The sequence below is a fragment of the Miscanthus floridulus genome, chromosome 12 (assembly GCF_019320115.1).
Source record: "Miscanthus floridulus cultivar M001 chromosome 12, ASM1932011v1, whole genome shotgun sequence".
In the NCBI taxonomy this organism is placed as follows: domain Eukaryota; kingdom Viridiplantae; phylum Streptophyta; class Magnoliopsida; order Poales; family Poaceae; genus Miscanthus; species Miscanthus floridulus.
This window is the reverse complement of record NC_089591.1, coordinates 15,610,749-15,742,516: the sequence shown is the minus strand read 5'-3', so window position 1 is coordinate 15,742,516 and position 131,768 is coordinate 15,610,749. Positions and strand designations below refer to the sequence as shown.

The window sequence follows — 131,768 nt, the reverse complement described above, 5'->3', positions numbered from 1 at the left end:
AGTTTTGAAGATGACAAGAAGCCCGACCATGTGTACAAGTTGGACAAGGCATTGTATGGCTTTAAGCAAGCACCTAGAGCATGATATGAGAGATTGAGGGACTTCGTACTCTCTAAAGGGTTCATGATGGATAAGGTTGACACCACTCTTTTCACTAAGAAGATTGGTAAAGACTTATTTGTGTTGCAAATCTATATTGATGACATCATATTTAGATCGACCAATCAAGACTTTTGTGAAGAGTTTGGAAAGATGATGGCTAATGAGTTTGAAATGTCCATGATTGGAGAGTTAAGTTACTTCCTTGGTCTTCAAATCAATCAATTGAAGAATGGTACATTTGTGAGTCAAGGCAAGTATATCAAAGACATTCTCAAGAAGTTTGGCATGAGTGATAGCAAAGCCATTAGCACACCAATGGGGATAAATAGCAACTTGGATAGTGATGCAAGTGGTAATATGGTGGATCAAAAATTGTATCGGTCTATGATTGAAAGCCTACTCTATGTGACCGCATCAATGTCAGATGTCATGTTTAGTGTATGCATGTGTGCAAGATTTCAAGCCTCACCAAGAGAAAATCATTTGAAGGCTACAAAGAGAATATTGAGGTACTTGAAGCATACACAAAATGTTGGTTTGTGGTATCCCAAAGGAGTAAAGTTTGAGCTAGTTGGTTACTCCGACTCGGATTATGCGGGATGCAAGGTTGAAAGGAAGAGCACCTCAGGCACATGTCAATTATTGGGTAGATCACTTGTTTCATGGTCATCAAAGAAGCAAAATAGTGTTACATTATCAACCGCCAAAGCCAAATACTTATTCATCGGTACTTGTTGTGCACAAATACTTTGGATAAAGGCCACCTTGAATGACTTTAGAATCAAGTTCAAGAAAGTGCCATTGTTATTTGACAATGAGAGTGCAATCAAGTTAACCAACAACCCAGTTCAACATGCAAGAACAAAGCATATTGATGTCCGCCATCATTTCATAAGAGATCACCAATAAAAAGGGGACATTTGCATTGAGAGTGTAGGCACCGAAGATCAACTTGCCGATATATTCACCAAGTCATTAGATGAGAAAATGTTTTGCAAGCTAAGGAATGAGTTGAACATATTGGATTTCTCAAATATGTGTTGATGCACCCCCCACTTATATAACATGTCTCTCCTTCGAGCAATCCAAGGTAAAAGTTGATTGACATGGCATACATCCTTGCTAAGGACATGTTTAGTGCATCTAATCATCTTTCACATTTAATAGGCTCATTCATAAAAATAAAATGATTTTGATGTTTGTATGGTACCACTATTGCTTCTATGCTTAATTTGGTCAAGTGGTAGCATATGACATGTTTGTGGCCTTATAAACCTAGTGTTTGATCTAGAAAATGAGCTATAAGTGTTTAACTCAACATGATATAAGATAACCCTTATTTGGAAGGTGTGAAGAAGCTTATCCTTGGATCAAACCGAGTTAAATATCTTTGGCAAGTATTCTAGATTGAACCAAATTTGGGAAAATGGTCCTCACGCCATTGATTGATTGATAATCTCAACCTATTTAAAATTAAACCTTTGTGGTCATTGATAACAAAGGAGGAGAAATAGTGTACAAAGATAGTGAAAAGATAACAAAGGGGGAGAAATTTACATAGGGAGAGAGATATGACAAAGAAAGGGATTAATTAAAATTTTGAACACACAAGTAGGGGGAGCAAGCTCATAAACTTGGTGGATGCATTTGAATGTGCATTTCACATATTTGCTTCATTGGCATAAGTTTTAAATTTTAATATCCATACTTGTGTGGTTTATGCTAGTTGTAGGTTTGAATGATGAAATGAAAAACTAGCATGCATAGGTTAAGTAACTAGACTCATGCTCATATTATGAAAACTAGACCCGTACTTCTAATGCTGATCTCACAGGGTATTCTAGTTTTTTGTGGATGTCTAGTTACTCATGGTGCTAAGGATGGTATATTGGTGCACTCCGATTGGTATCACGCTTCAAAGATCCATCTCTTATACCTTAGCAGCATTTGGTAGACATTGACTCCTACATTTCTTATCTAAACATATATGCAAGCTACTATCCAAACTCTTAGCGCTTATGTAGGGGGAGCAATTGCTACCATTCAGGGTTCATGAAACTTGTCCATATCCTTTTACACATGGTAAATATACTTGGGCAAGCTACAGGGATTCAATTGAATTTCAATTCATATCTTTGTGTAAGGGTTATCATCAATTACCAAAAAGAGGGAGACTGAAAGCTCTAGTTTAATTTTGGTGAATTGATGAAACCCGAAGTGCTAACCTAGTTCATCTAAGTGATCATGAGATAGGTAGCATTATTCCAAGTGGTGAAGCAACGGTGAAGATCATGATGATGGTGATGCCATGGTGATGATTAAATGCTTGGACTTGGAGAAGAAGAAAGAGAAAAATAAAAAGCTCAAGGCAAAGGTGAAACTTGATAGGAGCTTTTTTGTTTTGGTGATCGATACACTTAGTAAGTGTGATCATATTTAGGATCGATAGCCGTACTATTAAGAGGGGTGAAACTCGTATCAAAACGCGGTTATCAAGGTGCCACTAGATGCTCTAACTCATTGCATATGCATTTAGTATCTAGTGGAGAGCCAACACCCTTAAAAATGTTTGTGAAAATATGCTAACACGTGTGCACAAGGTGATACACTTGGTGTTTGGCACATTTGAACAAGGGTGGAGAAGTTGGTGAAGTGAAGGAGGTGATAGTCACTAAAAAACAGTGACCGGACGCCGGTCACATGGTGACCGAACTCGGGGTAGCAGCATCCGATCATTTATAAATCTAGTGGTATGCTCGGGCTACTCTCGCCTGAGACCAGACACAGGTCACCGAACTCTGGCTAAACATTGTTCAGTGTTCGGTCCTACTGACATGGCAGCACGCAGAGAAGAGGAGGAGGAGTGGACGCACCGGCGCGTCCAGTCAAAAAACCCGGCTCTAGTGCCTTACTAGAAATGATCGGACTCCAGTGATGGAGCGTCCGGTCACATTAAGCAGTGCGTCCGGTCGCAACTTAACACGTGATGCAAAGCAGACTAGCCATTAAGATCAGGGCGCTCAGTATTTGAGGCTGATGACATGTGGCGAGCATCGGGCGACCTGGACGCTAGGGTCCTACGTCTGGTCAATCTGACTGGCTCGTCCGGTCAGCCCATGTTTTACTAGATAGAGGAGCCAACGGCTCTATTTGTGGGGCTCTGTATTTAAGCCCCATGGCTAGCTCAAGCTCACTCTCTTGGCCATTTGCAATGACATAGCAACCTTGTGAGCTTAGCCAAAGCCCTCCCACTCATCTCCCTCATTGATTCATCATCTTTGTGAGATTGTGAGTGAATTCAAGTGCATTGCTTGAGTGTTTGCATCTAGAGGCACTTGGTGTCGTGTTTCGCTGTAGGTTTGGCTTGTTACTCTTGGTGGTTGCCGCCACCTAGATGACTTGGAGCAGCGAGGATCGTCGAGTGGAGGTTGGTGATTGTCTCCAGCTCCGATCGTGGTGATTGTGAGGGGTTCTTGACCTTTTTTCGGCGGAGAGCCAAAAGGTACTCTAGTAAATTGCTCGTGGCTTGTGTGATCCTCATCTTGTGTTGGTTGTGCGGCACCCTATTGAGGGTTTGGCGTGTGATGCCAATTAGCGCGTGAACCTCCAAGTGAGTGAATCGCCACAATGAGGACTAGCTTGCTGGCAAGCAAGTGAACCTCAGTAAAAAATTATTGTGTCATCATTTGATTCTGAGGTGATTGGTCTTCATTAGTATCCATTCTTGTGATTGATTGGTTTATTCCTCGACTCGGCGGTATAACCATCTTGCTCTCTCTCTTTATATTACCATAAACTAGTTGTCAAGCTCTTTAGTGTAGCTAGTCGTGAGAGCTTGTTAGTTTGGTTAGTGTGGATCTTTAGTTAGCCTTTGAGAGCACACTAACTTAGTGTAGTGGCATAGCTATTGTGTGGATAGAGACTATAGAAACTAAAATTATGGTAGGTGTCTCGCATTTTTAGTAGGCTAGCGCAACACTCGTTTCGCCTCATATTTGTCTAACCGGTTTGCTAAGTGTTGTTGTAGAAATTTTTAATATGCTATTCACCCCCCTCTAGCTATTAGGACCTTTCAAAGCCGCTCGCGCCGGGGTGCTCTGCCCATAGGAGCTCACTAGGAGAAGCTACGCCCGCACTGTCGTGTTAGGAGAAGCCGTGTTGCGCTGTCAGGAAAAGTTGTGCCCGCGCTACCGGGAGTTGTGCCTCACGTGCCGATCGGGGAGGCGCGCCACCACGCCTGTGCCGACTCCCGTGCCAGGGAGTCATGATAGCTAGAGGAGAGGCATGGTAGCCAGAAGGTACGGTCGACCGCTAGAGGAGAGGCAGTGGTGGCCAGATTTGATGACGGCGGCCCGACAGCTACCTACGGCGTGGGCAAACTATTGTGCGGGGAAGAAACTAGACGCGAGGAAAAAAAATAGATAGCCTGATTTATTGGCCCAACATGAATAGGCAGTGGGAGGGAGGATTTATTAGCCAACATGAATAGGTAATCTAATGGGTAGCCTGCTGAAGGGCATTTTTTGGCCTCCACTATCCCAATTGGGGATAGGTAGTGGGTTTAGGTAGTATGCTAGAAATGCTCTAATTCTCTAGAAATTATATCCCAGAACTTTTAGTTGTTCCTATTATTGTGAATTAATAGTCTAGGACCATGACAATTGGTACAAGAGCCTTAATGTTTAGTTGAGTTTACATGTCTCTCACTGTCTCGGTGCTTGCACACACCAATGTTGTACACTAGGAGATTGTAATCTTGTGAAGTTTTCCTATAATAGAAATAATTGCACTCATAGTATGTAGACAACTCCTAAACTTATTAACTCCTTCACATCCTTCTAATTTTTAACCTATAATTTGTAATCTGCACAAGCTGTTTTCCAAATTATGGAACACCTTTCTTCGTATCATTTATTTTTTTCTCTGTAATTTCTAAAGAATTATTGTTTTCAAATGAAACATAGTTCAAGGAACAATCTATCTGAGAAGAATGAAGAGGGGCAAAGTTGTCATAAGAGATTCAAAGTAAGTCCAAATACACATAACAGGCAGTTCGGTTTTTTTATTCTTTGATGTTCTCTTATGACAAATGAAATATTATTTGAGTATCACACAATTATTGCCAGATATTCTCTAATATTGTTTAGTTTGTTCAAATACTATTTTTGTGCCGCTAACTCTAAATTTCATTGACCTTGACAAATGAGATGTTCATGTGCTACAAATGTGATCTTTTGTTATATATTATGTTTTGTTCTTTAATGACAAATGGGTTGTTCTTCTGTTTTCTATCATTATATCATGAATTACTTGTCAGATCTTCTATATTGTATTTCGTTTTCATCTTTTTGACCTTGAGAAGGCATGATCTCCAAAAATAGTTTGAGTATGACTTTAACAGACTGAAAGTAAGCACAAATAAAAAACATTAACTCAATTATTCTTCATGTTCTATATTGTAATTTTTATTCATTTATTGCTACATCTTTTGTGCTTCCTACTTTATTGTTCAGTATTTGTGCATGTCATCATCTTTTATTCAAATGTTGGATTCTAGAATTCTAAACATTTAATGTAGATTATGAGGCCAACTATATTTGCACAATTTATTTTACAAAATGTAAATCAATAATGTGCTCCTTGTTCAAACTTATGATTATGTTATAATTCAACAAAATCAATCTTCTACTTATAAAACATTTTAGAAGTCTTTATTACAGGTTTTGTATCATTCCAAGGACATTCATATGTTTGTTTATGTTTTGTCCATGCTTACAAAGGAATAGAAAGAACTGCTGAAAAGTATAGGATTCTCCTCATTAATTTAGCTTTTATGTCCTAGAAGTTTCAGTTGATTTATATCATTGGTTGCTAAATCATTTTGAGCCTTCTAAAGCACTTTGAGGTTGCTAAATGGATTCACATTTGCATTAACTGATAAGGTGGTGCACAAAATTATTGGTATTCTAATAGGTCATAAGTTAATACATCCAAAGGGAATCGTTGAAGTCATATTGGTTTTTCAAATCAGAAATCAATTCATCTGGACCTACACCTTCAGTGATTGAACTTTACAAACCGATTACACTTGGTCTTGTTGGAGAACAATTCACAAGAACTTTCATGCTTTTAGCATTATCAGCATTTCTTTGTCCAAACTCAAGATCAGTTTGCGGCTGACGATACTATCCTGCTCTCGTTGATGTCACAATTATTGACAACCTGAACTGTTCTTTTCTTCTTAACTAGTTTCTTTCTTATGCTTCAAAACATAAAAACTGTCAAGTAAACACTCTTTCAAGTATATGTGGTGGTTGCTCTCATCTCTTAGTGGTAAATCTTATAATCAATTATTCAACTATACGAACTAACGTTAAATTTAGATTTGTTTCTTATTTTACCTTCTTTCATTTCTTCCTTTCTTGGATTTTGTAGATTACATATCTTGAATTACTAAGTACTTTATAATACAATTTGGGCATCAATTGTCCACAAATTCACATGTGGTCATCAACTGTAGTTTCAACTATGTCACTTCTTGATTCTATGCTAGATAAAAGTTTCGGTAGATTGGGTATGTCAAATTCTAAAATCTATTCTTTGTTTCCATGTAGGTTCATATAATAAAAATTTAACCCTATTATTTTTTCAGATGAAACATGTATGTTGTACTCCATTCAAAGATTGTTATTAAAAATGAAACTCCTACAGATTCTTTGCTGAAAACTCTTCAATCCATTGTTATAGATAATATTTTTTCTGAAAAAAATTACAAAGTATATATATGTTGACACCAAAAGTGGCAAACAGGTAAACCGCAAGCGTACGGTTGTCACTGTAGTTTTCACCGAAAGTATTCCAGGTATCGGTTTCAAGTGAACACGAAGTGTACTTAGCAAAGGATTAGGTAGGTCCAATGATGATACAAGGAATTTCAGATAGTGGGTAGAGAGGATCTTTATAGCTATGATATCTTGTAAGGTAAGATGTGTATACGCACCCTAGCTCATGGGGCGACAGTCGAGATAATAGGAGACAAAGCTCCTACCTGAAGCGACTATCTTTTTATAGGGGCCCTATCTTTTAAGAACTTGCCTATGAACACATGGTGGAATATGAAGACTAGACAGGGCTGTCACCACCTGCTAGCTATCATAAATAATCCATACGACAAGCGGCAAATACAGGCAAGGTATGGTCTAGACACCACGTCTACACTATATCTCACTACTCTAACCCTCACTCTCTCTCTATTTGCATACTACTACTAGTAGAGCTTGGAAGCTATGTAGAGAGTAACTCCACCTTTGTAAGCATGATTGAGAGTGAGGGGGTAGAGGGGTATTTATAGTGTAGAGGAGGAGTAGAGGCTACTCCAAGTGTGGGCCCATGAATCCATGTGACCTCCCTTCTCTTCCATTGGATGAAACAGTCTCAAAATCAAGGGCCAAGATGACTTGATGTTGTGCTTCTTTCCATGTGGACATGCACCAAGTCGACGGAGCAAGGGGTGGATGGCCGACCCCACCTATGACATGTGGGGCCTCTCCCCCTTTGGTGCGAGACCTCTCCTCTTGATCATGTGTGGGTATGAAGTGGTGGGACCATGTGTTGATGTTGGTTTGATGACATGTGGGCCATCCAATCCATGTGCTCTTATCTTGAGCCATTGAGAAGAAACACAATTGTGATCCAAGGGTCGATATTACTTGTGGAGGTGTTGGGGAGGATCATGGAGGCTTGTGAGGGGCAATGGACCCATGGGGGGGGGGGGTCGACCCCCTGTGTGGGCCCAAAACAACCAATCTCATCCATTCTTTCACCTATATTCAAATGAGGGCAATGTACATGTGGAACCAAGTTATTTGTATAAAATTCATTGCTACCTCGCACATTTCCTTTCCAAAGAGACACTTTGTTGATGGTGTAGACTATGCAAAACTATGCCAGAATTACAATCAACAATATACTTCGTACGAGAAAATGTTATCCATATGAAACACATATATTGTTCTTTTTCTATTTTATGGAATAAACTATCATTTTTTAACAAAATGTTAAATTTATAGGATTTGGAAATTTTTCATGAACTCCTACAGAAGTTAAATGATTTAGTTCCACCAAAATTATTTTTGGGCATTTGTGCTTCATTACAAAAGTCTATTCACAGATATATTTAGTAGTAGGTTGCCGACAACAAAAATCATGCTATCCTGAAGACACTGATTCAGACGAAGAATAGATAAGCAATAGTGTTATATGTCGTCCAGCATGTGATAGAAGTTTGCCAACATTTATTCCATCTCATGGAGAGACAAGCTTTCGTATGAAGAAATTTCCTGCCTCCTATTCCAATATGTGGTCAACATTGAACAACAACTTACTTGATATTTCATAAAAAATGTCAAAGATACCTACAACATAAAATCAATGGAACATAGCAAGTAATGATTCGACTTCCGAATTTTCAATTCCAACACAAAGTTTTGAAGATTTAATATGGAAAGAGATTATTGAATCTTCTAGACAAGCAATTGATATACCAGAGTTTGAAGTTGTAGACATATTCAAAAATTTTCAACCTGACCTTTCTTCTTTGGTAACATAATTAGGTAATAAGGAAACATATATTATACCAATTTGGTTTCATATATGTCGGTGTTTCGTACAAGCACTGGCAAGTAAATTTATAGTAATGCGCGTTAGGCTCGGATGGTGCGCTAAAGGACACAGGATTTATACTGGTTCGGGCGGAACGTCCCTACGTCCAGTTTATTGCTGCTTGTGTTATTAGCACCGTGAACTGGTCTGTAGTAAGGGATACAAACTGCCGAGAGAGGGACTGGTCCCAAGTCTCTGATCGAAGGATTGAAAGGTGGTCGAGAGCTTCAGTAGCTGCTCGTGTGTATGAGTGCGTTCTATTGTTCGGTCCTATTTTTTCTGTCCCTTTGATGGAGGATGCGCATCCCCTTTTATAGATGAAGGGGCTGGCTTTACAAGGGTGAGGACTCTAGGATGCGTATTCTACTTAGTCTTGTGGCTTACGTTTATCCGATCAGGTCCTCCATCCTGATGAGTGCGAAGGAAGATAAGTGCTTACAATATTGTCGATGTCTCTATAGGATGTCAGGTTAGTCACAGAACGCTGCCCTGCGCAGGGTATGGGCTGTAGTACGGTGGTTTTGACTTATGAGCCTCTCCCAGCCTCGCTCCGTGCTGCCTTCTGGTTCCCATGATTCCTTGTTGGGAGAGTTCGGGGTCGGGGTCCGGTGTGGCACCAGTGGCCAAGGCCTTCCGACTGGGAGGACCTGAGGGGTCAGGAAGCGGGCGCCGCTCCCTCGGGTCCACAGCGTGGTGATGGAATACCCATCGTCCGTGGAGATAGCAAATCCATCCTTGGAGCGTAGCGGTTGTCGTATATCTTCAGTTGGGTTCCTGTGTCCCAGAGCTGAAGGCGGCGCCTACAACTCTACAGGGTGAGGCGTACACACCTATAATACCTTTTGGGCTCTGCGGCACCCGGAAGGGTCTAAAGCATCAGTCCTGTCATTCCCTGGCAGTCCTTTTCCTGCCAGGGCGCAGGGTATGGTCGTTGGAGCCATGGTTGACCCGAATGTCTTATCTCGTCCTGTACCCATCATTATGAGGGATAGATATCGATCAGGGCGAGGCTCGTTCTGGGCCATCGGGTGAGGCGGAGATCAATCCCTATCTCTTGGGCGAGACTAACCCTATCCCTCTGGGATCGGGCGAGGCGGAATCCATCCCTTAGCCCTCGGGCGAGACCGAGCCCGCCCTATAAGCGTCGGGCGAGATGGAGTTTGGCTTTGAGCCTTTGGGCTGAGATAGGGTTATCCCACAAAGGCGTCGGGTGAGGCTGACCCTGCCCCTCCGGGATCGGGCGAGACGGAACTCATCCCTTAGCCCTCGGGCGAGACCGAGCCCGCCCTCAAGGCGTCGGGCGAGACGGAGTTTATCCCTCGGCCCTCGGGCGAGACCGAGCGCATCCCAAAGGTGTCGGGCGAGGCAGAACCAAACTCCTGTTACTCAAACAAGGGATGACATGACGCCTTTATGCGTCCGGAAGTTTTTCACGTTTGGTGGTTATCGGTTCCGCCTTCTAGGGTACCCCGGTATTAGGTCCCCGACAGTAGCCCCCGAGACTCTAGGTGATTCGGGTAGAACCGCCTAGAGGGTGTTTTTGATTTCGCCAAAGCTAATTTGCCGGAGGGTGCGCACGAGCGCACCCGATGGGTGTAGCCCCCGAGCCCCCGGGTGACTCGAGTTGAGTCGCCCGGGGGGTTGTGCCGGCCCCTTCGTGGGTAAGGCTGAAGGACTTAGTTTTTCATCAACCGGGTGTTTTTCCGAGTGGGTCGTGTCATCCCGTTCGCTGGGGATTGAATCAGAGCTGTCATAACTGGTGCTTCTGCCCTTGATGGCGGATCGTTCGTGGATTCCTTTTTAGTTGGGCCGGTCGGCGAGTGTCTGGGCCCTTGGTGGTCCAAAGAGAAAAGAACAGGCCTTTGTGGCTAGCGCTTCCCCGGTGGGTAGAGAGTCCGGATTCACTTGGGGAAGGCGAACCGTCCGCCGAGATTTTTGGGGTGAGAGGATAGGGACTGCGGGCACGTGTCCCGCGACGTGACACGGTGGCGCGCGTGGCAGGCCCAGAGATCGAGGCGGACGGTTGCCCTTCTCGCATCCGTCGCCCCCTATAAAACCACGGGGTTCGCCCCCAGGATCCCGTATTTCGCTCCCCTTCCTTTGCGTTCTGAAACATCCACCGCCAATCTTTCCAGCCTCTCGCGCCCGTATCGCTTCCGTCGACCGGCCTGCGTTCGTGCTCCAGCCACCGTTAAGCTCGCACCTGCCCTTCCCCCCTACTGCTTCAATGGAGTTGTGGGGCAGATCAAGCATCACCTTCCAGCGTCTAGAGGGCCTTGTCTGCCGTGGCCTTCTCCGCCCACTGTCCGCCGTCCTAGGAGTGGTTACTTCCTGGCGACGAGGGTGAGCCGGTACCGCCTGAAGGGTATGTCGTCTCTTTTGCCCTCTTCCATGAGCGGGGATTCGGGGTACCCGCTGCATAGATTCCTTCAGGGGCTATTAGATTACTATGAGGTAGAGCTGCAGCATCTAACTCCCTAATGGGATACAACATATGGCAGCAGTTTGTTGCCCTCTGCGAGGGTTTCCTGGGGATCGATCCCCATTTTGATCTAGTGGCGGTATTTCTTTAGCGTTAGTCTATCGAAGAGGAAGATTGGGGGGACAGAAGTGAACGCGCCAATGGGGTGTGCCAGCATTCATCTGCGCCATACCCGGTCGAAGGGTTACCCATACATGCGTCTAGGCTACATCCAACAAGGGATGGCATTCGTAGTGGTTTTATGTTAGGGATGATGTGAGTGCCCCCCTACCGAAGTACACCGGATGTCTTATTGTGGATGCTCTGGCGTCGTGGGGCTGGGGCGTCCAGGCTAAAGACAAGAAGCACATCTCTGACCTTCTCTCCGCCCTCCATGCCCTGAAGGGTCGGGGTGTAAAGGGGTCGGGGATTATCGGTGCCTACCACACGAGGAGGGTGGCGCCACTGATGGCGCGTGTGCTTCCCCTGCATCAGATGATGCCAGGGATATCGTTCAAGGGGACGGTGCTCGTTGACGAGGCGCTCCCTTATTCGGAAGTGGCGCAGCGTGTCAAGGAGGCGACGGAGCCGACGAAGGATTCTGCTGGCATGGTCCTCGACATCGTGTATCCGGTGCCCGGGCATCCTCCAATGCGGCCGAAGCCTGGGTTCTTCGAATTCGTAAGCCCTCTTCTCCTGCACTCTTTTCTTTCTCCTGAATCTCCCTTTTTTAATACTTGCTTTTGTGATGTTGGGGCTAGCCGAGGGGGCTAGTCTTCAAGGATAGTCTGGCTCCACTACCGAAGGACAGGGCTATGGCGGCGGCGAATCGACTCGCGGCCGAGCGGGACAAGAAAGCAAAGGAGGAGATAAAGAAGGCGAAACGACTAAAGCAGGAGGCACGGGATCAGGGAGAGGACGTGAGCAGTGAGGATGACGACGATGATGATGATGACGACGACGACGACGAGGTAGCCGTCGACGTGGATTGGGGCGTCCTGGAGGATGAGGAAACGCTGACAAGTGGCCACCCACCCGTGCAGGGGCCCTTCGCTTTTCACGCAGAGGGAAGTGAATCAATGAGGTCAGTGGAGGCCGGCGAGTCCGCCACTTCGCACGGCATGCCGGCCGAGGATCGGTGGATGGGGGACGCCGGGCTTGCTGCCGCCGACCCTGAGGCGATCGTGGAGGGGGGTGGTACTGGAGCCGCGCCCGGCTTTGGTGCTACGCTTCGTGAGGTGATGGAGGGGAGCAGCTCTGGTGCTGCGCCCCGTGAGACGAGGGAGGGGGACGGCTCCGGTGCCACGCCCGACAAGACGATGGAGGGGAGCGACTCCGACGCCGCGCCCGACGAGACGAACCCCCCTGCCCCGGAGCAGGGGGCAGGCATGAAACGGTCCCGTCCGGATGAGTCAGGGCAGGGGTCTGGGGATCCGTCCCCAAAACGCTTCCGCCGGCCGAGGATGTCAACGTAAGCTCTTGACTCCTCTGTTTTCATTTTTTTTATTTTGACTTATCGGTTATTACCTTTGTGTAGGTTCTTGCGGACGGGTCACCCCCTGGGGCTGGCGCCCAAGAAGAGTCTCGCCCTTCAAGTGGGACAAACGGCGTCGCCTGGAGTCACCCCTGTTTCGGGCAGGGGTGGTGCCGACGTTGGGGCCGCGTTGGCCGAACCGACGGCGTCCATGGTGGCTCCCACGCCCGCGGAGGCTACTGAGCGAGCGGCTTCTTCCGAGGCGGGCGTGGAAGAGCCGGCCGAGGACCGCATACCGCCGGTGAAGGTGATCGTGACTACGCCGAGCCAGGATCAGCCGGGCGCGGTCGTGGTGGCACCCGAGGGCGTGGTGCAATCCGCACCACCAGGTGCCCATGTGGATCCGCCCGTGGCGCCCGAAGCGGTCCAGACGGAGGAGGGTCCAGCCGGAGGGTCCTTGAGTGCGGCGGTGGTGCCGCACAGGGTCTGGAGGGAGCCGCCACCAGCCCCTTTGTTGGGAGGAAGCCGCTCCCCTGCACGGGGGGAGCCGCCGCTCCAGTGGATGGCTGCTCAGGACCCAATGTCGGCTCTTTTCTCGCTCGATGATCATTCCGAGAGTATGGAGCGAGAAGGTCTTGACATCGGGATCTTGACCATGCTGAACGCCCTGGACCAGGCCAGAGGAGCCCTCCGTGAGATCGTTATCCCTACCTCTCAGGTATTTTCTGGACTTTCTTTCTTCTTTCTTCGTGTGTTTGTGTGTTCTCGCATTTCTGATATCAGTCTTCTTCTTCTTCAGATTCTTGTTGCTCGTAGCCAGAAAAAAATCCCAATTCCTCCGTGAGCAGAAGGCGGAGCGGGATCGCCTCTTCGAGGAAGCCCGGCTGCGAGCAAACATGGCCGCCCAGCTTGCTATCGTCCAGGAGCAGGAGGCCCAGGCGCGTCAGGATGCGAAGGAAGCGCATGGGATGTTCGAGGACCTATCGGCGAGGTCTAAGCTAGATGGAGAGGAGATTGCCAGGCTCCAAAAAGAGTGAGACGAGCTGTTGCAGAGGAATGCCGCGGCCAATGAGAAGGCCAGCGAAGTCCTGAAGGAGCTGGAGATGGAGTAGGACCTCCGGCGGAAGGCCGAGAGTAGGGCCACAACCCTCCAGCAGAAGGTGGACGAGGACGTCGAGGTGGTCCGCTCTCTCCGGGCGGAGCTTGGTGACGCGGTGGAAGGAAGGTTGAGTGCTGAGAACGTCGCCACCAAGCTGGAGAAAGAGGCTGCCTATACGCGAAGAGCCCTTCAGGCTAAGAGCGATGAGCATGATCGTCTACAAGCTGCGGTCGGGGTGGTCCTCAACGCCCTGAATGTGACGGAGCCAGTGGAGACCGGCCCGCTCGCAGCTCATGTCGGAGGTATCACGGCTCGGGTGGGCCAACTTGAGGAGAGTGCCTTTCACGCTGGGATTACCCAGGCCTTCACCGTTGCCCACGCCCATTATGAGAAGGAAATAAACCTGAGGGTGATGAGCGAAGGCTTTCCGTCCACCTACGAGGATGAAGAGCTGGAGGAAATGGAGAAGATGGTCGCTCCCCTTGCGAAGAACCTGGCAGATAGTCTGAAAGAAATGGTTCTCCCTTCGCGAGAGTAATTAATCGAACAATTTTGAGAACAGCTTATATGTAATATGTGGACAAGTGTCGGTACTTTTCGAGTCTGGACACCTTTCGTGCTTTTGCGTCTTAATTTCGTTTTGTTTGATTTTTTGCGATTTGATTTTTTACGGTCTTACCAATATGTTCCCCTGAATTATGCCGCTGATTATAATGCAAGGAGATTGAGGAGGTAGCCGTACCTTAACAGCCCCCGAGTAAGGTCCGACCCCCGCACCTGCTGGGGTCGGGTGTTACTAGAGACCGGAATCGTGGTTTTGGTGACAATGGATGTCATCGCAATAATCCCCACCCTGTCTTCCAACAGAAATCCCAACTGGGGACTCTATGGGCTCGGCAAGGTGGGGCCTTTGAACCTGTGTCCCTGCATTTGTTTGGCCTGAGCCCCCGAGCCTTGTTAGGGTCTGATAGGGGTCGGCCGTTATTTGCGTGTTACCCCGTCCTCGGTTTTCGCAATCGGAGGGGCTGAGTGAACGACACTTGCCTCGACGGCTTGAGTACCGCGCTCAACGAGCTCGCTAACGGGTATGTTCGTGCGGAATCCGGGTCCATCATTTGCTGATGGGGTCAGCAGAGCCCTCTGGTGGCACTCCACAACTTCTTAACCCGCCTCCCGGCAGATGCCTGAGTCGTTCGATAAGCTCAGGGGGCCCGATGGCCTCTCCTCGATGGAGATTCTGTGGGTTTGGCTTGAGGTTAGAATCGAACGAGAGAAGGTCGAGACGTCCCGGTTCGCTTCTGAGCGGGATCGGGCAGGGCCACTGGGGCTCGTCTTGGTTATCTCTCCCTGGCCCTGTTCGGCGTGAGGCGGCCTCGAGCCCTTCGCGGGCCGACCTTCGAACCTCAGCCTATGGTTTCCTATATCGAATGAGGCGACAGCCGTTTCGTGGTGCGACACGAATCGTTGGGATGCAATTTTATGCATATGAAATGTTTTGCATGCAACATTTAATTGAAAATAAAGGCAGGGTCGGTAACGTTACCTTGGTGATATGAGTGGCAGAAAAGCTCCTACCAGATGGGTTCGGGCCCTGACGTTTGTGACGAGGTTGAAAAAACCTGCGTAAGAATTGATATTCTTTGTTTTCGTGTCTCGGTGACGATCCGAGCCGTTCGATTAACTTGGGCAGCCTGACAGCTTCTCCTTTGGGGGAGACTCTGTAGGCGGACCCCTCCGATCCCTTCTTTGAGAAGGCAGACGTCGAAACTAGAGACACGAGGGGCGTTGAGTAGGATTTTTCTGGTAAACAGAAACACCGTAGCTATCGGGGCGTAGGGTTTGCTAGTTCGTTCAGTTTTACTCAAAGCTTTGTGCCTGTATGTCGCGCCCTTAGTTTCAGGCGTACGGAGGGGTCGGGTGAAGAGGATGTCTAGACTGGTAGTCATCCTCGGCAGCCCCCGAGTGATGCTCGCGTCCCTGCTATTTGACGGGGTCAGAATCTTGTGAACGAATTTTAGCGCATAAAGTGAGAAAGCTGAGAGGCTTATCTTTCTTTGGTCGTTCATTCATCGTGTCTTCTGGGCCGAACGGTCGACCCAGGAGATCTGAAAGGTCCCGTCGTCGGGTCGTCCGTGGTCCTGCATGGGGAGGCAAAAAGTTGTCTGCCTATGTGGGTGCCTTAATCGCCGCGTCCAGAGCGGGTCAGTGGCGGGCCATACCCAGGCAGTGTTTAGTTTGACCGAAGAGGGACGCCTCGCAGACCGGGGTTCGTCCCGTCACTTCTGGCGCGTCCCCTCAGATATCAATCAGCATTGATTGCATATTAAAAAAGAGGGAAGGGAGAGGGTTTTTCGTCCGACCTTTCGCCTTTCCTTAGTTACAGCGCTTCCTCTTTAAATAGGGAGGGGGAGAAGAGCTCTCATCCCACCTCCCCTTCTACCTCCGAGCCGCTATCTCTCCTTCTTCTTCCTTTTCGCCAAATGCGTCCGTGCGTCGCGGTGGTTCCTGAGTGAGGAAGAGTAATGCCAGAGGGAGATAGAGAACTTACAACCTTGCTCAGTGAGTCTGGTGGGTGATGTCGAGCCGGAGGTTATCCAACGTAGATGAGATGGTGCGCGCGACCCTTGGTGAGGAGTCGCTGCTGCTGAAGGAGAAAAGGCGTCGGTGGGCGTCGTACATCGTTGACTGCGCCATCGTTCGCTGCGCTCCTCCCTTGGCGGGAGGCATTTCCTGCCCATATGCCATTGTCAGGGTTATGGCTGGGGATGATGGCATAGTCCCCAGACGCCATGACGGTGGCGTTACTGCCGGGGTTGCGGCTGACGACGATGGCATAGTCCCCGGATGCTCCGGCGGAGGCGTCACAGATGGTGGCGCCTTCGAGGATCCAGCGAAGATGTCGCCGATGGAGAGCGTGGCACGGCGTCCGCAGTAGACGAGCTGGCCCAAGTACACGCCCCGGTCGTCACCGATGGAGAGCGTGGCACGACGGCCGCAGTGGACGAACTGGCCCGTGTACACGCCCCCGACGTCGCCGATGGAGAGCGTGGCGCGGCGATCGTAGTAGCACTTGTGGTAGAGCTGAGCCGAGACTGTAATGAAATAACGTTGTGGGGAAGCCCTCGAGTAAACAGTCTTCAGAGTATATTGTTCCTTTTTTGTAATGACATCGCTTTGTAAGTGGTGAATTCGTGCAAAAAATGAACAAAATTACATCCTTTGCTTATGGCAAGTCATTTTAGCGCTTTCCAACTCTTCTCATGGTCTAAGTCATAGGAAGCTAGGAACGTGGGCGAACTAATTCTGATTGAACTGGTGAGCAAAGAGGTTGCAGCCAGCTGGGGCGTGGGTGTCTCGCAGTCCTACCAGTTGTATTCAGAATTGGTTCCCAAGATCTTAGCCCTCGAGACTCATTTACGAGGCGAATGGACAACTTATAGAATGTTTGTAAGTATAACACAGGGATTTTTTGCAAGCGCTGATACTTGTATTACACATAACATATGTTACGATCACATGCCAGCCCCCTGAGTGAGGTCTGACCCCTCGTGATTTGTAGGGGTCGGAAATCACTAAGGATCGGGGTTCTGTTAAGACAAAAACTGATAAAGAAAAGTGTAAGCTTATTTTAAGGATAGAAACGACGTAGCTGCTCAATGTTCTAGGCGTTGGTGAAGACCTCGCCTTTGATGGTTTTTAACCGGTAGGCGCCTGGGCGAAGTATTTCCGCGACGATGTAGGGCCCTTCCCAGGGCGGGGAGAGTTTGTGACGATCCTTGTTGCTCTGTACAAGGCGGAGGACGAGGTCTCCGACATTGAAGGCTCGACCCCGCACCCGTCGGCTGTGGTACCGCCGCAACGCTTGCTGGTACTTGGCTGAACGGAGGAGGGCGATGTCGCGGGCCTCGTCTAGCTGGTCCATGGCGTCTTGGTGAGATGCCTCGGCTCCCTTTGCGTCATATGCTCTGATTCTTGGTGCTCCATAGTCGAGGTCCGTCGGGAGAATGGCCTCGGAGCCGTAGATCATGAAGAAGGGTGTGTAGCCGGTGGTCCGGCTAGGAGTCGTCCTTAGGCTCCAGAGCACAGCCGGGAGCTCAGCGAGCCAACGCGTGCCGAACTTGTTCAACCGGTTGAAAATTCTGGGTTTGAGGCCTTGAAGAAGCATGCCGTTTGCGCGCTCGACCTGTCCGTTCGTCCGGGGGTGCGCGACGGCTGCCCAATCGATTTGGATGTGTTGTTCATCACAGAAACGAATGAATTTCCTACCAGTGAACTGCGTGCCAGTTGTCTGTGATGATGGAGTTCGGTACTCCAAAGCGATGGATGATGTCGAGAAAGAACAACACAGCTTGCTCGAATTTGATTGTGGATATTGGCCGAGCTTCAATCCATTTTGTGAACTTGTCTATGGTGACAAGCAGGTGGGTAAAGCCTCCGGGCGCTTTTTTAAGTGGCCCGACCAGGTCAAGCCCCCAGACCGCGAAGGGCCACGTGATGGGGATCATCTGGAGAGCCTGGGCCGGGAGGTGTGTTTGCCGAGCGTAGTATTGGCACCCTTCGCAGGTGCGTACAATTTGCTCGGCATCGGCTACTGCGGTGGGCCAATAGAAACACTGTCAGAATGCCTTCCCAACCAAGGTTCTTGGTGCGGCATGGTGTCCGCATGCCCCACCATGGATGTCGCTCAGTAGGAGTTTTCCCTGTTTGCCAGGGATGCAAAGCTGAAGAATTCCGATGTGACTTCGTTTGTAGAGTTCGCCCTCTACAAGAACGAAGGATTTGGCGCGTCGCGCGAGCCGTCGGGCTTCTGTCTTGTTGGTTGGTAGTACGTCGTGGAGGAGATAGTCGATGTAAAGCATTCTCCAGTCATTGGGAGGATCGGACTCCATTGCTGGGTCTTCTTCAAGCTCCATGACCTCAGGGTCGGGAGGAACAGTTGGCGGATCGGCCTTGGGGGTTGGACTAGAAGGGCCATCGTCGGCTTGTTCCGACCCCGCGTAGCGTACCGAGGGTTTGTGTTGATCACTGGCAAAGACGCCTGTTGGAACCGGCTCTCGGCTGGATGCTGCTTTTGCGAGTGTGTCGGCCGCTTCGTTGAGGCGCCTGGGGCTATGATTGAGTTCGAGGCCATCGAATTTGTCCTCCAGACGTCGGACCTCTTGACAGTATGCCTCCATCTTGGTATCAGTGGCTAGCCCTGACTCTTTCATGACCTGGTTGACGACTAGCTGAGAGTCGCCCCTGACGTCAAGGCGTCGGATGCCCAACTCGATGGCGATTCAGTAGGCCGTTGATGAGCGCTTCGTATTCTGCAGTATTGTTTGATGAGGGAAAATGAAGCCGAACCATGTACCTCATGTGGACCCCGAGGGGGGATACAAAGACTAGTCCTGCTCCGACGCCCTTCTTCATCAGCGATCCGTCGAAGTACATTATCCAGTACTCTTGATCGATGGCTGCTGGTGGCATCTGGACCTCGGTCCACTCCGCTGATGAAGTCAGCTAATGCCTGAGATTTGATCAGCCGTTCGGGGGACATAAGAAATGCCCTGATCCATCAGCTCGAGTGCCCATTTTGCGGTTCTTCCCGTAGCGTCATGGCTACTGAACGACCTCGCCGAGGGGGAACGACGTTACTACTGTCACGGGGTGTGACTCGAAGTAGTGGTGTAGCTTCCTTTTGGTGATGAGGACGGTGTAGAGGAGTTTCTGGATCTGGGAGTAGCGGGTTTTGGAGTCGGATAACACCTCGCTGATGAAATATACAGGGCGCTGCACCTTGAAGGCGTGCCCCTCTTCCTCTCGCTCTACTATTAAGGCGGAGCTAACCACTTGGGTGGTGGCCGATATATATAGCAGGAGAGATTCTCCATCGCATGGAGGAACTAGGACCGGCGGCTTAGTTAAAAATTGTTTAACCATGTCAAGTGCCTCCTGAGCCTCGGCCATCCACTCGAAGCGGTCAGTTTTCTTCAGGAGTCGATAAAGGGGGAGTCCTCGTTCGCCGAGGCGTGAAATGAATCGGCTGAGGGCGGCAAGGCACCCGGTGATCCGCTGAACCCCCTTTATGTTTTGGATCAGGGCCCATCCTCGTGATGGCTGATATCTTCTCTGGGTTGGCTTCGATGCCACGCTCAGGAGACGATGAAGCCGAGCAGCATGCCCCTCGGGACCCCGAAAACACATTTTTCGGGATTGAGCTTGATGCCGTTCGCCCGGAGTTTCGTAAAGGTGCGTTCAAGGTCGGCGACAAGGTGGTCAGCCCGCTTAGATTTGACTACTGATGTCGTCGACATAGGCCTCAACGGTTCGCCCGATGAGGTCTCTGAAGCAACTAAGCATACAGCGCTGGTACGTTGCCCCAGCGTTCTTCAGACCAAACGGCATTGAGACTGTAGCAAAATGATCCTGAAGGGCGTGATAAAAGATGTCGCGAGCTGGTCGGACTCTTTCATCGCAATTTGATGGTAGCCTGAGTATGCGTCAAGGAAACAGAGGGTTTCGCACCCCGAGGCGGAATCGACTATTTGGTCTATTCGTGGCAAAGGAAAAGGATCCTTTGGACACGCTTTGTTGAGGCCAGTATAATCAACACACATTCTCCATTTCCCGCTCTTTTTTCGGACAAGAACAGGATTTGCTAACCACTCTGGGTGGTATACTTCCTTAATGAATCCTGTGGCCAGTAGTTTGGCTATCTCCTCACCGATGGCCCTGTGTTTCTCCTCGTCGAAGCGGCGCAGGCGTTGTTTTACTGGCTTGGAGCCCAGGAGGATCTGGAGAGTATGCTCGGCGACCTCCCTCGGGATGCCCAGCATATCCGAGGGTTTCCACGCAAAGATGTCCTTGTTGGCATGGAGGAAGTCGACGAGCGTGCTTTCCTATGCGGAGGAGAGCGCGGTCCCGATTCGGACTTCTTTGCCCTCGGAGCTACTGGGATCCAAGAGGACGCCCCTGGAGCCCTCTGCCGATTCGAACGATCCAGACGACTTTTTTGCGTCGGGTGTCCCCTCAATGACCTCCTCCCTGAGGGTGGCGAGCTCTTCGGATGCGATGACCGCGGATGCGTGTCCGCAGCATTCGACCTCGCACTCGTAAGCGCGCTGGAAGGAGGTGCCGATGGTGATGATCCCATGGGGGCCCGGCATCTTCAGCTTCAGGTATGTGTAATTAGGGTACTGGCCATGAACTTCGCATAACATGGTCGCCCCAATATGGCGTGGAAAGTCCCCGGGAACCCCACTACATCGAAGGTGAGGGTCTCAGTCCGGTAATTGGATTGATCCCCAAAAGTGACGGGCAGGTTCAATCTGCCCTAGCGGCACGGCTTGCCTTCCTGGCACGACGCCATGGAAAGGCGCTCGGACGGGGCGGAGGCGCGTTCGGTCGACTGCCCATCTCATCGAGCGTCTTAGCGTACATGATGTTGAGGCCGCTGCCCCCATCCATCAGTACCTTGGTGAGCCGCTTTGGACCGACGATCGGGTCGACGATAAGCGGATACCTTCCCAGGGTGTGGGATGGTATCTGGATGGTCGGTTCGGTCGAAGGTTATGGCGGATTCCGGCCACCGGAGATAGGCTGGTATAGCCGGTCTAGCGGTATAGACCTCTCGATGTGCGACCTTCTGGCGGCGCCTGGAGTCGTAGGCCGTTGATCCTCCGAAGATCATGAGGGCACCGGTCGGCAGTTGGGAAGGTGTCGTCCTTCTCCTCCAGTGTCGTTAGTGGTGGGAACAGGCTCCTTCCCCTGCTCCTCCTTGTTCAGACCCCCGGCCAAGTATTTGCGCATAAGGCCGCATTCCTTGTATAGGTGCTTGGCCGGAAAGGCGTGGTTTGGGCATGGCCCCTCGAGCATTTTTTTGAAGTGGTTCAGGAGTGCCCTCCGCGGGCTTCCAGGCCACCTTTACGGTCGGTAGCGGCCGCTGAGCGAGTTGTCGCGCCAGTTGCTTCTTATTTTTTCCCTTTGGCGGGACGGTTGGAGGCGCCTTCGCTGGTGTCCTCGTCCCGCCTTGTCTTTCCATCGGAGCGATCAAAGATGGCTCCGACCGCCTCCTCTCCAGAGGCGTGACTGGTAGCGATGTCCAGAAGTTCCTTGGTAGTTCGCGGGCCCCTGTGTCCTAGCTTGTGGACCAGGGATTCGCAGGTTGTTTCGGACAGAAAGGCTCCTATCACGTCGGCGTCGGCGACGTTCGGGAGCTCGTTGCACTGTCGGGAGAAGCGTCGGATGTACCCGCGGAGGGTTTCATCGGCCTTCTGACGGCAGTTCTTGAGGTCCCATGGGTTTCCAGGGCGTTTGTACGTGCCCTGGAAATTACCCACGAAGATCTCAGTCAGATCCGCTCAACTCTGAATAGCATTGGACGGTAGGTGCTCCAGCCATGCTCATGCCGAGTCGGCCAAGAACAGCGGGAGATTGCGAATAATAAAATTATCATCACTCGCACCACCGGCCTGACATGCAAGCCGATAGTCTTCGAGCCAAAGCCTGGGATTTGTTTCGCCAGAATATTTAGGAATGTTCGTAGGCGGTCGATACCTTAGGGGGAACGCAGCGTTGAGGATGTGCCGGCCAAAGGCCTGAGGGCCTGGCAGAACGGGGCTCAGGCTTCGGTCCTCGTTGCTGTCGTAGCGCCCGCCACGTCGGGGATGATAGCCGTGGCGCGCTGCTTCTCCATCGTCACCGTGGGCACGTCTCCGGGCGTCGATGATGCTACGTACGTCGCGGCCACGACTGAGGCGTTGATGTACAGGGACGACGGAGGGCTACCCGCCGGCTGGCGGTGTTTGGTGTACGGATGCGTCTTTGGTGGGACGCACTGAGGGCGCGCGCTGGCTGGTGTCGGGTTCGCGTCGTCGAGACAACAAACTTTCCGCCTGCTACGTTGCTGCACGCTCGAGCAACGTGCGAATCTCCCGATGAGCGCGTCGATCCTCGGACGTCGCGGCCTCCGGGAGGTCATGCAGCAAGGCGGTTGCTGCGGCGATGTTCTGGCTGGCTCGAGCAAAGTGAGGAAAGGCCCCATCATCGGTGAGGATCCTTTGATATACGGTGCGGGCTGTGGCGCGCGCGCGCCCCCCGTCTTTGCGGCGTTCAATCTCGCGATTGATGTCTGCGTATTCCCGTGCGAGCCCTTGCCCGGCCTCATTGATTTCCTGTTGACGAGCCTTTAGCTGCTCCATCCTCAAGTGAGATGGGGCTGTCCCCTCCTCCTCGGATCTGCTGTCAAGATTGTTTGTAGGGGTGGCCTCTTCCCTGGAGGCGCTTTCGACGTGACCCTCGGGGGTCTGCGTCATGTAGCATTCCCGGGAAGGGTGGTGACTCCCCCTACTGGAATCTGAGCTGGAGAGCGATACGGGCTCCTCGTTGAGGAGCTCGTAGAGGGTCTCCGTATCCTACTCAATCGCCCCCACGAACTCGATGTCCAGTGGGTGGTTGAACCACACGTAGCGCCAGAAGGCGGCCAGCGGTTGCCGCAACGTTGCGGAGACCGAACGGAAACACTAGTCGGGGCGCTCCATACGGACCCTTCCGGACACATGGTGGCGTTGTGAGAGGCCTCCTTGGGTGACGGGTCTCCCCGGGAGTTGCCCAGGTGGACCCTCAAGCCTAAGACGGTTCAGGTTGATGGAAGGGAGAGACGGAGCGGCTGAGTGAGTCAGCGCCAGCTCTCCTCCTAATGTGATGATGAAATCCAGGTCGCCGAAACGCAGGTGTGCGCCCGGGGCCCAGGTGATTGCGTGGGTGGCCATCCGAGACCTGATTTGGAACGCGCAAAGCCCCTACCTGGCGCGCCAACTGTCGGTGTTTCGTACAAGCACCGGCAAGTAAATTTATAGTAATGCGCGTTAGGCTCGGATGGTGCGCTAAAGGACACAGGATTTATACTGGTTCGGGCGGAACGTCCCTACGTCTAGTTTGTTGCTGCTTGTGCTATTAGCACCATGAACGGTCTGTAGTAAGGGATACAAACTGCCGAGAGAGGGACTGGTCCCAAGTCTCTGATCGAAGGATTGAAAGGTGGTCGAGAGCTTCGTAGCTGCTCGTGTGTATGAGTGCGTTCTATTGTTCGGTCCTATTTTTTCCGTCCCTTTGATGGAGGATGCGCATCCCCTTTTATAGATGAAGGGGCTGGCTTTACAAGGGTGAGGACTCCAGGATGCGTATTCTACTTAGTCTTGTGGCTTACGTCTATCCGATCAGGTCCTCCATCCTGATGAGTGCGAAGGAAGATAAGTGCTTACAATATTGTCGATGTCTCTGTAGGATGTCAGGTTAGTCACTAGAACGCTGCCCTGCGCAGGGTATGGGCTGTAGTACGGTGGTTTTGACTTATGAGCCTCTCCCAGCCTCGCTCCAGTGCGCCTTCTGGTTCCCATGATTCCTTGTTGGGAGAGTTCGGGGTCGGGGTCCGGTGTGGCACCGTGGCCAAGGCCTTCCGACTGGGAGGACCTGAGGGGTCGGGAAGCGGGCGCCGCTCCCTCGGGTCCACAGCGTGGTGACGGAATACCCGTCGTCCGTAGGAGATAGCAAATCCGTCCTTGGAGCGTAGCGGTTGTCGTATATCTTCGTTGGGTTCCGTGTCCCAGAGCTGAAGGCGGCGCCTACAACTCTACAGGGTGAGGCGTACACACCTGTAATACCTTTTGGGCTCTGCAGGCGCCCGGAAGGGTCTAAAGCATCAGTCCTGTCGTTCCCTAGCAGTCCTTTTCCTGCCAGGGCGCAGGGTATGGTCGTTGGAGCTATGGTTGACCCGAATGTCTTGTCTCGTCCTGTACCCATCATTATGAGGGATAGATATCGATCAGGGCGAGGCTCGTTCTGGGCCGTCGGGTGAGGCGGAGATCAATCCCTATCTCTTGGGCGAGACTAACCCTATCCCTCTGGGATCGGGCGAGGCGGAATCCATCCCTTAGCCCTCGGGCGAGACCGAGCCCGCCCTATAAGCGTCGGGCGAGACGAAGTTTGGCTTTGAGCCTTTGGGCGAGACAGGGTTATCCCACAAAGGCGTCGGGTGAGGCTGACCCTGCCCCTCCGGGATCGGGCGAGACGGAACTCATCCCTTAGCCCTCGGGCGAGACCGAGCCCGCCCTCAAGGCGTCGGGCGAGACGGAGTTTATCCCTCGGCCCTCGGGCGAGACCGAGCCCGTCCCAAAGGTGTCGGGCGAGGCGGAACCGAACTCCTGTTACTCGAACAAGGGATGACATGACGCATTTATGCGTCCGGAAGTTTTTCACGTTTGGTGGTTATCGGTTCCGCCTTCTGGGGTACCCCGGTATTAGGTCCCCGACAATATACATCTAACTTAAATTTGTGGCATTTGTGTTTTTAATTTTTTTTAATATCATATAAGAGCCAAGTATGTAAATTTTCATTCATTGATTCTAAAGTTCCTCTGCTTCAACTTCACGACAATGATGACAGCCAAATAGTTGAATTGTAAGTAATATTCTTGTGCCAAATACATCAAATATTAATTGCAATCATGAGTACAGTTCTGACAAAGGTCTTCTCAGTGATAGGTTGGTTTCCCTAGGGGACGTAACAAATGTTTCTTTAGCAGATATAGAAGTTCAACTGCAAACTAAGCCAATAGTTCTATATGCATTAACACTTCCTACCGCAGATTCAAAAAGTATTCAAGCCATTGAGAATAGACAAACGATTGAGACAGTTGTTCAGAAACTACAGAAACCACCAAGTTCAACAGTAAACAGTATTGTACCTCCTGAATTAAAAGAACCTAATGATACCATTCTAAAAGGTCTTAAAAAAACTTCAGAAACGCTGCTCAAATGATTGAAGATGAAGCTAACAATTTAGACAACTTGAAGCACTCCTTAGTACAAGGACTTGACAAGACTTACAATCCACAAAACCAGATTCCTCTTGCAAGACCTGTTAGGAATGACGCATATACAATATTTGCTTCAGAAATAGAAGATAAGTCATTCCATTTGTTGACTGATAACATAAGTAAATATCAGAGAAGGTAACTTTATTTCTAAACTTTATTATATTAGTTTTATTTACATAAATACAACTGTTATGTAAGTTAACTTCTAAAGTTTTTTTTATCTAGTTTTTATTTATTATGAAGCAGTTTCAAATTCATTCAAATTGGAGTGGCATGGGTAGACATATACAAATTGTCATTGTCGATGATGAATGGTGGCTGGATTCATTTCCACGTGATGGATTGTTTTATTAAAATGCTTTCATGCAATCAGTCATTCATGTCTCATATTGATGGTCATCTTTACCTGTAATTTTTAATCATAGTGTTGATGTATGTATTGTCAACAAACATTTGTTTCAACCAATAGAAACAATCTTACTAACCTATTCATCCTTTTTGTATAGTCTATGTTCATGGAAGAAAATTTTAATTTTAACAAGTACAAGGATTCTTCATGTCTCTACTTCTAAGTTACTTAAAATTATATTTTAACATCCACCATCTATTCTTTACAGCTTCATATACCATGTTTTACAAACAACCAATGGTTTCTGGTTGTCGTCAACTTTATACATAAAGCTTTTCATGTACTTGAGCCAAATCAGATTACAAGCACAACAACAAATGCAGTACAAAATGTAGCTAAGAACTTCAGAAAACTTTTCAATCAAAATTTTCCATATACCATGGCCTACAACATATATAAGTTTCAAGTTCAATATTTGAGCATCCCAAAATGCAACTTCAGGTAACTACATACTTTCCAGTTCAATATATTTCATGTTGAATTTCAGAATTTCTCTTCAATACTTCTAATTTTATTCCAATTTGTTACATTCTTCTTATATTTTATTCAATGTAGTATTTAATCTTTAGTAGTTTTGGAACTTATTTCAAAACCTTCAATGGTACTACTATTCAATGTAGGTATGATTCAGGAATATATGTCTTGCAGTTTATGCAAACCTTTGATGGTACTACTATTCAAAACTTCTCTAATGTAAGCAACTAATATCTAGAACTTCTTATTGAAATGTTAATTTTCTATATTCAATTAATGTTGATTATATGCACAACTTCTTATATTTCAGGCTGATATTCTAGCTCTACGTGCGAAATTTCCTTTTCTAGATAGCAACAAGCCTTTATAATAAGGCTAACTCAGAATTTATGGAAAAATTCTATTATGATAATGTAAGAGTTCCTCTATCAAATATTACATGCACTTATTCTTTCTTTCAACAATTTTGCCTTACAACATTACGCTTTTATAAAAAATTTCAGGTTAATCATTTCTCCAACTAAATCTGCTAAAATGTGCTCACGGAACACTTCAGCTACCTATGAAAAACAGATCACTAAACTCATGGAACACTTCAGCTACCCTTGAAGAATAGATCACTGAACAACAGTTCAGACAAGTTTAAATGTTCAACAAGTTGTCCAGATTTTGTTCTATAATTTCAATATGCATCTTATAATTATTTAACGCTATATGCAATTTGGTTCTTTGATTAATTTCTGTATAACGTCATCAAAGAATCACGTCAATAGCAGCTCTGTGCTTTTGATTCAAGTAGTTATTCGATACAAACAAAATAGTAACACTTCAAAATCCGAAGCGACCCACTGATGAAATTTAAAGTTTACATTTGTTGTGGCCAACACGCGTGCTGAGGATGTCCACGATAGTAAATGGAATGCTGGCCGTCCAAGTTGTGATGGGTGGTTCTCGTTGCGTTGACCAACGGGCGTAGACGTCGTCTGGTCAGAACCCTGATGCGCCCAGGACGTTGTCGTCTCGCCATTGGTCAGCCCGTGGCCAGTGGCCCGCGCGCATGGGCGCGCCCGAAGGACTAGTAGTCGAAACAGCCCACAGAAGAAACAGTCCGAGCACGTGCTGCCAGTCTCGAGAAAAAAGTTACTGCTGTGTGGCTATTGTCCAGCCGACCGGACCACAGCAACCCTCCTACATCCACACGGATTCTCCTAATTTAGATTATAGATTGAAATCTCTATCCCGATCGTAGCCGGTAGCATTGCAAGATTAATATTCTTGACTTATCTTGAAAATGTAATCAAACTAAAAGAAAGTTCTCGACCTAGTACATCTTAGCTAGCGACGCTATCAGCCAGGTCAGTTTCACACCAGCAGATTAAACAAGCCGTGGCCGTTGGCGACGCATCAGCCCGTAGCAAAGAGCCACACGCCACGCCCGCCGAGGTCACCCCCTACCGTACCTGGGGTCGGCGACGGAGAACTTATCAGCCGACTTTGTCACAGTATTTTTCTCTTAATAAAACAGCTTAGGACCGGTTTACCTATAATTCTCGTTCACGGCAGTCAAGACAGGAGATAGGGACGGGGAGCAGAAGAGGAAACAGACGCAGACAGTAGCGGCCAGCAGCGTGGCGTGGACTCATCTCTCGCGCTGCTGCACCTGCGAAAGTGGAACTGCAACTGAAACGTTCCGTGGGTAGCTGATGCTATTTTGTTGTTTCAAAAAAATTATGTATTATGATCGATAAGGATGGCTGACGAAAAGGGTGGAAGAGGCTGGAGCTGGCCGTCTCATCCCCTTCTCTCTCTACTTTCTCTGTCCTCGCCACTCCCAACTTCCGAGTCCTCGCCAGCAGCAAGCACACTGCGCTTCCTCTTCCGCTCCCCTCAACCCCACTCTCTCGCTTACCCATCATCCCTCGCCGTGCGCGCGCGGGCGCCAGGGGTACGGAGATCTCTCGCTTGGCTCCCGAGATCCGCGCCGATCCGCCCGCCGCCGCATTCTCCTCAGGCGAGGCGGTTGGGCGCGCCGCCGCACGATCCGTTTCCTTCGGGCGCCGAATCGGGGGGACGCTGCCAGCGAGCGGGGCGTTCCGGTTCCTTTGCTCGCCTCCGCGCTCGGCGAGCAGAGCAATGGTTCGGAGTGACCGGCGGCGGCGGCGGCGACGATGAGGTGCGTCGCGTGGTGGGTCCTTCTCGCGGCCGCCGCGTTGGTGGGCGCTCGAGGGAACCGCACTCTGTCCGCGCTCGCGTCGGTGTCGGAGACGTGGTACGACAACCGGTTCGCGCTGGTTCCGGTTGAGTTCGGCGGCGGTGGCGGTGACGGCGAGGGCGCGGTGGGGCTTCGCGGGGAGCTCCCGTGCCAGACGTACTCGGCGAACTCGAGGTCCTGCGAGGAACTCAACGGCTCCGGGTCGTTCAACACCACCTGCGTTATAAGCTCCAGCTCTTCGCTGGACGGTGATCTGTGCGTGTACGGCGACGGGAGCGTGGAGATTCGGTCCCACGTCAAGATCATCTGCCCCGTCAGGGGATGCTACATCACCGTCAATGTCTCGGGGAGCATCAGGATTGGCGAGCATGTCGAGGTGATTGCAGGGTCGGTTAGCCTGTACGCGGCCAATGTGTCGTTGGATCACCACTCCAGCCATCAACACCACTGCGCTCGCTGGTGAGCCTCCTCCCCAGACGAGTGGGACGCCGCACAGCCTGGAAGGGGCAGGTGGTGGACATGGTGGGAGGGGTGCGTCATTTAAAGTCTCCAATGACACCAACTGGGGAGGCGATGTGTATGCGTGGTCGACGTTGGATTGGCCCTGGAGCTATGGCAGCATGGGCGGCAGCATGTCCGCTGATCAGTTTGGAGGGTATGGTGGAGGCCGCGTCATGCTTAGGACAACCGACTTTCTGAATGTTGATGGACAGGTGCTTGCTGAAGGTGGTGTTGGCAGTCTCAAAGGTGGCGGCGGCTCGGGGGGAAGCATTATAATACAGGCTTTCAAGCTGTAAGATCCATGTCACCCAAACTTCTATCTGTTTTTACTATGAGTTACCGTGGCAATCTAAATTCTTTGGGGACTTAGAAACCATGTTCTGTTTAGTATTGGGATACTCTGTTAACTGATTCTGCAGTCATCACCAGTGTGAGAAAAGCCACTGCAATCGTTAGGCTCCTGACAATGTCATTCCAAACTTTTGGGACTCTCCAACTCCAATACATATCACTCCCCTTGATGTTTAGCTATCTTTGGACCAAAGTGGCTTTGTTTTTCTTTTCTTGACCTATATTTGATGTTCCCGCTAGCTATAAAATCTTCATTGTGGTCACCTTGGCTTGCTTTGTACTGTGCGTTATGTCCTTTATCTTAGTTGGGTGTTTTTCCAGCTTGGTATTACAAGGACGAGACTGTTTGCAATTAACTATGAAGAAAAGTTTAGTTTCTAGCTTCTGATCAGAAAAGGAAGATGGACCCTACACAGTGATGAGCTTGTTCTTTGCTTTATTGCGGGAGCCATACATTGAGATAGTTTTCTCTCCCTGTCATTGATCAGGACATGATCTCGTCAGGGGATCGTGCCAAGAGGTTGAGTCGGACCCAGGTTGCTTTGATCACATAGTGCCTTGGTGAGGAATACAAAACCACAAGACGAGCAGTTAATTGATGACATGAAACATTGTGGCCATAAAAAAGGCAGGGATATACCTGCGGCAGCATCAATTTGCAACATGCCATAGACAGCCATGATTGATTTACACCCCCAAGCACAGAAATGCTCTCCATGATTACTGAGGAAATGAAGTTGCGGTGGTGATGACCCGCATGCTCTGCTGTGCGCATCTGTAGCATTGTTCTAAACATGTCATTGAATCAAATGGAACCACCTCAGATTATGGGCATGCTTTTGATTCCTAAGGGAACTGTGCACTTGAAGGTCTGTCAAGGGAGATAGGGGAAAAAGGTAATGGTCCTTTTGTCCAATGTCACAAAATGCGGTGGTGGCATGGTATTTTTCTAAAGCCAGCCTCGAGCGTTTGTAATGGCAGTTTTCAGAGGCTTACGGCTTACCATTGCAGTGGCATTTCTCAAAGTGGTTGATGATTGCAGTGGCATTTACTCATCAAGTATTTCTAATATTCAAATCATTATATGATTTCCTGTCATTTTCTCTGTGGGGATTAACTAGCCTAAAATTTTATTTATAATAGGTAAATAAGAGTGAAATCCACTGGGGCTCCTTGAACTTGTCCCGCGTTCTCAAATAGGTCCATGTACTTCTAAAACTAGATTTCCGGGTCCCTAAACTTACTAAATGTATCACCTGGGGTCCAAACCGGTTTTGGAACCTTGGTTTTACACATGTATCTCCTCAGTGCGCAAGCCCTGATTGACCGCGCCCGCGCACACCTCGTACGTCGCCTCGCCCGTGGGCAACCACGATGGTAGATTTGTCGTAGAGGTGTGCGTAATCAAGAACAAGAAGACAACAGAGACACAAGAGTTAGACAGGTTCGGGCTGTCAGCACGACGTAATACCCTACTCCTGTGGTCTGTTGGTTTGTATTGACTATCGTATGATATTGCGTGTGTTTAGATGCCTCAGGCTACTCCTAGGATCTGTATGGGGATGTCAACTAGGGGACCCCTGCCCCTCCTTATATGCTCTGGAGGGGTAGGGTTACAAGGAAAGTATCCTATTTGGTATTATACAATATCTTATTGTAGCCTTGCGGTGCACGCCGACCAGTGCTGTGCGCCGCACACCTTGATCTTGTGGGCTGGGCCACCTCTGATATTGCGGCCCATGTCTTGTCTTATGGATACCGGGGGTATATCCCCCACACCGAGTGATACATTTAGCAAGTTTAGGGACCCGAAAATCTGGTTTCAAGAGTACACGAACCTATTTGAGAATGCGGGACAAGTTTAAGGACCTCTAGTGGATTTCACTCGGTAAATTAATTTGCTTCTATTGTTCCTAACAATGCTGATATTAGCTGGGGAAACCCTTACATGCTGTTTCTTGGTTGTTCCTGCTTGCCATAGAATCAAGGGGGAAACTAATACATACCTTAGGAACTCATACCATACTAGTCAGGCTTATCTAAATGGTTGAATTGCCATGCATAATCTAGTTGAGTGTTCTCATAACCTATTTTTTCCCTTAAAAACATTATGATGTGCCCACTTAGAAATTTATAGAATTATATGAACAACCATGCCTCTGCAGAATTTGGTCGGAACTTCACATTCTTTAGAAACAGTATATCCCCTTAGGAAAAAGAAGGAAGTGGAAAAGAGAATTTATGTGACTTGTAGAGTTGGTTTAGCTACAGCCCCTGGTTAACCCAGAAATTATTAGTTTATTATTGTAAGGACAAGTTTGTCCCTATCAAGGACACTGCCAATGAAGTGGAAAAAGAAATAGAAATTCTGTGATTTGTAGACCTTTTCCCCCTGGAAGGACACTGAAACAATCCTCATAACCTATGCTACACCTTTTTGTTGTGACTTTTGAAATCTAACTTCTATTATGGCATGCCCTTCTTAGATATGGAAATGGCACAATAAGTGCTGCTGGTGGTAATGGATGGGGTGGTGGCGGCGGCGGGAGGATATCTCTGGACTGTTACAGCATTCAACAAGATTTGGAAATAACAGTTCATGGTTAGTATTTTCTGACCTTAATTTTTATGCAAAGTGCTGTATCCACTGTCCAATACAGTAACTGTCATTAGTTAATGACTACAAGGGCTGTTTAGGGTGATTTATCGATTGGTAGTATCATTAGTTATAAAATTTACTATAGGAACTGAGAGTGTGTGGCATGGTGGTATGCTTTTTGCAGAAATGCTCCGCCAATGCAACTGATAAATTAATTAAAATAGAAAAATTGTTTGCTTATGTTTAGTTAGTGGTCACAGTATGCAAAATTGCACACTTTTAGATCCTGTTTGTTTGGGTTGTGGCTTTTGGTAAAAAGCTTGCTTTCTTGGTTGCTAGTAAAAGCCTGCTTTTGAAAAGCTGTCTCTGTGGATAAGCTTTTGGATGAATGAAATATATAATAAATACAATGCCCCTTGGAACAGCATTCCCAGAAGCCAGCAAAAGCCTCTCCAGACCAGCTTCTGGCCTTTAGTAGAAACATAGCTTTTGGCAGCCAAACTCCAGCTGCCTGTTGGTTTCAGCTTCGTCTTTTGGCCTCCAGAAGTCAACTACAGGCTGAAACAAACAGGCCCTTATTTATGATGATTAACTTATGCTGATCTAGCTCGGGACTGTTTTACATATGAATAACTACCTTGATCTTGTACACAAGTATCATTCTAACATACATGAGCGTAAGATGTAAACATCTATACTGTATAATATTATTGTTATATGTACGCTATAAGCTTAGAGGATTTTTTTTTTGAATTATTGACATTCTTCTTTTGCAAGTTCAAATCATTGAGATGAAAGTTTTTAATGATGCAATTTCTAAAACCCTTATTTTTGTTCAGCTAAAGCATTAGTTTCCTGTTGCTTTTCTTATGTTGTTGCCGACATATAGAAACAAATCAAAGTCTTTTTGCTATTGAGCTAAAATTCATCATGATTATGTATTTCTGTGGAAGTGTTACCCTAAATTCACTGCTTTCTTTCGATTGGAACTTGAAAGAGATTGGGTCCAATTCCTTCAGACAGGGACTGAAGTTAGTTAATTTTCTTCCAAATCCCAAAAGATTTAAGAGCATCTCCAGCAGTCCTCCAATAACGCCCCTCATCCCCATAAAACTGTCATATTGGGGAAGATGGAGCTTTTTTCTTGCTCCAGCAGTCCCCCAATAGCCTCCCCTATTTTTGGTGGTCACCTAAAAACTCCTCTTCTCCCCTCAAATAAAGGGGGAGTAGGATCTCCCCCAATAAGGTGGGCCCCATGATAACTGCCTCTTCTTCCTCCTGCGTGCTGTGAACAATGGCTGCCGCTGGGGTGGTTGGCTCTTTCCCGCGCTCGTCGAGGCCGGTGGCTTCCTCCACGGTCTCGTCCTGTTACTCCTCCATCCCACCATCCAGCGTCGGCAGCGGCGACCTGGCCATGGTCGCGTTCTACGACCCGCACATGTGGATCTGGCTGTGGGTGGAGGAGAGAAGGGGCCACACCATGGTTGGGATCTGGAGGTTCGGCCCAGGGCCCCGCGCCTTCTGCGACCTGCGTGCTCATGGGGGAGAAGAAGCGGCAGCGACGGGAAAAAAAATGAAGTGGCGACGGGAAAGAGAGCCGACCGTGTGGGAGAAGAGAAGGGAGAAAAAAAAAGAAAATATAAACTTCTCACTGACAAGTAGGACCCATTTATATTGGGGATGAGTTATTGGTGATTTGCAAAAGCATCTCCCCCAATAATCTAATAAGTGGTATTCCCCATTACCATTTTATTGGGGGAGTTGTATTGGGGACCTGCTGGAGATGCGGTTATCCCCTCAAATACAAATAAACCCTAAGATCTCATTTTTATGACTTCCACCATCCATTCTCTGTGTTTGATAAATGTGCTTTTGGCAATGTAATTCCTCACTCTTTTCTTGTCCTTCACTGATCATTCTGTGAAACACATTAGGTGGCCAGAGTTTCGGGTGTGCTCAGAATGCTGGTGCAGCAGGTACAATATATGATAGTTCATTGCAGACTCTAAAGGTCAGCAATGGGAATTTCACCACACGCACGGAAACTCCATTGCTTGGTTTCCCAATGACTAGACTTTGGTCCAATGTGCTTGTGGAGTGCTATGCAAAAGTGCTGGTTCCCTTGTTGTGGTCCAGAGTACAGGTTTGCTACAAGAGCCCTCATTAACACCATACTGATGATTTCCCATTACGCCTATGTATCTGTAGATCTCTGCGGTCCTTTGTTGTAATACACTGCACTAGTATCCAAATTTTCTTAAATATTAAGTGGTTCTGCTGTAAGTCATGCAGCTATCTTCTGATTCTAAACTTGACACCTCAAATTTGATATGAATTCTTTCCAACAAGCTAATTAGCTTGTAAAGTTGTGCTAGATTGGGTGTGGAAGAAAAAATTATTTGGATACTGATTAAATTCTCATAATCTTTCTTGTCCACCATGACACATCTGCTCTAGGTTTTCTGTTACATGGTTCAACGAACAATTATGCACTTTTTTTTTTCTCGAACACGCAGGAGAACTGCGTATCTTTATATTAAGAAGGAAAAAAAGGGGGGGCAAGAGCCCTTACAACACACACTCACACTCCTAAGCTCTTAGACAAACACACGCGCCTTTTACTAATATAGGAAACGACTTCACCTCCACAAAAGGATCCTATTGGCTATCTACAGGCTCAAGAGAAGGGAAGGAGCTTCCCTGAGCCTTTGCAAGCTTCCAGAAACGCTGTTCCTCACTTGCGAGCAGCAATGCTCCAGCCAGGCTAGGAGGAGTCCCATCGAAAACACACCGGTTGCGATGGTTCCAAATTGTCCATGCACCAAGGATGATAAGCGAGTTGAGTCCTTTTTTGTGTGAACCATCCTTAAATATGCAGAATAGTTGTACTGTATTGTTTCCAGGTCTGACCTTGCAAATTAACCTATAGATATCAGACATCATCAGAGTTGTTTAATTGCTATTTTGAAATCTTATTTAATTCCTGATTTCAGTTATTTATTTCTACCATTTTGTCTGTCGCATACTAGCATTTCCATCCCTATTTTCTCATTGTCAGGTGACAGGTCAAATTAGATTACTAACCAAGGGTAGTATCTGCTTTGGGTTATCAGAAAATCCAATATCAGAATTTGAGCTGGTTGCTGAAGAACTTTTAATGAGTGACTCTGTTATAAAGGTGCAGCTCATTGCCTTCAGATTTTTCTTTTGTTGATGGTTCTCATAAGTAAATATGTAATTAATCCAATATCAGAATTTGAGCTGGTTGCTAAAGAACTTTTAATGAGTGACTCTGTTATAAAGGTTAGCCTACCCCAACTTGTTTGGGACTTAAAGGCTTTGTTGTTGTTGTACTATGTTATAAAGGTGCATCTCATTGCCTTCAGATTTTTCTTTTGTTGATGGTTCTGCCAACACTCTCACGGTGCAACTGGTTAGCACAACACGCCAAAGAAGCGGTTGGCTGAGCCAGCCCGGGTTCGAGTCACGGCACCATCTTCTTAAGATAAAATCAGGGGGACATCTCTCGCCTTGGTCAATTTTTTTTTTGTTGATGGTTCTCATAAGTAAGTAATTTTCATATGCATACATCATGACATGTGATGGTGGAAATTAATTTTCCAAATATGGACTTGGAGGCATGGTAATATATATGTAAGGTGTATTTATCAAATATGGACTTGAGACATGACAACATACATGTAAAATGTATTTTCTTCCCATTACATCATTGCATCATAAATAATATGCTGCATTGACTTGTCATGCTTGTTTGACAGCTGTCCCTTTCTCTATATGTTGCATGCTAGCGATGTAAAGTTGTCCAATCTTAAGTCACTACTCATTGAAATATACGTGTCATTGATGCTTTGATATGTGCTGTATTTGGCGTCCTCAATGTACCATATGGTTGCTTCATATATGGATGAAAATAGTACGGATAAATGTTGAATCCAATCCAATCTGCATCTGATTTATAAGGTTACAGAGTGTGATTTTGATATTCATGAAAAAAAGGCAGACCCAGTGCTTGAGGCTCCCACATGAGTGGGGTCTGGGGAAGGGAAAAACCGAGGCAAGCCTTCTCCCCGCAAAATCTGCGGAGAGGCTGCTTCGAACCCGCGACCTGGTGACTCAGTGAGACAGCTCTCACCATTGCACCAGGCCTGCCCTTCGATTTTGATATTCATGAGGATATATGTAATCTGATATCTGTATTAGGCAGGTCTATGTGTGATTAGCTATGATTAGCACCTACTATGTATACTTGATTGTATTCCTTGTATACCCAGCCATATTGGCTATATATATGAAGGTCATCCCCCCATATTGGGTGTGAGGTGTGTCTCTACATATATATGAAGGTCACGCACCCCCCATATTGGGTGTGAGGTGTCTCTACATGGTATCAGCCGATTAGATCCTATTCTCCCGGTCTTTCCCTCCACCTCGCGACTCCTTCCGTGATCGCGCAGCCACCTCCCCCCACGCGTGAGACTTCCTCTCGCCCGTCCTCCCTCTCTCCTCTCCCATGGACACCTCGGCCTCCTCCTCCTCGGCCACCTAGTGCCGGCACCCTGCCCGCGACAGGCACTCCCACCATGCTTGCCATGAGCGCCGGCGCTGCTGCCCCGATCGTGGCTCACAACTACGTCACAGTCAATGTCAAGTCCCACATCCTGTTTACGCTGGACCTTCGATCCAACTACTCCAAGTGGGCGTTCTTCAAGTCGCTGTGTGGCAAGTTCGGCCTTCGCTCGCACATCGATGGCTCTGCTCCCCCTCGACCTGATGATCCTTAGTGGGATGCCGCGGAGTGCTGCGTCCGGGGCTGGATCTCCGGCTCCGTCGACGACTCCGTCCTCGACCTCACCATGGACTGGTGCCGATCCAACCGCTCGTGATCTGTGGGTGGCCATTGAAGGGATTTTCCGCGCCAACCGGGAGCCGCGCGCCATCTTCCTCCTCAACGAATTTCACTCCATGGTGCAAGGTGACAGCACCATATCGGCGTACTGCCAGCGGCTGAAGATCAAGGCTGTCGCTCTTCGCGACGTCGGCCATCCTGTCCAGGACTCGCAGCTCGTCCTCGCCCTTCTGCGTGGCCTCAATCCTCGCTTCTCCAACACCGCCGACGACATCGCCAACTCCGCTGTCCTTCCCACATTCGCTAGAGCCCATGACATGCTGGCACTAAAGGAGCTCTGTCTCGCCAACGACGAAAAGACGGTCGCCAGCACCGCCCTCCTCGCCACCGCTGGCTGCACCAGCCCGGGCGGGTGCCATGCTCTCGCTGCCACAACCAACTCTGGAGGTCCACACAACCCACACGTGACCGGCTACGGCAGCAACAAGGGCGGCGGCGCTGGCAACAGCAGCGGCAGCAAGGGCAAGGGCAAGGGCCGGCGTGGCTGGAACAGCGGCTCTGCGCAGCAGCGCGGCGGCGTTGGCCAGACTGGCCAATACCGACCCATGGGCCCCTGGATTTGCGACAATCCATGGGCTCCACAGGGCCCTCCTTCGGCTTAGCAGGGCGGCTGGCGCCCCGGCGTGCTTGGCTCCCCTCCTCAGGCTCACACGGCCTTCGTGCCTCCGCAGCCCCCGACGACATTTGCGCCGCTCCACGTCTCCCAACAGGCTCCCATGTGGAACCAGGATGGTCTTGTCGCTGCACTCAATCAGATGCATCTCCAGGGCCAGCATCCCTGGGTCCTGGATTCCGGCGCCTCCTCCCACATGAGCTCCTCGGATGGTATACTCCTTTCTCGCCATCCTCCTCCTCACTCTTCCATTACAGTTGGTAATGGTCAAACTCTTCCTATTTCATGTCGTGGCGAGTCTGTTCTTCATACACCAGAGTCAAATTTTCATCTAAATAATGTCTTAGTAATCCCATCTCTAGTCTGCAATCTACTATCTGTCCGTCAATTTACTAGGGACAACAACTGTTCTATAGAATTTGACGCTCTTGGTTTTTCTGTCAAGGATATCCCGACCCGACGTGTGATGCTTCGCTACAATAGTGCTGGTGATCTTTACACCTTCCCTGCTGCGTCTTCCGCTCCACACGCCAGCATTGCCATCTCCACCAACCTCTGGCATCACCGTCTTGGTCATCCCAGCTCCGCCAGCATTGACATTCTTTGTCGTAATGCGTCCATCACCTGTAATAAAGTAGAGCAACTGCTATGTCCTTGTCAGCTTGGCAAACATGTGCGCCTTCCTTTATCAGATTCTAGTTCATATACTTCCATGCCTTTTGAACTTGTTCACTGTGATGTATGGACATCCCCGGTTGCCAGTGTATCCGGGTATCAATATTATCTCGTTTTACTTGATGATTTCACTCATTTTTGTTGGACCTTTCCCCTCACTCGCAAATCTGAAGTCTCCACACATATTGCAAATTTTTGCAATTATGTCCACACTCAATTCAGCCTTGCCATCAAAGTTGTCCAAGCCGACAACGGCACTGAGTTCGTAAACAATACCCTCCATACTCTCTTTGCTTCCCGTGGTATTCATTTACGCCTCTCGTGTCCATATACCTCCCCACAAAATGGCAAGGCTGAACGCCTTCTTCGCACATTGAACAACATCAGCCGCACGATGCTCCTACATGCACACATGCCTGCTCAGTACTGGGCTGAGGCGCTCGCCACAGCCACATACCTTCTGAACAGGCGTCCATGCTCTGCTGTTCGCCACAGCATTCCATATACTCTCCTCCACAACAACCCTCCCGAGTACTCCCACTTACGTGTCTTTAGGTGTCTCTGTTATCCGAACTTGACCTGCCACGGCTCGCCACAAACTCTCTCCTCGCTCCACAGCTTGTGTTTTTCTCGGCTATCCCTCTTCCCACAAGGGGTACCGCTGCCTCGACATGGCCACTAAGCACCTCATCATCTCTCGTCATGTGGTCTTCGATGAGACTTGTTTTCCCTTCGGGCTTTACCCCTCCAGGTCCTCGCCAAGCGACCTGGACTTTTTGCTTGCAGGTACTACAGTGCCGGTGCGTCCTGCTTCTTTGCCCTCTGCTACTGGGCAGTCACACCAAGGTTTCATTGAGGAGATGACCGACGACCCCGCGATCTTGTTTCACGGCCCCGTACTACCTGCTGCTCCACCAGCAGCCGATCCACCACCTGCCGCTCCTCCAGCGGCTGCCCCGGCTCCAGCGGCTGCTCCTCCAGCTCGGGACATCCGGCTTGTCTACAGCCGGCGTCCCCGGGCGCATGACGGGTCCTCTACAGCACCAGGATCGGCTCCTACACCTGTTCAGCAGCCTCCTGCCCCTGTATAGCAGGCTACTACTCCTGTACAGCAGCCACAGGTGCCCTGCAGCTCCACCAGCACCTCCTGTACAGCAGGAACGACGCATCACGAGGACCTAGTCCGGGGCCATACCGGTTATGCGGTATGTGGGGCTCTCTGCGACAACCACTCCGTCTCCACTTCCCGCCAACTACCATAGTGGTTTGGCTGATCCAAACTGGCGTGCGGCCATGGCTGAGGGGTACAAGGCGCTCATCGACAACGGGACCTCTACGGCCTGAAGCAGGCTCCTCGAGCCTGGTACCTAGCGTTTTGCGACATACATTCGCCAGCTCGACTTCGTCGCCTCGACTTCCGACACCTCCCTCTGTCTACAAAGACGGGACCAGTATTGCCTACCTGCTTCTGTACGTCGACGACATCGTCCTTACGATGTCCTCGACGGCATTTCTACAGCAGATCATTGGGTGCCTCCACTCTGAGTTTGCCATGACTGACCTAGGCGCACTCCATCACTTCCTCGGCATCTCCGTCACTCGCTCCGCCGATGGCTTGTTCCTATCACAGCGACAGTATGCCATTGAGCTCCTTCAACGCGCCGGCATGTCTGAGTGTCACTCTACGACGACACCTAGTTGACACTCACGCCAAGCTATCCGCCACCACCGGTGCCCCTGTTGCTGATCCGTCTGCGTACCGGAGCCCTGCTAGCGCGCTCCAGTACCTCACGCTGACTCATCCTGACTTGGCATACGCCGTCCAACAGGTGTGCCTCTTCATGCATGATCCCCGTGAGCCGCACCTCTCGATGGTCAAGCGGATTCTACGTGACCTGAAGGGCACTCTCTCCTCCGGCCTCCACATTGGTGTCGGCCTTGTTAGTCACTGGTCGCCTACTCTGATGCCGACTGGGCTGGCTGCCCAGATTCTCGGCGCTCCACCTCCGGCTATTGTGTCTACCTCGGCGACAATCTGATTTCTTGGTCCTCCAAGCGTTAGACCACGGTCTCCCGCTCCAGTGCAGAAGCAGAGTACCGTGTTGTTGCTCACGTGGTGGCCGAGTGTTGCTGGCTGCGCCAGCTCCTGCAGCAGCTCCACGTCTCCATTGCTTCAGCGACGGCTGTCAACTGCGACAATGTCAGCGCTGTCTACATGACAACCAACCCCTGTTCATCATCGTCGCACGAAGCACATTGAGATTGATATTCACTTCGTCCGTGAGAAGGTCGCCTTGGGACAAGTTCGGGTTCTTCATGTGCCGTCCTCTCACCAGTTCGTAGACATCATGACCAAGGGCCTTCCTGTACAGCTATTTACTGAATTCAGGTCCAGTCTATGCGTCCGGGATCCTCCCGCTTAGACTGCGGGCGGGTATTAGGCAGGTCTATGTGTGATTAGCTATGATTAGCACCTGCTATGTATACTTGATTGTATTCCTTGTATACCCAGCCATATTGGCTATATATATGAAGGTCACCCCCCCCATATTGGGTGTGAGGTGTCTCTACAATCTGACTTGGTGCACATGCGGAATAGGACACGGTTTTGCTATTATCTATCATGCATCGTATATGGATTATCTGAACTTCTTAGGCAGACTATCCGACTTATTTGCTTTTTTCTTCTTTATCTGCACTATTTTGAAAAATAACTCATGTTGGCATATACTACAATATAAAATATGTATATGTTAATTGCATAGCAGTGCATAGACATAGTTTATTACGAATCTTATTCCTTCCGCGTATGTCTATGATGTTTTAAACCAGTGGCTCTCTATACATGCACGCATTATCAGATTATGTTATCCTGTCTCCAATCAATTTCCGCAACCCGAACATATGAACAAATCTCTATTTGAATCTGCATCTGTGCACTATCCACTCCGAATAGGACATGAGAAGGCATTATATGAACTGATCAATTCCTTTTTGATGTTGTATAGGCCAGAAACAAATTTGTGTGTGCGTGTTTGTGTGCATTGTTCTTTCCGTATTCCTAATTTCTCCTCTTATGGAAGGTCTATGGAGCTTTCAGAATGTATGTTAAAGTTCTCTTGATGTGGGATTCAAATATTCAGATTGATGGCGGGGCTAAGGATGTTGTTCTTGCATCTATGCTTGAGGCAAGAAACCTTGTAGTCCTCAGGGTATGTTGTTTTAAACCTGTATTGCCAAAATCTTTATTTTAGCAGTGGTGTTCATTTTTTTTTTATCATTGTAACAGCATGGGTCAGTGATATCTTCCAACGCTGATTTAATGGTCTATGGACAAGGACTTCTTAACTTGAGTGGCCCTGGTGATGGAATCAAAGCTAAGAGACTGTTTCTGTCTCTATTTTACAACATTGAGGTAAGACTATAATATGTCCAGTACTTTGTTATTGCAGTGCCATGTTACTATGGTGAGTGATTTGTCTTAGTAAATTATTGGAACTATATTGAACATCGATGTTATTGATATATGAAATATCTAATAATTTGTTCATAATGTATTTGCATAATAATAATTTGTAGTTAGCTGCAACCTCAATCTTGTCTGTTTTTCTTCGATAAATTGCTTAGGCCTGTTACTGTATAAAAGGTTGTGCTTGTTTTTCAACGCCTGGCTTCTTGAGGAAGTGGAAACTTTAGAAAACCTTTGAGCTTATATTTGCTGAAAAACCTTAAGCTAGGAAATATAACCGCATTGGCCCGAAAGTTCAATGCTGGTTTTATAGTGCCGATGCATGACATAAATGAAAGATTCAGTGAATTACTATGGAAAACATAGTGTCAAGGATTGGTCTTTGTGCAGAAATAGTCTAGTAACTGATTGGAGGCTAGAAGCTGTTTGTTGCTGGTTGTGGTTGATAGTGTTTATCTGCATGTAGCTGGTAAGTCAGTTACCTTTTTGCCCTGGTGCCAAACTAAGTTTGAGCTTAGGTCATACGCAGAGGGAACTAGTCACAGCGGTATTGGGAATGGAATTGCTATTTATGTGATTTGTTTGGTTTATCCTGTAACAGCCGGTCGAGCCGATGGGGAGAGAAATATCTGGGCTGGAACTCATAATGCTCGATCATGGGTGGGTTGACCTTAAATAGCATGGGAGCAGATCCCACCGTGAACTGATTACAGCCAGGTCCATCCAAATGTCACTAACAGTGTTGAATGCGCTGTGAACTGTTTACACCGCAAAAAGGAGTAAGCAAACACCACTATAATACAGATGAGTGTTACCACCCACAGAAGCTTATTAAATGAAAGAAAAAAACCTTGACCTGTGGGGAAAAAACACCCATGTGGCATTGCATTAAGAGGAAACTTCTCGCACGTAGGCCGAGAAACACTCAAACGCTGGCTGCCCTGGACGCCCACCAAGTGCCCAGGACAAATGCTTGCGGTCATGTGCATCTCGCAGAAAGCGACTTAGGTGGTTAGGGTATTTTTTAACCCAGGCCTGTTAAATTTCACTCCTGTGGGGAGTCGAACCTTAGGACCTGAGGTGCCGCTAAGGTTCCTGCATACCACTAGGCTACAGACCCGTTCACTAGAAGCTTTTATATCATGCACATAGTTGTCTTATAGGGGCGCTTGCATTTGTACCCTTGTTTTGTATCAAAATTGTGATTTTGCCCCTGTTTTTTTAACTTTGTGAATTTGCCTTTGCGTTTTCAAAACGAAGCACCACTTTGCCCCTATTCCGTCATCCTCACCTAACGGTGTTAACTTTTATACAAATGACAACTATGCCCATGTGATTTTGCCCCTAGTTTTTATGGTGGTTTGTGATTTTGCCCCTGATTAGGAATAAGACATTTATATTGTATTTTAACAAAAAATGATTATATTTTATCAAATATATTTGGCACAATTTACAATGATTTCAAATTAATTCATCCTCAAATAAAATGAACCATGCTACATCAGGAGCCAATCGGAGTGTGGATGCTTCTAACAAATTGAACGATAATGTAGTGATTGCTACTGAAATCCACGTTTCCACACAGCCAGCAGGCAACATATATCGTCACATTCATCAAACTAATCTTTACAGAAATTATCTACTACTAGTAGGCAGTAGCTAGCATTCATACGATACAAACGGGTCAGCCTAAACTACAGAGGTCGCCCCTCCGACTGCAGCTCTAGCAGGAAGCTTCGCCTGGCCCAGGGCCGCCCCTCCATCACCGGCAGCTCCAGCGAGGAACCGGCGCCTGCCCTGCTGTGGTGGCTCCAGTAGGCTGCTGCTCTTGTCCCACCGCTGCTCCTCCAGCGGGCACCAGGCAAGGGCAGTGCGCGACTCCCTCCCTGCTCCTCCGTCGCTGTGCAGCCGCTCGAGCTACTGCCTCGGTCGCCGGCGCACGCCATGCCCGCTGCTCCGCAGAAATCGCCATGGCCGCGCTCGCCATCGCAGCGTCTCGCGCCTGCCGTTGCCCTGCCCCTACGGATGCGCTAGACCGAAGCCCATGGCGCTGCCCCTCCGGAGTCGCCGTTGCCCCACGCGTCGTTCCGCCGTGCGCCCCGGGAGCGCCGTCGCTGGGCCACCATCACTGCGCCTTCCGCTCCCGTCGCAGCTTCACCTCCATTGCCCAGCGCCCGAGCCCCCGCTGCGCCCCCAGCGCCACCACCGCGCGCAGCTCCGCCTTGCCTCCGTCGAGCACCATGCACCGCGCGCGAGCGTGCCGCACCCCGTTATGGCCACACCCGCCGTACCGAGCCGCAACGCTCCGCCACGGCTGCGTCCGCCGGTGCCCCAGCTCCTGCTGTCCCCCCCACGCCGTTCTCCTCGCCTCACTCCTCCGATCCGCCGTGGCCGCTTCCTCTGCCCCCACTGCGCGCGCGAGCGCGCATGTCCACAGCGCGCCCGGGCTGCGTTGACCTGCGCCGCTCCACCTCCGCAGTCGCTGCGCCTTTCGCAGTTGCCACCACGGCGACGCGGCTCATCTTCCCCTTGCCGCCGCAGCCTGCCGCCTCGGCGCCCGCTGGCTTCCCCGACGGCGAGGACGCCGCCACCATGGCGGAAGCCGGAGGGCAGTCCCTTGCCGCGGACGCGTTCACCGCCGTCGACGCATTGGGCTGCTGCGCCTCGTCCTTGCACGACGGGACCCCTGAGTCTTGCTCGAAAGGGAAGAACGGCGGGCGGGCGGGCGCCGCCGGGACCTGCGCCCAGGCGCCAGAGGAGACCCGTGGCTGGGCATCGCCGCTGCCCAGCGCGCGAACAACCAGAGCCGCGGCCGCCCTCGCGCCCCGGAACTGCCGCCGCACCGTGCACGAAGCAGAGCCGCGTCCGCCTCCCACGCGTGCGCCCCTGCGCCCTGCAACAACCGCCTCACCGCGTGCCCTAGGCTAGATGCGCCGCCGCCGATGGAGCCGCCCGCTCCCGATGCCGCCCGCTACCGATGAGGGCTGTTCTGGATGAGGAAGAGTCAGGGGCAGATTGGTCATTTCTACTATCCTTTTCTGCTTTGGAATTCTTTTAATTCATTTATTCCTTGTCCATTTGACCGACATCCAAAGCAGGGGCAAACGGACAGTTCATTTCAAAATAACAGGGGTAAAAACACAGTTAAAAAACAGGGGCAAAATCACAATTGGAGTTCTGAACAAGGGTAAGAACACAATTTTCCCAAGAATAAATTACCAGGCATACTGTCGACTAAATATCGTCGATAGTCCACCGAGGGGTATGCCCACGATGGTAGATTATTTAGTAGATGTGCGCGTGATCTGGAACTAGATGGCAACAGAGACACGAGACACAAGATTTATACAGGTTCAAGCCGTCAATGTGACGTAAAACCCTACGTCCTGTGCTCTGTTGGTTTGTATTGCTGGAATACGAGATGAGATGTGGGATGGGGGATGGCGACTAGGGGACCCTTGTCCCTTCTTATATACTCTGGAGGGATAGGGTTAGAAGGAAAGTATCCTAGTCGGTTATATGGTAGGATTACAATATCTATAGTATCCGATCAGATCTTCTAGGTGCCTTGCGGTGTACGCCGAGTAGTGCTGTGCGCTGCAAGTCTTGAATCTTGTGGGCTGGACCGTCCCTGACTGTGCGGCTCATGTCCCTTGCCGTGGGTACATGGGGTTATACCCCCACAGCTGGTCCCTGATCGCCTTGTATCCTTTGAACAACGCCGTCTTGAACAAGTCCGAGCTGTTTGACGTGAAGCCGACCAGTTTAACTGGCGACCTGGGCGGTGAAAGTCGAAGTCGATCAGCTTAAGTGGTGACCTGGGCGGTGACAGTTGAAGCCGACCAGCTTAACTGGTGACCTGGGCGGTGAAAGTCGAAGCCGACCAGCTTAACTGGTGACCTGGACGGTGAAAGTCAAGGCCGACCAGCTTAATTGGTGACTTGAGTGGTGAAAGTTGAGGCCGACCAGCTTAACTGGTGAGCAGAGCTCGGACTGAGCCAAGTAAGGCTTGCCAAAAGAATGTAAGGGGCTCAAGATCAAATTTGAAAATTCTTCACCTCAGATGAAGTGTAGGCACTTAGACTCCGTTTCCATGACTTAGTCAGTAAGGAGGGTAAATTAGGAAAAAAGCACTACATTCACCGTTAGGTGAAGTGTAGCCACTTAGTCCTCGAGCCTGCTGGAAGATGATGAAAGAATCTTGTAGCAGGGTCAAAGAAATCAAGTCTGAAACTTGCCAACGTCATCTGTCATGTGCGTATCAAGACCCCAGACGTGCTGTCCAAGATCAGCACCCTGATCCGAACAGTATGGAGCAACTTAATAGCGCACCGATGAGACGTAGCAAAATCCGACCACTAAGGAAGTCCCCAGCTTAGCTGGCAACTTTTTCACAAAGAATCCGAACGCCGAGGAGTCCCCAGCTTAGCTGACGACGCTTGCACGAAGAATCTGAACGTCGAGGAGTCCCCAGCTTAGCTGACGATGAAGCCCAAGCGGCGAACAACCCAACTAGCTGGTCGGCGAAGAAGCAAGCACCGAGGAGTCCAACCAGCTGGTCGGCGGTGAAGTGAGCGCTGAGTAGAAGTGAGCGCCGAACAGTCCGACCAACTGGTCAGCGACGAAGTCCATGAACCTAGCGGTCCGACCAGTTGATCGGCGGAGAAGTCTGAGTGCTAGGTGGTTCGACCACCCGGACAATGATTCTTTTGTCCTTCCCAACTGATCCAGTCTCCGAGCGTAAAAAATAGGCTCGGTGACCGAACCGGGCCCTTGAAAAACAAAGATGTAGAATGGGTAGTACATGGTGTACAAATAAAACGTATGAACTCCAGAGAAAATAAGCATTTGATGAAGTAACATACGGCAAGCGGTTGTAGATAAACATTATGTTTATTTTGGAGTTCGTTCATATTTTAAATATGAGTAAGCTTCTTCTAGTTGGTTCTGTATTGTATCACCAGCCCCGACTAGCCCAAGCTCTATAGCGCGGAGTGGCCGACACCCGTGTACACGTAAGGGAGAGAGCGTTGCTAAGGAGCCGCTGCTGACTGTCCATAACGCAGAGTGTGGCTCGTGCACGTATAGGAGCAAAGTCAAGGACAGGGCTGTTTCTGGTAACACAAGTGAGAACGTGGCTGGTTGACGAATCGACGAAGAACATCTTAAAGATATTGCATTATGGAGAATGAATGGAGCATCTTAAACATGGAGAATAAATGGAGTAAAAATCAATTGGAGAAACGCCGTGGAGAAGATTGTATTAAATACAGATATATGAAGGGTATTTAGCTTTAGACAAAACGTTTGGTCGGCTGCGTATGACATTATCTGGTCGGCGGCGACGAAATTGTCCGGCCCTTGAGCTTTTCCGGCCTGTCGTTATGGCGGCGGTTGTGGTCATCATGGCGCCGTTCTTCGCGGCGATCATTATTACGACGCGGTAGGTGCTCGGAGCGAGTAGTCCAGGTGATGTCGTCCTTATATTACTGGTCGGCCTTAGGCGGATCAGAATCGGGGAGATCGTTGACGTAGCCGCATTCGATCTGGTCGGAGAAGCGATGTTGCATGGCGCTTTGATAGACGGCCGAGCGGAGTAGTCGACGTGTCACGATGTCCGAGTAGATGGATATGGCTCGGACGGCTTGATGCGTGCGTCGTCTTCGTAGTCGCCGCTAGAGTAGATAAATCCATGGCCTTGACGCTGAGTACATGCAACGTATATGCGTGAATACATGCAACTCCTGATTGCCTGCATGGCCCGTGTCTTGGTCAAGGAGTGAAACGCCGACCAATCTTCTTAAAAACCCAATCAGTATACGTGATGCATGTGTCCAAGCACGCAAGCCTGACTTAATTAATTTGCATGCCTTTTGAGACCGGACGGGCATGCAAGTATATTGATTTTTCCAATCGACTTGCACGTGGTGCTGTCGTCAAGGCCTTGGAAGCAGATCTTGAACCAACGATTGGGAGTACTAAAGAGATGGAGATCGGCTCCCTGCAACGAGGAGCAGCAACCCGTGGATGTCCCGGACTCCAGGGAGCCTCCGTCGGCTTGAGGTTGGAAAACGCATCTGAATCATGCGCGAAACAGCAGCGCCACGGGAGACACCCACACGGATGCCGCCGGCGACCTTCGAATCGGAGATGAGGGCCCTGAGCACGATCCGGCCACGTGATCGTTAGGAAGCTCCTCCAGATCGGATCGTGCGGCGAGCTTGCTGTGTTGGGTCACCTCCCTAGCGGCAGCCCACATGAACGATTGGATGCACGGGGCCGTCGCCGAGAACGTGCTGTTGATCTTGAGGTACGCCATCCGGTTCGCTGGAGGATTAACACGCACACCCCTACCTGGCGCGCCAACTGTCGACTAAATATCGTCGATAATCCACCGAGGGGTATGCCCGCGATGGTAGATTATTTGGTAGAGGTGCGCGTGATCAGGAATTAGATGGTAACAGAGACACAAGACACAAGATTTATACAGGTTCAGGCTGTCAATGTGACGTAAAACTCTACGTCGAGTGCTCTGTTGGTTTGTATTGTTGGAATACGAGATGAGATGTGGGATGGGGGATGCCGACTAGGGGACCCCTGCCCCTCCTTATATACTCTGGAGGGGTAGGGTTACAAGGAAAGTATCGTAGTCGGTTATATGGTAGGATTGCAATATCTATAGTATCCGATCAGATCGTCTAGATGCCTTGCGGTGTACGCCGAGCAGTGCCGTGCGCCGTAAGTCTTGAATCTTGTGGGCTGGACCGTCCCTGACCGTGCGGCCCATGTCCCTTGCCGTGGGTACCTGGGGTTATACCCCCACACATACATGTATGACAAGATTGAAGATTCAAAATTATAGGTTTGATAAACAATTAGACTAACCCCAGCACATTTATGATAAGATTGAAGATTCAAAATTATAGGTTTGATAAACAATTAGACTAACCCCAGCACATTGGGTTTAGTGGTTCAAAAACGATGCCCTTAGAATTTTATTTTAATTTAAACTCCTACGGTTGGCCCAAAGACTTAGCCTGGGGTTTTAATTTAAACGATGCCCTGGGGTTTTATTTTAATTATAGGTTTAATTTAAACGATGCCCAAAGACTTAGCCTTAGATAGGAGTGCTCGGAAGACAGCTATTCACGTGCCTGAACCTTGATTGCTTCTGATGGGTTTCAACTCTAGCCTACCCCAACTTGTTTGTGACTTAAAGGCTTTGTTGTTGTTGTTGTTGTTGTTAAACTCCTACGGTTATGATTTTTGTAACTAGCAACAAGATGTTTCAAGAGAATTGTGGTCAAAGTTCAATTTATAATACCGTGGCAAGTCAATTCTGCCTTGTAAAAAGATCTTAGAGACCATTTGTAGGTACTGGGGCTCGTTTTCGAGTTTCTATCGTATTTTTGGGTAAAATGGAAATAGAAATGGTAAATACAAAACTGGAAACGGAAATGATAAATATGGAAGAGTTAACAAAAACAATTTTAGGCTTTCTGATTGTTTCCGAGTTTTCCAGTATTTCACCAATAATTACCAACACCAAATCTGTGTTTTTTCTTAATACATAACCCAACCTAGCGTCCCAACGACAACACTTGGCTGCATGCTTTGAATCGAATTTTTCTTACGAGGTAATCTCTCTGTCCATCAATGTAAAGTGCCTTTTATTTTGAATAAGTTAAACTTTTACCAATTTTGACTAACAATTAATCAAATGTTCAGTATACAAGTTGTATATCAGTTGATTAATATTCAAACTATTATTTGAGATTGTCTTGATTTTGTAGCAAGAAATGTTTGAAGAGTTTCTCGTTCAAAAATGTCTTATATTGATGGATGGAGAGAATATTAAATATGTGACTTGTGAAATATCGATTGGTCATTCATATGTACGCTATCATGCTAAAGTTTGGTGTCTCGACTAAGGATTAATGATTCCCAACAGATATGGAGGTGCTTCTGATGGGATAGTTATGTTTTTTATTTTCCTGTAACATCGATGTCATATTCGTTTCTGACAGTATCATATTCGATTTGGTTTTTGAGAAAAGAAATGAATGGAAACAATTTTAATCCCTAACCATTTGGGTACACTGGGTGACAACTTCCTTACAGATAAAAATTAAATTTGCTTTTCATGGCCATTCTGTGATGTGCTATTGTAGATTTATATTCAGTTTCCTTTTGGTGGCCTGTTATCCAGCCAGTTCATGTTTTGTCATGTCAAAATTGCATGTTATAGGGTTTTGTTCTAATTTTTTCGGGACTCAACCTTTACCATGGGTGTGTGAGCAGGTTGGCCCTGGTTCCCTTGTTCAGGCTCCACTTGATGAGGCTGTTCCAAGCAGCTTGTAAGTTCTTTTATCTCACTGTGAAATAAGAATCTTTAATTCCTTCTAAACAATGCGTTTGATTGAAATTTGTGTTAACCAGGGGTGCACTTTCACGCTGTGAAAGTAAAACATGTCCTAGTGAGCTTATTACCCCACCTGATGATTGCCATGTAAATCGCTCCTTGTCATTTACACTGCAAGTAAGGATGATTTATTCTGGCATTCTTCTCTTCTGAAAGATGCAATAAAGTTAACAGCTTCGCATGTTTTTCCCCATATAATGACCAAGTTTACTATGATGCTACCAATTGCCACCTTTGCTCAACACTTAGCTTTTGGGTGAAATGCTGGGTGCATAAAACCCAAGAGATCCTAACTTTGAACCTAGAGTGCAGGCTTCATGGAGCCTTTTTGTCAGGGGGAGTTTTGGAATGTATTGGGTATAAAGGTTCCTCAATAACATAAGCTTTCTGGTGAACTGCATGGCTTATGTCTTCATGAAATACAATGTTTAAGACTAGAGAATCTGAATCTGATAACCTCATTCGTGTTTGTCAGTTCATGATACACCACCTTACCAAGTTTTATTGTTTGTGGTATATATCTTTGCTTTACGAACCCTGAACGTGGTTCAATTCACTAGTCTAACAATTCTAGAATATATAACAACAACAACAACAACAACAAAGCCTTTAAGTCCCAAACAAGTTGGGGTAGGCTAGAGTTGAAACCCAGTAGAAGCAATCAAGGTTCAAGCACATGAATAACTGTTTTCCAAGCACTCCTATCTAAGGCTAAGTCTTTGGGTATATTTCATCCTTTTAAGTCTCCTTTTATTGCCTCTACCAAAGTCAACTTTGGTCTTCCTCTGTCTCTCTTCACGTTACTATCCTGGCTTAGGATTCCACTACGCACCGGTGTCTCTGGAGGTCTCTGTTGGACATGTTCAAACCATCTCAACCGGTGTTGGACAAGCTTTTCTTCAATTGGTGCTACCCTTAATCTATCACGTATATCATCGTTCCGAACTCGATCCCTTCAATTGGTGCTACTCTTAATCTATCACGTATATCATCGTTCCGAACTCGATCCCTTCTTGTATGACCGTAAATCCAACGCAACATACGCATTTCCGCGACACTTATTTGTTGAACATGTCGTCTTTTCGTAAGCCAACATTCTACACCATACAACATAGCAGGTCTAATCGTCGTCTTATAAAACTTGCCTTTTAGCTTCTGTGGTATCCTTTTGTCACATAGGACACCAGATGCTTGGCGCCACTTTATCCACCCTGCTTTGATTCTATGGCTAACATCTTCATCAATATCCCCGTCTCTCTGTAGCATTGATCCTAAATATCGAAAGATATCCTTCCTAGGCACTACTTGACATTCCAAACTAATATCTTCCTTCTCCCGAATAGTAGTGCCGAAGTCACATCTCATATACTCATCTTTAGTTCTACTGAGTCTAAAACCTTTGGACTCCAAAGTCTCCCACCATAACTCCAGTTTCTGATTCACTCCTATTCGGCTTTCATCAACTAGCACTGCATCGTCCGCGAAAAGCATACACCAAGGGATGTCCCCTTTTATGTCCCTTATGACCTCATCCATCACTAAGGCAAATAGATAAGGGCTCAAAGCTGACCCTTGATGTAGTCCTATCCTAATCGGGAAGTCATCCGTGTCTTCATCACTTGTTCGAACACTAGTCACAACATTGTTGTACATGTCCTTAATGAGCTCGATGTACTTCGTTGGGACTTTATTTTTGTCCAAAGCCCACCACATAACATTCCTTGGTATTTTATTATAAGTCTTCTCCAAGTCAATAAAAACCATGTGTAGGTCTTTCTTCTTCTCCCTATACCGCTTCATAACTTGTCGTATTAAGAAAATGGCTTCCATGGTTGAGCTTCCGGGCATGAAACCAAACTGATTTCATAGAGACCCGCGTTATTGCTTTCAAGCGATGCTCGATAACTCTCTCCCATAGCTTCATAGTATGGCTCATCAACTTAATTCCCCGATAATTAGTACAACTTTGAATATCCCCTTTATTCTTGTAGATCGGTACCAAGATACTTCTTCTCCACTTGTCAGGCATCTTGTTCGATCAAAAAATATGGTTAAACAGCTTGGTTAGCCATACTATAGCTATGTCCCCGAGGCATCTCCACACCTCGATTGGGATACCATCCGGTCCCATCGTCTTACCTCCTTTCATCATTTTCAACGCCTTTCTGACCTCAGATTCTTGGATTCTCCGCACAAAGCGCCTATTGGTGTCATCAAAAGAGTCGTCCAACTGAAAGGTTGTGTCCGTATTCTCACCATTAAACAATTTGTCAAAATACTTTTGCCATCGATGTCGGATCTCATCCTCCTTCACCAAGAGATGCTTCCTTTCATCCTTAATGCACTTAACTTGGTTGAAATCCCTTGTCTTTCTCTCACGAACCCTAGCCATCCTATAAATGTCCTCTCCTTCATTCGTACTCAAATGTTGGTAAAGATCCTCGTACGCTTTACCCTTTACCACACTTACAGCTCGCTTTACAGTCTTCTTTGCCACCTTGTACTTCTCTATGTTGTCCACACTCCTGTCATGGTACAAGCGTCTATAGTATTCTTTCTTCTCCATAATAGCCATTTGAACTTCCTCGTTCCACCACCAAGTATCTTTAGCATCGCCTCCACTTCCTTTGGTTACTCCACACACCTCTGAGGCCACCTTCCGAATGTTGATTGCCATCTTCTCCCACATGTTGTTTATGTCCTCTTCTTTCTTCCAAGAGCCCTCTTTGATAACCATTTCCCTGAATACCTCTGACGTCTCCCCTTTCAGTTTCCACCACTTTGTTCTTTCAATCTTAGCTTGTTTATCCCTACGGGCACGCACCTGAAAACGAAAGTTTGCCACCAAAAGCTTATGTTGAGAAACAACACACTCCCCTGGTATCACCTTGCAACCCAAGTATGCTCGTTTGTCCTTTCTTCTTGTGGGGACAAAGTCAATCTGGCTAGAGTGTTATCCGCTACTGAAGGTCACTAGATGAGATTCTCTCTTTCTAAAGAAAAGTGTTAGCTATCATCAGGTCAAAAGCTACCGCGAAGTTCAGAACTTTCTTCCCCTCCTGATTCCTACTACCATACCCAAAATCTCCATGAACTGCCACGAAACCTGCGCTTGTAGTACCTACATGCCCATTAAGATTTCCTCCTATAAAAAGCTTCTCACTACGAGGTACAACTCTAATCAGGCCATCTAAATCTTCCCAGAACTGTCTCTTAGCACTCTCGTCGAGGCCTACTTGGGGGGCATACGCACTAATTACGTTCAAGACCATATCACCAACGACAAGGTTGATTAAGATAATCATATCTCCTTGCCTTCTCACTCCCACCACACCATTCTTGCGGCTCTTATCAATCAAAACTTCTACGCCATTTGTATTCGCGACTGTCCCTATGTACCAAAGCTTGAAACCTGTATTGTCCACCTCCTTCGCCTTCTGACCCTTCCATTTAGTCTCTTGAACACATAATATATTTACACGCCTCCTAGTCGCGGTATCAACTAATTCTCTTAACTTACCTGTAAGCGACCCTACATTCCAACTACCTAAACGGATTCTAGTTGGTTCGACTAGCTTCCTTACCCTTCACACCCGTTGACTCAGATGTGAAGACCCTTGCTCATTTTTCACTAAACCCGGGCTCCGATGTAGCGCGCCACTAAGGAAGCGATGACCCGATCCTTGCTCACTTGACACCATGCCCAGATCGCGACACGGCGCGTCACCAAGGGGGTGCCGACCCGGCCCTTGCCCATTTAAATACCATACCCGGGTTCCGATATGGCGCGTCGCTAAGAGGGTTACGCCCCAACGGTTTTCTTTCAGGTTTCATCTCCATTAGAATGGCTAGATTTAACGTTGGCTCGCCACGCCTATCACAACCCTCCTCCTTTACCAGGGCTTGGGACCTGCTATGTTGAGACAACATAGGCGGAATTAATTCTAGAATATATGTCTGTAAATTTTGGGCTTTATTAACCTGATTTTTGTATAGGTTGACCTCAAACAACATTTCCAATACAATAAAAATGAAAAAAAAGAAAACAATAGTTTGACACCAAATGTAGCACAACAGAGGCAAAAAGAAAACATTTCTTGTATCACAACCTGGACAGAATGTAAGTAACAGCTAGACACACTCCAATCTATCCATCTTGTAATCATATAGTTAATAAATATGTGGGAAATTTAGGGAAGTGAATGAAGAAAGATAGAAAAAAGTGGAAGAATCTGGTAGGTGGGCAAAATTGTCTCATATAGCCATCCTATATTTCTTAAGAGAGTGAAGAGTCTCGTGAACTGTTCCCTTACATCTCACACTTGCACAGCACCGAAACAATACACTGACACCAGCACATAAATCTATTTGGGTGACGAGGCAGAGGGCCACAGCTGAATCCCATGCCTGGGATAGGGCGGGCCAAATTCTGAGGGTGGGCCCAATCTGGGGTTATCTCATCAACTCAACGCACTCGGTGTGTAGCAGCCAACTGATCCGCTGATCGGGATCCTCATCCTGCGTACTGTGAACAGCTGATCCCCAGAAGTACAGGAACAGTATCAACACTGTACCAGAACAGGCGACAGTGCACCATTAAGGCACTGTTTGACCTAACCGGTATGGTCTGCACTATATTCGTACTGTCCACCAGGGTACAATCAATGCAGGGACGATACTACCACATACAGTGGACACCGCACAGGAATTACAGTTACCCTCAATAGGAGTGATTGTAAATATATATGGTTGACTGTCGGGTCGGGTGGCCAACCCCCCCCCCCCCCCCCCCCCCCCCCGGCTGCCATTGTTGCTGCCTAGAAGCCAGTGAACAAGTGGTCGAGCTCCAGTTGGATGGACAACAGCTGGTCCCTATCTGTTGCTATGCAGCAGGATGAAAATACTGCATTCTATGAAGCTTAACTTGATTTTTGAAAATTATTTCTTCCCCCGCCGATGCAAAAACGATACTAAGTTCACCTTTTATCATAATCATGTGTATGTGAAATGTGTCAAGATACTTTGCTGTTGTATTCTAACCATTGTTCTAAGATTTTTTTCCCACATTTTGCAGATTTGTCGTGTTGAAGACATAACTGTCAGTGGCATAGTTAGGGGAAGTATAATTCATATTCATAGAGCAAGGACTGTAACTATTGCAAAGGATGGCACAATTAGTGCCTCAGAGTTAGGTGATTCTATGTTTTGGTGTAATAGTTAATATTTAATAAAGGTGCTGAAATATGCTATCTTAGTGACATGACTATTTAAACCCAGTAATTTGGATTATTTGATAGGTTGCAAGGAAGGCATTGGAAAAGGAAAATTTCTCAAGTATGGAGCTGGTGGTGGTGCTGGGCATGGAGGCCGAGGTGGCACAGGGATTTACAATGGAATGAGAAGTGAAGGAGGCCTAGAATATGGCAATGCTGATCTTCCATGTGAGCTAGGAAGCGGTAGTGGTGGTTCTGCTTTGTCAGCAGATAACACTGCTGGTGGGGGATTAATTGGTTGGTTCCATCTTATCCCATAAAATCTATGTTCTAGAGTCTTGTATATCACATTTGGCTCCCTTTGTTTTTTATTTTTCATTTTTTTCCTCTCATGATGCCTGCTACCATCCTCTGAGTTTCCTTTTCAGTGCAGTTTCTTATCCTTTACTTGGTGCTTGACACGCATCATACACCACACTAAGCTAATATTCTTTTTATATTTACCTTTTCCTTTCTGCTCTAATTGCTGATCATTTTCACTTCCAGTCATTGGATCCATGAAATGGCCACTTTCAAGGTTGCTAGTTTATGGCTCGCTGAACTCTGACGGGGAAAGCCGTAAAGGCACATCGGAAAATTCAAATGGGACTTTTAAAGGTGGAGTTGGTGGTGGTTCTGGAGGGTCAATTCTTTTATTTCTTCAATGGCTTCTGCTAGAGAAAAACTCATCATTATCGGCATCTGGTGGCAATGGAGGTGTATACGGTGGTGGAGGAGGTGGTGGTGGTAGAATACATTTCCATTGGTCGAATATTGCTACTGGAGATGAATATGTTCAGATTGCTTCTGTCAATGGTACAATAGCATCAAGGTACGCAATTCATGTCTAATGGTGGTTGCTTGTTTGTCATGGCACTTTACATGATCGCACTATTCTGTAACTTGTGGGATTGGCTATTTTACTAGGGTTACGTGGCGTGATCTTTTCTTAAGTTGTGCGCTTATCTGCAGTGGATTTCTTTGTATAACATGGACATGCAGGAAGGGCCAATGTTTTCAGATCATATTATCGAGGCTAGTTGTATATCGAGGCTAGTCGTATGACCACCGATCAGACGACTAATCGCTATTAGTCGTCGATAAGGGTCGATTAGTCGGTCCTAAACGGTCTAATCGGCTAGTCGGACATTTAGTCGTCCTTGTGCCTAGATGGCTTGATCGACCATGTATATACTATATATATGATGTAAATATATGTAAACATGGCCATAATAAATAGGTAAATGTTAGAGGCAAGCAACCGAGCACAGTTTGGCATGTAATCATGTTTGCAATGAATCATTATCATGGTGATTTGGCCACTTACCTGTAACTACTGCTTGCTGATGCCTGATGGTGAGTGCTGACTGCTGACTTGTGGCTGAATATGAAATTACAAAGAAAGAAGATAATCAGTTAAATAGGCAAAATAGCAGAAAAACAAACCGTAAAGACTAAAGAAAATGTAAATAGTAGTAGACAGTAGGAGCATGTCAAAACAACTTAACCAAGTACACAAATTTAACAAATAAGAACCAATGTTTTCAGATCGTATTATCGAGGCTAGTCGTATGACCACCGATCAGACGACTAATCGTGATTAGTCGTCGATAAGGGTCGATTAGTCGGTCCTAATCGGTCTAATCGGCTAGTCGGACATTTAGTCGTCCTTGTGCCTAGATGACCTGATCGACCATGTATATACTATATATATGATGTAAATATATGTAAACATGGCCATAATAAATAGGTAAATGTTAGAGGCAAGCAACCAAGCACAGTTTGGCATGTAATCATGTTTGCAATGAATCATTATCATGGTGATTTGGCCACTTACCTGTAACTGCTGCTTGCTGATGCCTGATGGTGTCATGGTGAGTGCTGACTGCTGACCAAAGAAAAACTAGCTGCTGCTTGCTGCTGCTTGCTGAATCTGATGTCTGAACTCTGAAACTGCTCTGACCAAAGAAAAACTAGCTGCTTGCTGCCGCTTGCTGATGTCTGAACTCTGAAACTCTGAATCTGAAATTACAAAGAAAGAAGATAATCAGTTAAATAGGCAAAATAGCAGAAAAACAAAACTGTAAAGACTAAAGAAAATGTACAAGAGTAGTAGACAGTAGAGCATGGGAAAACAACTTAACCAAGTACACAAATGTAACAAATAGGAACTAACAGCAGTTTAGCACAGTGCACACTGTGCACAGCAGTACACAACATAAGTAAACTAGCAATTCAGCCATAAGTAAACTAGCAGTACACAACATCCAGTCCACTGATCCATAGAACCAGCAATTCAGCCATCTAGAGAAGTAAATCTGCGTCCACATGGAAGTCTTCATTTCCATCATTTGTTGCAGGTCCGCCTGAGTCTTCCTCCCCTCCCTGGTCCTCCATTTCTTCATCTGTTGCACTTGCACCTTGTGGTTGTTCTTCATGATCACTGCTTTCAGTTGCTGGTGCATCTGACCTTGGACTTGGACACTTCCTTTTGTTATTCCTCCCATATGTGCGGGTGACAGTATTCCTCGCACGAGCAGCAGCAGCCCTAGGCAAATTGCGGCCTCTAAGCTGGTCGGTTGCACCAACAGCTTCATCAACATGTGTCCAAAGCATATCACTGCCATTAGATGCATGAACTGGGTCACAGTTGATGTCTACCCACTCATTTTCCCATTGAAACTCTTCTAGCAGCAATGGGTTGGATTTCTTGCCTTTAGAACCGAGCTCACGAATTTTCTGAAACCTGAATGCCATCTTACGGTTGTAGCTAACAAATACCAACTTATTCAACCTAATGTGCTCCAAACGGTTCCTCTTTTTAGTATGCACCTGCAGCCATAGAAAATAGGAGCAAATTCATTAGATGGCTGCAGCATATAAGAATGCATTAGCATGCACCTGCAGCCATAGAAATTGCACTTACATGAGCAAAAGCGCTCCAGTTGCGCTCACAACCAGACGCCGAACAGCAGAGGCTTACAATTCGTTTTGCTAAACTCTGTAGCTCGAATGCAAGGCCACCAAAAGCATCCCACCATAGAACTGTAGTTGTAGATTACAAGCAAAACAATAATATAATCAGTAGCTCATCACATAGAGAATTATAGCTTAATTAAAAGAAAGTGCTGACTGCTGAACTGCTCATTACTTACTAGGATTTTTGCTATTTCTCTCTACTATTGCTAATCTCTTTGAGAAACATTCACCCTCAGCCCTGTCATAATCATCAGCTTGCTTGCTTATTTTCCTCGCTTCACTCTCATCAGGCACCATCTTCCATATAATGTCATTAAACATGCATCTTAGCTTTGTAGCTTGTCTCCTATCCTTTTCCTTTATGGCAAAGTACTTTCCAGGATTCAAGAAGAGGGCTGCTCCATATAGTTTTTGCTCCATCTGGTTCTCCCATCTCTTGTCATAGCATTCCATTACATCATTCAGTAATGATGATTTGTCTCGCAAAGTTTCCTTGATGGTCTTCTTTGCAACATCCATTGCTGCCATTATCTCAGGAGCTGATGGTGTTTCATCACCATCTGCTATCCTCATAGCAATGAGAAGGGGTTGTGTTGCTTTTATACAGTACTCCACTTTTGTCCAAAATGGTATGGAAAGGATTGTGTTCTCAGCCTACCGCCCTTCAGCACTTTTTGACAAGCTGTTGGAATGCCATTCCTCACTCACAAACAAACTCCTCAGCCCCTGTTTGTTCTTATGCATGCTTGCTAATGTGAGATAGGAAGTAGCAAAGCGAGTAACAGCAGGCCTCACAAGATCACCACCAATCTTTTCTCGCATAAGATCCAGAATTCTCCCATGCTTGTAGAGAAACCTACACACCTTCTTAGCCGAATTAATGCAAGAGCTAAACTCAGGTATCTTCCCAATGTCCTCCATCATCAAATCCAAACAGTGGGCAGCACATGGTGTCCAAAACAAAGTTGGGATCCTCTCCATAAGAATTCTTCCAGCAGCCTTCGTAGTTTGATCCATTATCTGTGACAATTTGCACCACATACTCCTTCCCAACCTTGTCAATTTGTTTCTCTAACAAGTCTGCTAACATAGAAGCATTGGCTATCTCACTTGAAGCGTCAACTGAACCTAAGAAGAATGTTCCAGCTGGGCTATTCGCAAGAAAGTTGATGAGATGACGGTGACTAGTGTCAGTCCATCCATCTGACATGATTGTGCAGCCATATTCCTTCCAAGCGTCCTCATGCTTCTTTCTCAACTCCTCTGTCTTGTTCACTGCCCTATCAAGTAGTGGATTCCTAATCTCATGGTATGAAGGTGAGCGATACCCAGGACCATATTGCCCAATGGACTCAAGCATAATCTCCCTAGCTTCTTGAGTTAATAGCATTCAATGGTATTCCATTCTCATAAAAAAAATCAGCCACATGGTCATCTACAATTTGCTTTGCTTCCTTGCTCTTTGTGGAGTACTCAAGAGTGGGCTGTGACATCTTGGACTTGTGCCTTTCTGCAACCACTTCTTCTGGACTCTTGCAAAGCAAAGAACTCACTGACTTGGAATGCTTCTGTGTTTGAGGTTTTGGTGGAGCAGAAACCACAAAGTTCGTGATTGATGCTTGAGCTATCTTTTTTGCTTGCTTTGATTTTGTCCCAGAACTTGGAACTTGGTTTGACTTTGTCCCAGCATTTGGTTCATTTTCAGCAGCAGCAGAAGCACCACCTCCATCTTCTTCTGTTTCTGTCTCCACCCCAGTGTCCGCAGGTACCTGCACCTGAGTCCTTGACCTTGTGACCAAGTAACCATTCATCTCACGCCTAACTAGTTCAGGTGCTTCACCACATTTCACTGCATCAGAATAGCCCCCAGCAAGGTGTTGCTTGAACCTTTTAATGCCTGAAGGGACAACCTTTTTGCAGAAAATACATTGGATGAACTCTTTCTTCCCTATGTCTGGCCAAAACCCATATTTCCATCTAGGATCTGATGATTTTGCCTTCCTCTTCTTATCTTCAGCCATGGCAGCAAGATCTGGCGGCAATTTAGCTAACGCTTGAGCTATCAGAGATGCTTCAGTTGGAGCAGCTGACGACGCTGAGGCAGCCCCTCCTGAGACAGCTTCATTCTCAGGTAGAATTACCTCAACAACTGCACGCCGTCGAGCATCCTCTGCAGAGCGGCACAGCCACACAAATGTGTCACAAATTGGTGGCAACATGCAATACACAGCAGCGGAGTAGCAGACAGAGACAATAACCTTCAGAGGAGGCAGAGTGGTGGGACTGGTGGCTCATCTTGATGCTTGAGGCCTCCTGTGTCCGTCCTCCAGGCGTCGAGGAAGGAGCCTCAGAGGCGGGCGGAGCTACTAGGTCCTAGCAGGGGAGGAGACAGGAGCGAGCGAAGATGGAGGCGCGGGCGGAGCTGCTGCGGACGGACGGACGGAGCTGCTGCGGGCGGAGCTGCTCGGACGGACGGACGGGCGGAGCTGCTGCGGACGGACGGACGGAGCTGCTGCGGGCAGAGCAGCTGCGGGCGGACGAACAGACGGAGCAGCTGCGGGCGGAGCTGCTCGGACGGAGCTGCTCGGATGGAGCTGCTGTGGGCGGAGCTGCTGCGGACGGACAGACGGAGCTGCTGCTCGGACGGAGCTACGGACGGACGGACGGATGGGCGAGCTGCTGCGGACGGACGTGCGGGCGGAGCTGCGGACACCAGCGAGGGGCGCGGCCGGAGCTGCGGACGCCGGCGAGGGAGATCCAGAGGCAGGCCGCCGGCGGCTGCGAGAGAGAGGCAGAGAGCAGCGGGAGCTGGAAATGTGCCGTCACTCAGTCACTCACTCACTCCTCTTCTTCTTACCCTAATGGGCCAGCTAAAGGTGGGCCGAATTCTTTAGCTGGGCCAAATTCTCCCTCCCCCGAACTAGTCGTCCGGCTAGTCTGATCGGACGACTAATCGTGATTAGTCGCAACTTATCGGACGATAAGTTTTCTAATCGGTCTAAACTAATCGAGAGCCCTTATCGAGCACCTGGTTACGATAAGGACGACTAATCGCGATTAGTCGTCCGATCTGAAAACATTGATAAGAACTAACAACAGTTTAGCACAGTGCACACTGTGCACAGCAGTACACAACATAAGTAAACTAATAAACTTAAACAAGTTCTTAAGTCTGAAATGGAAATAGTTCTAAACATCCAGTCCTCCCGCGTCTGTCCTCCAGGCGTCGAGGAAGGAGCTCAGAGCGACAGAGCCTAAGAGGCGGGCGGAGCTACTGGGTCCCGGTAGGGGAGGAGACAGGAGCGGGCGGAGCTGCGGACGCCGGCGAGGGGCGCGGACGGAGCTGCGGACGCCGGCGAGGGAGATCCAGAGAGGCAGGCCGCAGGCGGAGGAGACACGGGCGGAGGTGCCGGCGGCTGCGAGAGAGAGCAGGGCCAGAGCGGGAGCTGGAAATGTGCGGCGGCTGCAGCTCCTTCACTAGGTCACTCACTACTCTTCTTACCCTAATGGGCCAGCTAAAGGTGGGCCGAATTCTCCCTACCCAACTAGTCGTCCGGCTAGTCTGATCGGATGACTAATCGTGATTAGTCGCAACTTATCGGACGATACGGTTTCTAATCGGTCTAAACTAATCGAGGGCCCTTATCGAGCACCTAGTTACGATAAGGACGACTAATCACGATTAATCGCGATTAGTCGTCCGATCTGAAAACACTGGGAAGGGCCCATGTAGCACTTGATAGCTTTCCATCTTTTACTACTGGATAGTAAAGGGCGTACCCAGTGCAGAGAGCTCCCGCTCTGTGCGGGGTCTGGGGAAGGGTGTTAGTGGCGAGCCTTACCCTCGCCTGTGCAATGCGAGGAGACCGCGACTCGAACCCGGGACCTTCCGGTCACACGTGCGGGAAAAAAAATCCACAGTCCCATTTCTGCAAAACTGCTATGTATAACGAGGGCTGTAGTTCTGTTGCAATTCCAGTTTACAGTTTCAGTACTTTGCTATTTGATGGCACTTTATGTAATCACTGCCATTTTTTTTGGAAATTCCTTGTTGGTTACTTTTACTGTCAATCTTTCCCACATTGTAAATTACAATGCCATGCATTCAATAAAACTTTTCATCCTTTTAGTACTAATATAAAGTAATGAGGTATATGTTAATCACACCCAAGTACCAACACATTAAAATCCAAATCGTAGCTGAGGAACCACTTGGCAGAGTAAATTATAATGATATTACCTTTTGCTTGTTTGATCGGTGATGTTTATGACAAAATAAAAAAAATATTCTCTCTCTCTTTATGCTTGGTACAAGATAAATTCCAGACACCTTGTGGCAACAAATTCCAAGATGTTTGTCTTCTTTACCAGTGTAACTTTTGCCATCTTTGTGCTTCGTGACAGAAGTCTTATGTTTCGATTATTGCTGGTATTCCAAGGGTTAGCCAAGTATGCCTTTTTTCAGGAACTTGTGCACTACCTTGAGTTGAAGTGTTAGCTAACTAATACATGTTTCTGACAATTCATATTGCCTTTTCTTTTTATAGTGGTGGATCTGGTAAGAATGAAGGACATTTTGGAGAAGATGGAACAGTAACAGGAAAGAAATGCCCCATGGGTCTATATGGAACATTCTGCACTGTATGGACACTAACACTTAATTTGACATATGCTGTTGTTTCAGTAACAAAACCATAGGACAGATATTTTTAAGTGCATATATTCAGTTACCTGTTTCTTTCATTGAAGTTGTGTAAAGCATGTCATGTGGAACAGTTGTGGGATTTTCTGAACTTCTAAGGCCTGTGGTTGGAACTGGGTCGGTTAAAATTTGGTTAGCACCAGGTTTATTAATACAGGAAGGGCATATAGCAAATATCGTGAACTCATAATTTTAATTTGGATGCTCGAAAACATTGCTGATCTTCAATTGTTCCAAAAAGTGCTAGGCGATAGGCAGTCGGTTAGGCTCAGCCTAGAGCTAGTGTTGCCTAGGCATCGCTTAGGTGATTATACTTTTTCCTGATGGGATGGAGTTCCTTGTTCAATAGAAGGGGATATGGCATATTAAGAGAGAATTTGACATTATCACATACATGTGTTCCATGGCTCTAGCTCATCTTCCCCCGTCTCCATTTTCCCATTTTTATTCATAGATCAAGTCCTAAACCACTTCTAAGCCGAAAAATACCTATGTGCTGGCAAGGTGATGCTGCTCCGCCTAGCACAGCTTATTGAAAAAGAGCTGATCATATTCCATTTCAGGAATGCCCAGTTGGTACATATAAAAACGTTGTTGGGTCCAATTCATCTCTGTGCAGCCCTTGTTCTGTGGATAATCTTCCAAACCGTGCTGAATTTATATATGTAAGAGGTAGGTTCTTAACTTGCTTGGTGATTTATAATTTATCATTGATGTTTCCTTCAATATCCTTAATGTTGAATGCTAGAAACCAGCATTAATTTTGGCTTTTGCTAGGTGGTGTTACCGAGCTGCCATGCCCGTATTGGTGCATATCTGATAAGTACAAGATGCCAAACTGTTACACACCACTTGAGGAACTTATGTATACTTTTGGTGGTCCTTGGCCTTTTTCAATTATCCTTTCTTTAACAATTATTCTTTTGGCACTTGTCTTAAGTGCTCTAAGAATTAAGATTGGTGAGAGTGATATCACATACCGGGCAACAAATGCAATCCACAATGATGGCTGTTCTTCTTTCCCCTTTTTGCTTTCTTTGGCCGAGGTATATTTTTTATTTCATTCATCATATTTTATTTATTAAAAGCTATTGCAGGATAACTGGATCTGGTGCATTGAGCAAATTACTCCATAGACATTTCTATATATTCTTTATTTTAAGAATAGCTATTTATTGGAAACCACATGATCCTGTGACTACCACTCTCATATTTGTAAAATTCATGAGGACCACATGCCTTCAAACTCTAAAGTTGATCCTTGTTGGAGAGAATGAAATGAATTGGTCAAGAAATATAACTTTGAGGGTGCTTGGTTTCAAGGCAAGCCTCTTGCCTCACCTTGCTCAACAAGAATGCCTTTTTGTAGGGATAGAAACCCTTTCTTTGCCAAGCAAGCTCACCCACCTTGGCAAAGATATCCTTGCCCACCCAGGAAAGCTGATTTGTCTCTCCTGCTTGGGCAAGATTTGCCCATCCGCTTGTGCGAACTCCCAGCCAACAGCTAAGTGCCTTTGAATCGAGCTTGGATCAACCTGGTTGCAACCAAATCGAGTTCCTCGTCCCAAATCGAGCTCCACTATCCTCAGATTTAGCATCTGACTCAAGAATCAAGCGAATGCTCCTCCGAATCTGTGTGGGTCTTCCAAAATCAAGTCTGAATGAATTTCTTCTGTTGTGCATCACGACAGTGGCCATCCGTCCATAGACTTATCAATTTCTTCTTCTGTTGTTCCTAGCTTGCTTGTTGGATGGATCTGATTGTTTCTCTATCATCTATGTGAATGGATTTCTTTTCTTTTTTAGTTTGGCCTGCCAACAGATCCAGTGCCAAGAAATGGAGAGAACAGAGAAGAGGATGGCATGGCCACTAGACAAGAGAACTAAACGACTTCCTCTTTCTTGCTATAGCCTGTCTTTCCTTGGTGAGGCAAGGCAGCTGAGGCTAGGCAAGCCTGGCAACAGATCCAAGCAGGCCCTTTATGTGTACCTCGATATGCAATCATGGAGAGTGTCAATAAATATAATGAAAATGTGTCTGAATAAGTAATTTTTTTTCTCAAAAAACGCAGGAGAGCTGCGCTTCATTATATTAAGAAGAAAGATGGGTTAAGAACCCTTTACAACACACACCACACACCAGACTGATTGACTGACTACATTCGCATCCGTGAAGTAGTTGTCGAGGCGACCAAAACCATACATGCTAACCATCAGAGAGTGGGGCAGTCAGGAACGACAACCCCCGAGCACCTGCCATGCACCATAACTGGCGTTCCTCCCCTGCAGCGACCAAGGCCCTGGGGACGCTAGGCGTTACCCCATAAAAAACACACCGGTTTCGGTGATTCCACAATGTCCAGGCCCCAAGGATTATTAGCGAATTTAGCCCTTTCTTCGTCTCACCATTCACAGCAGAACTTGTCTTCTCCCACCACCCATCGAAGGAACTGTTTGTAGTGTTGGCGAATTGGGGCTGCCAGAAGGCAGCTTGGCCAGCAGGCCGCTTGGATTGTATCGAATTGCAATAACTTGATAGAGAAGATGCTAACCACTGCATATATAAGCAAGTGGTGTACCTACTCCTTAGCATATTCTAACTGCATAAAGGAGATGCTATGATTCCTACTTGGTTGCCAAGACACCATGATCAACTTGGTTGCCAAGGAAACAGAAAAATTACATGATAGTGAATAGTAAATAGCTATAGTAGGTAACTAGAAAAACATGAACACTAGGCTAACTACTGACAATTCTCCCCTTTAGCCTTGTGGTCCTTGGAAGTGATGTGCTTGAACCCAATTCTTCCCCTCATCTCTTCAAATTTTGATCTTCCAAGAGACTTGGTTAGAATGTTAGCCAGCTGATCAGTGGTGGATATGTGATCAGCCCTGATACTTCCATCTTCCAAGCAGTTTCTGATGAAGTGATACTTGATTCTGATGTGCTTACTGCGCTCATGAAAGACTGGATTCTTGGCTAGACCAAGTGCAGACTTGCTATCAACCTTCAGTTCGACCACTTCCACATTCCTTCTAAGGAGGTCTGCCAGCAGCCTGGATAGCCAAATAGCTTGTGTTGCAGCTGTGGTAGTGGCAATGTACTCAGCTTCACAACTAGATAGAGCCACCACCTTCTGCTTCACTGACTGCCAGCACACAAGATTGCTTCCCAGAAAGAACAGAGTGCCACTAGTGCTCTTGCTGGTGTCAATGTCCCCAGCCAAGTCACTGTCGAAGTACCCAACAAACCTTGCTCTCCCTGGAGCCTTAGTGTAGTGAAGGCCAAACTCCAGAGTACCAGCCACATATCTCAGGATGAGCTTGATGGCAGCTTGGTGCTCTGCAGTCGGCCTCTCCATGAATCGACTGACAAAGCCTACTGAGAAGGCTAAGTCAGGTCTTGTGTGGACCAAGTAGCGCAGGCTGCCCACCAATCTTCTGTATCGGGTAGGATCAACTTCTGCAGTCGTGCTCTGCCTGCTCAACCTCAGCCGCTCCTCCATTGGTGTATGGGCAGGGTTGCAGGCATCCATACCTCCTAGTTCAAGGATCCTCTTGGCATAATGGGTTTGCCTCAGAGTGATCCCAGCTGAATCTTGGTGTACTTCGACCCCCAGGTAGAAGGACAGGAGGCCGAGGTCGCTCATGTCGAAAACCTTCTTCATCTGAGCCTTGAAACCTTCTATGGCTTGAGCGCTGGCACCGGTGATGATCAAGTCGTCAACATAGACGCCGATCAGCAGTAGCTCCTCTCCTGTTCCTCGCCTGTACATCGCAGCTTCATGGTCGCTTTGCTGGAAACCCATCTCCTTGAGGGTGGCGTCCAGCTTGGCGTTCCAAGCTCGCGGAGCCTGCCGTAGGCCATACAAAGCCTTGCGTAGACGGTACACCATCTTCTCCTTCCCGGCGACGGTGAAGCCAGGCGGCTGCTTCACGTACACCTCCTTGAGGTCGCCGTTGAGGAAGGCTGATTTGACGTCCATATGGTGGACGCGCCATCCTTCTTGGGCCACCAGCGCGAGGAGGACTCGGACGGATTCCATGCGCGTCACGGGAGCAAACGCGTCGTCGAAGTCGATCCCTTCCTGCTGGACGAAACCCCGCGCCACCAAGCGCGCCTTGTACTTGGTCACCGCGCCCCGCTCGTCCTTCTTGAGCTTGTAGACCCGCTTCAGAGTGATGGGCCGGTGACCGGGAGGAAGCTCCACAAGCTCGCACGTGCGGTTCTGCTCAATCGCCTTGATCTCCTGTTCCATGGCGGCCTGCCAGGCAGGATCGCCTTCAGCCTCCGCGAAGTTGGCCGGCTCGCCAGCGTGCGTGAGGTGAAGCTCGGCGAAGAGACGTGAAGCCGGCGGCGGTGTGGGCGCGTCCCCGACGATGTTGGGCATGGTACGGTACCGCAACTGCTCGCCGTCGTAGGAAGCGTCAAGGCGATCGTCGTTGTCCTCGAGCGGTGACGCGAACTCAACTGGGTCCGCCTGCTCGGTCTCTGCTGCTAGTGAAGCAGAGGAGGCCGGTGGATCGTGCTCCCCTGGAGCTGGTGACGGCGTGCACGACGAAGCTCCGTCTGCGTCGACTCCCCAGAACTCGATGTCGAAGTCGCTGGAGGCGGAAGCAGACGTCCCGGCGGCCGAATTGGACCAATCCCAGCCGCGCCCTTCATCAAACACCACGTCGCGGCTCACCTTGACGTGTCCTGTCGCCGGATCGAGGACCCGGTAGGCCTTGGCGCCCTCGGCGTAGCCGATGAAGACCCCAGCCTTGTCGCGGTCGTCGAGCTTGCGCAGCTGCCCGAGCTCCCTTGTGTAGGCGACGCAGCCAAATGTGCGCAGATAGCTCACCGCCGGCGCTCGTCCGTGCCAGGCCTCATAGGGGGTCTTGCCTTGCAAGCTTCTCGTCGGCGCGCGGTTGAGCAGATGCATCCGCCGTCATCACCGCCTCCCCCTAGAATTTGGCCGGCATGGACCTCTGCTTCAGGAGCGCGCGTGCGGTCGCCACGACCGTCTGATTGCGTCGCTCCACCACACCGTTCTGCTGCGGTGAGTGTGGTGCAAAGTAGTGCCGCTTGACTCCTTCGGCGGTGAAGTACTGCGCCAGCTCGCCGACGGTGAACTCTCCTCCATTGTCGGTCCGCAGCACCTTGAGCTCACGGCCGGTCTCCTTCTCTGCTTCGGCCTTCACCCGCTTCACGGTATCCGCAGCAGCATCCTTGGTCGGCAGAAGCACCGCCCACATGAAGCGGGTGGCGTTGTCCACCATCAGCAAGAAGTAGCGGCGCCCTCCTGGCGTCGCTGGCGTCACCGGCCCGTACAAGTCGCCGTGGACGAGGTCCAGGGGCGCCTGCGCGCGGTACTGCGCCTGCTGTGGAAACGGCTTGCGGCGGAGCTTGGTGGTGACGCAGGTGTCGCAAACTTGCTCCGCATGCTTGATCACCGGCATCCCCCTCACCATCTCCTGCTTGCCGAGCTGGTGCAGCGCCTCGAAGCTGAGATGCCCGTAGCGCTCATGCTACCTCCATGACTCGTCCTCCTTCCTGGTGGCAAGACACACCGGCTGCGCGGCCTCCAAGTGCAGGATGTACAGCCGACTGGGCCCGCGATGTCCCTTGGCGAGAAGACGACCACGCCGGTCCCAGAGTCGGAGCACTCCATGCTCAATCTCCACTCTGGAGCCTCCTTCGTCGAGCTGCCCCAAACTCATAATCGAGTTCTGGAGCGCTTGGGATGTAGAAGACGCCATGGAGGACGCGCTGCTCCCCGTTCTTGGCCTGGAAGACGATGGAGCCGGTCCCCTTGATCTCCACTCGAGACGAGTCGTCGAAACGCACCGTGCTGCGCGCCGTGGTGTCGAGCTCAGCGAAGAGCTCCCGGCGGCCGGTCTTGTGATGCGTGGTCCCGTTGTCGAGGTACCAGCCGTCGAGCGCCTCCTCGTTGGCGCTGGTGTTGAGGAAGACACGCGCACGCGGCTCGTTGATGTCGAGGGAGGCCGTGGCCTTGGAGCCGACGGCTTCGATCTTCTCGTCGAGCTCGAGGAAGCCGTGGGCGAGGAACAGAGCACCATCATCGTCCTCCGCCTCTGCGACGTGCGCAGCACCGCCACGCCCACCACCGCGCCGTCCACCTCGATCACCTCCAACGCGGTTGCCTCCTCCGCGTTGGTTGCCACCGCCGCCGCCGCGGTCACCACCACCACGGCGCGGCTGGCGGCAGTCGCGCGCCCAGTGGCCGCGATCACCACAGTTGAGGCAGGTGTCGTCGTCCTGCCCGCGATCGTCGCCACCACCTCTGTCTCCTCCGCCGCGATTGCCCTTCCCGCGCTGCTTCTTGCCGCCGCGTGGACGACGTCGCGGTTCCTTGCCTGACGCGGAAGCGGCAGCCTCCTCCTTCTCCTTAGCACGCCACTGCTCCCTTGTCAGCAGCAGACCACCGATGGCGGCCGGTTCCGCGGCCAGCGCCTCCATGTCGTCCACCGTCTTCAAGCGCCCAGACACCTCCTCGACTGGTGAGGTCCTGGAAGTTGAGAAGCGTCTCGATGGCGATCCGGAGCTGGGCGTACTTCGGCGGCACGGCACGCAGGAGCCTCTCCACCGCGTGCTCTTCATCGATGTCGTTGTCGCTGTGGAGAAGAAGCTGCTGCTTCAAGGCCATCAAGCGAAGGGTGAAGTCCTCGATCTGCTCACTCGGACGGAAAGCGAGCTTCTCCCAGTCGCTGCGGAGTCGCTGGAGCGTGGCGCGGCGCACCCGATCGACGCCGATCCGCGCGGCGGCGATGGAGTCCCAGGCCTCCTTGGCCGATCCCTTCTCGGACAGCGGCATCTGCATCTCCTGCGGCACGGTGGCGATGATCGCCTCCACCGTGCGCCTGTCCTCATGGTACGGCAGGTCCTGGTACTCGATCGCGTCCCAGAGTTGCCGCGCCTGGAGCTTCAGCTTCATGATCGAGGCCCACTCATGGTAATTGGACTTGGTGAGCATCGGCCAGGTGGAGCTCGAGCCAGAATCCTTGTACACGGTCTGGATCATCGGCGAGCGGCCCCTGGCCTGTCCGCGGCGGCGATCCTGATCCCGATCGGGCGACCGCGTCTGCCTGCGCTCGCGCTCCGGGCTCCTCCGCGGAGGCGGGCGGCGATCGCGCAGCGGATCCTCCTCCACCAACTCTCGACGCAGAGCCGCAGCCGTGGCGGCCGCGTTCCGAGCTGCTGCTGCTGAGGCCTCCGCGGCCTGCTGCGCCTGCGCGGCTGCGGCCTCTGCCGCGGCCAGACGCTGCGCACACTGCTCGGCGGCGGCGGCGGCTGCTCTCTCTGCGGAGGTGGCCATGCCTCTCCCTTTCTCTCAACCTCGGGCTCTGATGTCAATTGTTGGCGAATTGGGGCTGCCAGAAGGCAGCTTGGCCAGCAGGCCGCTTGGATTGTATTGAATTGCAATAACAACTTGATAGAGAAGATGCTAACCACTGCATATATAAGCAAGTGGTGTACCTACTCCTTAGCATATTCTAACTGCATAAAGCAGATGCTATGATTCCTACTTGGTTGCCAAGGCACCATGATCAACTTGGTTGCCAAGGAAACAGAAAAATTACATGACAGTGAATAGTAAATAGCTATAGTAGGTAACTGGAAAAACATGAAGACTAGGCTAACTACTGACATGAAGGTTGTGGAGCTAGAACATGGAGCCTGACTTGCCGAAGGAGAAAGTACCAGAATTGTCTTGCGAAAACGCATGATACTAGGATATGGTTGATGGTCTCATCATGCTGATCACATAGAGGACATTGTTCAGGGTGAGGCAATCCTCGCCGTGCAAGACGATCTGCAGTCCAGCACTTATTATGTGCAACCAGCCACAAAAAGAAACAACACTTGGCCGGTGCCCATGTTTTCCGGATCCGCTCATAGGGGCCAAAAAGAAAAAGAAAACAAATCCTGAATGACTACTAAAAACCAAACATAATTTCAAGTGTACCTAGAAAGAAGAGGCGTTTACAGCCCTTTTCTTTATGAACTCTTGCATGTTGTGTTTGTACTAATAAATGGCGTGCTCCTCTTCCTTTGCAGGTACCTGGGGCTAGCAGGGCAGAAGAAACTCAGAGCCATGTCCACAGAATGTACTTCATGGGGCCCAATACTTTCCGAGAGCCCTGGCATCTCCCCTACTCGCCTCCTGATGCAATAATTGGAATTGTGTAAGATTTTCCATCTTAGAAATATAGAGTAGCTAAGTGCCATTGGACATTCGTATTACTGTTATTCATTTGAATGTGATTCACAAAATGTTAGTAAAAGGATTATATCAATTTTGAATTCATTTACTTGTTGCTAATGTTTAGAAAGAGATTGACCATTTGCATGAAGCTCGATCGAACTAGTTCCTGTTTTTTAGGTAGCTTTGAATGTTCTTTTAGAGCCATCCTTTGCATAGGATGTTTTTCTCCTTGGGTGAGTTCTGTCCTACCATCATTCCAGCATAGTTGTTATATTGTTCAGCAGGATTGATCTATTCTAACTTGAGGAAATGAATTATTTTCCTAAGTACAGAATGGCTTCCGATAAGTCCAGAAACATCTGAGGGTTTTTTTTCCTTTCAGTTATGAAGATGCTTTCAACCGTTTTATTGATGAGATCAATTTGGTGGCTGCATATGAGTGGTGGGAAGGATCAATACATAGTATACTTTCTGTTCTTGCGTATCCTTGTGCCTGGTCTTGGAAGCAATGGCGCAAAAGAAAAAAAATCCATCGTCTTCAAGAGTATGTTAAATCTGAATACGATCATTCATGTCTCCGCTCCTGCAGGTCACGGGCTCTCTATAAAGGCTTGAAGGTACTGTCATGGTACATAAATTTTATGTGCTATCATCTATAAAAAGAAATGCTATTTGATATATAAGAATCAGCAGCATCGCTCCTTATCTCCTGAAAAATCGAAAGAGTAGCAGCTGTATGATGGAGTGCAGGTGCATGTAGCATGAAGGTATGCATGCAGCAGTCCTGCCACAAGACAGAATCCAGATATATATGGAGTCCTTAGCCAATTGAAGAGTTGCTAGCTTATTGACAAGTTAGTTAGGTCTTTAAGGAGTCCTAGTGTTACGAGCATGTAATCTCTAGTATTAAGCAAGTTATCTACTAATTGGTTAGCTAGGCAAGTTGAAAGAGTTGGTTTAGTTATGATATAAGTATATAACATTAGTCTTGTTTAGTTACGCTCCTGAGCTATAAAGGTATTCATTCATTATAATTTTGGTTGAGATCAATCAGGAAAGCAAATACAAAAGTTAATGCAACGTGGTCAAAGTCCATGCATATGACCTGAGTATCTCTCCTTATCCTAGTCAGGCCTTTACCTACATGAATTGGCTCACTACTTAACCAGTTCTTGTGGAGTTTGTCTTTGATTAAACCCCAAGGTGGACAAAGGAACATTGTTGCCAGAACTCATTAGTCATTAAAGGAAGAGTTTGGAGTTGGGTGGATATCTGCTGAGTTTCATTTTTAATGAATATTGATAACTCATCTAGCTTAAAGACTGAGTGGTGAACCTGTTCACATACTTCTGGAATTTAATGCAATAAAAGTATTACTACCACTATTTTGAATGATTTTTTGTTTGCTCGTTAACCTGCACTATGATCACTACTGTATTGTGAATTGAGCTAAAACACAATATTGACTTTTTATTGTATGTATATGAACAAAGGTATATGTAGTGCACAGCTAACTGTTTGAACTTGGCAGGTTGGTTCAACTCCAGACTTGATGGTTGCGTACATAGATTTCTTTCTCGGGGGTGATGAGAAACGGCTTGATGTAGCATCCACCATTCAGAAGAGGTTTCCCATGTGTCTAATTTTTGGTGGTGATGGAAGCTATATGTCCCCATACTACCTACATAGTGATACATTGCTATCAAATCTTCTTGGCCAGGTAAATTCAGATTTTGCTGCAGTGTTAATACAATTTATTGTTTACCATAATCAAGTCAACATTCCATTTTCTGTTTCCATTCTCTTGTTCATATACAATATATAAAAACCTCTGGTCTGTGATAACGATGATTGAATTGCCCAAAGCATAACCTTGTATCCAAGCAAACTAAACCATATCCTCATGCACAGTGTGCGGTCCTAATGTTTTTTGTTGGCCACTGATGTACACTAGATCTCCTAGTTGATTATTGCATTAGGACTCGACATCGTGTCGCATGTCATCGAGGTGGAGAATGTGATTGATCAGAATGAGAATTGTTTGGTGGTTAGGGGTGGGCACTAAGGGTTAAAAAGCCTTGCAGCATTTTTTATGAAAGTTAATTGGCTTGGATCACGTATTCCTTCTTGAGCTTGTATGTGCTGATATCATTATATATTTTGGTGTTCTGCTAAAAAAATGTGTAAAATGACTTTGATTTTGTTTTCTTTTTATAGTATGTATCGACTGCGATCTGGAATAGATTAGTCGCTGGTTTGAATGCTCAATTAAGGACAGTAAGACAAGGAAGCATCCGTTCTACTTTGGGCCCTGTTGTTTCTTGGATCAACAGTCATGGCAATCCTCAACTTGAGAGACATGGTGTTCGAGTGGAGCTAGGGTGGTTCCAGTCCACTGCTTCTGGATATTACCAGCTAGGTATTGTTGTAGCTGTGAATGAGAACTTCTACAAGAGTCTCCACCACCATGAGCACGCCCCAGAATTTTGTGAACGCTTGAGGTTTGAAAGGAAATACCAGCTACAGTATCATTTTCTAATTCCTATATTACTTGTTGTTTAGTCTTTATATTACAGGAATGCTTTTACAGGAAGAACGTGGCAGTTCCACTTCAGGATTTCAATCAGGCAAATCAGGATCAGCCTTGCACAAGCTATACTGTTTCTAGAAAGCGATTGACAGGTGGAGTGAATGGCGGGATCATAAATGAGGGGACGCTCAAGTCACTACACTATAAAAGAGACTACCTCTTCCCATTGTCATTGTTATTGCAAAATTCCAGGCCTCTAGGCTATGCGGTAACTACCTGACCATATTTTAAGCGCAAAACATGCACATGCTGAATATGATGATAACCTTGACTGAAACCATGCTATAATATTGCAGGAAACATTGCAATTGCTCATTTGTATTGTACTTTTGGGTGATTTTTCCATCACCCTGCTCATGCTTGTACAGTACTATTGGATATCCGTCGGTGCTTTTCTTGCCATACTGCTCATCCCCCCTCTTGCTTTGCTTTCACCTTTTCTTGCTGGTCTCAATGCACTTTTTAGCCGAGGACTAAAACGATCTTCAGTGACCCGCATTTTTGCACTTTGGAATGTTACTTCTGTTGTAAACATTGTAAGTCCGTCCAACATGTTTGTCCACGAACTATCTTGTTTAGTAACATGTTCATATTTCTGTTAGTTCCTGTTGCAATCAGTCAGGATTTTGTTACATATAAGATAAATTAATTGTTACTGCATGTTGTTGCAAGTCTCTAATTGTCAGCATATAGTGTTTAACTATTTCTGAACTGGGCACAGCTCCATGGCAATTAAATTCCCGTTTGGTACTAAATGTGGGGTGCATCTGATGGTAAATATCATGCTACATGAGGGTAGACCTTGAATCTTGTTAGACATGTTCTAGGGCGAACCATGTGTGGGCGTGAGTCCGACCTGCTGCATTCTAAAACAAAATGTTTGGCTATTCAACTCTATTTCTTTGTAAATAGGGCATTCACATTTCTTGCAGAATCACAAGCCATGATAGTTTAACCATGATAGTTTTATGCAGATTGTAGCAATCATATACGGCTCTTTGTATTTTTGGTTCTCTTCTTCAGTGGTGTCCTCAGTTCATCAAGTATACAACACAAAAAGGTTTGATTCTTTCTATTCCTGCATGGTGATAATGGAACAGGATCCCAGTATTCACTTTCCAAATAAAAAGAACAGTAGGGTCATGCTGTGCTTCTTGTGCTTTCTATGCTATATATAGAATCTAGTAGTTAAATAAATCTACTAATTGTAGTGATATTTTTGTTATGGATCCAAAAAAGAAATTGTTCAGACTATGGCTAATTGTTGTGCTAAAAAATGAGTGCTTTAGAAAAGTCACAGGATAAACAGAGATTTCTGGATACGGTATTTAGTGTAGCATATTGTGGGTTATAGACTTTTTTCTTTCAGGGATGTGTAATTGATATCTTTGTTTACGTCACCTGGGCAGCTTCAAGAGTAGAGAAGACAATGAATGGTGGATACTACCTACTATCCTTTTTCTCATCAAATCACTGCAAGCTGGACTAGTTAACTGGCACGTTGCGAATTTGGAGATCCAGGACTACTCGTTATTTAGCCCTGACCCAGATAGATTCTGGGCAATGTAGTCGCCTGCAGCAAGCTAAGGCCCTGTTTGGTTGAGCTGTGGCTGTGGGAAAAAGCTGCTGTGGGCTGTGAGCTGTGGGAAAGCTGCTGTGGGCTATGAGCTGTAGAAAAGCTGAAAGCTGTTTGGTTAAACAAGTATAAAATATACCTTCTATCTTTATCTCTCTTGAAACAACTATGGAAGAGCTTTTTATTCCACCAATTTTGAAAAGCAGAAAGCCAAAAGCCAAAAGCAGGGTCAAACCAGCTTTCAAAAATGTACTACGGAAAAGCAGCTGCTTCTGAAAAAGCAGCCTTCAAAAGCAGCCCCTTTGGTTGGGCTTTTGGCTTTTGGAGCCAAGCCAAAGCCAAAGCCCAACCAAACAGGGCCTAAGACTTGCAGAAAGTATGGTTTAGTTGATCCGAATGACAAGTATCAATTTTGATCCAGAATATCAGCCCAATGCAATCTCTGAATCTGAAGGGGTCTAACATGCTGGACCTGGAACTTCCTTCTATTTCTGGGAGCTCTCCAGCGTAGTGTAGATATGTATATTTTTTTTCTCACAGTTGTGCCTTGGTCGTCTGCCTAGAATAGGTCTGTCGCCCGGAGGGAATTAGATTTGTGCATTTTCTTTGGTTCAAATTAAATCCTTGATTCGAGTGTACAGCAAGAAACTAATGAGATTGGCGTTCTAGTATGTACATCACTGTAAGTAATAGAACAGTTTCAACTGTAAACAGTTCTCAAGGAATAGTATGTTTCTTTCTGTTGTGTTTTCCCTTTTGTCACTGTTACATTTTGATCAAGTGACTGTCATTTTCATTTTTGCTCGCTATCAGAACAGCATCGTTTGGCAAGAAAGTAAGTGCAAATTCTTTTCCTCAGCTGATAATGAGATAATCTCGCTCCCTCTCCAACGGGTCAATGGAGACTTTGTCAGGCTCTCAATTCAGTCCTTGGTGTTTGCTGCAGATGCCTTACAGGCCGGCACCGAACTTAACACTTCACCGACTACCCAGCAGACGCACATCCACCATCTGATGGCTCGCACATAGCTTAGCTTTCTTGCTTGGTATAAAAGTAGACCACCTATGCTAAGGGTATATTAAAGGTGAACCTTATAGCAACTCCACCAAATTCCCTTTTCACTTTTACTTCAAATCTAATATAGAGGATTGAGAAAACTGAATTGTAAAGCATAGGGGATATAAAGCCCTAACAGATTAAGTAAACTCCATTCTTAATATACAGGACCCTGATTCCATCATCTTTCTGTTCTTCCTCTGCTCTTGGTGTCGGAGGCCAGTGGTGGCGAGGGGCTCGCACGGGCCTGTTTGGATGCTGACCTGGCCAACTTGCCTACGCCAGGCAGCATCCTCAGGCGTTGCTGAGCCTGGGGTGGATTGGTGCTGCCTGGGCGTCAGCCCCCAGGCCAGTACACGAACCAAACGACCCCGTAAGAAACGGCGGCACCCGCCTGGCATGCGGAGGCACGACATGGTGTGGGGCGCGTGGCATGGCAGCATTGTGGCGCGTGACATGGTGTGGGTCATCCCGCATGGGGCACGGTGTGGTGACATACTGCTGACAGCGCGACGCCTGTGCCGCTGGGCCGGAGACGTCAGTGAAAGAGGAAGAAAGAAAATAGATTGTTTGTTTGTGTGTGTGAGAGAGGGGTGTTTCAAGGGGTTGAGAAAAAAATTGAGGAAAAGGAGATCTGCTGAGTATTTTTTTTTGGTTGCAGTCCCCTTTATGGCTTGTTATAGGGGAAGGAGATTGGTTTTAGTCAATCTGGTGAAGGTGCTCTTAGTATGTAGCTGTAATATTGGTCTTTATCTATCTATATATTACCGATAGTACCTTCCATATCAATTGATCTAGCTGCATTGGAATCACTTCCTTGTGGGTTTGATTCTAGTGAAGTTGAGCTGTGCCAAATATTAGCCCCGTTCGACTTATCCCATATTCAGCTTCTTCGACTTCTTTTTTTCAGCCGGAACAACGTTTTTCTCTCACAACAATTCAGACAGAACAGTGTTTTCAGCCAGTTTCAGCCAAAATTCTATCCAGCCGAACGGGGTTTCCTCACATACTTTATACTTCTCTGCATACCTCACAGCCGAGCAGGTATGGAGTTAAGTGTGAACTAGAGCATAGAGAACTTCGAAACAGGATAAATGTTTTCAACGTGCATGCATGTTCTAACCCATCGCTACCGCTCTCTATCGATGTATATCATTCCGGCAAGCGTTCCTTTTATTGGAAATCTGATGATTGAGTGAGTGTCGTTCCAGGTTGTTCCTTTACATAGGAATAACGGAATGAATGTAGATTCAGTTTGTTTGGGAGCAATTCACCTCTCGACTCAGCCTAGTGCCAACGAAGATCTAGCCAGAGTGGTGGGAACTGGGAAGTGGTTCAACTGAAAATTTCAAAAGAGCAAATGCAATCAACGTATTTTTTAGAATCCGCCTGAGACCTTTCCAAGTCGCCTCAGCAGAGGATATTGATCAAAGAAGGCAAGTCTCTTTACTCGGCAAGTGAGATAGTCGCTTAATAAGCTATCTATAAGGGAGTTACTACCGTCCGGACATCCGGACGGTTTGTTTCCATGGGGCACGTATCACGAATTATCTTCAACAGAGCCGACCCAAATTTCACCATATGGGTCACGCACAGGAAAAGAAAACTGCACTAAAAAAAATCCCAAACTCCAACAGCGAACGCAAAAAGAAGATGAAGCCGCCGGAGCTCGCGCCGCAGAGCACCGGAACGGGCACGCGTGGGCGAGCTCGGCCCCGGCCGGCTGGCGCGGGCTGAGCTCGGCCCTGGCCGGCGCGGACGCGCAGAGCGGGCGAGGACAGAGAGGGAGCGGCGAGCGGGCGAGGACAAAGAGATTTGGGTAGCGAGGAATCGTGATGCTGTTTTACGTATCCTTTGCGCCGGTAGATAAAATGGGTACGGTGTTTGGGTCGTCCGTTGGAGTCTGATTTTGATAGGCAAAAGAACTGTGCGACAACAATATTTGGGTTTAGGTCTCCTTATTGGATATAGTCTTACGGCTGCTACGCATGCTGCGCCCGTAGAGACCGCCTCTACCTGCGATCGCTCCCCGTGTCTACTAATGAAAACACTTGTAATATGAAACACTTGCTGCAACATACGTCTGAAACAGGTAAAATATTTAGAACATATACTTGCAATATATATAGTATAGCCACCGCAACATATGCAACATCCAGATAAAATACTTGCAACATACCTAAAACATTTAAAACATACTGTCGGTGTTTTGATTCGGCGGGTCCTCAACCGACTAGTGAAAGTGTACTGCGTGCCCCTAATCCCGGATGGTGATGCAAAGAGACACAAGGTTTATACTAGTTCAGGCAATAGGTGCCCTACGTCCAGTCTGAGAGAGCGATCTTGTATTCTTTGCACCGAGGTGCTTGTAGTAGGGGCTTACAAGCTGAGTGAGAGAGGGAGCTAGTCCCAGGTCTCTGCGTAGAGTGGCGTGGGTGGCTTGAGATGTTGATCTCTTGCAGTGAGGGAGCAGTGTGTGTTACAAAGTGTTGTGCGTTGCTTGCACGTGTGTGTCTCATCTCCCTTAGAAGCGGCCCTGGTCACTCTCTTTTATAGTCGAAGGAAGGCACAGGGGCGGTACATGTATTTGCTACGTGGCATTTTGTGAGCTGAGGCGGTATGTCCGAGCCCTGCAGCTCGTCACTGTGGCGGCATAGTCGGTGGAGCGGTCTTGTCCTTCGATGCACTCGAGCGACGCGCCGGTCACGCCTGATCCTGTGCGACGTGGGAGCTCCTGTGGTGGCATGCGCGCCTTCTTCTGTTGGAGACGTGCTGGTCACTGTATGTTTGACCGGCGCGGAGAGCCGAGGCTGGGTAGATGCGATGGCGCGGGTGCGCTGATTCCGAGGCTACATGAGCTTGGCCTTGTGCACGACGTGGGAGCTCCTGCAGCTTGACGCAGGGCATGGCGCGTACCGCGGACGACGTGTCCGGTCCCTAGAGTGCTGACAACATAGAGAGCCGAGGCTCAGTCGGTGCAGAGGCTGAACCATTGTGGGGGGCTCGGCGGGCATGAGTCCCGAGGCTATAGGAGCCCGGAAGCGGATAGCCGAGGCTCAGAGGGAGCAGTTGGTCTTGTACGTTGATTCCAAGGCTATAGGGACCCGGACTTGACTTTCCATGCCGCGCTGTCCTTGGAGCAGGGGTTAGGCAGCACAGTGCAGCACAGGTGCCAGCCATGGGCACAGTGCCAAGCACAGCGCCCGGTAGCCCCTGCCCCATCCTGTCCCGGACAGCATGGCGTCGATGTGACTCTAGTCTCATCAGCCACTCCGCTGTATCGTGCCGTCATTCGGCTGACGTCACCGGAGTGGTTGGACGCGTTAGTTGGATGTGACGTCCCGTCAGAGAAGTCGGTCAAGGCGGCGGTGACGGGGTTGATGCTGAGCTGGCCTCGAGCTGAGTCGGTAACTGGGTGCACGTCCGAGGCCTCAGTGGCGCGGGGCCTCGGGCGAGTCGGAGAATCAGTACCCCATTCGAGGCCTTGTGGCGCAGGGCCTCGGGCGAGTCGGAGAAACAGTACCTCGTCCGAGGCCTCGTTGTTTTGTTCTGGACCGAGCCCGCTTCGGGTGAGCCCGGATATTGTTCGAGGTGGGCCGGGCGGTCCAGCCAGGCCTCGGATAAGGTGGGGGTTTGCCGGTGGTTGTCTCTTGGCTTCGATATTTACAAGGTCTAAGCGATTTTTTCGGTTCTTGCTTAGGGGACCCCTTTTTATGGTACCCGACAGTAGCCCCCCGAGCCTCGGGGAGAGTGTGAGCGCTCTTCCTGAGGTTTTGATGAGACTTGGCTCGTGACAGCTCCTGGCTGGATGGTGTTTCGTACTCGAGGCTTCGGTGGGTGCGCGCAAGCGCATCCACCGGGTGTAGCCCCCGAGGCCCTAGAGGAGTGGATTTATTCCTCCAGGGGCTTTTTTCTATTGAGTGAGGGGTTTTATCGCGTTTGCCAAGCCCCCGAGTGCGAGTTCAGGTCGCTGGGCCTCGGCTTGGTTGTAGGAAGAGCCCCTCGAGCCTCTGCTCAGCGCAAGAGGGCGATCAGGGAGTTTCCCTATCTTTTTTGTATGGCCCTCGCGCATCCTTTTCGTTCGGAAGGAGGGGTGGAGTATGCCAAGCTACCCTCGGTGGGCGAGTAGTGACACCACCGGTGAGCTGTTATCGGGTAAGTCCTGAGTGGAGGCCCATGCCCCATTCGATAGGGGTTGGCTAGCGGTCCAGAGACGCACTCCAAAAGTACCAGAGGGCTTCTCTAGTAGGTCCTAGGGCCGTTCGATTGGCCCCGGGGGCTCGGTGCCTCCCTATGGTGGGATCCCATTCAGAGACCTCCCTTCGGTCTCGGACACGACATAGGGCATCCCAAGCAATTGCTTGCTTGGGCCTCGGCCATGTACGGGCTCGCCCATAGTCATCCCTGACTCTGTTTGTCCTGTGGCGGCTAGTCGAGACCCTTGGGGGCCCAGCCTTCGAACCCCTAGACCGTAACGGGCTCGGTGCCTAGTTCCTTAGTCTGAAAGGAATCGGGTGGGGGATATTCCCTTCCCATCGGCTGACGACGTCGGGTGCGCCTTTTGAGGCGGTTCCTCGGGGAGACCGAATGGCGCCTGCCATCACTGTGGTCGGATGCGATGCGATATCTGCGGATGGGACGTTATTGTGTGCGCGCGGTTAATAAGAAAAATGTGGACGCATGGGTGGTTTGGGCGGATCTGGATTAACTGCGCTATATCTGAGAGAAACTTTCCCGGTTTCGTCGCTCGCCCGTTTTGCCCTCTTTCCTCCCTCATAAATACGTGACGAGCCATGCCCCGCACCTCCTTACCTTTTCCGCCTGCGTTCTTCCTTTCTGCCCTTGAGCGGTTGCTAAGAACAGAGGAAGAGAGCGCCGGGGAGAAGAAGGGAGAAGGGGGAGGAAAGGAGAGAGAGAGAGAGGGATAGCGAGAGCACGCCTTACCGCCATAGCCACATTCTCCACCGCACCCATGGCCGGCGGCGCTGTTGTCCTCCAGGTGGATCCTTGGGGTCCATCCGATGTGTCTGCGACGATGCTACAGTCGCTTGTCGATGACGGTCTCCTCTGTTGGGTCACCGACCCCAACAGACCGGAGTGGATTGCTCTGGGGGACAAGCCGGAGCCGAGGCCACGCGACGGCTACATCGTGAGCTTCGTGGCCTTCCACGAGCGTGGCCTCGGCTTGCTGGCAACCAGTTCATGCGGGCACTCCCGCATTACTACGGCGTGGAGCTCCACAACTTCAACCCCAACTCTATCACACAGGCGGCCATCTTCGTCACCATCTATGAGGGGTACCTAGGCATTGCCCCCCATTGGGAGCTATGGCTCCACTTCTTTCAGGCGGGGCTCACCACCAAGCCGGCGGGCATGACGGGCATGCGGAAGGCGTTGAGGGCCGGCGGCTGCACTCTCCAAGTGCGCCAAGACCGGCAGCCCTTCTACATCCCGGCCCAGCTCACGTCGTCCAACCGCCACTGGTACAACAGCTGGTTCTACCACTACAATGATGACGGCGGGCTTCCCCCCTATACCGAGCAGGTCATGGAGAGCCAGCCGGAGAGGTGGAGGTATGGCGTCCCGTTGGCTGATCAGTCCAAGCTACAGCTGCTCCTAAGGGCGCTGGAGAGGCTATGCAGCCGTGGCCTTACGGCGGCCGTGGTCGTGGTGGCCTTCCACCGCCAGAGGGTGCTGCCGCTGATGGCTCGGTGGCAACGCCTATTCGAGATGACACCAGGTGAGCCCATCGATGGCATCCGGTTGTCCGCCATCGCCCTTTTCGACGAGGAGATTCTACGTTGGGTGAGAGAGACAGTGGAAGGGTGGTAGAGGCCCCTAGCATGGCACTGGCCAGGTTGTTCGAAGAGGAGGTGGTTCCTCCTACGCAGACCACCGATGCTGGCGACCCTGAGTTTTGACCTGGGCCAAAGGGGCCATGTAAATAGATTAGGACTTACATCATTGTACCATGACGCTTGTGGCTGTCGAGGCCTTTTAAAGTACTTGTGTGTATATGCTTTTTAATCATTTTTATTGTATTTCCGAGCCTCTACCCTCTGTCTTGTCTTTGAACATATCTCTTGGAAAAAACTTCCTCGGAGCCTAAGCTGCCCTTTGGGCAAAAGGTGGTGAGGGAGTTGCCATAGCCCAGAGGCGTAGGCCGTCTCGCGGCTCGGCCGGCCTTTTGGCCCTGAGACAGACTTTCGGTCCTTAGGTTTCTTACAATCGATCAGAGTACACAAGAGAGTTTGGCGTAGAATTTTTTTCAAAAAACAACTAAAAACGAATGTCTGGGACTTAGGGGGGGGGTCCCTCCTTCTAGCCCCCAAGGGAGGCTCTGGTTCTGTAGAGGCAGAGCCGAAGTCTTGTTCGAGCCCCATGATGGGCACCTCTGTAGAGGTAGAGCCGAGTCTCCCTTATAGCGTTATCGTAACGCCGATCCCCCATCGATTAGCTCGGGGGGTTTCTCGAAAAATTAGAACAACTAAAGAACGCTTCCTTATTGTATTTCGAGAAACAATGTATACAATGCTTGGGAATTTAAGGGTAGAATCGACGTAGCTGTTCTATGTTGGGGATCGCCATGAACTTGGCATAGCACGGGCACCCCAGGATGGTGTGATAGGTCCCCTTGAACCCAACCACCTCGAAGGTGAGGACCTCCTTGTGGTAGTTGGAGGGAGTGCCGAAGCAGATGGGCAAGTCAATGCGCCCGAGGGGTCATGTGCGTTTCTCTAGGCACGATGCTATGGAAGGGCGCGGCATTGCCTCGGAGCCATGACTGGTCGAGCTCTAGGAGCTCCAGAGTGTTGGTGTAGAGGATGTTGAGGCCACTGCCTCCATCCATCAACACCTTGGTGAGCTGGGTGTTGCCGATGATCGGGTCGATGACGAGTGGGTACTGCCCTGGGGTTTGGGACATAATCGAAGTGGTCATCCTGATCGAAGGTGATCGCCTCCTGAGACCAGTTGAGGTACCGGGGAGTGGCCACCTCAACCGAGAAGACCTCCCGATGCTCCTTCTTTCGCTGACGCGCCATGAGGCATGCTGAAGGCTCGCCAAAGATCATGAAGGCGTTGTGCACCTCGGGGAACCCGTTATCCTTGTCGTTGTCCCTGTCGCCGGTGCCCTTCTTCTTGGCATCGTTGTTGGGGAGCCCGAGCTTGGCGTAGTAATGCCGGAGCATGGTGCACTCTTTGAGGGTGTGCTTCACCGGGCCCTGGTGGTAAGGGCAGGGCTTCTTAAGCATGTCGTTGAAGAGCCCGAGGCCTCTAGCGGGGCCTTGGGGATTCTTGCGATCTACGGCCATGACTAGATCGGCCTTGAGGACCTCCAGCTTCCTCGGGCGACCCTTTTTCTTTTTCTTGGGGAGGTGGGGGCCGAGGCCCCGGGGGCCTCGTCCCTCCGCTTCCCCTTGGCGTCGTTGTCAGGGAAGATGGCCCCTGACAGCCTCTTTGCCCGAGGCGAAGTTGGTGGCGATGTCGAGGAGCGCGGCCGCCGTGGTCGGTACGTTCCGGCCTAACTCTCGGACCAGGTCTCGGCAGGAGGTGCCGGAGAGGAACGCCTGGACAATTTCCAAGTCGCCGACGCTAGGCAACTCGATGCATTGTTTGGAGAAGCATCGGATGAAGTCTCGGAGAGACTCGTCCGGCCTCTGGCGACAACTCTTGAGGTCCCAGGAGTTCTCGGGGTGCACGTATGTGCCCTGAAAATTCCCGATGAAGACCTTTACCAAGTCGCGCCTAGTTGTTGATCTACAAGGGAGGGAGGTGTTTGAGCCAGGCTCGCACCGAGTCTGACAGGAACAAGGGGAGGTTGCGGATGATGAGCAGGTCATCGTCCGCGCCGCCTAGCTAACAAGCCAGGCGGTAATCGGCCAGCCACAGCTCGGGGTTGGTCTCGCCGCTGTACTTTGAGAGGTTGGCCGATTGCCAAAACCGGGCCAGGAAGTGGGCATCGCGGATGGCCTTGCTGAAGACTCGAGGGCCAGGTGGCCTAGGAGAAGGACTGCAGTCCTCCCCACTGTCGTAGCGACCACCTCGGTGCGGGTGGTAGCCTCGGGCGGGCCCATTGTTGTCACGGTGCCGTCGCCTGCTGACCACATCATGGTCACCTTGCGCCTTGTGTCGGTTGCTGAGGCGGTCGTGCACCGAGGGGGCCTTGTTGGCTTTCGGTGCCCGAGCAGGTTCGGGACGAATCGAGGCCTCTCTATCCTACCGAGGCGGTGCCATGGGTAGTTCTGAGGTGCCCCCATGCCATTGAGAGGCGGAACTTTCGGCCTACTGTACCGCGGCGGTCTCAAGGAGGTCTCGGAGCTCGCCGTGGACCCATCGTCCCTCCGAGGTAGAGGCCTCGGGCATTGTCCAAGTAGCATCGCTGCTGCCACGATGTTCTGGCTAGCGCGATTGAAGATAGGGGGTTGCTCGCCCCCTTCGTCATTGTTGATGCGGTGGTTGACGTCGTGAGCTCTCCGCTGGGCTGCTCTGTCATCACCGTGACCCCGCTGCTCTTGCTTGAGAGTGTCTTAGAGCTACTGTAAAAGGAGTCGGTCTTGTTCGACCTTGGCCTAAAGCTCACGGAGCTGCTCCAGGTCTAGGCGTCGAAGTTCCTTGGGGGCGGGGTTCTCGTTCCACGCTGCCGGGGGCTCGACGCATGGAGGTGTGGCGTCGCCTGCCCCCTCGTGGGGCGGGGAGAGATTGCCTGCCCCTTCATCCTCATCGCTCATGCTCGGCACCCCGAGCTCGACATTGAAGCACTCATGAGTGGGATCGTAAGTGTCTTCAGTCATCGGAGTCGGAGTAGCCGAAGCAGTAGTCGCTCGCGGCCATGAAGCGGCAGCATGGCTTTAGGGTCACGAAGCCTAGAGAAGTCCACTCTGGTCCATGCCTCGTCCTCCTCTGAGGAGTCAACTGTGGGTGTGGGTCGAGGTCATGGCGATGAGGTCAAGGGCAAAACATTGGTGGCGTCCTAGGGGCTCTAGCATGAGTGGAAGCATAGGCGGTGGCTGGCATTGCCCAACCCGAAGGGGTACGGGGATGGTGTCGTCGTCGGGCTCCGCTCCGTCGGAGTCGACTCCTCAGGAGGTGGTGGGGCAGAGCTTGATGACAGGGCGTTGCTTGCGCGTCACCGGCGTCTTTCCCTTGCTCAGGCTTAAGCTAGACAGGTCCCCAGCTAGGGACTCTGTACCAACCACTGGGTATGGGATACTGGCGGAGCGCGGTGCGTTGCCCTAAGCTCGCGCGGTGTTGGGGTGGTCCCGCCCGTGTTGTGCCTGGCGAGCATGATGAGAGCGGCGGCCTGGGCGCCGCCTGCGCCTGGGCTGCTGGTGTGTGATGTCATCGTCGGTCGATGGGGCTCTGGGTGGGAGGAGTACCATATCGTACTCATATCCTAGAGACATGAACTCTAGGCTCTCGAACCAGATCACCGTGCCGAGACGCAGTGGTCGCATGGGGTCTACCATCTGGAACTTGTTGGGATGACTAAGCTGACACACAGTATGACCCCTACATGGCGCGCTAAATGTCGGTGTTTTGGTCCGACGGGTCCTCAACCGACTAGTGAAAGTGTACTGCGTGCCCCTAATCCTAGGATGGTGATGCAAAGAGACACAAGGTTTATACTGGTTCAGGCAATAGGTGCCCTACGTCCAATCTGAGAGAGCGATCTTGTATTCCTTGCACCGAGGTGCTTATAGTAGGGGCTTACAAGCTGAGCGGGAGAGGGAGCTAGTCCCAGGTCTCTGCGTAGAGTGGCATCGGTGGCTTGAGATGTTGATCTCTTGCAGTGAGGGAGCATGTGTGTTACAGAGCGTTGTGCATTGCTTGCATGTGTGTGTCTCATCTCCCCTAGAAGCGGCCCTGGTCACTCCCTTTTATAGTCGAAGGGAGGCATAGAGGCGGTACATGTATTTGCTACGTGGCGTTTTGTGAGCAGAGGCGGTATGTCCGAGCCCTGCAGCTCGTCACTATGGCGGCATGGTCGGTGGAGCGGTCTTGTCCTCAGTGCACTGGAGCGACGCGCCGGTCATGCCTGATCCTATGCGACGTGGGAGCTCCTGTGGTGGCATACGCGCCTTCTTCTGTTGGAGGCGTGCTGGTCACTGTATGTTTGACCGGCGTGGAGAGCCGAGGCTAGGTAGATGCGACTGGCAGTGGGTGCGCTGATTCAGAGGCTACATGAGCTTGGCCTTGTGCACGACGTGGGAGCTCCTGCAGCTTGACGCAGGGCATGACTGCGTACTGCGGACAACTGTGGCGGTTCTAGAGTGCTGACAACGTAGAGAGCTGAGGCCCAGTTGGTGCAGAGGCTAAACCATTGTGGGGGGCTCTGCGGGCATGAGTCCCGAGGCTATAGGAGCTCGGAAGCGGATAGCCAGGGCTCAGGAGGGAGCAGTTGGTATTGTACGTCGATTCCGAGGCTACAGGGACCCGGACTTGACTTTCCACGCCGCGCTGTCCTTGGAGCAGGGGTTAGGCAGCACAATGCAGAACGGGTGTCAGCCGTGGGCACAGTGCCGAGCACAGCGGCCGGTAACCCCTGCCCCGTCCTATCCCGGACGGCATGGCGTCGATGTGACTCCCGTCTCGTCGGCCACTCCGCTGTATCGTGCCGTCGTTCGGCTAACGTCGCGGGAGTGGATGGACGCGTTAGTTGGATGTGACGTCCTGTCAGAGAAGTCGGTCAAGGCGGCGGTGACGGGGTTGATGCCAAGCCGGCCACGAGCGAGTCGGTAACTGGGTGCTCGTCCGAGGCCTCATGGCGCGGTGCCTCGGGCGAGTCAGAGAATCGGTACCTCGTCCGAGGCCTTGTGGCGCGGGGCCTTGGGCGAGTCGGAGAACCGGTACCTCGTCCGAGGCCTCGTGGTTTCGTTCTGGGCCGAGCCCGCTTCGGGTGAGCCCGAATATTGTTCGAGGTGGGCCGGGCGGTCTAGCCGGGCCTCGGATAAGGTGGGGGTTTGCCGGTGGTTGTCTCTTGGCTTCGATATTTACAAGGTCTAAGCGATTTTTTCGGTTCTTGCTTAGGGGACTCCTTTTTATGGTACCCGACACATACACTTGCAACGTGCGTCTAAAAATAGCTAAAATATTTAGAACGTACACTTGCAACATATGTGTATAGTAATCGCAACATGTGCAACATCCTGATCTACTTTTGCAACATGTAGATAAAATACATGCATCATCCAGATGAAACATCTGAAACACTAAACATACGCTTGCAACATACGTTTTCAGTGCAATGTCACCTTGCTACTTGGACTGAATGGAGGCTCGTCAGTTGTGGAGCTTGACGCCTGGCACATGGAGCTCGCCGGTGCGGTAGCGGCAGTGGCGTCACACGAAGCTCCTCCCCTCAGTCTGCTTGCTAGAGCATCCTGTCGTGGAGGCTTGCCGGCTTGGTGGAGGCAACCGCAGGTGAGCGAGCAACGTAGTGGAGGCAGCCGCGGTGGGCGGATTGTGTGGTGCAGGTGAGCGGTGCGGTGGAGCGCAGAGTGGGGAAGGCGGGCAGTGCGGTGGAGGCAGAGCGCAGTAGACATATTTTTGTTTTTTTCGGAAGGGGCGTAGACGGGAGCGAGCGGATGGCGCCGAGTGAGAAGCCACGTCAGTCTGTCCAGACGCTCTCACGAGAGCATTACTTTATCTACAATCATTTTTATGGGATAGTATGTAATGATCCATTCTTTTTTTGCGATGATATCCCATCATTTGTATTTTAAACGATTGGTTGCATCTTCTTAATTCGATTGATAGAGCTCTTGCCTTTTTAAAAAAAGAAAAAAAAATTGCTGAGGAAAGCCTTAATACTAATTAGTGTTCAATTGTTTTGTTTTACTTAGTTACTAATACTAATTAGCTAGTTAATAATACTAATTAGTGTAGCATTCGTCTTTCTATTATTTTTCTCATTGCTTTTGTTCTCTCTACTAGTTAGCTAGTGAACAAATTAATTAGTGCTTTGTTTGTTGGTTCTTCCTATATATTGATCTCTAACATCTATATTATTTAAGATTCGTCTTCCTTCTTATCGGATGAATTAGCTCCAGGCAATGCCTAGCAACGTAATCAGATGGTAACACATGAGACAAGGATTTATACTAGTTCAGGCCGCGGTGCGCGTAAAACCCTAGTCCAGTGCTGCTGCTCTTCTTGTATTCGTATGCTCAATTACAGGGGTTGTTGCTTCTAGCTACGTAGTAGATTGGAATGAGAGGAGTTGGATCTTGATCATGAGGTCCCTACCCTCCTTTAGGCAGAGGGGTTAGGGTTACAATGACGGTGATCGGGCTAACAGATTAGATTCCTAGTTTGTTACATGGAATACGCAACAGATTGATCCTAGCTATCGTCCAGATACGCCTATTTTGGATATTCTCGGCTTACCTTGGTCTCCACGTTGATTGACCACCTCAAGCCCTCGTTGGTGGGCCTCCTCCTTTATGGCTCCTAGGCCAACAGCCTGGACATGGTCGTATATACGGATGGTGCAAGTACCCCTAGCCATATATCTGACAAATCTATCTTTGACATCTCCTTTATTATTTTTGGTTACCGCGATTCCTTTTTTCCCGTAAGAATTAGATTGATCAGGTGGAGATTAAAGACTTAGGGATAATTAAATTTTGTTCCTTTTCCTTTTGTAATATTCTGTTTTTAATTTTTTAGCTTCTGTATGTGAAATTAATGTTTATTTGGTTATTATCAATATCATTGGCATGTGTTGTCAGCTTGATCGGCTTCTCCTATGTGCGAATCCTAGCTCCACCCCTGACTTAATCGAAACATGATGCCATGGCTAATATTTATGAAACCTGAAGTGTGGGGGCAATAAAGGGAACACCCAGATCTAGATCCAGTGGATGGGGGATCTATTTCATCTCAATTATACAGATGAATAGAAGAGTGAACACCAATTTCTTTACTGTTGTTGAAAGCTCTAGTTTGATTTTGATAATTGAGTACCAACCATGTGGACTAATGCTTTTATTAAGTGTGTTAAGCTACAGTCCACTTGATGGTGATGAGCAAGGCTTAGGAGATGGTAGAGATGGAGTTCATGACCACATTAAGCAAGTGCTCAACCATGGAGAAGAAGATGGAATGGAAAGCAAGCCCAAAGGCAAAGGTATATTGATATGACTCTGCTTTTACCAGTCTAGGTGCAATAGAGCGCACAGTCGGATTTAGGATAGATAGCCATAGTATAAAAAGGGAGCTCTATGTGATTGTGGTTGTCTAAGTGCCACTACCAATAATACATGTGCATTAGACCTAGTGACGTGGTGAGAAACAAGTGAAAATACTTTGAAAGTTGTTTTTGAAAAGCTAACTAAGTGCCTAAGGTGGTGGCGTTCTTAGTTGAACACATTTGAAGTTATCAAACTTGGAAAACCATTCGAAACTTGACCGCACTGGACTTATCCGATGTGTCTAAAACCTTACTTGTGGGGCATCCAGTAAAGTCTCAGACCACCGGATTTCTCTGGTGCCAGGTGGTGCACCGGAGACGGAGTAAGCCAAGGGATATTTTTAACCCTTCCACCAGAGAGGTTTCTCATGCACTGGATTTGTCCAGTGCTGAGCACCGGAAAGGGCACGGGGAAATAGCCCTCCAACAGCTAGTTGACCGTTTGAAATTCAATCGTTGGATCTGTTAGTGACTATCGGGGCGTTTCTTTGGTGTGGCATCTCTAGTGGTCACCGGAATATCTGGTGCCTACAGAATTTGAGCACATAATGGTCAGTTGAGTGGTTGTGGCTATATATATATATACATATATATATATATATATATATATATATATATATATATATATATAGAACTACTATCCTGTAGCTGGCTACAAAATAACTTATTCTTAGCCCTTTATTACGATAATACTATATTATTTCTAGTGTTTATATATATGTAATATACTATCGTAATATATTGACATTATCATATTAGTGTATATTATAAATAGGTGTACAAATACTTTATTTTGTAGCCGCTACTGATACCCTCCTAATTAATATATATATATATATATATATATAAATATATATATGTGGCCGCTATTCTATCTCTCTTGGGCACCCTTGCTGATACTTTGTGCATCCTTAAGAGATTGGCAACACCTCAACTCCTTTTCAAAAGTCATTTGTGTGAGATTGGACGGGTTCTAGTGGCTAGCATTGAGAGTTTGTATCTAGTGGCACTTGGTGAAAATCGATTTGCAGCGGGTTCTTGTTACTCTCGATGATTGCCGTCACCTAGCCATCTTGGTGTTTGTGGAGATCGTTGAGTACCACTTAGAGATGGTACGGGGACTCCAATTGTTGGATTGTGAGGGGCTTTGTGCTTATCCCCGTGGAAGAATCACAAAGAGTAACTTTGGTGGAAACAAAAGAGACTTGGAGACGTTCTTGGTCATCCACCAGTGTCACACTAGTGCCCACATCGTAAGGGTCGAGCTCGTGTGTCACGAGGCTAGTGAAGCAGTGATCTAATATAATCCCACCTCAATAGGGACATAGGTTGCTGGCAAGCAACTCAGTGCCTAAAGGAGTTGTGTTCTAAGTTGGAAAATATTTGGAGTTAGCAAATTTGAAAAGCCTCGGAGAAATGGACTTGGTGCTGATTTTCAGTACCCACCGGAAACCCCGGTGCCCCAGCTGAACTAGCCCTTAAAAACTAGGCCTTCATCCTAACATGTACACCATATTCCTCCAAATATCAGAACGAGCTAGTTTAGCTTGTAAACAATTAAGCAAACCACTATTTGGAGCTAATTCAGCAGGTAAAAGTTTCTGAAATAGCATCTTAATTAGTTCACGGAAACACTTATTTTATTTGTAAATGGTCTGAACTTTTGGAGAGACATTTTTATTGTAACTTAAACAAATGAACGTCAGACCACATTCAGCGAGGACTAATATACAAATTGTTACAAGACACGTGCTTCATTTTTCAACTTGTCAAGGAGTTCCTCGACAGATGAAAGTATCACCCCGGCTTTCCGTTTTGGTGGTTCATTGACCTCAATGACCTCCATGTCTGATCTAATATCAACACCGAGGTCTTCAGGGGCGATTTTCTTAATAACTTTGGATTTTGCCTTCATTATGTTGGGCAAAGTCGCATATCTTGGCTGGTTAAGTCTCAAATCCGTGCTGCAGCAAAGACAAAATTAATGGTTAACCCATGTTCACTGAAAATTATTCATCATAATACAAATCCTTGAGTATTTGTATTTCCCTTCTCCAAGATAGAATAATAAAATGAAAACAGTATATGAAATGTTTCATGGGCCCTACGTGATCACTGCTGGCAAATCAAGGCAGATGGTTTCAATTCCACCATCAACTTCTCGCTCAACAGTAGCCTTTTGTTTTTCTGTGTCCAATATAACCTGTCAAATTAAGAAAGAACCTTCTAGTTTGAATTTTCAATTAAGCAAATTAGTAAAGCAGGGTGGGCAACTAAATCAGTTAATTAACAAAAAATAGTTTCAGTTATTCGCACAATGTAAGAATTCGTAAACGTTTGCTTTCCTAGTGTTGCACGATCTCATTTATTAACTAAGGCCCTGTTTGGCAGAGCTCTTAGAGCTGATTCTCCAGCAGGAGCTCTGCCAAACAATTTTTCAGACAGAAGTAGTTCTCTGCTAATTCTATGAAGTGATTCTCCGAAATGAACTAAAAGACTAGGAGCTAAAAAAAGTAGTTTCTCCTGATTATGTGAAGTGATTCTCCATCGTGATTTTAAGTGTTTATGCTAAAGAATCAAAGAGAATCACTTTCAGCCACAAAGTCACTCCTCTTAGATCAGATGGAGCTCTACCGAAGCATAATGCGTCAAGAAAGTAAGTGTGATTCATGAAAGACTTGAAAAATCCAAGAACTAAAAAATTCTTCCAACAATCTATATGCAAGACAAATATGACAGTACAACAGTTAGTTGTTCAAATTGAACTGCGTGTTGATGGCAATTGCATAGGTTATTATGAATAGTATTGAAGATAATTAGTTGGATAACAGAACATAGTAAGATTTGGAGGAGCATATCCAACTGCGAGAGTCCTTTTCATGGTCAGATTTTAGGTGTTACCAGTTAATCAAAAGAGTAGGGGAAAAAAGGGTACCTTGGAGGCAAAGGTTCCTTGTGGCCACTGAAGCAATCCAGCTAGCATTTGTCCAGTTTGGTTGCAATCATCATCAATTGCCTGTTACTAAAAAGAAAAGGACTCAGGAACACAGATTATCAGCAGATATACTTCCTAGTAAGTTAAACTTGGTGACCTTGACTAGAGGAGGATTATATCTTTTAATTTATTTGTGATTGTGAAAAAAATGCCAATTATATCTTTTAATTTATTTGTGATTGTGAAAAAAATGCCAATTATATCTTTTAATTTATTTGTGATTGTCACAAAAAATGCCAATTAAGACTTTGAAAACATTTCCTCCAAGAAATAATTTCAAAAGACTGAAAGAATGCTAAGAAATGATTAATCTTCCATCAGGTCAAACCAAGAAGTCAAGAGGGAAGGCGTAAGATTGGATGTCGGTATGCTTCAGGCAACCCTCGAAACAGTTCTACATACAAAACCAAAGCAAAAAGGGAAAATGTTTCTCAGGAAACGATTTATTGGTATGACAGAGCTATGACACAATGAAGTGGCAGTTTTCCTGTCCTGAGCAGGAACTTTTGATATGTAGGCCTCTACTGGCGCTTGCAGAAAGATAAAGCACATTTATCTGTTTTAATCGCTGAAGTTCTGAAACTTACTTTACCTACTGCTATGGACTATGAAGCTGTGCATAACACCAGGACCTAAGGAAGAAAGCTTATAAACCTAGGATATTGTATAAAGACACTTTTCGACTTCACACATAAGGATGATAAGTATTCTATTTGCTTAAGTTCCTACAGTGAAAACTAAGCGCTGCTGTGCATAAGAATATTGGAAAATGGTGGTGGTGGTTTGGGTGGGTGGGTGGGGGGGGGGGGGGGGGGGGTAGGGAAAGGATATAAATATAAATCTGTTTGAGCACAAATGCACAATGAATCAAAATCAGAACAGAGGTCTGATTACATTCAGCTTGTACCAATCATACCTTAGCTACAAAAGATTTACATTGTTGGTGGAAATTGAGGAATAGAGCAGAAACCAAAGGAAAGTAACTATGGACACCAAAGTTAAAATGCTGCAATATCTGACAAGCTTCCACATATCCTTGATTCGAGTAACCAAGCTAATTTTCAATTCCTCCAATTGCATTCCACAACATACTAAGAGGGAAGCGCTGACGCCCGGACGTCCGATGGATTGTTCTGTGGACGCACTCCCCCAGTGCGCCCTCGTCCTTCCCAGTTCCGCACCGCACGCTACCAGCAACCCCCCCCCCCATGACGCGCGCAAGGAGCGGACCCACTGGAGATGGTACGAGGCCGGGGCAACAGCATGGACCGACATCGCGGCCCTGGGATCGCGCGCCCATGTGAACTGCCGCTGCTGCATCTTCGTTGACCGAAGAGCCCCGCTAACACCGATGAACCCGCGACCTGCGATGCCTATGAAGAGCCCCGCTAGCCTCTGTGTCGTGCGAGTCCGCACGCCCCCAGATCGCCCCCACAGCCTGTCGCGTCCGCCCCACGCCCGCGACGAGCATGCTGCATGCCCAGCGCCCCCCACGTCCGCCGGCCCCAGCACCTCCGCCTGCTAGGCCCCAGCGAACCACGCGCCCCCGTCCGTCCCGGCTCAGCTCCTCCCCGACCGAACAACCTAGAAAGCTGGAATAAAATATGTGCAACAACACGGAAAACAACTACTGCAACATTAGGCTGAAGCAGCTAAAACACCATGAACATATATATTGCAACAAGGAACAACAACTGCAACATTAGGATGAAGCAGTTGAAACACCATGAACATATTATTGCAACAACAAAGGAACAACAGCTGAAACATTAGGCTGAAGCAGCTGAAATACCATGAACATATTATTGCAACAACACGGAGCAAACCGCTGCAACAATAGGTTGAAGGAGCTGAAACATTTGGAACATATTATTGCAACAACATCGAACAAACTGCTGCAACAAATAGGTTGAAGGATCTGAAATATTTGGAACAAATTATTGCAACACTGGTGTGAAGCATATGAAACAACGCTCGAAATAAAAACACTTGCAACAACATGGAACAACTACTGCAACATGAGATTGAAGCAACTGAAACATACTGCAACATCTCAAGCAGTACTACTGCAACATCGCAAAAACATCTGTTGCAACAACAAAAAAAAACCATTGCAACTATTCGAAATCATCTGTTGCAACATCCAAAAAAACCATTACAACACGACGAGATCTTGACCCCCCAAGAGCTCACCGGAACCCTAGCCACTGCCGCATCCCTTAGATCCAGAGGAGGAGGAGGAGGAGGAGGGCTCTGATCCAGAGAAGGAGGAGGGAGGAGGGCTCAGATCCAGATCCAGATCCAGAGGAGGAGGAGCAAGGCCTCAGATCCAGATCCCTCCGCAACCTACCTCGTCGGAGCCGCCGCCATCGTCCTCGTCTCCGGTGGGGTGCGGGAGCCGGGTCGCATGGAGAGTGGGGGTGCATGGTGGTCATGGAGGGCGAGGGACGGAGGGAGAAAGGGTGCACGGGCGGGCGGGCGCGCAGTGAGCTCGCGTGCGGAGGGAGGGAGGGAGGTCGGGGAGGGGCGAGGGACGGAGGGAGCTCGCGCGGCGACGGCGCGAAGAGCGGGCAGGAAAGCGGCACGGAGAGCGAGTGCAGGAGAGAGCGAGGGCGGGGGAACGGGCGGAATGCGACTGCGGGGCAACGGGCGGAGCGGGTGAAGTGCGAGTGCGGGGGGAACGGGTGAAGTGAAGCGGCGTCGGGCGGACGGATAAGACGAGGCGCGGTCGGTGAAGTCGCGAATGGTAGTCTGACGGGCATCCGGCGCGTCGGATGTACGCATCGTAGCATTTCCGATACTAAGATGCCTCTCACAGTCTCACCCCCCACAAATGCCATCTTAAGGCCACCTTGTTGTAGCACGAAGAATCAATCTGAATTCGCAAAAGATCAAACACCCTATCTACAACAACTCCCACACACAGGTTTATCCAGATAAGCACATTGGGTCTAACTAACTGGAGAATGATCGCAACAAACTGTATACTAGTGTGTCAAAGCAACAATCGTCTCCTCCCACCGCAATCTACAGTTGCTGAACGTACAAATCAGACACCTGATTCTTGAGTCATAAAATGAAATTGGCAGTGCACCGCTAGTCACGAATCAGGATAGGGCGAGCGCGCACCTGCTTGCCGAGGATGACGAGGCCGGGCTTCTCCTGCAGCGCGACGGCGCGGAGGATCTTGGCGACGGCGAGCGGGAGGAGTGGCCGCGCGGGGTCCTGGTCGTGGAGCACGTGGACGGCGCGGTCGGCGCCCATGGCGAGCGCGGTGCGGAGCGTGTCGGCGGACTGGGCGGGGCCGACGGTGGCGGCGACGACCTCGGCGGCGGCGCCGGCCTCGCGGAGCCGGAGCGCCTCCTCGACGGCGATCTCGCAGAAGGGGTTCATCGACATCTTGACGTTGGCCGTCTCCACACCCGTCCGGTCGGGCCTCACGCGCACCTTGACGGCGTAGTCCACCACCCGCTTCACCGCGACCAGGATCTTCATGGCGGCGGCGGCGGCCCTCTCGGCCTCTCTCTCTCCGATCTCACTGGGAGTGTGGGGATGAGCACTGATGGGGGAGCTTTTCTGCGTGCTCTGCTCTGCTGGCTGCTGCGGCGGAGTTGCGAGTTGGAGCCTCTCACTATTTCTGACTCAGCAGTCAGCAGTCGTCACCAACCCGCCCATCCTCTCTTGTCTTGCCTGCGTGCATTCGAGGCTAGTCTTGCCGTGTCAGACCTCCGACCACAGAAGCATCCAGCGGCAATGCTTAGGTACATTTGACACAGCTTCTTTACCGGCTCCTAAAGCCGTCTAGAACTTTTTTATGCCAAACGGGATAATATCAAACAGCTTCTAGCTCTATCGTGCTTTCATAAAGAAGATCGCTAATGGTCCACCTTGGCTCCATGTCGGACGCGCTGCGGACTGGCCCACGCTCCCCTCATCGACGTACACGGTTTCTAAAAAAAAAAAAGCAAGCACATCTTATCTTTTTCATTCGCTTTCGTCCTTATGTTAAGGTCAGATAGGGTTTGCTTTTTGTGAGCCCCTGACGCTTTGCGAGAGTGCTCACTTGTTTTGACCTCTGTGTCCGTCCTTAGGTTATGGTCGGATGGGTTTGCGTTTTGTGAGGTTTGGAGGAATGTTTTATATCAAGCGGGGGTTGATAAGTTGGAGGCCCTACTTGGTACAAATCTTTACCTGTGCTTTTTCGTCCGATGAGGGTAGGTTGGCAGTGACCCACCCATTTCGACAGAGGTTGGAGTTTTGGGGAATAAATATTACATTTAGAAGGTAGAGCGACTACCTCATTAAAAGACCTTCCGCCCCTTCACAAGGAAAAAGAGTGCAGCGCTGAGTTTTTACATTGTTGACTGAAAAAAAAAGGAAAATTACATTGTGCGATCACACGCTAAGGTGCCGCTAGGGATAGTTTTTTCGAGTTCTCTTGGCACTCCGAAGCAGCATATGATTTGTTGCTAGAAGAATCTTTTGATAGTCTGCGAGGTTATTGTAGCTAGTGGCTTTGCTTCTATCCATTTGGTGAAGTACTCGACGGTGACCACTGCATAGTGAAGGTTTCCTGGAGTTGTTGGCATTGGTCCGACTAGGTCCATTGCCCATCTCTGGAGAGGCCATGTTGGGCAGATTAGGGTGGTTTGAGCCCCTAGTCTATTTGAGTGTGTTGCTGAGAGTTGGCAACCTTCGCAATGCTACACTAGCAAGGTTGCATCATTGATTGCTGTTGGCCAGTAGAACCCTTGTCTAAACGCTTTGCCCACTAGAGTCCTGGGTCGGTTGTGGGAACCACATGAACCCTCGTGTATCTCCTTTAACAGTTGTTTGCCCTCACTGGATGCGACACACTTGTGCCGTGGTGCTATTACGCTAGCCTTGTATAGTTCATCATTGATGATTCTGTACCCTCGTGTCCTCTGCTGCATCCTTTTTTCTTCCTCTTTGGTTTCTGGTTCATGATATCCTTTGAGATAGGCAATTATGGGCGCTCTCCGGTCTTCGCTGGTATTGCATTGATGAGCTTTTTGCTTTTATGTTTAGTTCTATCGAGGGTTGATTGATGACCTCGTAGAAAACATTCGAGGGTAAGGCGATGCCTTGAGCTACGGCTTTTGCTAATTCATCAGCCTCGCTGTTCTCTAATCTCAGGATTGGTTTGGTCGTGATTCCTAGGAAGAAACCCTCGATCTTGCGGACTTGTGTGCAGGTACTTTTGTAATTCAGGACCTCTGGTTTTGAAGCTTTTCTCAATGTGGCCGGAGGTGACCTGGGAGTTGGTTTTGATGATTGCTCGCCTTACTGAGAGTGCGCGGAGCTTTGATAGAGCCAATATGATTGCTTTGTATTCTGTGCTGTTGTTTGTGCATTGGAATTCTAGTCTCGCTGCATATATGAGTTTGATACCGGACGACGAGGTTAAGATTACCACTATTCTAGCTCCCGCTGATCCCCATGCTCCGTCTATGTGCACTGCCCATATTGGTTCTGTAACCTTCTGCTATATTGTGAGTGTCGGGGGTCCAATCTACCACGAAGTCTGCGAGGGCCTGAGATTTGATTGCGTTTCTCTTGACGAACTCTATTGCGAAAGTCGTTGATTTTGGTGGCCCATTTTCCTATTCAACCTATGTCTTCTGGGTTCTTGAAGATATTGTAAAGCGGGACACTTGAGGGTATAGTGATCTTGTGCGCCTAGAAATAATGCTTAAGTTTTCTAGAGGCCTTGACGACTGTGTATGCTACCTTCTTCATTTCTGTATAGAACTTTTTTGCTTCGTCGAGGGGTTCGGATACGTAGTACACTGGTAGCTTGCTTCTTCTGATGCTCTTCTTGATTTTCTTTTACTAGTACTACACTAATGGCATGTGGCGAGGCTGCGACATATAGGAGGAGCGGTTTGCTGAGTTGGGGGCTGGCAAGGGTTGTTAGGTTGTGCAGATAGACCTTCAAATCCTCGAAGGCCTTTTGTTGTTGCGGTCCCTAGCTGTACGGATCTATGTTTTTTCGTACTTCAAAGAAGGGGAGCCCTCAGCTCTGCGGACCATGAAATGAATATGTTTAATGCCGCCAGTCTTCCTGTGAGCCTCTGTGCTAGCTTTCTTGAGGTCGGGGGTTCCATGTTGAGAATTGTGTCGATTTTCTCTGGATTGGCCTCGATTCCTATTGCTGAGACGAGGCAACCGAGTAGCTTTCCCTTGCTTATGTCAAATATGTGTTTCTCTAGATTCAATTTGAGCCCCACAGTTCTGGAGGTTGTTGAAAGCTCTGTGGAGGTCCTCGACATGTTCTTGTTTGAGCTTGCTTTGTACAACTGATATCATCGACATAAGCTGAGATTGCTTTGTCCTCTTTGAATACTTTTGTTGTCATGCGGGCAAAGGTTGACCCTACGTTGTGTAACCCCTCTGCCATTCTTCTGAAGCAATATGTTCCGAAAGGAGTGATGAAGCTTGTTTTTTCCTCGTCTTCCGGGTTCATCCAAATTTGATGGTATCCTAAAAAATAGTCCAGGAGTGACAATAGCTCGCAATCGGCTGCTGAATCGACGAGGGTGCTTATTCTTTGTAATGGGAAATCATCCTTAGAGCAGGCTTTGTTTAGGCTCATGAAATAGACGCACATTCTCCACTTGCCATTTTTCTTTTTGACTAGCATGATATTTGATAGCCAAGTTGGGTATTTAACCGGTCAGATGACCCCCGTGTCGAGCAATCTTTGGACCTCCACCTTGGCTATCTGTTCCTTTGTTCATACATTTTGTGAAGCTTTTGCTTGATCGGGGGTGATTTTTGTTGACTTTAAAGATGTGCTCAATGATGGACCTATCTGATGTATAGGTATAATAGCGTCGATTAGTGGAGACTCAACGTTCATGATCTAGGCTTCGAACCAAGACTAATTCGGATCCCCACAATCGTTACACCACTGCTCCGTTGGTTATCAACCACGCGAACTCGATTGACCTCGCCGAGAAGGCTTTCCTGCAAGCGAATCGAGAACACAAGCAAGAACGGGATGAACGCAATTTGAAATTGCAATTAAATATGAGGCTTATGATAACAAGAAGGAGTTCAAGTCTTTATTCGAAAGGACTAATCGCCACAGGCGAACAAGATCAAGAACTGGGGCCCTGGTTCACAGCAAGCAGCCTTGGCGGCGATAGTTGCAGCAAAACAACGTCTGTTTCACGAGGAAATCAAGAACTAAACAAAACTCAAACCCTAAGGAGAGCGACGGCTGGTATTTATAGAGTCTTGGGTGTCACCCCCCTGGATGCGCCCCCTAATGGGCCCAAACACGATACACGGTCCAACGGACCTAAAAGACTGGTGTCGCAGCACCCTGACAGATTCTGGACTGCTGACTTGTTTCGAGGATTTCCATTGATTCCGAAGGCCTTTTGACGAGAGACCAATTGGGTTGGCTTCCTTATCCAATTAGCTTTCCATCCATATGTGGATCATCGAAAATGGAGTCTAGGATGCGTCCTGGGTGACCAGTTTAAGGCAGACTGGTCCTGGAGGTCGAGATGGACTCGAACTTGATTTGGGCCTCCACCTTGGTGACTCGAACCGGATGAGCTTCGGGCCTCCTTCATGCTTAGGACACCCTTGCTGATCTCCTTGGTCTCCATATGGTTCTCCAAGCATGGTCATATGTATGGAGGTCATGTCCTCATCATTCCCCCTTTCTTGACGAAAAGCCGTCCTCGGCGTCGATTTTGTTTGAAGTCGATCATACACAACATGAGGATAAACGAGGTTTCCAAAATAATGGGAATAGACAATGTTGTGAGAAAGAATATGATCACATAGTCCAGGTTTGTAGCATGTCTTGTCCTACAGACATGTAGTCTGCTCGATTGAAATACACGCGATCTTTGCCAATACTATCCTGCAAAAGATTAGTACTAACAAGAAATATATGCTCCCTTTCTTTGGATTCCACTTGTGTTCAAAAAGCAAAACTAGAGGAATATGGCATAACAACAGTGTTGATTTTACTATCCTCTAGTTGATCATTACTTTGCACAACAAAAGGAGAATTCGGATTTATACAAATATAAACTCGTTGTATCAAATATTGCCCTTGGTTGTTATATTTACCAAAAATATGATATGTATGTCTAGAGAACCATGGTAAATCAGCATATGTATAAAGTTTCTTCTCTAAAGAACTAAGATTACATAGAACATCAAATTCAATGTAACCCAAAGTATTTAAAGAAGACAACAATTTTGGCTCAGTCAACTTCACTAGCATTATGAATAACAAGTCTATTTTCAGCACAAGTGCTCGATTTTCAGCACACATATAGCATGATCATTCATCAATAATTGCATGGGTATAACATAAATATCATCATGCAAGTCATCTTCAGTCACAAAAAAACATCAAGCAAATCATCTTGTGACAAAGGTAAATCAAGCGAAGGCTCCACTAAAATTTGCTCTATCATAGGATGATTGGTGGAAAAATTCAGCACATCAAGAGAACTCTCACCTTCCGTGAGTTTAGCATCGTGGGCTTTACCTTTGCTCTCATGTTAGCAGGAGTAATAGTTGATGGTTCTGAATTGTCACATGAGACTGTGAGCATCTCATTTTCTGTCACATCATCCTCGCTCTTTTGTACATTGTCCTGCAAAAGGTTAGGCATAGCAGGAGGAATAACAAGAGATTGATCTAGTTGATGCACCTCATCATTTGAAATTAATTACAAGAGATGGATTAACAAAATTTTCTCTCATAAGATCTTTCATATCATTCCAAGTTTGAGGTTTATCAGAAGGATCTAAAGACTCCCACCAAGATACAGCAGGATATCGCAAAACACTAGATGCATTTTTTACCTTTCTCCTTGGACACATAAAGCGAGTAGCAAATATGTTATCTATGGCACTTTTCCACTCCATGTACTCATCAGCACCTATACCATCATAAGTCGGTAGATATGAACAACCTGTCATTGTTAGAATCAAACAAGAAAACACACAAGTATGTATTTTCCTATGAACTACTATAGGTTGTGGACAAGGAAAAATAAGGACACTCAATTCTCAAGCGTCTTACCACGGTCTTATAAGTGTTCTTACCAAAGCAACAGGCGGTGCAATCGGTCGATGACTGTGATACCATTGTAGCTTGAGTGTAACAGTTGCAAGGTGAACATGTACTTGGTTAGAAGAAAGTGGAGCTTGGACAGGCACAATATAGTAGCAAGGAATAGCAAAATTCGCAACTAAATAGCAAAGCTGAATAAGTATCTCAAGTACTTATCTTAGTTGCTGGCCTACTCACGTTCCAAGTACCTAGATGTATCAAGTGATGTGAACAACAAGAATATGATTAGGAACAGGGCAGAAATCAGCACACGTAAACATAGCTCAAATGGCGCTCTCTATGTGCTCCTCTAGATATTGTTCCACTTTTGACCCCTCTCTTTTTTCTATTTTTTTGGGCTGTCGTTGTTTTTTTGAGAAATTTTGACCTTTTCTTTTTGTTTTTTATATTTTTTCTTCACTTAGGTAGCGCAAAAGAAGTAATCCACAGAAAATATGAGCTTAAGCAAGTGAAAGGACGTGGCCTGTGGAATTTCCTAGAAGACGTGCTCGAAATCGACAAAAACCTTGTGACCACGAAAAGAGTATCTTGTGACCACTTTTTGACCAAAATAAAAATCTCCGACCCTAGCAAGTCCAGGGGTGGACGGATCTAAATTTTTTTTGATTCGATTTTGATATATGGAACGTCGAAATCCGAGTTCGTTTGCGAAAACTAGACCAGTTTTAAGAATGGACTCTGAATTAGAGGACAAAACGGGAATAATGCGCGCAAAATTGGTCACGACAGCAATGATTTGATGGAAACAGTGAAGACAAGTGTAGAAAATTAGATGGCGTAGACTAGGGTTTGATGGATACAAAGAAAACTCAACAAGACTTAGAAATATTCATGGATTATGATGAAAAACAAAGGAGAAAACGCAAACTGGACTAAAAACGATCTAAAACCAGCAACCAGAACTTAACCTAGGGCACAAACTCAACAACGCGAAACAGAGATGAAATTGCATGGCACAATGAGGCTATAGGATAGGGAATATATGGCGATGTATATTTTTTTGGCTTTTTATGGACTATAGGTAATAAAAAAAACAGTAACAATCTAAAGGGGAAAACAAAGTTATACCTAACGGATAACAAGGTCTCTGATATCACTTGATGTAGACTAGGCTCGATCTTTCGATAGGTATGATAGCATCAATTGGTGGAGACTCGATGTTCACAATCTAGGCTTCGAACCAAGATTGATTCAGACCCCCACAACCGTTACACCACTGCTCTGTTGGTTGTCAACCACACGAACGCGATGGACCTCGCACTGAGAAGGCTTTCCTGTAAGTGAATCGAGAACACAAGCAAGAACGGGATGAACTGCAATCTAAAATTGCAATTAAATATGAGGCTTATGATAACAAGAAGAAGTTCAAGTCTTTATTCGAAAGGACTAATCACCATAGGCGAATAAGATCAAGAACTGGGGCCCTGATTCACAGCAGCAGCCTTAGCAGGCGACAGTTGCAGCAAAACAACGTCTGTTTCACGAGGAAATCAAGAACTAAACAAAACCTAAACCCTAAGGAGAGCGACAGCTGGTATTTATAGAGTCTTGGGCATCACCCCCCTGGACACGCCCCCTAATGGGTCCAAACACGATACACGGTCCAACGGACCAAAAGACGGTGTCGCAGCACCCTGCTAGATTCTGGATGCTGACTTGTTTCGATGATTCCCGTTAATTCCGAAGGCCTTCTGACAAGAGACTAATTGGGTTGGCTTCCTTATCCAATTAGCTTTCCATCCATATGTGGATCATCGAAAACGGAGTCTAGATGTTTCCTGGGTGACCAGTTTAAGGCAGACTGGTCCTGGAGGCCGAGATGGACTCGAACTTGATTTGGGCCTCCACCTTGGTGACTTGAACCGGATGAGCTTCGGGCGTCCTTCATGCTTAGGACACCCTCGCTGATCTCCTTGGTCTCCATATGGTTCTCCAAGCATGGTCATATGTATGGAGGTTATGTCCTCATCACTATCTACCCCTCGGAGGTCCTCCGCGGACCATGCGAAGATGTCGTTATTGTCATGTAGGAAATAGATGAGGTCAACCTCGGTTTTGCCATCTAGCATAGCAGAGATGATGATCTGCTTGCTGGTGTTACCTTCAAATAGTGGTACTTTCTTATTTTCTTCTGCTGGCTTTGCCCTGACTTGTTGTTCTGGTTTGTTTGGCTAGGTTATCTTGAGTGTTGGCTTTTCTTTGCCTAGGTTGTGTACATTTTTCCTGCCCTGGGGTGGCTATTTCTTTTGCTATTCTTGCGAGGTCTTGGTTGCCGTATTCGGCAATGACGCCTCTTGCAGGAGGGTAGCTTCATACAAAGATAGCCCAGGTGGAGGACTGTGCTGAAAATGTTTGTGGCCGCTCATCCAAAAATTGCATTGTAGTTGTATAGCATGTCAACTACATCAAAGGTTATCTGCTCTGTCTAGATGTTGCTTTGGTCGCCGAAGGTTACTAGGAGTGTGATTTTACCTATGGCTTTCACTTGTTTGCCCCCCGAATCCGTATAGCGGACTTTCCATCCGGCTGGAGAAGATTTCTATCTAATTTCATGTTGTCGAAGGTTGAAGCGAATAGGATGTCAGCGAAACTGCCAGTGTTGATGAGGTTCCTTGTTACTACCCAACCAGCCAGATTTGTCTCGATGACCATGGCATCAGTGTGAGGGTAATCTTTTAGTTTGAGATCTATGCTGTCGAAGGTTATTGGGATGTGAGACCATTGTGAGTTCTTGTGTGGCCCTTTGGTGGCTAGGTGGTGTACTCACCTCATATGCTCTTTGTGTTGTCTCTTATTGCCGTGATCGTCATTGGATCCTCTAGTGATTGCGAGTATCACACCGAAGGTTGCGACTGGGTTGCTGATTGTTGTTTGAATGGGTTGGCTCGCGGGTTCTAGTTTTACTTGCTATTGTTGTGGCTGGGTTGGTGGTGGCGGGGATGGATTTGGGTGGGGAGGGGTGGATTTGGGTGGAGCGGAGATGGCAAGTCGTGTTGTTCGGGTAGATAGTTTGGGTTAGCTTCGATCGAAGCTAGGTACTCATCCATTTTCCTGAGTTGTTCCCTAGCTTCGTCTGCCTTATCACTTGCAGATGTGCCTGCCTCTAGTGGGCTTCGACTCGACCCTTTTCTCCTGGAGCTCCTCATGCATTTGGTTTAGGGCCTCGAGGCCTCTCGCCTCTGAATCTTCGTCGTCATCTTTCGGTACATGGCCGATTTCTTCCGTTCTAGACGGTTTGGGTTGGCAGTTGGCCCTGGCTTCGGCTCCCTTAGCCCCATCTGACTGGAGCTATGTTTTCGTTGGTTGAGCAGGCGGGTTGGAGTACCGAAGTCGCATCGGCTTCACTTGTGGAGGTTCCCGCTGTCGGGTCCGATCCTCGTGGTGGGGGCGGATCCCTTTGGGTGTTTCTTCTTGTTGCCATTGTTTTTGAGGAGTGGTGGACTGGGGTCCCCATGGATGGCACCAACTATGGTGTCACTCCTAGCCTCTCGCCCTCACTGAAGGACACGGGGGGAGAGGCCAAGGGTTTCCCACAGGTGAATGACTAGACTGACGTGAAGGGATGAACTGAAGGTATAGGAAACCGAGGAGATGGAAAATTACAGATTAAATGCCCATTAATTTGTCTAGAAAAGTTCCACCTTTTTCTTACACGAGCGCGCCGGGCATTTATAGGCCATACCCGGAGATGTGGTGGAGTTACATTTGGGTTAGACCCTAGCTCGTAAACACTATATAAGAGCTAGGGGTACGACACTAATCTCCTTTCCTCAGCCAACCACTCCCAGGTCTAATTGCTAACGGGACGGTTCCTTCTTGCCATAGGTAATGACCTTCGGGCGGCCCCAGTGAGGGTTTGTTCAATGTCACCATCTTGCGACCTTCTCGCCATGCTCCTCTGGCATAGCTGACCTTCGATCATGCCGCCTGAACACATAGATGAAAAAAGCCAATCAAGGGCACCCTTGTCGCGGGGGTGATGCCTAGGACGAGGGCGGGTTAGTTGAGCCAATGCTAGGTCGAGGGTTTGGGGAGGAGCGGTGTCAGGGGTGCCTCCCCCCAACAATTGCATGTTGCAAGCGTCTATTTCAAGTGTTTCAAATGTTTTAGAGGTATGTTGCAAGTGTTTTATATCAATGTTGCAAAAGTAGATTTAGATGTTGCACATGTTACAATGGTGTTTTCAAGTGTATGTCGCAAATGTTTTATCTGTTTTGGACATATGTTGCAAGTGTTTATCTGGATGTTGCAATAGTATACTGGATGTTGTATATACATGTATATTTCAAGTGTTTCAGGTGTATCATACATATGTTGCAAGTGTTTTATCTAGATGTTGCATATGTTTTGCAATGGCTACAAACATGTTTTTCTAGTGTTTTAGACGTATGTTGCAAGTGTTTCAATTTTTTCAGACGTATGTTGCAAGTGTTTCATATAGATATTGTAAAGTAGATCTTGGTGTTGTACATGTTGCAGCGGGATCCATCTGCAGTAGCCACCTGTTGCAGTTGTTGAGTCCACCTGGATGCGCGTGGGTGTGGAGGGGGGTGTCGTGGTGCAGGCAGGGGTCATGAAGCTATGCGGGGCATGGTGCAGGTGCGGGACATGGAGTGGTGTGGGCCCCCACGTGAAGTAGGCAAGGGCGTCTGGATGCTAACCCTGTCCGAACGTTCGGGCGCTAGACATTCTGAAAGAAGATACGTGGAGGGTATCGCAAAAAATAGCGGCGTCACCTGGCTTCACCTCGCAATGGTAGGCCCTGCATGAGGTTCTATAAGAGTATGCTTTAAGGAGCTTTACATGTAGAGCTGTTTTGCTAAATGATTTGCCAAAATGACTCCAGCTTCATCGATGGAGCTGTTCATGGACCTTTGATCAAACAAAAATATTTAGCCCATCACATTCAGTAGAGGTAGAACTATTAATTGTTCCATATCTAATGCAACATTGTCAATACTAATATAGGCGTAGTAGCATATATTCAGATTCAATTTTAAAATTCTAATAAAGCCAAACCATAGTTCATATATTCAAGGTCATGGACCATTCAACTAAATCGCCGTAAGCTCTACTACAGTTCTTATGGCATGTTTGGTACAACTCAACTTCACTAATTAACTAGCTTTTGTTGGCTTTGGCTCTAAAAGCAGCTTTACCGGTAGAGTTGAAAGCTTCTTCTATTAGGCAAAAGGACAAAGGACCATAATGCCCTTGTTTTCTTCTCATTTTTCTTTTTTCCCTTCCCATCTTATCTGGTCAACCATCCTCTCCTCACGCACCCTTCTCGTCCTCATGCACCCTTCTCGTCCGCGTCGCTCATCCTCTATCGACACCCTAGTCCCGACCATCGCCTTCCTTAACACGCCCCACCTCAGCCCCGGCGACTCTACTCCTGCCCCAGCTCTGGTGACTCTGCTCTTGCCTTGGCCTCGACGACTCCACTCCCACCCTAGCCCTGGTGACTCTGCTCCTAGTTTGACCCTAGCGACTTTGCTCCCACCCTAGCACCAGCAACTCCACTCCTGCCTCGCCCCCGGTGACCAGTGCTCATGAAAGCGCATCTAGCCCTTTAGTAGGTTTTGGATGATTCAATGACAATGTGATTGAAGGTCTAGCCCGTCTACTAAGTGTGCAGATAGGTAATAGGTTATCTCATAGGTACTTAATGAAAGCCAAAATGATGTGTTGTTGTATAAACAATCTAGTTCAAGCACAAGACAACAATGCAAATGGAATTCATACAAAGGCTTATTTCTTGTGGGATTTCCATGTACTATGTGAAAGCAAGCTCGTAAGAATTAATTAATGAGATATGAGGGATTGTATATGGAATGGTCTCATATTTAAAGCTTGCTAAATTAAAATGAAAAAGATAACAATACAAATGAATGGATGATTCAACACAAGATATGACTAGATGGCTTGAGATGGTGAAGATAGCAAGGAAACGCTTCGAGGTACTAAGCAAGGGTGAAGGGCAAGCAACGGCTTGGCAGCCGAAGAACCTAGCTAGGGTGAAGAAGGAATTATTTGCATTTAGTTGAGGTACTAATCAAGTTATGATGGTCATGTCAATGTGGAGGATCAAATCACTATTGGAGTGTTTGATGGAAGTGACTTGATACATTTGGGATTATTCAAATTTGATGAATGGAATCAAGTCACGTGCTCAAGATGGCTATGCTCAAGTGAAAAAAATCAAAGTTGACATGTTGGCACCCTCACTTGATGAAGATTGGAATACACGGCTTCGGTTGAAAGAGATCAACTCAAAAGCTTTGACTCCCAAATTCTTAATAAGAATAAAGTGCATGTTCTTTTTCAAAACACATGGTCCTTCACGTTCTTCTTCACGTCGTCGTAGTCCTCCTTCTCCTATTCGTAAGATGTTTAGTGCTATCTTTGGGATGTGCAAGGACATATGGACCTATCAGTAGAAGGAGAGGGAGGCTAGGAGGAAGGACACTCGGACTCTAAAGCAGATTGCTGCTAGACTTGAGCTTGATCCTCCTAGATCTCCACTATCAGATGAGGCAGCTAGTGAGCCCGAGACTAAGGAGCAGCAGTAGGGCATGTACGACATAGAGTTTCCTGAGTTCCTTCAGCGACAGCAGCAGACACTAGAGCACCCTGACACTTTACCACTATAGGCTCGTGTGCCTACTCACTCTCAGCCATGTCCCAGTGCAGCAGACGAGTATGCTTCAGACTAGTGGAGTGACCTCACATGTAGTTTCAGCTACTATGGGTCTGGTGGCTATGACCCATCTAGTGTGGGTGGTTCTCGTCCAGCCAGTGCTACATGCTCAGATGATGAGGATGTTGGTAGAGATGAAGATGATGATGAGTGATCATAGCTTTTAGGTTAGCTTGTAGCCCCTTTGTCCTTAGTATGTCATTGTTGGACCTTTGTGGTGATAGATGACAAAGGAGGAGAGAGACTGATTAATGCTTTAGGATATTTGTTTTATTTGCTTATCTTTATACCTGAAGATATGTACTGCAGGCCGTAATTTTTTATTTTTGAGCTTCATTAATGTATCTGAAGTTTGAGATAGATTGTATTATGTGAGAGATGAGACTTACTTATGCTTTATCTATGTATATCTTAAGACATGATCTTTATTTATATATTAGTGGCTTGTAGACTTGAGAAAACATGTAATGAGTGCTATGTGTGACATACATGTGTTGTATTTATTTTCATAAGGACTATGCATGCTAGAATGAAAATATTTGATGTGATGCCTTTATATTTATTCTTGTGTGATATATCTTGTTATATGCATCACGGTTTTACTTTGTCACACACACATGCACCCTACGGATGCAATGATTTAGGGGGAGTCTCCTATATGTTTTAGTATGTGCAATTGACATTTGAAGTCATTTTATAATTTCTAATCATAAGCACATATTAAGGGGGACCCTCTCATAAATCATTGAACCCAAAAGCTTAAATGTTTATATTCTTTTGTAAGCTTTAATCAAGTTGTCATCGATCACCTAAAAAGGAGGAGATTGAAAGTGCATCTAGCCCTTTAGTGGGTTTTGGATGATTCAATGACAACGTGATTGAAGGTCTAACCTGTTTGCTAAGTGTGGACAGGTAATAGGTTATCTCATAGGTACTTAATGAAAGCCAAAATGATGTGTTGTTGTATAAAGAATCTAGTTCAAGCATAAGACAATAATGCAAATAGAATTCATACAAAGGCTTATTTTTTGTGGGATTTCATGTACTATGTGAAAGCAAGCTCGTAAGAATTAATTAATGAGACATGAGGGATTACATATGGAATGGTGTCATATTTGAAGCTTGCTAAATTGAAATGAAAAAATAACAATACAAATGAATGGATGATTCAACACAAGATGTGACTAGATGGCTTGAGATGGTGAAGATAGCAAGGAAAGGCTTTCGAGGTACTAAGCAAGGGTGAAGGGCAAGCGATGACTTGGCGGCCGAAGAACCTAGCTAGGGTGAAGAAGGAAGTACTTGCATTTAGTTGAGGCACTAATCAAGCTATGATGGTCATGTCAATATGGAGGATCAAATCACTATTGGAATGTGTGATGGAAGTGACTTGATGCATTTGGGATTATTCAAAATTGATGAATGGAATCAAGTGACGTGCTCAAGATGGCTTTGCTCAAGTGAAAAAGATCAAAGTTGACATGTTGGCACCCTCACTTGATGAAGATTGGAATACATGGCTTCAGTTGAAAGAGATCAACTCAAAAGGTTTAAATTTGTTATACTTTTAAATTTGAGTTAATAGGAATGCCATACTATTAAGAGGGATGCATCATGTTGATAGATAATATTTCATAAGTGCTCAAGCCAACCCATGTGAGTTTTTAGAGTGTTTGAGAGACAAAAGAGCTAACTGATTTTTTGCTGATCTGGCAACCAGACGTGTCCAGCAATGGTAAAGTTGTTGTTATTGGGTTGGTTAGTCGGGAGTTCCGATGTAAGTCGGGAGTTTCGGCAATGGTCGGGAGTTCCGACATATCATGCTTAACTAATTTGGAGAGTTCACTGTCCTGGTTATATCGGACGTGTCCGGTATGGACGGCCAGTGGCCAACGGCTAGTTTTCAAATGCCTTGAGGGTCGGGAGTTCCGACGGTCGAAAGTTCTGGCATGAGTCGGGAGTTCCGACACCTCACATACTTTAACTCAGTTACCGTAGTTTTTAAATGTGCTGAGGGTCGGGAGTTCCGATGGTCGAAAGTTCCGACATTCATCGGGAGTTCCGACACCTCACAACGTTACTATAACTCAGTTACTGTTGGCGCAGGTGTAAGTCATACCGGACGTGTCCGATATGGTAACGGCTAGTTTTTTCATAGGGGCTATAAATACCCCAAGCCTCCACCTTTGGAGGCTGTTGATTCTGCTGGTTGCTATACACGTTTTTAAGCCTTGCCAACTCTCCCAAACCCTCTCTTAGTGAGTGTTTGTTCCAAATTGCCAAATCAATTAGTGAGTTGAGAGAAATTAAAAAAGAGAGCAATCCAACCACTTGAGCACTTGTGTATATTGTCAATATCGTGATTTGTATTTGTTACTCTTAGACTCTTCGGTCCTAGATGACTAGGCGTCGTCGGAGAGCACCCGATTGATTATGGTGTGCCTCAGAAAGTTTGTAACGGTCGATTCCGCCGCCTCGGAATCAACTAGTGGAAGGAGGAAAAGGAGTTGAAAAAGACTCCGACTAGAGTGACCTTCGTGGTACCCTCTAGGGCCGACCTTCGTTGTGTCGCCCGCAACCCCCTCAACGGAGAGTAGGATTCAAACAAGTCCGAACATCGGTAAAACAAATATCGTGTCTGAATTCGCATTTCATTTGATATTTATGTTGCTCCAGCTCTTGTGCAGGTTCTCTGTGTATATTGTCATCTCTACTAGGTACCTGCAGTTTGGCTTGAAGATAGAAATCGAAAGGAGCAAGTTTGGGGCTGCTCTGCAGAAATCGTGTATGTCGGACACGTCTGGTATTTTCTACATGTGCTGAAAATATTTATTCTTTGTTCTAACTTTGTGTTGCAGGGTTGTAGCTTCTAGATATATTCTTTATACCTCGTTTACTCTGTGGCTAACTTATGAGGGGTGGTATTACTCTTAATTTAGAGTTTCATTTTGGAAACTACCTTTTCTAATTGTTTCCGCATTTTAAGGTGTTAAATTTCAGAAACGCCTATTCACCCCCTTTAGGCGGCATCCTAGGTCCTTTCAGCTCACCTTGCCATGGGGGCATTTACTCTCACTCCCGTCATCTCTCAGCGTGTTTTCCGTGACTTCTTGGGTGAAGCGGACCGACGAGAGACCATTTAGTTGGACAACAGGTGAATCTACCGGTGAAGCGGTACCAAACAAGTCCTTATTCATCACATTGTGGATAACAATGGATTTAGGAGATCTCTAACAAATACAGGGATAGGAAATGTGATAAAAAATTTGCTAGAGCTGTTCAATCTCTTATTTAAGGGGTAGGAAGAGTATAGGAGAGCTGATGGATATCCTCTTGGCGTCGCCTATTGGCCTTCTACATCCAATAGCACTCGATTGAGAAATTGCTGAAGTTGTCAATCTTATTTGGCATGTCAATAGCTATGATGTGTGTAGTGTGTTGCAGGGCTGTCGGCCCGGCCCACAGCCAGCCTCGTGTCAAGGCCACTTGACCGGGCTCAGACCAAGAAAAGTTTCGTCGGGTCCTATTGACACCACTAGATTCAAACTAGGTTTAAAAATAGATCTTCTTTTAATTCGTGACAATTTTATAGTTATTATTATTAGCCAAAGTTTGAAAACAATGATTTGGCTTAAACCTAGCTTAGATGGACTCATGGCTCTGCTCGATGGTGCTACAAGTGCAATAGTAGCAGAAGCGAGCACAACTTGGGAACCCAAGAAAATTTTGGTCGTGTCCAATTGGGATCATTAGATTTCAAACTATGTTTGTGATCCGAGGATGATTTATTTTCTCCCTGTTCACCATTGTAGTTCATGGAGTATTACCTCAACTTGGTAACCCAATATTTCTTATGTATTTTTTTTTGTTTTTGTAAGAATGCTTCCAGTTGAAGCGAAGTGATGCAAATTATTAACTAAAATAATTAAGCACAACACCGCCGTTGTATCCTCAATGAAGCACTAAACATCTCCGTTTTGGATAAATTGTATTCGACCCGGCCGCGTATTGCATTTATACGCAAGTAGAACATGCTTTTAGAATACTTTTTACTAAACACTACCGGATTCAGCTTCTTTGCCGAGTGCCTCCGATATACACTCGACAAAGTCTTTGCCGAGTGTTACACTCGGCAAAGAGCACTCGGTAAACAGTTTATCGGCAAAGATCTCTTTGCCGAGTGCACTTTATCGGGCACTTGCCGAGTGCTAATCTGACACTCGGTAAAGAAAAGTCGCCGTGACGGCGAGCGCCACCGTGACGGCGGCTTTGCCAAATGTCAAGGTCAAGCACTCGACAAAGGTCGCCGCTTTGTCGAGCGCCGTTGACTCAGACACTCGGCAAAGGTGGCCACTGTGCCGAGTGCCACCGGCAAGACACTCGGCAAACGTAGCATATTTGCCGAGTGTTCTATCAAGACACTCGGCAAACAGGAGACCTTTGCCGAGTGCCTAGCCCGTGGCACTCGACAAATCAGTGATGTTTGCCGAGTGCAATGGCCTTTGCACTCGGCAAAGCATGTTCTCAGGTAGTCACTTTGCCGAGTGTCATAGCTATTGCACTCGACAAAGTGACTGAAAACAGCCTTTTTATTTGTTTTGTACATCCCATCTAAACAAACAGAAGATATATATAACAAACATCACCAACATCACATATATATCATCAACACCACATATATATCACCAACACCACATATATATCACAACCGTCACATATATATCACAAACGTCACATGTCTCACAATATATCACAAATAAGTTCACAAGTAATCCAAGTGCTCTATCATCTACAACCACAATTGCAAATAGAAGTACCATTAACAACCACAAGAATCTTAACCAGATGGCTAATGATACTGATTTGGTGAAGGATTCGCTGAAGCATGAGGATCGTTCGATGCCGCTGATTGATTCTGCACAAAGGAGAAGAGATTGTATGTGTGAGACAAGATAAATATATACCATACATGAATAAAACTTTCATACTCCACTAGGTTTGACCGTAAACATAAACATACAAACTAAAATATTTATACTCACAGGAGTAGAATAGTGAGGAGGTGGAGGTGGAGGTGGAGGTGGAGCGAATAGCAAAGATGGCGGAACTACACCCATAGCGGCGCTAAGACTTTCCATGTACTGAAGAATCTCCGCCATCCTCCGCTGCTCGGCCTCAACCCTCTCCATCTTCGCCTGCATCTGCTCCCGTATCCTCCTCTCTTGTTCCAGCTAGGTCTACAATATATTCACTCCAATGTTACAATAATACAAAGGAAAGATATAAAAAAACCAATGAACGACGAATAAACCAAGAATAACCTCGAGTGCCTCCACCCGGTGGTGTGAAGTGTCCTACCGAGGTCGTATGGCCGGGCTCATGCTCGTGCTGCTTGCTCGAATCTGGGATAGACTGGGAGTAGCGGCCGAGTCGATTGCGCCGTCGCCAATCCAGTACCGCCCATGCTTCTTGCCTCCTCCCACCCTCATGACGACTTCTCCATCAAGGTTTCACGCAAGTTGTCACGTACGATGCTTGCAAACCGAAGAATCTTCAAAGAAGTTTCATGATTTTGTGAAGAGGCCGACGAGGTGGTAAGCATCGTACGTGACAAACTTGCACGAAACCTCCTCAAATTTTTTTTATCACAACCTCCACATATGATATCATGACATCTTGACAAGTTTCATAATTTTTGGACTTCGTTTGTTTTTTATAGAATTTAAAAACAACTCGACTGCAAGTTCGTGGTCATGTTTCATGAACAAGATGTTCGAAATTGGTGATTTGTTCCTGGATACAGCCTCACATTATACTAAATAACATGAATATAATTTTCCATTCATTTTTTTATTATTCGAATGACTAGCAGTTATAATTTGAATTATCCAAGAAAATTCAATTAAATGAAATAAATTAAAGAAATATAGAAAAAGTCCGAGAAATGTGCCACATTGGAACATGGAGTACCAGGTATTGTATGAGGACTGCAGAAAAAGTTTGGAGGTCAAAAGTGAAAAAAAATATGGTTTGCCGATTGTCAAAAAATGACACTTGGCAAATCACCGCTTTGTCGAGTGTCAGGAGAAGACACTCGGCAAAGGGTTAACGGTGGTTGCCGGCCGTTAACGGCGGCGGCCCTTTGCCGAGTGTTCTGGTTTGCTGAGGACCCGACACTCGGCAAACCTGGTCTTTGCCGAGTGTTATTGTTTACCGAGTGCTCGGCACTCGGCAACCCACATCTTTGCTGAGTGTCAGTTGTTTGCTGAGTGCTTTCTCTCTAGCACTCGGTAAATAGCCTCTTTGCCGAGCGTCCGATAAAAAGCACTCGGCAAAGTATGGGACATTCGACAAAGAAACCATCTCCGGTAGTGAAAAGTATACAGACAACACACAAAAGAAAGAAACAGTATTACATATTTTATATAAAAAATAAAGTAGTGGCAAGGAGGTGGACTGCAAACAGTTGTGCATTCTAGGGAGCTTTCTAAGCCTTCATATGATGGGAGGCCTTCGGACCTTGGTAGCCTGCTCAAACGCATAGGCCATCTCGATGAGCCTGGGCTCATAGCCCCTGAGCCCACCGAAGGTGACGCCAAAGGGGACGCCCTTCTCGTCGTACCCAGCCGGCACTTCGATTCCGGGGAGGCCATTGTAGGCAAGGACGGTGGCGACGCTCGAATCAGGTGTAAAAATCGCGTCGAGCTGGTGTTCCTTTATCAGCTTCTCCACCCCGTTTGCCGACAACTCCTCCATCCGATGTATCGCAGCTCTTTCCAGGGGGCCGATGCCCGTGGTGGTTTCAGATAACAGCAGGAGCTGCTGATCGTACTCTATCAGCTTCTCCTGCAGTCCAAATTTCAGTACGTTGTTAGATTCAAGACGAAGAGTTGAGAAAGTACAACTAACTCATTACTGATTCGAAAAATTGAAGGTTCAGATTGACTAAAACAAACCTCGAAAGGATGGATAGCGTTGAAAGCTATGATTTCAGCTAGGGAGCCGACTGGAGTGTAGGATAAGTCAGAGAGGTAGTTGTTCAGGTTGATCTTGAACTCTGCTGGCGCGGCAACCAGGAATCCACTCTTGGTGGTGTCCCGTGACTCGCTCAGATTCTCTATGTCCAGGTTCTCGATCACGATCGCTCCAAGTCGCCTTAAAACAAGAGTATGTAACTGAGTAACTAAATTGCTTTGATTATGATCGAAAAGGAAATGATGACCAATTCTGTTGACTGTTCGATCATGAATTTATGGAAAGAGTAACTCTATTGTAAATTACTCTTACTTACCTCATTGTTTCGATATGCTGCTTGTACACTGTGGTCATCACTGTCTTTGTTTCGAAGTGAAAGAAGCCATTTGGGATACCAATCCTCTTGCTACTTAAGCCGTCGATCTTCAGAAACTGCTTGTACCCGCCTTTAGGGATGTACTGGGACGCTGCCATTGTGGCTTCAGCGTCAAGGGCATCGTAACCGACAATAGCATCCAGCACGTGGACAGCGTCCGCTACGGTGCGACACAATGGTCTGCATTTTGGGTTAATTGGGAGCAAAACCAACGTGTTAATCACTTGATTGACAAGTTCGTTCAGCTAGCTCAAAAGTTAACACACACACACACACACACACACACACACACACAAATTAATTGCAAGTTAAACATGCACGGATTTCTGCTAGGTAGTCATCTTAATTACCCGACAGTGTCCTGCCTAAGCGTGAAGGGGATGACGCCGGAGCGACTGGTCAAGCCAACTGTTGGCTTGATCCCGACCACTGCATTCACGGACGCCGGGCAGAGTATGGAAGCTATGGTTTCGGTCCCGAGTGTCACGGCTGCCATGTTGGCCGCCGCGGCGATGGCTGAACCGGTGCTTGCTTCGCATGGATCCATTTCCAGCACGTAAGGGTTCTGCGACACGACGTACGATGCATGCATGTCAGACGAAGCAAGCATACCATGACGATGATTGAGGAAGAAGCTAGTCGTCATACATACCATGGCTTGTCCGCCTCGCGCGCTCCAGCCGTGGAGGCCCCTGGCGCTGCGCATGTTGCCCCACTCGGGGAGGTTGGACTTGCCGAGCACGATGGCGCCGGCGCGCCGCAGCCTGGCCACCACGCCGGCGTCGCGCCTGGCCACAGAGCCGAGCAGCGCAAACGACCCGGCCGTCGTGTTCAGCCGGTCGCGCGTCGTGATGAGGTCCTTCACCATCACGGGGACGCCGTGGAGGAGGCCGCCGCCGGACGACGACGCTTGGCGGTAGGCGCCGGACGCCCGCTCGGCGTCGGCGCGGGCCGCGTCGCGGAGCGCATCGGGGTTCACCTCGATGACGGCGTTTGTGGATAACAATGGATTTAGGAGATCTCTAACAAATACAGGGATAGGAAATGTGATAAAAAATTTGCTAGAGCTGTTCAATCTCTTATTTAAGGGGTAGGAAGAGTATAGGAGAGCTGATGGATATCCTCTTGGCGTCGCCTATTGGCCTTCTACATCCAATAGCACTCGATTGAGAAATTGCTGAAGTTGTCAATCTTATTTGGCATGTCAATAGCTATGATGTGTGTAGTGTGTTGCAGGGCTGTCGGCCCGGCCCACAGCCAGCCTCGTGTCAAGGCCACTTGACCGGGCTCAGACCAAGAAAAGTTTCGTCGGGTCCTATTGACACCACTAGATTCAAACTAGGTTTAAAAATAGATCTTCTTTTAATTCGTGACAATTTTATAGTTATTATTATTAGCCAAAGTTTGAAAACAATGATTTGGCTTAAACCTAGCTTAGATGGACTCATGGCTCTGCTCGATGGTGCTACAAGTGCAATAGTAGCAGAAGCGAGCACAACTTGGGAACCCAAGAAAATTTTGGTCGTGTCCAATTGGGATCATTAGATTTCAAACTATGTTTGTGATCCGAGGATGATTTATTTTCTCCCTGTTCACCATTGTAGTTCATGGAGTATTACCTCAACTTGGTAACCCAATATTTCTTATGTATTTTTTTTTGTTTTTGTAAGAATGCTTCCAGTTGAAGCGAAGTGATGCAAATTATTAACTAAAATAATTAAGCACAACACCGCCGTTGTATCCTCAATGAAGCACTAAACATCTCCGTTTTGGATAAATTGTATTCGACCCGGCCGCGTATTGCATTTATACGCAAGTAGAACATGCTTTTAGAATACTTTTTACTAAACACTACCGGATTCAGCTTCTTTGCCGAGTGCCTCCGATATACACTCGACAAAGTCTTTGCCGAGTGTTACACTCGGCAAAGAGCACTCGGTAAACAGTTTATCGGCAAAGATCTCTTTGCCGAGTGCACTTTATCGGGCACTTGCCGAGTGCTAATCTGACACTCGGTAAAGAAAAGTCGCCGTGACGGCGAGCGCCACCGTGACGGCGGCTTTGCCAAATGTCAAGGTCAAGCACTCGACAAAGGTCGCCGCTTTGTCGAGCGCCGTTGACTCAGACACTCGGCAAAGGTGGCCACTGTGCCGAGTGCCACCGGCAAGACACTCGGCAAACGTAGCATATTTGCCGAGTGTTCTATCAAGACACTCGGCAAACAGGAGACCTTTGCCGAGTGCCTAGCCCGTGGCACTCGACAAATCAGTGATGTTTGCCGAGTGCAATGGCCTTTGCACTCGGCAAAGCATGTTCTCAGGTAGTCACTTTGCCGAGTGTCATAGCTATTGCACTCGACAAAGTGACTGAAAACAGCCTTTTTATTTGTTTTGTACATCCCATCTAAACAAACAGAAGATATATATAACAAACATCACCAACATCACATATATATCATCAACACCACATATATATCACCAACACCACATATATATCACAACCGTCACATATATATCACAAACGTCACATGTCTCACAATATATCACAAATAAGTTCACAAGTAATCCAAGTGCTCTATCATCTACAACCACAATTGCAAATAGAAGTACCATTAACAACCACAAGAATCTTAACCAGATGGCTAATGATACTGATTTGGTGAAGGATTCGCTGAAGCATGAGGATCGTTCGATGCCGCTGATTGATTCTGCACAAAGGAGAAGAGATTGTATGTGTGAGACAAGATAAATATATACCATACATGAATAAAACTTTCATACTCCACTAGGTTTGACCGTAAACATAAACATACAAACTAAAATATTTATACTCACAGGAGTAGAATAGTGAGGAGGTGGAGGTGGAGGTGGAGGTGGAGCGAATAGCAAAGATGGCGGAACTACACCCATAGCGGCGCTAAGACTTTCCATGTACTGAAGAATCTCCGCCATCCTCCGCTGCTCGGCCTCAACCCTCTCCATCTTCGCCTGCATCTGCTCCCGTATCCTCCTCTCTTGTTCCAGCTAGGTCTACAATATATTCACTCCAATGTTACAATAATACAAAGGAAAGATATAAAAAAACCAATGAACGACGAATAAACCAAGAATAACCTCGAGTGCCTCCACCCGGTGGTGTGAAGTGTCCTACCGAGGTCGTATGGCCGGGCTCATGCTCGTGCTGCTTGCTCGAATCTGGGATAGACTGGGAGTAGCGGCCGAGTCGATTGCGCCGTCGCCAATCCAGTACCGCCCATGCTTCTTGCCTCCTCCCACCCTCATGACGACTTCTCCATCAAGGTTTCACGCAAGTTGTCACGTACGATGCTTGCAAACCGAAGAATCTTCAAAGAAGTTTCATGATTTTGTGAAGAGGCCGACGAGGTGGTAAGCATCGTACGTGACAAACTTGCACGAAACCTCCTCAAATTTTTTTTATCACAACCTCCACATATGATATCATGACATCTTGACAAGTTTCATAATTTTTGGACTTCGTTTGTTTTTTATAGAATTTAAAAACAACTCGACTGCAAGTTCGTGGTCATGTTTCATGAACAAGATGTTCGAAATTGGTGATTTGTTCCTGGATACAGCCTCACATTATACTAAATAACATGAATATAATTTTCCATTCATTTTTTTATTATTCGAATGACTAGCAGTTATAATTTGAATTATCCAAGAAAATTCAATTAAATGAAATAAATTAAAGAAATATAGAAAAAGTCCGAGAAATGTGCCACATTGGAACATGGAGTACCAGGTATTGTATGAGGACTGCAGAAAAAGTTTGGAGGTCAAAAGTGAAAAAAAATATGGTTTGCCGATTGTCAAAAAATGACACTTGGCAAATCACCGCTTTGTCGAGTGTCAGGAGAAGACACTCGGCAAAGGGTTAACGGTGGTTGCCGGCCGTTAACGGCGGCGGCCCTTTGCCGAGTGTTCTGGTTTGCTGAGGACCCGACACTCGGCAAACCTGGTCTTTGCCGAGTGTTATTGTTTACCGAGTGCTCGGCACTCGGCAACCCACATCTTTGCTGAGTGTCAGTTGTTTGCTGAGTGCTTTCTCTCTAGCACTCGGTAAATAGCCTCTTTGCCGAGCGTCCGATAAAAAGCACTCGGCAAAGTATGGGACATTCGACAAAGAAACCATCTCCGGTAGTGAAAAGTATACAGACAACACACAAAAGAAAGAAACAGTATTACATATTTTATATAAAAAATAAAGTAGTGGCAAGGAGGTGGACTGCAAACAGTTGTGCATTCTAGGGAGCTTTCTAAGCCTTCATATGATGGGAGGCCTTCGGACCTTGGTAGCCTGCTCAAACGCATAGGCCATCTCGATGAGCCTGGGCTCATAGCCCCTGAGCCCACCGAAGGTGACGCCAAAGGGGACGCCCTTCTCGTCGTACCCAGCCGGCACTTCGATTCCGGGGAGGCCATTGTAGGCAAGGACGGTGGCGACGCTCGAATCAGGTGTAAAAATCGCGTCGAGCTGGTGTTCCTTTATCAGCTTCTCCACCCCGTTTGCCGACAACTCCTCCATCCGATGTATCGCAGCTCTTTCCAGGGGGCCGATGCCCGTGGTGGTTTCAGATAACAGCAGGAGCTGCTGATCGTACTCTATCAGCTTCTCCTGCAGTCCAAATTTCAGTACGTTGTTAGATTCAAGACGAAGAGTTGAGAAAGTACAACTAACTCATTACTGATTCGAAAAATTGAAGGTTCAGATTGACTAAAACAAACCTCGAAAGGATGGATAGCGTTGAAAGCTATGATTTCAGCTAGGGAGCCGACTGGAGTGTAGGATAAGTCAGAGAGGTAGTTGTTCAGGTTGATCTTGAACTCTGCTGGCGCGGCAACCAGGAATCCACTCTTGGTGGTGTCCCGTGACTCGCTCAGATTCTCTATGTCCAGGTTCTCGATCACGATCGCTCCAAGTCGCCTTAAAACAAGAGTATGTAACTGAGTAACTAAATTGCTTTGATTATGATCGAAAAGGAAATGATGACCAATTCTGTTGACTGTTCGATCATGAATTTATGGAAAGAGTAACTCTATTGTAAATTACTCTTACTTACCTCATTGTTTCGATATGCTGCTTGTACACTGTGGTCATCACTGTCTTTGTTTCGAAGTGAAAGAAGCCATTTGGGATACCAATCCTCTTGCTACTTAAGCCGTCGATCTTCAGAAACTGCTTGTACCCGCCTTTAGGGATGTACTGGGACGCTGCCATTGTGGCTTCAGCGTCAAGGGCATCGTAACCGACAATAGCATCCAGCACGTGGACAGCGTCCGCTACGGTGCGACACAATGGTCTGCATTTTGGGTTAATTGGGAGCAAAACCAACGTGTTAATCACTTGATTGACAAGTTCGTTCAGCTAGCTCAAAAGTTAACACACACACACACACACACACACACACACACACAAATTAATTGCAAGTTAAACATGCACGGATTTCTGCTAGGTAGTCATCTTAATTACCCGACAGTGTCCTGCCTAAGCGTGAAGGGGATGACGCCGGAGCGACTGGTCAAGCCAACTGTTGGCTTGATCCCGACCACTGCATTCACGGACGCCGGGCAGAGTATGGAAGCTATGGTTTCGGTCCCGAGTGTCACGGCTGCCATGTTGGCCGCCGCGGCGATGGCTGAACCGGTGCTTGCTTCGCATGGATCCATTTCCAGCACGTAAGGGTTCTGCGACACGACGTACGATGCATGCATGTCAGACGAAGCAAGCATACCATGACGATGATTGAGGAAGAAGCTAGTCGTCATACATACCATGGCTTGTCCGCCTCGCGCGCTCCAGCCGTGGAGGCCCCTGGCGCTGCGCATGTTGCCCCACTCGGGGAGGTTGGACTTGCCGAGCACGATGGCGCCGGCGCGCCGCAGCCTGGCCACCACGCCGGCGTCGCGCCTGGCCACAGAGCCGAGCAGCGCAAACGACCCGGCCGTCGTGTTCAGCCGGTCGCGCGTCGTGATGAGGTCCTTCACCATCACGGGGACGCCGTGGAGGAGGCCGCCGCCGGACGACGACGCTTGGCGGTAGGCGCCGGACGCCCGCTCGGCGTCGGCGCGGGCCGCGTCGCGGAGCGCATCGGGGTTCACCTCGATGACGGCGTGGAGCATCGGGTTCAGCCGCGCGATCTGGTCCAGGTAGTAGCGGACCAGCGCCGTCGACGTCAGGCTGCCTTTCTTGAAGCCGTCCTGGATGCTCTCGAGGGTGGCCTCTTCGAACTGGAACGCGGCGCCGCCGGCGGTGACGGTGAGAGCAACGGCTGCGGCCAGGAGCAGCAGTCTCTGCCAAGCCATGCTGCATGCCTGCCTTTGTGCTGATTCTGCCACCTGATGAGATGAATGCCGCACCGCACTGCTACCTATATATAGACCCGACATACAATGGATATATAGCTCCTCCGGGATCCCATATCAGGATGTCAATCTTTGAAAGTATTTTTATGTCATTTTTGTCGCTAGACCTTACCTGCTTGAATAATGATGTTACCCTGTTAACAACTCCGCCCCCAGATCGATGACTTTTTGCTATGGGGATTCCCGTTGTTTTTTACTGACACGGAGCTTCCTGTGTTTGACTTCATTTTGGCTTCCCTAGCGTTTGTTGAAACCGGGAATAGCCTCCTAGGCCATGGTTAATAATAATATAGGGTCTATTCTTAATCTTATGCTGTTACAAATCATATGTAGTAAATTGAAAAGCTAACACAAATAATAGTTAGCTATAGATCATACATGTTGCAGGTTAACAAATTATAAATAGATGGGTAAACTCTCCTCGTGCGAGCGAGTAAGGGCTCCTTGATGGGGAGGACAGCATGGAATCCTCGATCATGCCCATCGTGATGGATAAGTCTCTGTGTAGGTCTTTATGGGGCTGCAGCAGTATGGTGGTATTGCTACCCATCAAGGACAGTATTCTTGACTGGAGGACAGTATCTTAGCATCTAGGACTAGCATCTAGGACAGCATCTAGGACTAGCATCTAGGACAGCATCTAGCACTAGCATCTAGGACAGCATCTTATACTAGCATCTTGATATATGTTTGGCTGGCTAGCAGCCTATAAATATGTATCCCCAACCCCTCAGGTTGGCATGGTATTTTGTGTGAGAAATAAACTAGAAAATTACATCAACTCCTAGTATCATCCTTTCTCGATGAGAGTAAGAATTCTACTACTACCAAGAGTAAGAATTGAGCGACTAACAGATCGACCAGCTGGAATCCAGACTCGATGGGTGGAGTGGAGATTCAGCAGATTTCCGTTCTTAAAAAAAAGCAGCACATTTAACGGGTGACCCCTGACTAGATAGATGGTGGACGCCACGTTCCTAAATGCTAACCTGACTGAATGGGAGTCAGAGAGGGCTGTGACATGATCTTCACCGACTGGCTTCGAGCTGTTGCGGAGGTGGAGTTTGCCGAGCTTGTTGGCAACAAAGTAGCAAGGATGAGATTGATGCGATAATAAAATCTCTACCATCAGATAAGGCACCTGGCCCAGATGGCTTCGATACAGATTCTGTTAGAAGATGTTGGCCAATCATTTGTGAAGACTCTTATAGGCTCTGTGATGCTTTTTACTCTGAACAATTATGTCTTCAAAGCATAAATGGCTCCTACGTCACTCTAATCCCTAAGAAGGATGATGCACTCAGAGTAGCAGATTATAGACCTATCTCCTTGTTGAATACTTTAGTGAAAATTTTAACTAAGATTCTGGCGAACAAGCTTCAAGTTGTTCTACCGTCACTGGTACGTAGGAATCAATATGGTCTAATTATTCTAATGGTTGATTTTGAGAAGGCTTTTGAAGTGGAGCATATAGTTTGATGATGCAAATTATGGAACATAAAGGCTTCCATAAAAATGGTCGAACTGGATGAAGGTAATTTTTGGTTCGGGAACATCTGCCATTCTTTTGAATGGAGTTCCTGGGAAAGTTTTTCATTGCAGAAGAGGGATTAGACAGGGTGATCCTTTATCACCTTTTGTTTTTGTCCTAGTTGCTGATCTTCTTCAGACAGTGCTTAATTCATCCAGAAGGAATAATCTATTGGCCCTCCCAATCCCTCTATGAAATGATGAGGATTTTCCTATTCTACAATATGCAGATGATACTCTCATATTTATGCAGGCTGATGTTGCTCAGTTGAATCATCTGAAGGATATCCTAGCTGAGTTTGCAGGATCTACTAGTTTGAAAGTAAATTTTGATAAGTCCTTTATGGTTCCTATCAATGTGTCTGACGACAGATTAGACATTTTAACCAACACTCGGGGTTGTTCTCAAGGTTCTCTACCTTTCACCTACTTAGGCCTTCCATTAAGCATAACCAGGCCTTCGGTAGCTAACTTTTGGCCTCTGGTCTCCAAGTGTGAGAGAAGATTGGTCGTTTTTTCTTCTTTTCTCTAAGTGATGCTGGCCGCCTCACAAATGTTGTTCTTTCTGCTCTACTAACCTATGCAATGTGTACCTTTCTGCTACCAAAAAATAGTCATTAAGCAGGTTGATAAATTTAGAAAACACTGCTTATAAAGTGATCCTAATTTAAACAATAAAAAGCCTTCAAAAGCAGCTTGGACAATGGTTTGTTTACCTAAACTGGAAGGTGGCTTGGGAGTCATAGCTCTGTCAGTTGAAAGCCTGTTGATAAAAATTTTGCATAAATGCTATAATAAAGTTGATGTTCTCTAGGTCTCTTCAATTAATCTGGGATCACTATTATATAAGAGATAGGCTGCTTTATATTAGGAGAACTTCAAGAGGATCTTTTTGGTGCCGTGATATTCTTAAACTACAAGTGCAATTCAAAGGTATGACTATGGCCTTTGTGAATAATGGCTCATCATGTTTTTTGTGGCATGATCTATCGGAGGGATCAGTTCAGGCTTTTCCAGAGATTTTTTTCCTATGCTAAGAATCAACAGATAATTCTAAAGGTGGCTGTCTCCACAAGCACCCTTCAAGACCTCTTTCATTTTGCCCCTCTCTAGTGAAGCTTATGCATAATTTCAAGAGCTTCAGTTCATTCTTCAGAACTTACAAATGAAGCAAACTCATGATATCTGGTCATATATTTGGGGATCCTCCCTTTTGTCCTCCAAAGAGGTTTATACGCACCTTTTGGGACATCGTTTTGTGCATAGGGAATATAAATGGTTATGGACTTCAGCTTTTTAGAACAAAAGAAAGTTCTTCTGGCTCATTCTAAAGTATTGGTCTAGCACTAGATTCCTCCTTAGACGGCGACATATGCATCTCCCAAATTATAATTGTGTTTTCGAGGAAGATCTTCTTCATCTATTGTTCCATTGCCCTTGCCCAGGCCTGTTGGTTCACTCTCACTCTTTACTCGCCAAACTCTGATGATATCTTGGTTATCTTGGAAAGCATCAAAGATTAGATAAATCAGCCCTTTTATGGATTATGCACAATGACATCATTTTCAAGAATCTCTTTCACTAAGTTCAAAGAAGCAAGTCTGTCTTCAAGAAAAAAATTGCTCTAGTTATTCTAAGAGCAAAAGCAGCACATCACCCTTTTATAGACTTATGGTTAGAAGGCTTTGTGTAATTCTAGCTATTTTATTTTTGACTTTTTTGTCTCTTGATTTAACTTTGTAACTCTTTTTACTCTTTAATACAATTACAGTAGGAGTTTAAACCCCTCCTGTTCCATAAAAAAAGTATAGGCTCCAAAATCAGAAAGCCTAGTTCTTCGCCAAGGTGACGGTGAGGGCCAACTGCTCCACCGAGTCGACGATCAAGTCTATTTTGACGAAGTTGATCGCCTAGCCTTGAGCAAAATGGATGACAAAGTTCATCCTGTCTCTCTCCATACTAGATTGTCCTCTACTCAATCTGCTTCATTCTTTCGATTCAACAAAATGTAATCAGCAAGTTCACGCAGGGAGCTTCTTCATCCTATATATGCCTCACGCTAAGCACGTTCATGGCTGCAAGCGTCGGAAAGCAGTCGCACGGATTCAGAGAACATGCTCCGCCACATCACGCCAACAAGCGGCGCGAACAAAGCACGACGCGAGCTCGTGAGTCTTCTCACGCACAACGCGCAGCTCAGCGAGCCTCTTGAATGAGCAGCTCCTCCGTGCAGAGTTTCCTCAGACCGTGTTACTTGCATCGCAACGTGAGCGCCGCTGATCTCGCTGCGGAGGCTCTCCACGGTCACCGTCGACCTTGTCGCGGGGGCTCGCTCTGCGATCACCGTCAAGCTCGCCTTGGGTGCTAGCTCCACGGTCACCGTGGACGCTGCGAGATCATCGTCAAGCTCGCCGTCGGTGCTCGTTCCTCAGTCGTTGCCAACCTGGCCGTGGAGCATGGTCGTCGTGGCTGGCTCCTGGCTACGGCTTGCCTACTTGTGCGCTAGTACATTTTGTCCACCCCGTGGGAACCGTTTTATCCGCGGGTTTCAAACCGCTAGAACTATTGTTTTAACGGATTGGGTTGGTTTTTGCCCAAAAAACCGTATAAACCGGACCATGTAGGCCTAGATCCAAGTGCGTGAGTCCTGCGTGGCGTGCTGATTATCTGTAATTTTTTGACCGGCTGATTATGAGGACATGTTATGCATAACGGATTTATATACAAAATTTATATGGGTGAAGAACCGAGAATGGCAACCACAGGGGGATGAACGGGAGCTAAGATTATTTTTACTGAAACTTTGACCGCTGTCCTAAATCACACCCAAAAACTCGAAACACCAAAATGAAGACACCGATGCCAACTAGGTGACAGGATGCACTCAACAGCGACTTAGAAACACAGCGAACCAAAACCTAGAGCGGTGCAGCGAGCGGAGCAACGAAGCACCAGTAAACAGCACCGCTGTACAACCAGCCAAGTCGGCTTGGCCGATTGAGATCGGCCTAGTCCTTCGCCAAATTCAGAAAGCTTCATGATTTGGGTGTGATAACGTGCACCAAATCTTCTCAAATTTTTATCACAACCTCCACATACGATATCATGACATCTCGACAAGTTTCATGATTTTTGGACTTCGTTTGCATTTTATAGAATTTAAAAACAATTCGTCCACAAGTTCGTGGTCATGTTTCGTAAACAAGATGTTCGAAATTTCAGGTCGGTTCCTGGATACGGCCTCACCCTACACTCAATACCATGAATATCATTTTTTGAATCATTAAATTCCATTATTCGAAGCACGTGCAGTTCAAATTTACAATTTCCAAAAAAAATCAATTAAATGAAATAAATTAACTAAATATAGCAAACAGTTCGGGAAATGTACAAAATTTCGACATGGAGTACCAAGTACTGTAAGATGACTAAAAAAGTTTGAAGGTCAAAATACAAAAAAAAAATTGGTTTGCCGAGTGTCAACTCGGCAAACATGCTCTTTGCCGAATGCCAGCTGCTAGGCACTCGGCAAAGTGTTCCCTTTGCCGAGTGTCCATGGGGACACTCGGCAAAGAGCGTGCCAATTTTTTTAAAAATGTTTGCCGAGTGCCTCTCCGCCCGGCACTCGGCAAAGTGGTATTTTTTATTTAAAAAAAAGATGCAGTGCGGTTTAGGGTCTAGATTTAAAAAAAAAACACCTTTGCCGAGTGCCCCGATCTGGCACTCGGCAAACCGACCTCCTTTGCCGAGTGCCAGATCGGGGCACTTGGCAAAAGGCCCATCCACACTTAACCACTGAACCGTTACCTCCCTCCCTCCCACACACGCGCGCCGCCGTGCCCCGCCCGCTCACCCACCGGCGCCCCCTCGCCGCCCTTCCCCGCGCCACGCGCCGCCCTCCCCTCCCCATGCGCCGCCCCCGCAGCTGCCACCGCACTGCGCGCCGATCGCCGCAGTCGCAGCCCGCCCCCATCCCCACGCTGCATGCCGCGCGCCGTAGCTCGCCCCCCTTCCCCGCGCCGCGCGCTGGCGCCTGCCCCCGCCCCCGCCATTCCCTGCCCCCGCGCCCGCGTGTGGCCGAGCGTGGCTAGCTCTCCCACGCTGGCCCGCCAACGCCGGTGGGTGAAGGAGGGGAGGAGGAGGAGGAGGAGGAGAAGGAGGAGTAGGAGCCGACCCTACCCCGGGCGCGCCCTGTGGATCGCCCGCCCTGACACCGCCGGTGCCCGACCCTGTTCCCGACTCCGGTGACCCCGACCCCGACGCGGCCCGCCCCTACCCCCGGCACCCGTCAGGTATGCCCTCTCTCTTGTTGTTGTCGTGGTAGTGATAGTTGTAGTAGTAGTGCTAGTGGTAGTAGTAGTAGAACTAGTGGTTGTAGTAGTAGTATTGGTGGTAGTAGTAGTAGAACTAGTGGTAGTAGTAGTAGCAATAGTGGTAGTAGTAGTAGTAGTAGTAGAACTAGTGGTTGTAGTAGTATCAATAGTGGAAGTAGTAGTAGAAGTAGTGGTACTACTTGGATATATTCTTCTGCATGGATTGATATCCAAACTACATGGCTTCTCTTGAGACATATGTGCTTGTCGGCCATCGTGTTGTTGTTTTTTGTAGGTTTTGGAAACCTCACCGTGCAGGGGAGGTTCTGCCGATTTTTTAAATGAAAGTATTTTGTTCCATTTTTGTATAGAAGAGCCTGTCAGAGCTGAGTCGGAGTTCCCGTCACTGTGTCGGTCTACCTGCACCGCGTCGCCTCGCCACTGCACCGACCCGCCATGGCCTCGCTAGCCTGATTCCGCCGCCACCCTAGGTATAACCCCTCTTTCCATATCATGATTGTAGATCGCGTAACCCAGTTAGGCGTCTCCCATTCGAAAGAGATACGGTTGGAGGTATGCAGATCTTTGCATATCTTTGACCATATCTGTTTTAGATTGTCCATGTTTTCTAATTATGTCTTGTTTTTTTATTACAGGTGATTGAACAAAGATGACGGGCGACCATCATAGGTCCGTGAATTCGATTTACCAAAGACCATGCCGGCTGTAGGAGGAGGCGGAGGGATCGAACAGGAGGAGGAGGAGGACCGCCAGCCACAGGAGGGGGTCGTCTCCTCCCATGCCACATGAGGAGGAGGTGGCGCCCGTGGATGAGTTGGACGAGGAGCTGGTTCGACAGACGGATGAGGAGGAGGAGGAGGAGGAGGAGGAGGAGGAGGAGGGGGAGGCAGCAGGCACGGGTTCTGCTTCCTCCAACTCCTCTTTGAGTGTCTACCTGCGAGGTCTTGTGAGCCTCCCACAGGTTCCGCTTCCTCACCAACGCCAAGTGATTCGCCCCGAAGGGCAAAAGTAAGTAACTTTATATGTTATCACCACTACTTTATATGATATGATGAAAAAACTAATAATTTTTCTTAATCACTTGTGCAGGAACTAGGTGGTTGTGTTGGGTGGAAGTGCACGACTAGTCAACGGCATCCTGGGTCTTCTGTGCAGGCAACACTTTCCCGGCATTGTCACGTACGCATCGAAGACGGAGCTGGCCTACTCGTTTGACCACTACGCCATCGCCCTCGATGCGGAGTACTCCAACAAGGCGGCGCAGGTGAAGGCAGAGTTTTGGGTAAGTGTCCCTCGCGCAACATTGCTCAATACGTCGTATTCATTGGACTTTTCTTCAAATAATGATTGGATACATCACTTTTGTATGCGAGGAGGGATTTGAGGCCAGGGCGGAGCAGGTGACTACCAAAGCCTGTGAAAAACTCGTCACCGACATGCATCTCGAGGTGCGCATCCAGGCCATCGTAACCTACTATGGGTCGAAGCTTGGAGAGAGAAAAACCAAGAAAGAAGCAAGAGAGATGCAGCTGACCCAAGAGCAGTACCTTGAGGTAAATGAAGAACATCAATATTGATTCGTTTTGAGATTAAGTTAGTTTAATTTGATCTTCTTATATGTCTAATACTTGGTGATGTGTAGATGATTCCCTGGTGGTGCCAAGCGTATCCCGAGTGCTGGACGATGATGGTGGAGAGGTGGTTCACGGAGGAGTACCTCAAGATGCACAAGGATGCTCGGGACCATCGTTTGTAGATGTAAGGTCTAGCACATGATCAAGGCAGCCGTAGCCTCGCCGGATACAAACAAGCATGGGTACGTGAATTCATTTATCTATTGTGACGCTCAGTTCTGCCTGATTTCTAATCATCGTGCTATCTTTCTCGTAGTTGGTGTCACATAGTGGCCAGGATTGCTCGGACTTCTAGGCATGGTGTATGGCCCACAAGGGCAAGGTGACGTCCGATGTCTCCTTCAACCTGGAGGACTTGCCCGAGGCATACAAGAACCCGAGCGTCCACTCCCACATCAATGAGTACATTGAGGTGACGAGGTCGCTCCTTGGGTCAGACCACGATCTAAGCACCCAGGACTTCGATGGAGAGGCCGTCATGAGGACGGGGCAAGGCAAGAAGCATGGGTGGTTCTGGCTTGGTGACGGCGTCATCGACACGGCCTCTACTCCCTCACTCTCCTAGATCCAAGCACGAAGCATGAGCGAGAGCCCGGCCATTCGCACACGGCCGACCGCTGCACAGCACCGGTGTAACACTCGGTTTTAAGGACAAAACCTGATGCACACCATATGTGAGTCTTTAGAATCAATTCTCACATATAGCTACAAAAGGGAGGTGATATCAAATAATAATGCTTATTATATAACGTACTTAGTAAAAGAGATAACCTTAAAAAGCAATCAACGAATGGACAACTCCGATCTCCGGGTGTAAACTCCACTCCACTGGATCCAACTGACTGGTTGATCACAAGCCTAACTCCTTCAGACTCTAGCAAACTGTTATCCAGCCTGAGGTGTGGGGGAAATTGCAAGAGTGAGTCCATGTCGAACTCAAGCAAATATAGCAACAAGGTAGTCTAATCCATAACCACATGATCAAGTATAATTGAATAATGAATTGCACATAAACAATTAAATGAACATACAACAATTCCCTCAGTTTTCCAGGGCCGCCCGTATCCGTGGGCACGGCTAGTATACCAGTTTATTAAACTCTGCGTAGAGGTGTACACTTTCACTGTGAGTCATGATTCTCAATATGCTCGGGTTAGCTAGGCCCAAAACATAGAGAACCATATAAAGCCACCCAAGAGCTCGTCTAACCGGCCAGGGCCGCAGGGTCATCAGATATAGGAACCCCCCTTCCAAAAATAAAGTAAAGGGCCGCTTCCAAAGCTAGGCTCAATAGGACAGAGGCTTGTCCTATACCCAACTCGCAGACCTCTAACCAGCTAGAAAAGGGTTTCTCAAGCAACTAGAGCCAGAGCCATATAGCCCTCACAGCTTGTACTATAAGTCCCAGCTTTTGCCAAAGGATAACATTCATCATTTATGTTTATATCATATTTCATTAAACAAGCCCAAGATCATGGTCACAGAAAGAAAACCCAAGCTATACTTGCCTTAGTCTTGCTTTACACCCAAAGCAACTTGCTTCAGAAGCCTCACTCTATCTTCCATTCTGCAACTTCTGTAGCTTCGGTACTCAGCTTCTGATCACCGGCGCTCACAGACGATTCTCATTCTACTCGAAGCAAGCACCACGCATTGGCAAACATACGAGCAACAAATAAAAGCAACTAAGAACAACACACCACACGAGAGAAAACAACGTACTAAAAGAAAACTAGGTGCTACAGTCACAAATCACAAGAAAACACCTAAAACGAAACTACCGCTAAAAAGAAACAGATACTGGAAGATTATTTATATTATTGTATAAAAGAAAAGAAAAGC

General features: G+C 47.8%; 4 protein-coding genes and 1 pseudogene across 4 annotated transcripts; 1 reads left to right on the top strand and 4 right to left on the bottom strand.

The window, feature by feature from the left end:
• The first annotated feature begins 28,309 nt into the window (after positions 1 to 28,309).
• On the top strand, positions 28,310 to 76,365 carry LOC136495317 (uncharacterized). Its single transcript, XM_066491277.1, is given in 24 exon segments — positions 28,310 to 29,183; positions 29,185 to 29,543; positions 32,089 to 32,204; positions 34,136 to 34,344; positions 35,260 to 35,379; positions 41,500 to 41,628; positions 41,706 to 41,831; positions 50,187 to 50,242; positions 50,325 to 50,424; positions 55,382 to 55,499; positions 55,605 to 55,817; positions 56,067 to 56,391; positions 63,086 to 63,179; positions 63,804 to 63,912; positions 64,018 to 64,286; positions 71,302 to 71,429; positions 71,832 to 72,066; positions 72,981 to 73,169; positions 73,667 to 73,950; positions 74,040 to 74,247; positions 74,336 to 74,575; positions 75,014 to 75,099; positions 75,449 to 75,627; positions 75,981 to 76,365. Coding segments are annotated over 23 exon segments (4,350 nt in total). The 5' UTR covers positions 28,310 to 28,706; the 3' UTR covers positions 75,609 to 75,627; positions 75,981 to 76,365.
• Positions 57,099 to 60,925, bottom strand: LOC136498176 (uncharacterized; annotated as a pseudogene).
• Positions 76,366 to 91,482: 15,117 nt separating the features above from the next.
• LOC136496621 (electron transfer flavoprotein subunit beta, mitochondrial) lies at positions 91,483 to 96,562 on the bottom strand. Its single transcript, XM_066492350.1, has 4 exons — positions 95,989 to 96,562; positions 92,800 to 92,880; positions 91,973 to 92,067; positions 91,483 to 91,828 (listed from the first exon to the last, which is right to left on the bottom strand). The coding sequence occupies exons 1-4, from the start codon at positions 96,352 to 96,354 to the stop codon at positions 91,603 to 91,605; spliced, it is 768 nt and encodes a 255-aa protein (XP_066348447.1). The 5' UTR covers positions 96,355 to 96,562; the 3' UTR covers positions 91,483 to 91,602.
• Positions 96,563 to 115,179: 18,617 nt separating this feature from the next.
• Positions 115,180 to 119,023, bottom strand: LOC136495577 (probable amidase At4g34880). The gene is made up of 6 exons (XM_066491470.1): positions 118,977 to 119,023; positions 116,695 to 117,064; positions 116,393 to 116,607; positions 115,983 to 116,222; positions 115,648 to 115,846; positions 115,180 to 115,537 (listed from the first exon to the last, which is right to left on the bottom strand). The coding sequence occupies exons 1-6, from the start codon at positions 119,021 to 119,023 to the stop codon at positions 115,187 to 115,189; spliced, it is 1,422 nt and encodes a 473-aa protein (XP_066347567.1). The 3' UTR covers positions 115,180 to 115,186.
• Positions 119,024 to 120,322: 1,299 nt separating this feature from the next.
• Positions 120,323 to 122,380, bottom strand: LOC136497661 (probable amidase At4g34880). The gene is made up of 5 exons (XM_066493505.1): positions 121,838 to 122,380; positions 121,536 to 121,750; positions 121,126 to 121,365; positions 120,791 to 120,989; positions 120,323 to 120,680 (listed from the first exon to the last, which is right to left on the bottom strand). Exons 1-5 carry the CDS (start codon positions 122,366 to 122,368, stop codon positions 120,330 to 120,332), a joined length of 1,536 nt encoding a protein of 511 aa, XP_066349602.1. The 5' UTR covers positions 122,369 to 122,380; the 3' UTR covers positions 120,323 to 120,329.
• Between the last annotated feature and the right edge of the window lie 9,388 nt (positions 122,381 to 131,768).

Coding starts and splice junctions, on each gene's coding strand:
- LOC136496621 (XM_066492350.1), bottom strand. CDS start 96,354: ATGAAGATCCTGGTCGCGGTGAAGCGGGTGGTGGACTACGCCGTCAAG. Junction 92,881..95,988: donor TCGTCATCCTCGGCAAGCAG/GTGCGCGCTCGC, acceptor TTTTAGTAACAG/GCAATTGATGATGATTGCAA. Junction 92,068..92,799: donor AAGGAACCTTTGCCTCCAAG/GTACCCTTTTTT, acceptor TTAATTTGACAG/GTTATATTGGACACAGAAAA.
- LOC136497661 (XM_066493505.1), bottom strand. CDS start 122,368: ATGGCTTGGCAGAGACTGCTGCTCCTGGCCGCAGCCGTTGCTCTCACC. Junction 121,751..121,837: donor CGCGAGGCGGACAAGCCATG/GTATGTATGACG, acceptor GTCGTGTCGCAG/AACCCTTACGTGCTGGAAAT. Junction 120,681..120,790: donor ACGCTATCCATCCTTTCGAG/GTTTGTTTTAGT, acceptor TTTGGACTGCAG/GAGAAGCTGATAGAGTACGA.
- LOC136495577 (XM_066491470.1), bottom strand. CDS start 119,023: ATGGAGAGGGTTGAGGCCGAGCAGCGGAGGATGGCGGAGATTCTTCA. Junction 117,065..118,976: donor AGGATGGCGGAGATTCTTCA/GTACATGGAAAG, acceptor TGTATTTGTTAG/AGATCTCCTAAATCCATTGT. Junction 116,223..116,392: donor CTTAGGCAGGACACTGTCGG/GTAATTAAGATG, acceptor CCCAAAATGCAG/ACCATTGTGTCGCACCGTAG.